Source organism: Salvelinus fontinalis, chromosome 33 (genome assembly GCF_029448725.1).
Source record: "Salvelinus fontinalis isolate EN_2023a chromosome 33, ASM2944872v1, whole genome shotgun sequence".
Lineage (NCBI taxonomy): Eukaryota > Metazoa > Chordata > Actinopteri > Salmoniformes > Salmonidae > Salvelinus > Salvelinus fontinalis.
Genome location: NC_074697.1, coordinates 37,342,778 through 37,486,956, shown reverse-complemented (window position 1 = coordinate 37,486,956; position 144,179 = coordinate 37,342,778). Strand labels below are relative to the sequence as shown.

General features: G+C 44.9%; 3 protein-coding genes and 2 long non-coding RNA genes across 6 annotated transcripts in view; 2 read left to right on the top strand and 3 right to left on the bottom strand.

The window, feature by feature from the left end:
* Positions 1-24,784: 24,784 nt before the first annotated feature.
* Positions 24,785-94,822, bottom strand: LOC129832154 (sortilin-related receptor-like). 2 transcript variants are annotated; one of them, XM_055895962.1, is made up of 48 exons: positions 94,406-94,822; positions 81,420-81,536; positions 79,904-80,038; positions 73,213-73,374; positions 72,548-72,615; positions 70,907-71,087; positions 57,924-58,025; positions 57,358-57,527; positions 56,026-56,218; positions 52,735-52,852; positions 49,630-49,703; positions 49,033-49,121; positions 48,387-48,565; positions 47,942-48,128; positions 47,236-47,364; positions 45,907-45,992; positions 45,398-45,570; positions 44,937-45,068; positions 42,944-43,035; positions 42,462-42,708; positions 41,793-41,931; positions 41,392-41,565; positions 40,329-40,442; positions 39,882-40,004; positions 39,572-39,691; positions 39,356-39,481; positions 39,077-39,187; positions 38,667-38,798; positions 38,303-38,434; positions 38,046-38,180; positions 36,998-37,147; positions 36,522-36,695; positions 36,020-36,148; positions 35,487-35,613; positions 34,632-34,801; positions 33,747-33,859; positions 33,338-33,439; positions 33,139-33,205; positions 32,707-32,789; positions 32,525-32,615; positions 32,181-32,371; positions 31,537-31,656; positions 31,124-31,288; positions 29,939-30,113; positions 29,453-29,559; positions 29,134-29,326; positions 28,093-28,305; positions 24,785-27,589 (listed from the first exon to the last, which is right to left on the bottom strand). In XM_055895962.1, the coding sequence occupies exons 1-48, from the start codon at positions 94,787-94,789 to the stop codon at positions 27,522-27,524; spliced, it is 6,762 nt and encodes a 2,253-aa protein (XP_055751937.1). In that variant the 5' UTR covers positions 94,790-94,822; the 3' UTR covers positions 24,785-27,521. The 2 variants fall into 2 exon arrangements, with proteins under 2 accessions (XP_055751937.1, XP_055751938.1); XM_055895963.1 differs by having other exon boundaries at positions 36,522-36,692.
* A 5,893-nt stretch (positions 94,823-100,715) lies between these two features.
* LOC129832180 (uncharacterized) lies at positions 100,716-102,208 on the top strand. The gene is made up of 4 exons (XR_008755884.1): positions 100,716-100,796; positions 101,170-101,269; positions 101,888-101,939; positions 102,174-102,208. It is a non-coding gene; the product is annotated as an uncharacterized LOC129832180 (long non-coding RNA).
* Positions 101,851-110,042, bottom strand: LOC129832168 (carotenoid-cleaving dioxygenase, mitochondrial-like). The gene is made up of 13 exons (XM_055896012.1): positions 109,941-110,042; positions 109,481-109,682; positions 109,149-109,360; positions 108,912-109,027; positions 107,116-107,218; positions 106,798-106,935; positions 106,397-106,557; positions 106,061-106,228; positions 104,153-104,290; positions 103,695-103,877; positions 103,436-103,546; positions 103,215-103,339; positions 101,851-102,252 (listed from the first exon to the last, which is right to left on the bottom strand). The coding sequence occupies exons 1-13, from the start codon at positions 109,960-109,962 to the stop codon at positions 102,168-102,170; spliced, it is 1,764 nt and encodes a 587-aa protein (XP_055751987.1). The 5' UTR covers positions 109,963-110,042; the 3' UTR covers positions 101,851-102,167.
* Positions 110,043-133,720: 23,678 nt separating this feature from the next.
* LOC129832178 (uncharacterized) lies at positions 133,721-139,750 on the top strand. Its single transcript, XR_008755879.1, has 2 exons — positions 133,721-138,687; positions 139,016-139,750. It is a non-coding gene; the product is annotated as an uncharacterized LOC129832178 (long non-coding RNA).
* Positions 139,308-144,179, bottom strand: part of LOC129832174 (succinate dehydrogenase [ubiquinone] cytochrome b small subunit B, mitochondrial-like) — a 9,324-nt gene continuing 4,452 nt past the window's right edge. The window contains exons 3-4 of the mRNA XM_055896024.1: positions 142,622-142,772; positions 139,308-141,060 (exon numbers count right to left, since the gene is read on the bottom strand). Coding sequence (XP_055751999.1) covers positions 140,895-141,060; positions 142,622-142,772 — 317 coding nt within the window. The 3' untranslated portion in view covers positions 139,308-140,894. The remainder of the gene's footprint in view (positions 141,061-142,621; positions 142,773-144,179) is intronic.

The following is a 144,179-nucleotide window of genomic DNA, read 5'->3' as shown; positions in this document are numbered from 1 at the left end:
GCTCCACACTGAGGAGTGGCTCCACACTAAGGAGTGACTCCACACTAAGGAGTGGCTCCACACTAAAGAGTGGTTCCACACTGAAGAGTGGTTCCACACTAAGGAGTGGTTCCACACTAAGGAGTGGCTACACAATAAGGAGTGGCTCCACGCTAAGGCGTGGTTCCACACTAAGGCGTGGTTCCACACTAAGGCGTGGCTCTACACTAAGGAGGGGTTCCACACTTATGACTGGTTCCACACTAAGGAGTGGTTCAACACTAAGGAGTGGCTCCACACTAAGGAGTGGTTCCACACTAATGAGTGGGTCCACACTAAGGAGTGGCTCCACACTAAGGAGTGGCTCCACACTAAGGAGTGGCTCCACACTAAAGAGTGGTTCCACACTAAAGAGTGGTTCTACACTAAAGAGTGGCTCCACACTAAGGAGTGGCTCCACACTAAAGAGTGGTTCCACACTGAAGAGTGGTTCCACACTAAGGAGTGGTTCCACACTAAGGAGTGGCTCCACACTAAGGAGTGGCTCCACGCTAAGGCGTGGTTCCACACTAAGGCGTGGTTCCACACTAAGGCGTGGTTCCACACTAAGGCGTGGCTCTACACTAAGGAGTGGTTCCACACTAAGGAGTGGTTCCACACTAAGGAGTGGCTCCACACTAAGGAGTGGCTCCACGCTAAGGCGTGGTTCCACACTAAGGCGTGGTTCCACACTAAGGCGTGGTTCCACACTAAGGCGTGGTTCCACACTAAGGCGTGGCTCTACACTAAGGAGTGGTTCCACACTAATGAGTGGTTCCACACTAAAGAGTGGTTCAACACTAAAGAGTGGTTCAACACTAAGGAGTGGCTCCACACTAAGGAGTGGCTCCACACTAAGGAGTGGCTCCACACTAAGGAGTGGCTCCACACTAACTCCACACTAAGGAGTGGCTCCACACTAACTCCACACTAAGGAGTGGCTCCACACAAACTCCACATTAAGGAGTGGCTCCACACTAAGGAGTGGCTCCACACTAAGGAGTGGTTCCACACTAAGGAGTGGTTCCACACTAAGGAGTGGTTCCACACTAAGGAGCGGTTCCACACTAAGGAGCGGCTCCACACTAAGGAGCGGCTCCACACTAAGGAGCGGCTCCACACTAAGGAGCGGTTCCACACTAAAGAGCGGTTCCACACTAAGGCGGGGTTCCACACTAAGGCGGGGTTCCACACTAAGGCGTGGTTCCACACTAAGGCGTGGTTCCACACTAAGGCGTGGTTCCACACTAAGGCGTGGTTCCACACTAAGGAGTTGCTCCACACTAAGGAGTGGCTCCACACTAAGGCGTGGTTCCACACTAAGGCGTGGTTCCAAACTAAGGAGTGGCTCCACACTAAGGAGTGGCTCCACACTAAGGAGTGGCTCCACACTACGGAGTGGCTCCACACTGAGGAGTGGCTCCACACTGAGGAGTGGCTCCACACTAAGGAGTGACTCCACACTAAGGAGTGGCTCCACACTAAAGAGTGGTTCCACACTGAAGAGTGGTTCCACACTAAGGAGTGGTTCCACACTAAGGAGTGGCTACACAATAAGGAGTGGCTCCACGCTAAAGAGTGGTTCAACACTAAAGAGTGGTTCCACACTAAGGAGTGGCTCCACACTAAGGAGTGGCTCCACACTAAGGAGTGGCTCCACACTGAGGAGTGGCTCCACACTAAGGAGTGACTCCACACTAAGGAGTGGCTCCACACTAAAGAGTGGTTCCACACTGAAGAGTGGTTCCACACTAAGGAGTGGTTCCACACTAAGGAGTGGCTACACAATAAGGAGTGGCTCCACGCTAAGGCGTGGTTCCACACTAAGGCGTGGTTCCACACTAAGGCGTGGCTCTACACTAAGGAGGGGTTCCACACTTATGACTGGTTCCACACTAAGGAGTGGTTCAACACTAAGGAGTGGCTCCACACTAAGGAGTGGTTCCACACTAATGAGTGGGTCCACACTAAGGAGTGGCTCCACACTAAGGAGTGGCTCCACACTAAGGAGTGGCTCCACACTAAAGAGTGGTTCCACACTAAAGAGTGGTTCTACACTAAAGAGTGGCTCCACACTAAGGAGTGGCTCCACACTAAAGAGTGGTTCCACACTGAAGAGTGGTTCCACACTAAGGAGTGGTTCCACACTAAGGAGTGGCTCCACACTAAGGAGTGGCTCCACGCTAAGGCGTGGTTCCACACTAAGGCGTGGTTCCACACTAAGGCGTGGTTCCACACTAAGGCGTGGTTCCACACTAAGGCGTGGCTCTACACTAAGGAGTGGTTCCACACTAAGGAGTGGTTCCACACTAAGGAGTGGCTCCACACTAAGGAGTGGCTCCACGCTAAGGCGTGGTTCCACACTAAGGCGTGGTTCAACACTAAGGCATGGTTCCACACTAAGGCGTGGTTCCACACTAAGGCGTGGCTCTACACTAAGGAGTGGTTCCACACTAATGAGTGGTTCCACACTAAAGAGTGGTTCAACACTAAAGAGTGGTTCAACACTAAGGAGTGGCTCCACACTAAGGAGTGGCTCCACACTAAGGAGTGGCTCCACACTAAGGAGTGGCTCCACACTAACTCCACACTAAGGAGTGGCTCCACACTAACTCCACACTAAGGAGTGGCTCCACACAAACTCCACATTAAGGAGTGGCTCCACACTAAGGAGTGGCTCCACACTAAGGAGTGGTTCCACACTAAGGAGTGGTTCCACACTAAGGAGCGGTTCCACACTAAGGAGCGGCTCCACACTAAGGAGCGGCTCCACACTAAGGAGCGGCTCCACACTAAGGAGCGGCTCCACACTAAGGAGCGGTTCCACACTAAAGAGCGGTTCCACACTAAGGCGGGGTTCCACACTAAGGCGGGGTTCCACACTAAGGCGTGGTTCCACACTAAGGCGTGGTTCCACACTAAGGCGTGGTTCCACACTAAGGCGTGGTTCCACACTAAGGCGTGGTTCCACACTAAGGAGTTGCTCCACACTAAGGAGTGGCTCCACACTAAGGCGTGGTTCCACACTAAGGCGTGGTTCCAAACTAAGGAGTGGCTCCACACTAAGGAGTGGCTCCACACTAAGGAGTGGCTCCACACTACGGAGTGGCTCCACACTAAGGAGTGGTTCCACACTAAACAGTGGTTCCACACTAAACAGTGGTTCCACACTAAGGAGTGGCTCCACACTAAGGAGTGGTTCCACACTAAGGCGTGGCTCGACACTAAGGAGTGGTTCCACACTAAGGAGTGGTTCCACACTAAAGAGTGGTTCAACACTAAAGAGTGGTTCAACACTAAGGAGTGGCTCCACACTAAGGAGTGGCTCCACACTAAGGAGTGGCTCCACACTAAGGAGTGGCTCCACACTAACTCCACACTAAGGAGTGGCTCCACACTAACTCCACACTAAGGAGTGGCTCCACACAAACTCCACATTAAGGAGTGGCTCCACACTAAGGAGTGGCTCCACACTAAGGAGTGGTTCCACACTAAGGAGTGGTTCCACACTAAGGAGTGGTTCCACACTAAGGAGCGGTTCCACACTAAGGAGCGGCTCCACACTAAGGAGCGGCTCCACACTAAGGAGCGGCTCCACACTAAGGAGCGGTTCCACACTAAAGAGCGGTTCCACACTAAGGCGGGGTTCCACACTAAGGCGGGGTTCCACACTAAGGCGTGGTTCCACACTAAGGCGTGGTTCCACACTAAGGCGTGGTTCCACACTAAGGCGTGGTTCCACACTAAGGAGTTGCTCCACACTAAGGAGTGGCTCCACACTAAGGCGTGGTTCCACACTAAGGCGTGGTTCCAAACTAAGGAGTGGCTCCACACTAAGGAGTGGCTCCACACTAAGGAGTGGCTCCACACTACGGAGTGGCTCCACACTGAGGAGTGGCTCCACACTGAGGAGTGGCTCCACACTAAGGAGTGACTCCACACTAAGGAGTGGCTCCACACTAAAGAGTGGTTCCACACTGAAGAGTGGTTCCACACTAAGGAGTGGTTCCACACTAAGGAGTGGCTACACAATAAGGAGTGGCTCCACGCTAAAGAGTGGTTCAACACTAAAGAGTGGTTCCACACTAAGGAGTGGCTCCACACTAAGGAGTGGCTCCACACTAAGGAGTGGCTCCACACTGAGGAGTGGCTCCACACTAAGGAGTGACTCCACACTAAGGAGTGGCTCCACACTAAAGAGTGGTTCCACACTGAAGAGTGGTTCCACACTAAGGAGTGGTTCCACACTAAGGAGTGGCTACACAATAAGGAGTGGCTCCACGCTAAGGCGTGGTTCCACACTAAGGCGTGGTTCCACACTAAGGCGTGGCTCTACACTAAGGAGGGGTTCCACACTTATGACTGGTTCCACACTAAGGAGTGGTTCAACACTAAGGAGTGGCTCCACACTAAGGAGTGGTTCCACACTAATGAGTGGGTCCACACTAAGGAGTGGCTCCACACTAAGGAGTGGCTCCACACTAAGGAGTGGCTCCACACTAAAGAGTGGTTCCACACTAAAGAGTGGTTCTACACTAAAGAGTGGCTCCACACTAAGGAGTGGCTCCACACTAAAGAGTGGTTCCACACTGAAGAGTGGTTCCACACTAAGGAGTGGTTCCACACTAAGGAGTGGCTCCACACTAAGGAGTGGCTCCACGCTAAGGCGTGGTTCCACACTAAGGCGTGGTTCCACACTAAGGCGTGGTTCCACACTAAGGCGTGGTTCCACACTAAGGCGTGGCTCTACACTAAGGAGTGGTTCCACACTAAGGAGTGGTTCCACACTAAGGAGTGGCTCCACACTAAGGAGTGGCTCCACGCTAAGGCGTGGTTCCACACTAAGGCGTGGTTCCACACTAAGGCATGGTTCCACACTAAGGCGTGGTTCCACACTAAGGCGTGGCTCTACACTAAGGAGTGGTTCCACACTAATGAGTGGTTCCACACTAAAGAGTGGTTCAACACTAAAGAGTGGTTCAACACTAAGGAGTGGCTCCACACTAAGGAGTGGCTCCACACTAAGGAGTGGCTCCACACTAAGGAGTGGCTCCACACTAACTCCACACTAAGGAGTGGCTCCACACTAACTCCACACTAAGGAGTGGCTCCACACAAACTCCACATTAAGGAGTGGCTCCACACTAAGGAGTGGCTCCACACTAAGGAGTGGTTCCACACTAAGGAGTGGTTCCACACTAAGGAGCGGTTCCACACTAAGGAGCGGCTCCACACTAAGGAGCGGCTCCACACTAAGGAGCGGCTCCACACTAAGGAGCGGCTCCACACTAAGGAGCGGTTCCACACTAAAGAGCGGTTCCACACTAAGGCGGGGTTCCACACTAAGGCGGGGTTCCACACTAAGGCGTGGTTCCACACTAAGGCGTGGTTCCACACTAAGGCGTGGTTCCACACTAAGGCGTGGTTCCACACTAAGGCGTGGTTCCACACTAAGGAGTTGCTCCACACTAAGGAGTGGCTCCACACTAAGGCGTGGTTCCACACTAAGGCGTGGTTCCAAACTAAGGAGTGGCTCCACACTAAGGAGTGGCTCCACACTAAGGAGTGGCTCCACACTACGGAGTGGCTCCACACTAAGGAGTGGTTCCACACTAAACAGTGGTTCCACACTAAACAGTGGTTCCACACTAAGGAGTGGCTCCACACTAAGGAGTGGTTCCACACTAAGGCGTGGCTCGACACTAAGGAGTGGTTCCACACTAAGGAGTGGTTCCACACTAAAGAGTGGCTCCACACTAAGGAGTGGCTCCACACTAACTGCACACTAAGGAGTGGTTCCACACTAAAGAGTGGCTCCACACTAAGGAGTGGCTCCACACTAACTGCACACTAAGGAATTGGTTCCACACTAAAGAGTGGCTCCACACTAAGGAGTGGCTCCACACTAAAGAGTGGTTCCACACTGAGGAGTGGTTCCACACTAAGGAGTGGCTCCACAATAAGGAGTGGATCCACGCTAATGCGTGGTTCCACACTAAGGCGTGGTTCCACACTAAGGCGTGGCTCTACACTAAGGAGTGGTTCCACACTAAGGAGTGGTTCCACACTAAGGAGTGGCTCCACAATAAGGAGTGGCTCCACGCTAAGGCGTGGTTCCACACTAAGGCGTGGTTCCACACTAAGGCGTGGTTCCACACTAAGGCGTGGCTCTACACTAAGGAGTGGTTCCACACTAATGAGTGGTTCCACACTAAAGAGTGGTTCAACACTAAAGAGTGGTTCCACACTAAGGAGTGGCTCCACACTAAGGAGTGGCTCCACACTAAGGATTGGCTCCACACTAAGGAGTGACTCCACACTAAGGAGTGGCTCCACACTAAAGAGTGGTTCCACACTGAGGAGTGGCTCCACACTAAGGAGTGACTCCACACTAAGGAGTGACTCCACACTAAGGAGTGGCTCCACACTAAGGAGTGACTCCACACTAAGGAGTGGCTCCACACTAAAAAGTGGTTCCACACTGAAGAGTGGTTCCACACTAAGGAGTGGTCCCACACTAAGGCGTGGTTCCACACTAAGGAGTGGCTCCACACTAAGGAGTGGCTCCACACTATGGCGTGGTTCCACACTAAGGCGTGGTTCCACACTAAGGCGTGGTTCCAAACTAAGGAGTGGCTCCACACTAAGGAGTGGCTCCACACTAAGGAGTGGTTCCACACTAAAGAGTGGTTCCACACTAAGGAGTGGCTCCACACTAACTGCACACTAAGGAGTGGTTCCACACTAAAGAGTGGCTCCACACTAAGGAGTGGCTCCACACTAAGGAGTGGCTCCACACTAACTGCACACTAAAGAGTGGTTCCACACTAAAGAGTGGCTCCACACTAAGGAGTGGCTCCACACTAAAGAGTGGTTCCACACTAAAGAGTGGTTCCACACTGAGGAGTGGTTCCACACTAAGGAGTGGCTCCACGCTAAGGCGTGGTTCCACACTAAGGCGTGGTTCCACACTAAGGCGTGGTTCCACACTAAGGCGTGGCTCTACACTAAGGAGTGGTTCCACACTAAGGAGTGGTTCCACACTAAGGAGTGGCTCCACAATAAGGAGTGGCTCCACAATAAGGAGTGGCTCCACGCTAAGGCGTGGTTCCACACTAAGGCGTGGCTCCACACTAAGGAGTGGTTCCACACTAATGAGTGGTTCCACACTAATGAGTGGTTCCACACTAATGAGTGGTTCCACACTAAAGAGTGGTTCAACACTAAAGAGTGGTTCAACACTAAAGAGTGGTTCAACACTAAGGAGTGGCTCCACACTAAGGAGTGGTTCCACACTAAGGAGTGGCTCCACACTAAGGAGTGGCTCCACACTAAGGAGTGACTCCACACTAAGGAGTGACTCCACACTAAGGAGTGACTCCACACTAAAGAGTGGTTCCACACTGAAGAGTGGTTCGACACTAAGGAGTGGCTCCACAATAAGGCGTGGCTCCACGCTAAGGCGTGGTTCCACACTAAGGCGTGGTTCCACACTAAGGCGTGGCTCTACACTAAGGAGGGGTTCCACACTAATGACTGGTTCCACACTAAGGAGTGGTTCCACACTAAGGAGTGGCTCCACACTAAGGAGTGGTTCCACACTAAGGAGTGGTTCCACACTAAGGAGTGGTTCCACACTAAGGAGTGGTTCCACACTAAGGAGTGGCTCCACACTAAGGAGTGGCTCCACACTAAAGAGTGGTTCCACACTAAAGAGTGGTTCCACACTAAGGAGTGGTTCAACACTAAGGAGTGGCTCCACACTAAGGAGTGGCTCCACACTAAGGAGTGGTTCCACACTAAGGAGTGGTTCCACACTAAGGAGTGGCTCCACACTGAGGAGTGGCTCCACACTGAGGAGTGGTTCCACACTAAGGAGTGGTTCCACACTAAGGAGTGGCTCCACACTAAGGAGTGGCTCCACACTAAGGAGTGGCTCCACACTAAGGAGTGGCTCCACACTAAGGAGTGGCTCCACACTTAGGAGTGGTTCCACACTAAGGAGTGGCTCCACACTAAGGAGTGGTTCCACACTAAGTCCACACTAAGGAGTGGCTCCACACTAAGGAGTGGCTCCACACTAAGGAGTGGCTCCACACTAAGGATTGGCTCCAAACTAAGGAGTGGTTCCACACTAAGGAGTGGCTCCACACTAAGGAGTGGCTCCACACTAAAGAGTGGTTCCACACTGAAGAGTGGTTCGACACTAAGGAGTGGCTCCACAATAAGGCGTGGCTCCACGCTAAGGCGTGGTTCCACACTAAGGCGTGGTTCCACACTAAGGCGTGGCTCTACACTAAGGAGGGGTTCCACACTAATGACTGGTTCCACACTAAGGAGTGGTTCCACACTAAGGAGTGGCTCCACACTAAGGAGTGGTTCCACACTAAGGAGTGGTTCCACACTAAGGAGTGGTTCCACACTAAGGAGTGGTTCCACACTAAGGAGTGGCTCCACACTAAGGAGTGGCTCCACACTTAGGAGTGGTTCCACACTAAGGAGTGGCTCCACACTAAGGAGTGGTTCCACACTAAGTCCACACTAAGGAGTGGCTCCACACTAAGGAGTGGCTCCACACTAAGGAGTGACTCCACACTAAGGAGTGACTCCACACTAAGGAGTGACTCCACACTGAGGAGTGGCTCCACACTAAAGAGTGGTTCCACACTGAAGAGTGGTTACACACTAAGGAGTGGTTCCACACTAAGGAGTGGCTCCACACTAAGGAGTGGCTCCACACTAAGGAGTGGCTCCACACTAAGGAGTGGCTCCACACTAAGGAGTGGCTCCACACTAAGGAGTGGCTCCACACTAAAGAGTGGCTCCACACTAAGGAGTGGTTCCACACTAAGGAGTGGTTCCACACTAAGGAGTGGCTCCACACTAAAGAGTGGCTCCACACTAAAGAGTGGCTCCACACTAAAGAGTGGCTCCACACTAAGGAGTGGCTCCACACTAAGGAGTGACTCCACACTAAGGAGTGACTCCACACTAAAGAGTGGTTCCACACTGAAGAGTGGTTCGACACTAAGGAGTGGCTCCACAATAAGGCGTGGCTCCACGCTAAGGCGTGGTTCCACACTAAGGCGTGGTTCAACACTAAGGCGTGGTTCCACACTAAGGCGTGGTTCCACACTAAGGCGTGGCTCTACACTAAGGAGGGGTTCCACACTAATGACTGGTTCCACACTAAGGAGTGGTTCCACACTAAGGAGTGGCTCCACACTAAGGAGTGGTTCCACACTAAGGAGTGGTTCCACACTAAGGAGTGGTTCCACACTAAGGAGTGGTTCCACACTAAGGAGTGGCTCCACACTAAGGAGTGGTTCCACACTAAAGAGTGGTTCCACACTAAGGAGTGGTTCAACACTAAGGAGTGGCTCCACACTAAGGAGTGGCTCCACACTAAGGAGTGGTTCCACACTAAGGAGTGGTTCCACACTAAGGAGTGGCTCCACACTGAGGAGTGGCTCCACACTGAGGAGTGGTTCCACACTAAGGAGTGGTTCCACACTAAGGAGTGGCTCCACACTAAGGAGTGGCTCCACACTAAGGAGTGGCTCCACACTAAGGAGTGGCTCCACACTAAGGAGTGGCTCCACACTTAGGAGTGGTTCCACACTAAGGAGTGGCTCCACACTAAGGAGTGGTTCCACACTAAGTCCACACTAAGGAGTGGCTCCACACTAAGGAGTGGCTCCACACTAAGGAGTGGCTCCACACTAAGGATTGGCTCCAAACTAAGGAGTGGTTCCACACTAAGGAGTGGCTCCACACTAAGGAGTGGCTCCACACTAAAGAGTGGTTCCACACTGAAGAGTGGTTCGACACTAAGGAGTGGCTCCACAATAAGGCGTGGCTCCACGCTAAGGCGTGGTTCCACACTAAGGCGTGGTTCCACACTAAGGCGTGGCTCTACACTAAGGAGGGGTTCCACACTAATGACTGGTTCCACACTAAGGAGTGGTTCCACACTAAGGAGTGGCTCCACACTAAGGAGTGGCTCCACACTAAGGAGTGGTTCCACACTAAGGAGTGGTTCCACACTAAGGAGTGGTTCCACACTAAGGCGTGGTTCCACACTAAGGAGTGGCTCCACACTAAGGAGTGGCTCCACACTAAAGAGTGGTTCCACACTAAAGAGTGGTTCCACACTAAGGAGTGGTTCCACACTAAGGAGTGGCTCCACACTAAGGAGTGGCTCCACACTAAGGAGTGGTTCCACACTAAGGAGTGGTTCCACACTAAGGAGTGGCTCCACACTGAGGAGTGGCTCCACACTGAGGAGTGGTTCCACACTAAGGAGTGGTTCCACACTAAGGAGTGGCTCCACACTAAGGAGTGGTTCCACACTAAGGAGTGGCTCCACACTAAGGAGTGGTTCCACACTAAGTCCACACTAAGGAGTGGCTCCACACTAAGGAGTGGCTCCACACTAAGGAGTGACTCCACACTAAGGAGTGACTCCACACTAAGGAGTGACTCCACACTGAGGAGTGGCTCCACACTAAAGAGTGGTTCCACACTAAGGAGTGGCTCCACACTAAGGAGTGGCTCCACACTAAGGAGTGGCTCCACACTAAGGAGTGGCTCCACACTAAGGAGTGGCTCCACACTAAGGAGTGGTTCCACACTAAGGAGTGGTTCCACACTAAGGAGTGGTTCCACACTAAGGAGTGGCTCCACACTAAAGAGTGGCTCCACACTAAAGAGTGGCTCCACACTAAAGAGTGGCTCCACACTAAGGAGTGGCTCCACACTAAGGAGTGGTTCCACACTAAAGAGTGGTTCAACACTAAGGAGTGGTTCCACACTAAGGAGTGGTTCCACACTAAGGAGTGGTTCCACACTAAGGAGTGGCTCCACACTAAGGAGTGGCTCCACACGAAAGAGTGGCTCCACACTAAGGAGTGGTTCCACACTAAGTAGTGGCTCCACACTAAGGAGTGGCTCCACACTAAGGAGTGGTTCCACACTAAGGAGTGGTTCCACACTAAAGAGTGGTTCCACACTAAAGAGTGGTTCCACACTAAGGAGTGGCTCCACACTAAGGAGTGGTTCCACACTAAGGAGTGGCTCCACACTAAGGAGTGGTTCCACACTAAGGAGTGGTTCCACACTAAGGAGTGGTTCCACACTAAAGAGTGGTTCCACACTAAAGAGTGGTTCCACACTAAAGAGTGGTTCCACACTAAGGAGTGGTTCCACACTAAGGAGTGGTTCCACACTAAAGAGTGGTTCCACACTAAAGAGTGGTTCCACACTAAGGAGTGGCTCCCCACTAAGGTGTGGCTCCACACTAAGGCGTGGCTCCACACTAAGGAGTGGTTCCACACTAAAGAGTGGCTCCACACTAAGGAGTGGCTCCACACTAACTGCACACTAAGGAGTGGTTCCACACTAAAGAGTGGCTCCACACTAAGGAGTGGCTCCACACTAACTGCACACTAAAGAGTGGTTCCACACTAAAGAGTGGCTCCAAACTAAGGAGTGGCTCCACACTAAAGAGTGGCTCCACACTAAAGAGTGGTTCCACACTAAAGAGTGGTTCCACACTGAAGAGTGGTTCCACACTAAGGAGTGGTTCCACACTAAGGAGTGGCTCCACAATAAGGAGTGGCTCCACGCTAAGGCGTGGTTCCACACTAAGGCGTGGTTCCACACTAAGGCGTGGTTCGACACTAAGGCGTGGCTCTACACTAAGGAGTGGTTCCACACTAAGGAGTGGTTCCACACTAAGGAGTGGCTCCACAATAAGGAGTGGCTCCACGCTAAGGCGTGGTTCCACACTAAGGCGTGGTTCGACACTAAGGCGTGGTTCCACACTAAGGCGTGGCTCTACACTAAGGAGTGGTTCCACACTAAGGAGTGGTTCCACACTAAGGAGTGGCTCCACAATAAGGAGTGGCTCCACGCTAAGGCGTGGTTCCACACTAAGGCGTGGTTCCACACTAAGGAGTGGTTCCACACTAAGGAGTGGTTCCACACTAAAGAGTTGTTCCACACTAAAGAGTGGTTCCACACTAAGGAGTGGCTCCCCACTAAGGTGTGGCTCCACACTAAGGCGTGGCTCCACACTAAGGAGTGGTTCCACACTAAAGAGTGGCTCCACACTAAGGAGTGGCTCCACACTAACTGCACACTAAGGAGTGGTTCCACACTAAAGAGTGGCTCCACACTAAGGAGTGGCTCCACACTAACTGCACACTAAAGAGTGGTTCCACACTAAAGAGTGGCTCCAAACTAAGGAGTGGCTCCACACTAAAGAGTGGCTCCACACTAAAGAGTGGTTCCACACTAAAGAGTGGTTCCACACTGAAGAGTGGTTCCACACTAAGGAGTGGTTCCACACTAAGGAGTGGCTCCACAATAAGGAGTGGCTCCACGCTAAGGCGTGGTTCCACACTAAGGCGTGGTTCCACACTAAGGCGTGGTTCGACACTAAGGCGTGGTTCCACACTAAGGCGTGGCTCTACACTAAGGAGTGGTTCCACACTAAGGAGTGGTTCCACACTAAGGAGTGGCTCCACAATAAGGAGTGGCTCCACGCTAAGGCGTGGTTCCACACTAGGCGTGGTTCCACACTAAGGCGTGGTTCCACACTAAGGCGTGGCTCTACACTAAGGAGTGGTTCCACACTAATGAGTGGTTCCACACTAAAGAGTGGTTCAACACTAAAGAGTGGTTCCACACTAAGGAGTTGCTCCACACTAAGGAGTGGCTCCACACTGAGGAGTGGCTCCACACTGAGGAGTGGCTCCACACTAAGGAGTGACTCCACACTAAGGAGTGACTCCACACTAAGGAGTGGCTCCACACTAAAGAGTGGTTCCACACTGAAGAGTGGTTCCACACTAAGGAGTGGTTCCACACTAAGGAGTGGCTACACAATAAGGAGTGGCTCCACGCTAAGGCGTGGTTCCACACTAAGGCGTGGTTCCACACTAAGGCGTGGTTCCACACTAAGGCGTGGCTCTACACTAAGGAGGGGTTCCACACTAATGACTGGTTCCACACTAAGGAGTGGTTCAACACTAAGGAGTGGCTCCACACTAAGGAGTGGTTCCACACTAATGAGTGTGTCCACACTAAGGAGTGGCTCCACACTAAGGAGTGGCTCCACACTAAAGAGTGGTTCCACACTAAGGAGTGGTTCCACACTAAGGAGTGGTTCCACACTAAGGAGTGGTTCCACACTAAGGAGTGGCTCCACACTAAGGAGTGGTTCCACACTAAGGAGTGGTTCCACACTAAGGAGTTGCTCCACACTAAGGAGTGGTTCCACACTAAGGAGTGGCTCCACACTAAGGAGTGGCTCCGCACTAAGAAGTGGCTCCACACTAAGGAGTGGTTCCACACTAAGGAGTGGCTCCACACTAAGGAGTGGTTCCACACTAAGGAGTGGTTCCACACTAAGGCGTGGTTCCACACTAAGGCGTGGTTCCACACTAATGCGTGGCTCTACACTAAGGAGTGGTTCCACACTAAGGTGTGGTTCCACACTAAGGAGTGGCTCCACAATAAGGAGTGGCTCCACGCTAAGGCGTGGTTCCACACTAAGGCGTGGTTCCACACTAAGGCGTGGTTCCACACTAAGGCGTGGCTCTACACTAAGGAGTGGTTCCACACTAATGAGTGGTTCCACACTAAAGAGTGGTTCAACACTAAAGAGTGGTTCCACACTAAGGAGTGGCTCCACACTAAGGAGTGGCTCCACACTAAGGAGTGGCTCCACACTGAGGAGTGGCTCCACACTAAGGAGTGACTCCACACTAAGGAGTGGCTCCACACTAAAGAGTGGTTCCACACTGAAGAGTGGTTCCACACTAAGGAGTGGTTCCACACTAAGGAGTGGCTACACAATAAGGAGTGGCTCCACGCTAAGGCGTGGTTCCACACTAAGGCGTGGTTCCACACTAAGGCGTGGTTCCACACTAAGGCGTGGCTCTACACTAAGGAGGGGTTCCACACTTATGACTGGTTCCACACTAAGGAGTGGTTCAACACTAAGGAGTGGCTCCACACTAAGGAGTGGCTCCACACTAAGGAGTGGTTCCACACTAATGAGTGGGTCCACACTAAGGAGTGGCTCCACACTAAGGAGTGGCTCCACACTAAAGAGTGGTTCCACACTAAAGAGTGGTTCTACACTAAAGAGTGGCTCCACACTAAGGAGTGGCTCCACACTAAAGAGTGGTTCCACACTGAAGAGTGGTTCCACACTAAGGAGTGGTTCCACACTAAGGAGTGGCTCCATGCTAAGGAGTGGCTCCACGCTAAGGCGTGGTTCCACACTAAGGCGTGGTTCCACACTAAGGCGTGGCTCTACACTAAGGAGTGGTTCTACACTAAGGAGTGGTTCCACACTAAGGAGTGGCTCCACGCTAAGGAGTGGCTCCACGCTAAGGCGTGGTTCCACACTAAGGCGTGGTTCCACACTAAGGCGTGGTTCCACACTAAGGCGTGGTTCCACACTAAGGCGTGGCTCTACACTAAGGAGTGGTTCCACACTAATGAGTGGTTCCACACTAAAGAGTGGTTCAACACTAAAGAGTGGTTCAACACTAAGGAGTGGCTCCACACTAAGGAGTGGCTCCACACTAAGGAGTGGCTCCACACTAAGGAGTGGCTCCACACTAACTCCACACTAAGGAGTGGCTCCACACTAACTCCACACTAAGGAGTGGCTCCACACAAACTCCACATTAAGGAGTGGCTCCACACTAAGGAGTGGCTCCACACTAAGGAGCGGTTCCACACTAAGGAGCGGTTCCACACTAAGGAGCGGTTCCACACTAAGGAGCGGCTCCACACTAAGGAGCGGCTCCACACTAAGGAGCGGCTCCACACTAAGGAGCGGCTCCACACTAAGGAGCGGCTCCACACTAAGGAGCGGTTCCACACTAAAGAGCGGTTCCACACTAAAGAGCGGTTCCACACTAAGGCGGGGTTCCACACTAAGGCGGGGTTCCACACTAAGGCGTGGTTCCACACTAAGGCGTGGTTCCACACTAAGGCGTGGTTCCACACTAAGGCGTGGTTCCACACTAAGGCGTGGTTCCACACTAAGGAGTTGCTCCACACTAAGGAGTGGCTCCACACTAAGGCGTGGCTCCACACTAAGGCGTGGTTCCACACTAAGGCGTGGTTCCAAACTAAGGAGTGGCTCCACACTAAGAGGTGGCTCCACACTAAGGAGTGGCTCCACACTACGGAGTGGCTCCACACTAAGGAGTGGTTCCACACTAAACAGTGGTTCCACACTAAGGAGTGGCTCCACACTAAGGAGTGGTTCCACACTAAGGCGTGGCTCCACACTAAGGAGTGGTTCCACACTAAGGAGTGGTTCCACACTAAAGAGTGGCTCCACACTAAGGAGTGGCTCCACACTAACTGCACACTAAGGAGTGGTTCCACACTAAAGAGTGGCTCCACACTAAGGAGTGGCTCCACACTAACTGCACACTAAGGAGTGGTTCCACACTAAAGAGTGGCTCCACACTAAGGAGTGGCTCCACACTAACTGCACACTAAAGAGTGGTTCCACACTAAAGAGTGGCTCCACACTAAGGAGTGGCTCCACACTAAAGAGTGGTTCCACACTGAGGAGTGGTTCCACACTAAGGAGTGGCTCCACAATAAGGAGTGGCTCCACGCTAAGGCGTGGTTCCACACTAAGGCGTGGTTCCACACTAAGGCGTGGTTCCACACTAAGGAGTGGTTCCACACTAAGGAGTGGTTCCACACTAAGGAGTGGCTCCACAATAAGGAGTGGCTCCACGCTAAGGCGTGGTTCCACACTAAGGCGTGGTTCCACACTAAGGCGTGGTTCCACACTAAGGCGTGGCTCCACACTAAGGAGTGGTTCCACACTAATGAGTGGTTCCACACTAAAGAGTGGTTCAACACTAAAGAGTGGTTCCACACTAAGGAGTGGCTCCACACTAAGGATTGGCTCCACACTAAGGAGTGACTCCACACTAAGGAGTGGCTCCACACTAAAGAGTGGTTCCACACTGAGGAGTGGCTCCACACTAAGGAGTGGCTCCACACTAAGGAGTGACTCCACACTAAGGAGTGACTCCACACTAAGGAGTGGCTCCACACTAAGGAGTGACTCCACACTAAGGAGTGGCTCCACACTAAAGAGTGGTTCCACACTGAAGAGTGGTTCCACACTAAGGAGTGGTCCCACACTAAGGCGTGGTTCCACACTAAGGAGTGGCTCCACACTAAGGAGTGGCTCCACACTATGGCGTGGTTCCACACTAAGGCGTGGTTCCACACTAAGGCGTGGTTCCAAACTAAGGAGTGGCTCCACACTAAGGAGTGGCTCCACACTAAGGAGTGGTTCCACACTAAAGAGTGGTTCCACACTAAGGAGTGGCTCCACACTAAGGAGTGGTTCCACACTAAAGAGTGGCTCCACACTAAGGAGTGGCTCCACACTAACTGCACACTAAGGAGTGGTTCCACACTAAAGAGTGGCTCCACACTAAGGAGTGGCTCCACACTAACTGCACACTAAAGAGTGGTTCCACACTAAAGAGTGGCTCCACACTAAAGAGTGGCTCCACACTAAAGAGTGGTTCCACACTGAGGAGTGGTTCCACACTAAGGAGTGGCTCCACGCTAAGGCGTGGTTCCACACTAAGGCGTGGTTCCACACTAAGGCGTGGTTCCACACTAAGGCGTGGCTCTACACTAAGGAGTGGTTCCACACTAAGGAGTGGTTCCACACTAAGGAGTGGCTCCACAATAAGGAGTGGCTCCACAATAAGGAGTGGCTCCACGCTAAGGCGTGGTTCCACACTAAGGCGTGGCTCCACACTAAGGAGTGGTTCCACACTAATGAGTGGTTCCACACTAATGAGTGGTTCCACACTAAAGAGTGGTTCAACACTAAAGAGTGGTTCAACACTAAAGAGTGGTTCAACACTAAGGAGTGGCTCCACACTAAGGAGTGGTTCCACACTAAGGAGTGGCTCCACACTAAGGAGTGGCTCCACACTAAGGAGTGACTCCACACTAAGGAGTGACTCCACACTAAGGAGTGACTCCACACTAAGGAGTGACTCCACACTAAAGAGTGGTTCCACACTGAAGAGTGGTTCGACACTAAGGAGTGGCTCCACAATAAGGCGTGGCTCCACACTAAGGCGTGGTTCCACACTAAGGCGTGGCTCTACACTAAGGAGGGGTTCCACACTAATGACTGGTTCCACACTAAGGAGTGGTTCCACACTAAGGAGTGGCTCCACACTAAGGAGTGGTTCCACACTAAGGAGTGGTTCCACACTAAGGAGTGGTTCCACACTAAGGAGTGGTTCCACACTAAGGAGTGGCTCCACACTAAGGAGTGGCTCCACACTAAAGAGTGGTTCCACACTAAAGAGTGGTTCCACACTAAGGAGTGGTTCCACACTAAGGAGTGGCTCCACACTAAGGAGTGGCTCCACACTAAGGAGTGGTTCCACACTAAGGAGTGGTTCCACACTAAGGAGTGGCTCCACACTGAGGAGTGGCTCCACACTGAGGAGTGGTTCCACACTAAGGAGTGGTTCCACACTAAGGAGTGGCTCCACACTAAGGAGTGGCTCCACACTAAGGAGTGGCTCCACACTAAGGAGTGGCTCCACACTTAGGAGTGGTTCCACACTAAGGAGTGGCTCCACACTAAGGAGTGGTTCCACACTAAGTCCACACTAAGGAGTGGCTCCACACTAAGGAGTGGCTCCACACTAAGGAGTGGCTCCACACTAAGGATTGGTTCCACACTAAGGAGTGGCTCCACACTAAGGAGTGGCTCCACACTAAGGAGTGGCTCCACACTAAGGAGTGGTTAACTCCCAAGATTTGGTATAATAGAACCAGTATTACATGACAAAAGTCCCAACTACTCTTTGAATGAAACCCTGGCCATAAAAGAAGGTGAAAAAACGAACGTTCAAAGTTTACAGTCAAGCATCTAGTGACTGTCTAGAGCGGGGTAAATTATGTTCAAAGTTTACAGTCAAGCATCTAGTGACTGTCTAGAGCGGGGTAAATTATGTTCAAAGTTTCCGAAACTTCATGACGGGGAGAAACAGGCACACACTAAATAGTGGCTCCACACTAAAGACACCTCAAGGGCATGAATGTTGGAATGGACCAATACCCTGAGTAGTCTACCTAAACCACCAGCCCTATCTGTTTCTCTGACGAGGTCAATCTACACGTCTCCCAAAGCAGAGGGAAGTGATTGAGCGTCTGATAAGAGCGTCTGCTAAATGACTTAAATGTAAATGTAAATGTAATGTAAATGATTGAAAGTTTGAACTTGGCTTTCGGCAGCCTATCCTGCTAGACAGTCCCAGCAGTCATTTGCTTTTAATACTAATGTAAATGTTCACCCAACACTTTACCCAGTGGGCAGAACTGGTTGCAATGACGTAAGGCTGATGTTTTTTTTGTGACATCATGGTACTGACATCTTCCAATTGTAGTCATTTAGAAGACGCTCGTATCCAGAGCGACTTACAAAGAAACATCACTATGACTTCCTGTGCCAAATTTGGCCCACTTTGGTAGGGTACAGAGACAATCGATTTCTTAGCAAAGAACTTAATACAAGTTGTGCATCAATCACCTTCAGAGAAATGTCCCACCCCCATCCCCTTGTTACTTAGCCAGGTTAGTCAATAATCATGTTTCCATCCTAACCTTTTTATGCAAGTAAGAAGTAGGCTACCTGTCGGATAAAAAAAAACTCAGGCCAGGCCAGTTGGAAAAAGCAATTGTCGGTAAACTTTCCTAAATGTAGACAAAACCAAAATACATTTGAAAGCATGGATCCTTTTTTTGTCTGTAAAATAGATAATGCGACAAATGGCAGTGAATCTTTGTTTTGCACATCTTTGGATAGAATAGCCATCATGTCGCAGTAAATGTGCAATCACACGATGCTATGTTGTGTGGTCCGATGACAAAGTGCTTTTTATGTGCACTACGTAATCATGCACAGCTTTTTATTCGCAACAAGCCAATTTGATGGAAACACACCGCTGCCTGTAAAATGTGCATCTCTTTTTGTGTGAATATTAAAATATTCACTTGAAAATCTTTCGACAAATGGATGGAAACCTAAAGTAGCTATTGAAACAGACGTTTTCCTATAAAAAAACAATACCAAGGCACCCTTATGATGCAAGTTAAAATGCCATTATCTTGACATGTCTACAAGGATAACTCTTTCAACCTGGACATCCAAAGATTTCTCGGGGGGAAAGTGCCTTTTGAGTTCCCCATACCAGTGCTCACAATAGACCACAACGACCTGCCTTCTCTATCGCAAGCCTGTCCTTGACCTTGACCAGCCATCAGTTTCCAGCCTATTGACCTTTCAGCTCCCAATCAATCAGTGGGTCATGTACCTCTTGACCCCTGGGAAGTGGTAAAGGTAGACTCTCTTCCTCTGGTTAAGTGGCTGTAGAAACTACACACCACACACCGACACACGTGCACCCACACTGTTCATTGCCCGTCGCTTTCCTTCAACCTCCTACTGAGTTGTACTGAGGAGCCTCCATGGTCCTCTGATTGGATTGGCCATGATAGAGCCCACTGTGTTAAGTGTCTCATGGTCTGATAATGGTAGGAACACTCAAGGAGAGTGCCCTTCCTTCCTTATGAAGGAAGGGCATGGTGACATATAGATTGCGGTGTCATATAGATGATGACTCAGTGTGTGTGGTCATGGGGACGTATAGCCGCGCAGCGTATAAACATGTCATCATCGACGTACATGAGAGGCTCACTCGTCCCGCCAATTGGATTGTCGGCGTAATGCTATCATAACAAGCTTAGCATAGCTTCCTCCATTTGCTGGAGGTTTCCCTCCCTTTTTCCTCGACTGATCTTTCACAGCTAAACTAACACAGTCAAACTGAGAACATGCCAGCAGTAACTCTGATGTTGTCATGTTTCCATCTCATGAATTTAACTCAGATGTCTTCTTATTAGCCTAGATTTGTAGTTTTAAATTCAGTAACTGCAGTGGCATATTGTTATAATACTTTGGTCGATAATGGTATTGATATGTGTATGATATTGACATCTTAAAATAAAGACTTTGGGTTGTTACTTTTATTATGGTAATTTTGTCTCATGTGCAATTATACCATGAATATTATTGTCTCGCAGTTTTGTGTTATGTTCAATGTATAAAATATATCCACACTACTTTATTTTTCACCCCAATTTCGGGATTACGATCTCGTCTCATCGCTGCAACTCCTCGGGAGAGGAGAAGGTCGAGTCAAGCGTCCTCCGAAACATGACCCGCCAAACCACGCTCGCTTAACCCGGAAGCCAGCTGCAACAATGTGTCGGAGGAAACACTGTTCAACTGACTACCGAGGTCAGTCTGCAGGCACCCGGCCTGCCACAAGGAGTCACTAGAGTGCGATGAGCCAAGTAAAACCCCCCCCGGGCAAACTCTCCCCTAACCTGGACGACACTGAGCCAATTGTGCGCCGCCCTATGGGACTCCGGGTCATGGCCGGTAATGACACAGCCCTGGGATCAAACCCCTGCAATGCAGTGCCTTAGACCGCTGCACCACTCGGGAGGCCCCTATTTTGTAAAATTCGAATAAAGTGAAAAACGTTGGTAACGTCTAAGTTCTGTTAATTAAAAGGCTAATATAGCCTGTATTATACATTTAAAAAACAAAATTAAGCAGATCTCCCTTCTCTCTTGAGGTAGCCTAGTGGTTAGAGCGGCAGGTAGCCTAGTGGTTAGAGCGTTGGACTTGTAACTGAAAGGTTGCAAGATCAAATCCCCGAGCTGACAAGGTAAAAATCTGTCTTTCTGCTCCTGAACAAGGCAGTTAACCTACTGTTCCTAGGCCATCATTGAAAATAAGAATTTGTTCTTAACTGACTTGCCTAGTTAAATAAAGGTAAAAAATATCTATACAGTTACTAAATACACACACATCTGAAGTCCCAGCATACAGGACACAATTTTCTCTTTGCTTTTGAGGTCATTATACAAGAGGGTTCGAAAAAGGAGTTGACTAATGATGTTTATCAGTTTGATTGGGTCCTGGAACACTGTAACGTGGTAGTAATAAATGGCTTGTTGAGGAGGCAACACAGATGGTGTTATATCAAGCATGCCCTCTGCTGGAGGAGATTCCAGGCTGAGAAATAACACTTGTTCAAGTTTCCTCCTCCCAAATCTCTGGCCAGTGGGAATCCTTAGCAATCTGAGGCCCACTAGAGGGGTACTGTAGGCTACAGGTCTATGTAACAGGGTTGTTTGAGTACTTACCAGAAGCAATGTAGGAGTCTCAGAACCATGGTGCCGGAAAATGACTATATATGGGGCTGACAATTGTTAAATCGGAAGACGTTCATCCGAAACTGTGACATGCACACATTTGTGAACTGGGTAACCTATTGGTTTAAAAATACCTTGGGATGTGTGTGTGTGTGTTCTGCACTGTCCAGTCTGTGCTTTGTACGGTGAACCCTGCCTGGCCATTACAGTACAGTCTGTTTATCCAGACTAACCCTCTCACCCCCAGCATCTGCTCATCGTCCTCCCAAGGCCTGGGCCGTTTCCTGGCTGCAGTACACACTGGAGCCCACTGTTGCGTCTGCTGGGGCTGATAAGAGGCAACGACCTCAGCGCTGCTCCCTCCGATGCACTGACAGGTCACCAACAGAACAACTGGCTGTTGTATAGGGGGGAGTGGGAGGGAGAGACAAATCTGTGACTGACATGAAATTACACCAGTTGAAGGGAGGGTCAGGGCCTGGCCGCTTAAGTTTGGGGTGAATTTCTTATTTAAATTGTATTATTATTTTATTTATTTTTTCTCCAATTTCGTGGTATCCAATTGTTAGTAGTTACTGTGTTGTCTCATCGCTACAACTCCCGTACGGGCTCGGGAGAGACAAAGGTCGAGAGCCATGCGTCCTCCGAAACACAACCCAACCAAGCCACACTGCTTCTTAACACAGCGCGCACCCAACCCGGAAACCAGCCGCACCAATGTGTCAGAGGAAACACCATACACCTAGCGACCTGGTTAGCGTGCACTGCGCCCGGCCCGCCACAGGAGTCACTAGTGCGCGATGAGACAAGGATATCCCTACCGGCCAAACCCTCCCTAACCCGGACGACGCTAGGCCAGTTGTGCGTCGCCCCATGGACCTCCCGGTCGCGGCCGGCTGCTCGAACCCAGAGTCTCTGGTGGCACAGCTAGCACTGCGATGCAGTGCCTTAGACCACTGCGCCACCCCGGAGGCCCCCTAGTTTGGGGTAATTTCTAAAGCCCTGTTTAGCGAATAATTTTTGTCTACAAAGGTCGATAGTGATACCATGATGCGGGATATTCCGTACAAAATCTAGAACTGGTGGTCTCAAATCTTGAACAATGTAGTTTTATCTCAGTGCATTGGCATCCGTTACTCACATAAACAGTGATTGTGATTTGGAAAGAGATGAATAACTTATCGACTTGAAAAGAGAAAAAGGGAGGAATTAACTTCTTCAACAAGTAGGTCTTTCTCTGACAGCTCTGAAACCAAACAAGTGAGACCTCTAGTGGTAGCCTTGAGAACGTCGAAGCTATTCGACAAAAGAAGAAAAGCTGGTCTGGATAACAAATGGAGCCCTACACTCTAAAAAGGCAAACAAAAAAAGCCAAGGACAAGAGCATCCCTGGTATGACGGCACAGTCACTGTGAACAGTTGAGTGGGCCGAGGAAGGAGCATTTCTGACTGCAGGTATGTGTTTTCTGAACAACAGTGGGGGCTAAATGCATCACAGCGTCAGAGAAATCCTGACACTGTGGTGTCAATGCTCTCTGTCTGAGCTGCCCTCAGAATCTGATGGACAGATGAGAATGGAGAAGTGAGGAGAGGGGGGAGGAGGAGAGAGGAGTACAGCAACTCAATTTAGAACGTCGTAAGAGTGGAGTGCTTTCTTTTGAGAGCAGAGAAAGAAAGGAGAGCAGTCTGTTACAGTACATCGTCATTCAGCTTTTAAAAGAATCTGTGACCTACACAACAAATATACTTGGATTCATCCGAGCACAGCATGTCTGGGTCCGCTGTCTGTGGTGGACCAGGACGAGTCAGATCTGAAAATAAATACAGTCAGACGAGTTTAGTCAGAGAAATAACCGAGAGGAGACAGTTGAGAAGGAGCAAACATTTCTAATAGTGGTTCCCGACAGGGTATTTTTGCTGAGGGAGACTGCCCAGTTGGTTACTCTTTGGGCAATATATGATAATGTCCCTTTCAGGATTGAATTCCCTGTACAATAACAGTGTAGTTTGAAGTCATGTTTGAAGTTCAAGATTATTAACTATGTTTGGGAGCGTTTCTTTCGGCAATGTCAGAGGGTTCTTTTCAGGTGGAACACAACAATGAGCTGGCAAAAAGGAATGAGAGAGATTAAAGAAGAGGCCATACAGAACTTTTGCTCTTGAGAAAAAAGTGCTAAGTGGACAAATATATCTAGCAATGACCTGATTGGACAGACAAGAGCGCACCTTTTTATGATAAAAATATTGTGTGTGATAATGTGCTGTATTTGAACCATACAGCCAACATTGGAGTCAAAATTTAACAAACAATTAGGGAAAGGGGATACCTAATCAGTTACACAACTGAATGCATTCAACCAAAATGTGTCTTCCGTATTTAACTCAACCCCTTGTAATCAGAGAGCAATTCAACTTCCAACGTTCGTCTTTAAGTCTTATAGTATTTCATTTGATAAAGTTTGAACTGCTGTTGATATACTGAAAGCATGACATACAGTATAGAAGTGGAAAGAGCCTCTTGCTAATGACCTTGTTAAAATAAACTTAGTCAAATCATGAACAGCACTATTTAAGTACACAATTATTCCCCCCCCCCCCAAAAATAAATATGTACACTTGATTAAGGTAGCACGTCAAAACTTTGATCTAAAACACAAAAGACATTACTCTCTTTTGTGGTTATCGTGTTGTTGTTTATTCATTTCATGGATGTCTATTCCATTGATTACTGTACTTTGTACCTTCAAAGCACCTAGCCTGACAGTCTACTCTTCTGAGAAGCACACCTGCCTCTTTACTTAATCATAGAGCTGTCTGGGGAATTGTGCAGCCTGCATTAAAGCTGTAATGACCTCACTGTTTGTTTCTAGCCCTCTGTCTCTTTCTCAGAAGTTCCCCTGAGAGCATGGACAATGCCCTTCACTCAACAGTCATAAAAGCCTTATGAGCATCAGTGGAGCTGTGGCCGTTCTGCATGACTGGAGGCACGAGGGAGCATGAAAAGACCAGGAGATGAGACGCGAGTCAAAAACCACAGTGAGAGTGGCCTGATTAAGGACTGACCCCAGTTCATCTCCAGGACGTCTGTACTCTAGAACCTCTACACACACATACACTACACCGCACTGTCTACATGCACTCCTTCCTGTTTCACACTGCCAAATACTGAAGGACTTACTCATAGCATTGTGGTTAACCAAGGCTGAGTTCGCCATTGCTTTGTTAAGGGTCTTTGAGGAGACTCGATAGTGGTTTGTTTATTTCTATCAAAAGCATTTGGAAGTTGTAAGGACATTGACTAAAGACAGTAAATTAAACAATTTTAAAAAATATTTTTTTTAGAAAGCAGAGATCTTCAGTGTTGTTTTTGTCTATCCATCCATCCATCCATCCATCCATCCATCCATACTCTCTGTGAAAGAAGAGCAAAATGAGGCTTCGGCACATTTCCAGTAAGTTTATTTCAGTATAAGTGGTTTTTAAAACACTTCACACTGTACCTCAAACATCTCACTTCCTTGAGACCCCCATAAGCAAGCAAGATCAACATATTCAAATATGGCGGTGTCCAATATCATTATATTCTGTGCAAAAACTTTTTTAAGCATACTATTTTACAGAAGAAAAAAGAAAAGAAAAAAGTCTACATTTGGAAGGGTTGGGGGTTGAAACGGTCACACAATCAAGAATTATATTTTGTACAATTGTTAAAACTTGGGACTACATGAGATAAAATCTATCAGGTGGCTTTAGATATGTGCCTTGTTTAAACAGCCAATGCAGACAGGAGTAGTAGTATATAACAATAACAAACGACTTCTACTGCTCTCTCTTCAGTACAGATCATTCTCTTTAGCATTGTGTAAGGGTACTGAGTGTGTGTGTGTGTGTGTGTGTGCACTCGTGTCATCATAAATACAGTACATACATACAAACTCAATGTGTTCTAATAAGGCATATGTGGCAAATACAAGTCCACAGAAAAGAAACAGTCCCATCAGTATCTTTACAGCACTATTTAAGGCCTGGAAAACAGAAAAGGGGGAGATAAAATCACAAGTACCTTATGGAAAGAATGTCAAAACAATGTATTGAAAGCAGCCCTGCAGTGACCGGGGGCGGAGAGTGAGATGGGGGGGGGGGGGGCTGCTGTGACGTCACCCCCACAATGGGATGGGGGTGGGAACGTGGTTCTGGAGCCTGGGGGCGCGATGCCTGCCCTGAACCAGTCTACAGTCAGACACTATCAAAACGAGTTCTTGGCTATACAAAGTGAGAGGACTGCGAGTGTATCCATTTCACATGAGAGGTGGGAGGGAGAGGGTGGGGGATCACATTGCCTCGTAGCCATAAAATCACAGATATAAAATACATTCATGAACAAAACCCCAAAACAGGACAATGAATAAAAGCATACCTCACATCAATTGAAATGGCTCTTTAGCATAGACGAACATACACGTTTCAGTTCATGACTACACAATAAGATGGGGAAGAGTAAAAATACAAACATTTCTTGGCGCATCAAACTGACGTGAAGCGTTTTTCTAAACAGTGAGAGAGAGCTGGACACACAGTCCACTTCACTGTGACCTAAACATCATATTGCCATCCCAGCAAGCAAAAGTGGTTTCAATGACATAATTATGATGTCTATTATTAAATTATGATCAGGTTGTAGATTAGACTGTCCTTTTTATAAAATATATATATATTTTTTTTTAAACAGCAACCACAAAATGCAATAATCTGGTTATCTGACCAGATAACAACCAAAATATGACGTCTTTCCCATGACATCTTGCTCTCGTCATGAAAAATATATCTTGCTGTAACAAAGACCAGTTCCTTGTCATCTGGTTTTATAACTTATTTTCAACCAGAAAACCAGTTTACAACAAAATTACGTCATGCTCCAAATGCTGTCTCTAGGGTTACTATAGTACCTCAGTGAGGGTTCTGAGTGTTGGCTAAAGACTCAGATGATGGTACCACGCCAGTGTCAGACCAGACAAAGACCCAGTTCCCTGAGAACATCAGAGACAAAGGTCCCAAACACTACAAACTAACGGCAGCAGATTGGGCATAATAATATTTGAATAACAAGAATATTTACATCGTGGTGGTCCTGAAAAAAGCAACTAAAATCAAACTGTTTTCCTATTGATGCGGCATTGGGAGTAGAGAAACACAACAGAATGATCAAGCTGACTTTTTGGAGTTAATAAATGTGAACAACTCCTCTGTGTTATTGTTACAGCTGAGTAGACTACAGCAACTCCTGTGCTGGTGGTAGGAGGAACATGGATCTATATGACACCACCTGGTGCCATCGATTTCATCTAATCGCTACTCATTGGTTGGTTACGCGGACGCCGAATGCTGTGTTCACGCCAACGGACAGTTTCAAATCAAATATCGACAACAGATTAAAGTGATCTCATTCGAACAGACAGTAACATATTCAGATCGATTTCTGTATGGACACCGTAAACAACGTACCATGGGCAAATAGTATACTCTTTAAAGTGACATAAATCCTGAATAAATACCATAAAGACTGTTAATTTATGCTGTGTCAAGAGCTTGTTTTCCTCACTCCCTTCAAGAAGCTTTTATTGGTAACTTTTAACCAATTTTTTTTTTTTCATACAGTATATTGATTAGGTGTATATTTTCTTTCCTTAGGTGTGTTTTTTTCTGCATTGGATATTCCAGTTGCTAGGTACTTATTTTGGCTTCAAGCAATGAACTGCTCTTTATGGAGTTAGTTTGTAGTTGGGTCTATTCTCCCAGAGCGACTAACACACGACTCGACTCACCTGACAGACTCCTAATCCTTCACAGTTAGCATCAGTTCCCGACCAATAAAGTCCTTTGACCGATATATATATTATGTATAAAAAAATAAGTTATTGCGCATCCCAAAAAAGTGCATCGTATTTTTCTTTTAAAAAATATCTCTCGTTGCGTTTCACCTTTTCTTCCTTTGATCCGGAATCATATAAGACTGTTTTCTCGGAAGGGGTTGGTTGACGAAAGTGTTGGCGCACCTTCTTTCTTGACCTCTGACCTTTTGTCGTACCACTTGGGCACGGTTGCGTAGGTGACGGGTTGGGACAGGCAGGGCAGAGTGTATAGTAGAGTGATAGAGAGGAGGAGGAGGAGGGGTAGTCCTGCTACGCAATCACCATGGGAACGTCGTCTGAGAAGCCGCTGATCATGGGGGTGTCTTCGTCATCGTCACCTTTAAGGAGGACAGGTAAACAAGAGAACAAGGGAGGAGGGAAGAATGACATGATAGTTGCATTCAGAACGGCTCATGCTAAAATGTGGTTTATGATCCTGGTCATACCCATGAGAAATGAGTGGGGCCAGGAGTTTCTCCGGACGATGGGACCTGACAAGGACAAACTACGGTCCCTAGCAGCACAGCCTTTAATTGGGGACCAGAGTTTTTCTGGTCAGGTCACACCATCAGGAGAAACTCCGGGCCCTACAAGTGATTGATCAAAAGCCATGCCAATCAGATGGACGCAGAGCGGGATACCCGATGGGTGTTAGTTCACAAATAAAGACAACGTGGTTCAAGTCCAACACAGTGTAGACTGATAACATTAAGGCTCCTTAGCAGCCATCACACGCAGGCAAAGTCAACGGTAACATCAAGCGTCAACACAAAACAAGGGAGCGCCGCAATTACGGACGTATGTGGCTACTTCGACATAGAACTTAACCAAGGAGTCTTACCCAGCTCGTCCCCTGAGGAGAAGATGGCCGAGCCCAGGCGGGAGTTGTAGTGGCTGTTGGAGAAGGCGGTGAAGTTGTTCTGCAGGCGGCGGTGCCTCAGGTACAGGACCACCAGGACCCCACACAGCCCCAGCAGCAGCAGGAACAGCACCGGCACCACCACTACCGCCATGTCCCCTGACTGACCCGAGCTCTGCACCGCGTCAATGGGACCTGGCAGGGAGGTGGGGGGGGTTAGTGACTTTCACTGACTGACGTGGTTGACATTGCATATACAGGACATGAAGGAGCCATTATGAGAGATTCTTGATATACTTTTATCTCACAAAGTTGATTGATGAAGTAAGATGAACATGGAAAACAATCATCACATCAGAATTCTACCTCGTACACCTCTGTTGTATGAATGTATGTTGTTAAAGTGTATCCTACCTCGTACACCTCTGTTGTATGAATGTATGTTGTTAAAGTGTATCCTACCTCGTATACCTCTGTTGTATGAATGTATGTTGTTAAAGTGTATCCTACCTCGTACACCTCTGTTGTATGAATGTATGTTGTTAAAGTGTATCCTACCTCGTACACCTCTGTTGTATGAATGTATGTTGTTAAAGTGTATCCTACCTCGTACACCTCTGTTGTATGAATGTATGTTGTTAAAGTGTATCCTACCTCGTACACCTCTGTTGTATGAATGTATGTTGTTAAAGTGTATCCTACCTCGTACACCTCTGTTGTATGAATGTATGTTGTTAAAGTGTATCCTACCTCGTACACCTCTGTTGTATGAATGTATGTTGTTAAAGTGTATCCTACCTCGTACACCTCTGTTGTATGAATGTATGTTGTTAAAGTGTATCCTACCTCGTACACCTCTGTTGTATGAATGTATGTTGTTAAAGTGTATCCTACCTCGTATACCTCTGTTGTATGAATGTCACCACACATTGTTACTGAAACCGACGTTGAAGATTTATGGATGTTCGTAGTAAATCTGTCCAGTAACTTCCCATCCTCCCCAGTGTCCCCTCCCCGCCTCACCTTGTCCCAGCTGGTCGTAGAGCAGCAGGGCGGGCTCGCCACACAGCTGTCCGTTGAGCAGGCAGCGGGCCTGGACGGAGAAGGTGTAGTTGTGGCCCGCCAGCAGGCTGCTGATCCGGAAGAAGTTCTCCGTGGTGTTACCCAGGAGCACGGTGGAGTTGGACAGGCTGTCGTACACGTGCACCTCGTAGCCCTGCGGAGAGACACCGAGCGCGGATGTGCAGACAGACAGACAGACAGACATAGACGGTGAATATCAGAGGAAATAAAAGACAGTGGGGTAGATCTGCCATCACAGGGAGACAGCTGTGTCCCTCACCCTGCTCTCATTGAAGCTCCTCTCCTTCACGGCCAAACTCTTCCAGAAGAGGAACACATGGTCTTTCTCCGTCAGGATCTTCAGAGCCTCTGGAGCAGGCAGGGGCACTATGTCCACACAGAGTAGAAGGAAAACACTTTAACAACATACATTCATACAACTATGTTCATGTAAGAACAATCCCCACTAGGTTTTGAATGTGATCTCCCCAGAGCTGTTTGTGCTCTAGCTTGAACTCCTTTAATATTCAAGAAATCTCGACTAGCCCCCAGCCACTATATAACAGATTGTGGGCGTGTTCCAGGTCGTCTATCTATATTGCAGTCGGGCTGCACATGCCAGAAGATGGCTACATTACATCAACATGACCCCTGAGACGTTTTAACTCTTTCCCGGGGGATTGTGGGAAAAAGAAACAGCTGATCGTCGGCTGCTATTAAGATGACCTGGAACGCGCCCGTCTCCGGGACATAAGCCGGGCCGTACTTGTGTTGAGCGTGTAGCTGGCCTCCTTGCTCATGTTGCGCAGGCGGACGGAGACGCTGTAGTGTCCGCCGGGCTCCAGGCCCTTGAGGCAGTACTCCACCGTGTTGTTCTGGGTGGTCAGCTTGTAGCTGCTCTCGGTCTTACGCACCACGTCCTTCAGGTGCACCGCGTACGTCTGCACGGGACGGACACATCCAAATCAAACTTTATTGAAAGTGTATTTAACAATCTCAACAGAGTTTACAGTAATATAATTCAACACAAGAACAATGAATGACAGACGTGTTGGCATCCAAAATGGCACCCTACTGACCAGAGCCCTGGTCAAAAGTAGTGAGGGACAACTGTTCATGGTACTACACTGAACAGAAATATAAACACAACATGTAAAGTGTTGGTTCCATGTTTCATGAGCTGAAATAAAAAGGTAGACATTTTCCATACGCTCAAAAACCTTATTTCTCTCAAATGTTGTGCACAAATTTGTTTACATCCATGTTAGTGAGCATTTCTCATTTGTCAAGATAATCCATCCACCTGACAGGTGTGCCATATTAAGAAGCTGATTAAACAGCATGATCTTTACACAGGTGCACCTTGTGCTGGGAACAATAAAAGGCCACTCTAAAATGTGCACTTTTGTCACACAACACAATGCCACTGATGACTCAAGTTGAGGGAGCGTGTAATTGGTATGCTGACGTCAGGAATGTCCACCAGAGCTGTTGCCAGAGAATTGAATGCTAATTTCTCTACCATAAGCCGCCTCCAACGTTCTTTAGGAGAATTTGGCAGTACGTCCAACCGGCCTCACATCCGCAGACCACATTTATGGTATCGTGTGGGCGAGCAGTTTGCTGATGTCAACATTGTGAACAGAGTGCCCCATGGTGGCAGTGGGGTTATGGTATGGGTAGACATAAGCTACGGACAACGAACACAACTGCATTTTATCGATGGCAATTTGAATGCACAAAAAATACGTGACCAGATCCTGAGGCCCAATGTGAGGGCTATTTTTTTAAGGTATCTGTGACCAACAGATCCATATCTGTATTCCCAGTCATGTTTCAAACAATAATGTTTCCTTACACTGAAAAAAGTCAATGGACAAGGAGACAATGGACAAAGTTACCCATCACATTAACTGTATCTGAAAGAGCTGACGCTTGAGGTTGGCCGTACCAGAGGAGCACTGGGGGAGTCGTAGGGAGGCTGCCACTTCAACGTAGCTTGGGTTTTCTCAACTCGCACCTTGTGCAGGTTACGAGGAGGAAGCCGCTCGTTGGGAATCATCTTAACCACCGCATACTCCGAGGGAGGGCCCAGGTAGGGAGAGATGGCCCGCACCTGTCACACACACACGTGAACAAGCACACACACATTGAGATATTGTTCTTCAGAAACCAAAATGTACACATAGGTTAACCGAGTGGATTTTCTGCAGTCGATCATTTTACAGTTCAGTACAGTTAGGACCAAAATGGAATCAGTGGCGACAACGAAAACTTTATTGACGTGCAACACGATTTTTCTGATTCTGTATCTGAGGCATTGAGAGAGGAATCAGGGTTAAGAGGAATAGGGGGTGAACTCACGAGGAACAGGTACTGCTCATCACTGTCCACAGTGACGGTCCGGCTACTAGCGCTGGTGTTCACACTGTGAGGGCTGCGGTACAGGTCCAAGAAGGAGGTGGCAAAGAAGATGCCATACACCTGTACAGACAGACAACCACACAGTACATCACTGGCTGCACAGGGAGCCAGAATACTCCAGCAGGGTGCTTCACGGTAGCGGTGGATGAGGCGAGTTCCCCCCTTACCATGTAAAGAGCTTTGAGCATCTAGAAAAGCGCTTTATACATCCAATCAGTTATGACTCATTTATGTAATTCCATATTATATTTTGTTTATGGGGACTGGCTTTATTGCTCTTGCCTGGTGTAATGGAACCAATGAAATAGGGCAAACCCCGCCCATCAGGCACTAGAGACAGGCTTAACCAAATGCTTGAAGCATTTGAAATTATACTACAGATACAACTTAAACCCAGGGTCATGTTCATTAGGCACCAAATAGAAGAAAACAGACTAGAGTAGGGACTACCCGAACTTGTCCAAGAAGAAGCGCTCATTTTCGTTTTCGGTCAAAAAAACGTTGTATGATGTTTTCCGTTGCCTGACCAAATGAACATGACCCATGTCTGTAATACAGTAGCTGTCTTGCTGTGCCCGTGTTACCTGTGCGGAGGAGCCGGTTACAGTCCAGCTGCAGTCCACAGAGCTCTGGTTGAGGGCCCGGGCCTTGAGGAGGGGAGGCTCCGGCTGGGTGCCTGTGGTCTGCTGGCGGGACAGGGCTGTGGGGCTGTCTCCTACACCGGTCTGGGCCCACACAGCCACCTCGTAGATGGTACCCGTGGTCAGGTTGGCAGCTGGAAGTGTACAGGTAAATACAGACAGAGTTGGATTAGGATATTGAAAACACTTAAGTGTGTGTTTGTGACGCATAAAACAAAGTTATATTTGAAAAACACTTGTTTTGCTGTCAGAAAATGTGTGGACACTAGTGGCAGACAGGGGCCTACCTTTCAGTATGCTGCCTCGCACGGTGTAGTTCCTGCTCTCCTTCACGTGAGCATCAAACACCCAGGACAGCACCACCACATACTGCCTCACCTGCACACACCCACGGAACAACGGTAGAATTATAAGGCAAGTTAGAATACATAGACAAGCACGGAGTCACTCAGAGACGCCACCAACTGACCTCATATTGGGAGTTAAAGCTGAAAGACAGGCTCATCGAGTCTTCTGTGATGCTGTCGGTGATAACTGAGGGAGGTGGTAGAGCTGAGAGAGAGGGAGAGACAGACAATAAGCACCAGCTCCAATAAATTAGACATCTACATAGTGGTGGCCAGCAGAGGGCGATAGAACACTGTAAATCTCCACAACGCAACCAGTGGAGGAAGTGCACTGAAGGATTACAGGTCGAAACCGAAATAAGAAATGTGCCATCATCCGGTGACCCAAACTAAAAAGAAATAGCGTGTGATTACAGATACATTCTTATAACTTGCGACCCACCTCTCACATAGTTTAAGAAACCCTGGATTAGTGAATTTGTCAAATTTATCAAATTATCATCATGCCATATTATAAATTGTCAGGGCAATGATCGTGAGAGATTCTGTCATACCTTTCTTGGGGATGATGGATTTAACCTCAGTCCAGTTCCCCATACCTCGACCCGTCACTGCTGCCACCTGAAAACACACAGGTTCACAACTCATCAGACAGGCTCACAACTCAACAATTCTAAGAGCTCATGTTACCTTGTTCTAATGCTAAGAACCCAAATGTCACTACGAAGCTGCTCTGAAAGACAGGTCTCTTACTCTAAACTTGTACAGAGTGCTGGGCTGTAGGTTTTTGACCTCCACGCTGTTGCCGGTGCTTCGCTGAGAGAACCACTCCACACCTTTTTCACTGTACTCCACCTGTCACACACACACAGACACACAACACACACAACACAAACACAGTCAGAGAAACAAAACAGGAAAAACAGGGTTGAAACGTTTTTTTTCTTCTTCATGTTAATAATAAACCCACATTGGAATGTGTGGAGTCTTACATCTTTTTCTGATGGACATTTACTTTGATTCCAGCCCCCACTCAAAGCCAACGGATGTGCGTATGTTTCTATCTCTTCCTCTAGCCCTACTGCTCAGGACATGACACTAACGGAGAGGCGGTTAATAGGTTTACCAGAGGAAACGACATTGTCTGGGCAGGCTAACTCACAATGTACTCCCGGATCAGGCCGTGGGCTTTGTCCGGAGTGCTCCACGAGGCCTCCACCGTGCCGTCCTCTCCGTTGTCACATGACAGCTGCAGGTTTCTGGGGGGGTCGGGCACTGCAACAAACATTACATAACAGTACTGTCAATCCACGAAAATATTCCATTGGAAAACACTGTTGCAGGCAGGCCACAAACTTCAAAAGTATATCACATAACAGTGATATAAACACTAAAGGGGTATTTCCAAGACTCTTTCAATAGAGATTCTCCATTGAGCATCAGTCCGGGGTTAGGCTTAATCTGGGTCCAGAAAAACCTACCTGCATTATTCCTTCTGTTACTCATTTTGCCTGTCAGTTAGCAGAGCAACTTACAAGTAGTGCATTCAACTAGGGTGAGCAAAACAACCACAATAATTACATGGGCAACGTGTGAAATCAAACCTTAGACAAATCCTCTGCTGTGAATGGACACAGTGAAATGATTGTGTGTCTTGCTCCCTCTACCTTTCACTCCCCCTCATCTCTCCCCTTCCCCTCTACCCTCTCCCCCTACATTTTAAGAACATTGATCAGTAATAGCCAATGAGAGCTCGCCACAAGCAATGTCGTTCAACTCAAAAATGTACTGAGTAGGTATTTCAACTCTGTACGGCAAGTCTGACTAGCCACAGCTACGTTAACAATCTAATCACATCATTGTTTTCGCGAGACAGCGTGATCGAGAATGTTGTAGTGTGCGACCCCCCCTCGGTGTCACATCGTCCAGCGTGCGTACCACTACGTTGGAAAGACAAACCACTACAGGAGAGACGGTGGTTTAATGAGAGGCTCAGCGATCTTAGGATTTTGAAAGTCGTGTAGTCTACACACGGGACATCACTCACATCCCTCGGGCGTTCTCAGGGTCAACACATCGTTGGTCTTGTGCTGCTTGCTGAGACACTGCGTCAGAACCTTCACCTGGTATGTGGTGTCTGGCTTCAGTACCGACAGTGTGTAGCTGCTCTTGTTGCTGTGTGTGTCCATGGAGGTCCACTGCTGGGTGCCCACCAGCCTAGCACACAGAGACAGACAGATATACAAACACAGTCAGACACACACAGTCAGAATAGTAGAATACACCAGGTGTAATTTTAATTGTTTGTGCATCATTCGGCAGTTTCTCTCATTATGTCAGTCACTGACAGTCACTCAATTAGCCATGTCAGCTGACAATTTTTAGATTGGTAGTTAGCTAGCTATCTAAACTTGTAGTAATCATGGCTGAATATTGAGTGGGCACGCAGGACATGTGACCAGGGCCCTGACATCCAGGGGGCCCCCCATTTATTTTGTTAGACATCCTCACGCAGACATCATATTAATATGGTTTAGTCATGGTGAAATGTGAAATATTGCAGGAATTTAGCTTTAAAACTACATCTCCGGCCCATGGAAAAATGAGTAGAATTGCAATGTGTTATAAAATTGTTATACAATTACAGAAAACTTGCTTTAAAACTGCAAAATGTTTCTATGCCCCATGGCAAAATGTGTAGAATTGCAGGAAATTAACTACAAACTTAAATTCTTCTCTACGCTGTCAAGAGAGGGGCCACTAAAAATGTTTGCCGCAAGGTGGGGGGGAAACCAAATCTTGCTTAGGGCCCCCAAAAGGCTAGAGCTGGCCCTGGAGACACACACACTCACTCACAACACATGGACACTCTCACACAGACAGACAGAACACACAGACTGACCTGAAGTAGATGAGGAAGTAGCAAGAGGTCAGAGGCAGGTTCTTAGGTCTGGACCAGGTGAGGGTGATGGCGCCAGAGAAGTCTGCCGTCCACTGCAGGTTCTGGATCTTGTAGACCAGAGAGTCGGCTACAGAGAGACAGGTCAAAAACCCACCCCCAGTACAAACGTGAGAGAGGAGAGATACTACGCCATCACCCTCGCCTGGCTGACTGAAGACTCTGCTTATGTAAATTGATTGGGGCTGTGACATGATTTTCATTAAAAGTAGACTCAGCAATATGACATCGTAATACACAGCAGGACCACTTCCTGAATACAGAAATAAACAACAACATTAGAATTGGCCAGGACTGCCTCTATTAGCTCGGTGTGGGTCTGTTTCAAGAGCCAATAAGGGCAGTCTTTCTTGGGCAGATTTTAGTTCTGTTGTTGTTGACGTCTGTAAAGCAGGAAGTTGCCCGCAGCGTGTGATGATTGTACATTCCCTAGTCTCCCTTTAAGTGCGGAAGGAGCCTGGCTACTGAAGACTCACTGGTGCAGTTGTCCTCGTCACTGTGGTCGGAGCAGTCCATGAAGCCGTCACATTTCTCACCGTCCAGCACGCAGGCCTCCCCGTCAGCGCAGCGCGTGCCGTTCACGCACGTCAGAGGCCCTCGCGTGGCTACCAGACAAAGAGAACGAGAGAAAGACAGGGGGGGGGAAGGGAAAGAGAGAAAAGGAGAAGAGAGACAAGTGTGAGAACCACATCCCCTTTCAAGGTTTACTCGGCACGCAGAGTGAAAGGTCAACGCTCTTTGTCTTAGTCTTGTTTATTTTTTGTGGTACTGACTCAAGATGGAACTGTGTTTTGTGCATTTTATGAATGAACACCGTTACTGGGTTGGCTACGTGTATCAGACGCACATTTTTGGCCAGTTTGAAAGTCTCCCCTCAAGTCTGTGTACTGACTGGCTGGCTGACTGGCTGACTGGCTGAATTAGACCCGTGGCCCCATGAGGAGCATAGGTCCTCCACACTCTGTGTGTAACACTTACGACAGTGGGCTTCGTCCGAACCGTCCAGGCAATGTTGGTGGCCGTCGCAGCGCTGCCAGTTAGAGATGCAGGTGGGGGGCTTCTGGCAGAGGAACTGACCCCTGCTGCAGCGGCCAGGGGGCAGGGGAGGGGCTTGGGTGAGCCACGGAGCCTGTGTCGCCGTGCCGTTGGCTGCTGCCATGGAAACAGAACATAACCACACGTCTGAAACGATCTCACAGAAGAGAGCGTCCGAGCGAGCAAAAAAAGCGCTCCACTGTCTTACCTTACCCTGCCTAAGGCTGAGATCCCACCATGAGTCTTTTCCAATCGCTGCAGACGAATGAAAGGAGACAAGTAGCGCCAATGTGTTTTCTGGCTAAGTCACATGGTCAGGAATAACCACCTGGCCCTACCTACATACAGCTATATAACTAGTCCTGAGCTGTGTAGCCAAGGTGGCAAGCCCTTTGGTGTAGATGGAGACGGTGGTTCACCTGTGGGACAGCCCAGTTCATCACTGCCATCGGGACAGTCAGCATAGCCGTCACACACCCAGGAGTTGACTATACAGGCTCCCGAGCCACAGTGGAAGCGGTTAGGGGCACAGGACGACGGGCCTGGGGCAGGGGTGTGGGGCGTGACTCCTAAGAAAACAGAGAGGAAGAGGTTTAGATACACATAACACTTCAAATGGTTTGGTCATAGAGATCTGGCAGGAGTGACAGAGTAAGAGAGAGAGAGAGTGCGAGGCAGAGACAGAGCGAGAGACAGAGAGACAGAGAGAGCGAGACAGAGAGCGAGAGAGACAGTGAGAGCGAGAGGCAGAGACAGAGCGAGAGAGCAGCAGAGAGCGAGAGAGCGACAGAGCGACAGAGAGCGAGAGAGCGACAGAGAGCGAGAGAGCGACAGAGAGCGACAGAGAGCGAGCGAGCGACAGAGAGCGAGAGAGCGACAGAGAGCGAGAGAGCGACAGAGAGCGAGAGAGCGACAGAGAGCGAGAGCGCGACAGAGAGCGAGAGCGCGACAGAGAGCGAGAGCGCGACATAGCGACAGAGAGCGAGAGAGCGACAGAGAGCGAGAGAGCGACAGAGAGTGAGACAGAGAGAGAGCGAGAGAGGCAGAGCGAGCGAGAGGCAGAGCGAGCGAGAGGCAGAGCGAGCGAGGCAAAGCGAGCGAGAGACACAGAGAGCGACAGACAGACGGACACAGAGCGAGCGAGACAGACAGACGGACACAGAGCGAGCGAGACAGACAGACGGACACAGAGCGAGCGAGACAGACAGACGGACACAGAGCGAGCGAGACAGACAGACGGACACAGAGCGAGCGAGACAGACGGACACAGAGCGAGCGAGACAGACAGACGGACACAGAGCGAGCGAGACAGACGGACACAGAGCGAGCGAGACAGACGGACACAGAGCGAGCGAGACAGACGGACACAGAGCGAGCGAGACAGACGGACACAGAGCGAGCGAGACAGACGGACACAGAGAGACAGAGAGAGACAGACGGACACAGAGAGACAGAGAGAGGGTGTACCAGAGCACTGAGCCTCGTCAGACCAGTCTCCACAGTCATTCTCTCCGTCACACTTCCACCAGGAAGGCACACAGCGCCCGTTGCGACACTCGTATTGGAAGTCCCGTGTGCAGCCTGGCCCCTCAGTGGGGGAGCCTGAAACATACACACACTCAGGAATAATCTAATTTCTAGATACAAACACTTCATTTATAAAGCGCTGCAGTGAACACAACTGATGCATGTGACACGCAAACACACACAATGTGTGTACTCACCACAGTTGGCTTCGTCAGAGTAGTCCCCGCAGTCGTTCATGCCGTCACACTTCCACCCCAGACTCACACACAACCCGTTGGCACACTGGAAGTTGTAGGGGTCACACGTCTTCTCAAACTCAGGGTGAGTGGCTAGAGGGAGAGATATTTCAATGCCTTTCTAGGACCGACAGTGAAACCAAATAAGGAATGCTTGTTCCTTTTCCGTTGCACGTTTTTAAATGTTTCCCTCCGGATTTTTCCTTTTGAACATGACCCAGGTTCGGTCACATGCACAGGAAAAGATATATGTATATAGTGACTGTAGATATCAGCAAAGTTGTAGTGTTTTCTGTGAAGGTGGGGTTAGTGGAGTAGGACTCACAGCAGCCGGCGTAGGCCACGTCCTCATCGGATCCGTCCTCGCAGTGTTTGATGCCGTCACACACCAGAGACTGGAACAGGCACTGGGCTCGGTTCTGACACACAAAATCCATGTAGCGCGTACACAGGGGATCTGCAAGGAGGGGACACAGACAGTACTACTATATTACAATGGGATATACATCTGAGAAATTCTCAACGATTTTCTCATTTGAACTCTTTTCTACGACAATAGCCATCAAATGTTTCCGTTTTTTCGAAAGATCAAAGTGCATCTGGGGTAGCAGGCGAAAAACAACAATAACGGTACGCATACACAATGTCTGCAGCATAGAAATAGATTCTATTTTACGGAGATTCTACTTCTATAGTTTGCAGGGGTTCTAGTTCGTCTTTCAGTTGGTCACTCACCACAGTGTTGCTCGTCGGCGCCCCCTGGGCAGTCCTGTACTCCGTTGCAGTGGGCGCTGGCAGGCAGACAGGTGCCGTTGGAACACAGGAAGCCATTACAGCGATCCCCCACTGTCAACAACAACACAGCATCTGTTAGTGCCAAACCATCCTATCAAAGGCTGGGCATAGAAATCTGGGTAACACTGCTTGAACTGTCCTTCATTAAGGCTGCCTAACACTGTCATAGCATTGTCATAACAATGACATAACATTGTGTGTGTGTGTGTGTCCCCTCACCGCAATGTGCTTGCTCCTCGTCAGAGCTGTCCTGACAGTCGTCATCACCGTCACACACCCAGCGCTTAGGGATACAGTGGCCCGTAAGACACTGGAAACTACTGGCCTCACAGGTGTGGTGACCCACTGAGACCGGGAGGGAGAGAGGGAGAGAGAGAGTAAGAGTGATGGAGAGACTAAGAGAGAGACTTTTTTTTAACATGTTCCTGATCGCACCTGTACAGTTGGCCTCGTCTGACCAGTCCCTGCAGTCATTGTCTCCGTCACATCGCCAGGCGTCGCGGATACACACGCCACGCGCACACGAGAACTCCCCTGATCCACACTGGTGACTCTCTGGGATACACACACACAGTCAGTAATCAGAGGAAGCATCACGTAGGCTATATACAATCTCAGAAGTCATACAGGCTAGCGCACACGTTGTCAGTAAAAAGACATGGTTGGAAGTGAATGCACACACACACACACGACTGAATGGATAGATACAAAACATACACACACACACGCGCTCTCGTCCTCGTACCACAGTGTTCCTCGTCACTGTTGTCCCCACAGTCGTCCTCGTGGTCACACTTGAAGGCCAGCGGGATGCAGGAGCCGGACGCCACACAGCGATACTGGATGGACGGGTCACAGGAGGTGGTGGCTGGAGGGGGACAAACAGGGGCAGGGTGTTGACATAGAGCCCAGAAGGACAAAGAAAGAACAGCAGCAGAGACTCAAAGCAGAGTGTATTGTGACAGTGACAGCAACAAACTCTAGTCCGGCTCTATTGAACATTATCTGTTGGATCCATTTCATTCACTATGTACTTCACAAACAAGGATTCAACACCCAATCATTTTTACAACAATAATAATAAACAGAATAATCTGAGTGAGTTGTCCATTGTCTAGCTGTGTGTCTGAAATGGCCTGACCCAAAGTAGTGCACTATATAGGGAATAGGGTGCCATTTTGGCTCCACTCACGGCACTCCTGCTCGTCGCTCATGTCGCCACAGTCGTTGTCACTGTCGCACTTCCAGATGCTGCTGATGCACTTGCCGTTGGTGCAGCGGTACTGGTTGGGCAGGCACGTGTGTTCTGGGGGAGTTGAATTTCATTCGATTTTGGATTGCAAATACAACGCACATCATCAAGAAGTGTATCTGAATCCTAAAGGACAGCATATAAAAGTGTCAACAAAAACACTTCTTTCCAAAGTGGTCCTTGCAGAACAACCACCAGTCACACGGCCAGTCAGGAAGAGGGAGAGGAGGGCAGTGGTTCTCTGCATTCACTGAGGCACGGATCTTCAATCCCGATTCCTGGCAACGGGCCCGCCGCAGGCTCTGCAGGCTTTTGGTCCAGCCCAGTACTAACACGCCTGATTCAACTCATCGCTTGGCGATGAGTTGAATTAGGTGACACGGGTGTTAGTGCTAGGTGGGAACAAAAGCCTGCACCATTGTGGATCTGTAGTACTGTGATAGGGTCGTCTGAAGGACTGTCAAGAACCTCAATACTTTATCATGCATTTGTTTATTATCTATGTATAGTCATTTTACCTCTTTATAAATGCACATATTACCTCAATTACCTCGACTAGCCCGTACCTCTGCACATTGACTCGGTACCCTTTGTATATAGCCTCGTTATTGTTATTTCCTTGGGTTACTATTTTTCCTTTAGTTTATTTACAACATTTTTCTTACCTACTTTTTTCAAACTGTATTGTTGGTTAATCGCATGGCATGAATTAGTTAAGTGCTCGTAAGGAAGCATTTCACAGTAAGGTCTACCTACACCTGTTGTTTTTATGTGACCAATAAAATGGGATTTGATCAGTAGTATTTTGTACCCACAGAGACCATTGTGTGTGTGTGTGTGTGTGTGTGTGTGTGTGTGTGTGTGTGTGTGTGTGTGTGTGTGTGTGTGTGTGTGTGTGTGTGTGTGTGTGTGTGTGTGTGTGTGTGTGTGTGTGTGTGTGTGTGTGTGTCAGAGAGCCGGAGTGCACGTATGTTAGTGTGTGTGTGTGTGTGCCATGCCTCACCTGTCTTGACGCAGGTGTTGTTGTGGAGCTGGTAGCCGGTGGGACACTGGCACTGGAGCTCCCCGCTGGCTAGGGTGGTGGTTGGCGCGCCGTCGGGGCATACACAGGTGTGGCGGTGCCCGGGCTGGGGCAGACACAGTAGGCTACAGGGTTGGTCTGCACAGGCATTATGGCCTGGAAGAGTGGAGACACACACACAGGTTTGTCATGAGCAGACAGATACACGTAGATCCAATCATGCCATTCATCTAACTCTGCTGAAGTAGTGTGGCTGTCCAAACAAAGCTTCCAGTATTGTCCCTTCCAGAGTAGCATTCTGATAATATCTATTTAATGCTGACAATTTAAGTTCTTTGAGGGTTTATTGATTCTTAAATATGATTTTGCCGCTTGTCTCTCACCTCTGGTCTTGCCCTTGTAGAAGATTTTGAGGTCCATGACCCCGGTCAGTCTACCCACTATGAGTTTGTTGTCCTGGGAACCTGCTTTGGAAGCCTTGAAGATGCCCCTCCTTGACCAGTCATCCCAGTACAGGTCATTCTGAAAACACACACAGGCCAATGAGGATTTGCCAAGTAACTGTGAGACTATGAAAACAAACCTGGATATCTTTCTACAGTATGTGCCAGAGTTATCCCCAGTGTTACACACTCAATAACCTAAAAGGGTAGAATTCTGCGATATGACATCATCATACACAGTTTGCCGACGTTTTTCTTCCAGACATCAATAACATTCTTATTTGCCAAGACTGCCTCTATTGGCTAATTCCAATGTGGACATGCCTCAAGGGAGTGGGCACATTTGGAAAAAGTCAATAGTGACAGTCCTGGGCAGATTGTAAATCTGTTGTTGTTGACATCTGCAAGAGTGAGGTTGACATGCTGTGTACGATGACGTCCTACTGCAGTCTACATCGAAAGACGTTAAGACAAATTAACTAAGCTTGTAAAGGCAATTATAAGGGATATTCTTCAAGAATCAACGGGTTTACATTCACTTAAATAATCAAAAACGGCTATAAATATCACAGTGGGCCTGAATAGTCCATAAGCACACATCGGCCGTACCTTGAAAACAGCAATGGCATAGGGGTGAGGCAGGCCCTCCATGACCACGCTGCGCTGACCGCCGGCGAAGTCGGCCCGCTCGATGCGATCGCCGTAGGCCTCGGTCCAGTACAGCCATTGGTCGTCAGCCGTGATGCCGTTGGGCCAGCGGACGCCCTCGGACACGATGCATGACACGTTGGAGCCGTCCATGTAGCCTCGGTACACGCCGGCCGCACGGTCGCCCCAATCCGTCCAGAACATCAGGCTGGCAGGAGAGACGCATCACAGATTAAGGAAGTATATCAAACAGATATTAGCATTGATGTTATTTACGTTAGTTCAAACAAAAACAAAGCGTAAAGTCCAAAATGTATGTAGCAATCACAGATTGCTCCTTTACCAGTCGGTCATGAGGGAGAATTTTTTTGTGTAAAAAAGGCTTTCTAAATGTATTTGATTGAAAAATGTATGGTAGTTATTCAAAGTTATTAGACTGTTACCTCTCTCCTGGCATGAGGACCAGAGCTCTGGGATGCTCCAGCACTGAGGAGTTGAGCAGAGTGTGACGTAGGTCCCCATCAGGGTTAGACACCTACACAACACAACACATGGAGTGGGTCCCCATCAGGGTTAGACACCTACACAACACAACACAACACATGGAGGGGGTCCCCATCAGGGTTAGACACCTACACAACACAACACATAGAGTGGGTCCCCATCAGGGTTAGACACCTACACAACACAACACATGGAGTGGGTCCCCATCAGGGTTAGACACCTACACAACACAACACATGGAGTGGGTCCCCATCAGGGTTAGACACCTACACAACACAACACATGGAGTGGGTCAACATCAGGGTTAGACACCTACACAACACATGGAGTGGGTCCCCATCAGGGTTAGACACCTACACAACACATACACATGGAGTGGGTCAACATCATCACACACTGGATTATCTGACACTATACAGTAGCATGTCATTTATCAGGTTAGAAAATACATCAAAATCAAACAAGGCTTCAATAAGATGGAGAAAAAAATATGAAATATTTATGCAATAAGGCCCGAGGGGGTGTGGTATTTGACCAATATATCCAGGCTGTACCACAACCGGCCGTGACTGGGAGTCCCATAGGGCGGCGCACAATTGGCCCAGCATCGTCCGGTTTTGGCCATCATTGTAAATACGATTTTTTTCTTAACTGACTTGCCTAGTTAAATAAAGGTTAAATAAATAAATAAAATAAATATATACACACCATGGCTAAAGGCTGTTCTTATGCACGACGCAACGCGGAGTGCTAGGACACAGCCCTTAGCCATGGTATATTGGCCATATATCACAAACTCCTGAGGTGACTTATTGCTATTATTATAAACTGGTTAACAACGTAATTAAATGTTTTGTCATACTCATGGTATTCGGTCTGATATACCACAGCGTTTAGCCAATTAGCATTCAGGGCTCGAACCACCCAGTTTATAAATACACTGCTCAAAAAATAAAGAGAACACTTAAACAACACAAGGTAACTCCAAGTCAATCACACTTCTGTGAAATCAAACTGTCCACTTAGGAAGCAACACTGTGCTTCTACACCTGCATTCTAGCTGTTTGGGGTTTTAGGCTGGGTTTCTGTACAGCACTTCGAGATATTAGCTGATGTACGAAGGGCTATATAAAATAAAATTGATTGATTGATTGATTGAACACTGATTGACAATAAATTGCACATGCTGTTGTGCAAATGGAATAGACAACAGGTGGAAATTATAGGCAATTAGCAAGACACCCCCAATAAAGGAGTGGTTCTGCAGGTGGTGACCACAGACCACTTCTCAGTTCCTATGCTTCCTGGCTGATGTTTTGGTCACTTTTGAATGCTGGCGGTGCTTTCACTCTAGTGGTAGCATGAGACGGAGTCTACAACCCACACAAGTGGCTCAGGTAGTGCAGCTCATCCAGGATGGCACATCAATGCGAGCTGTGGCAAGAAGGTTTACTGTGTCTGTCAGCGTATGCCACAGAATTTGGCAGTAGAGAATTTGGCAGTACTTCCAACAGGCCTGACAACCGAAGACCACGTGTCCCTACGCCAGCCCAGGACCTCCACATCCGGCTTCTTCAGCTGCAGGATCCTCTGAGACCAGCCACCCAGGCAGCTGATGATAGTGAGGAGTATTTCTGTCTGTAATTATGCACTTTTGTGGGGGAAAACTAATTCTGATTGGCTGGGCCTGGCTCCCCAGTTGGTGGGCCTGGCTCCCAAGTGGATGGGCATATGCCCTCCCAGGCCTAACCACGGCTGCAGCCCTGCCCAGTCATGTGAAATCCATAGATTAGGGCCTAATGAATGTATTCAACTGACTGACTTCCTTATATTAACTGTAACAGTAAAATCACTGAAAATGTTGCATGTTGCGTTTATTTCTTTGCCCAGTATATATAAAATACTGGACAAATCCTTGTTCCTCATGTTTACCTCAATCCTCTGCGCTCCCGCGTCCACCCAGTAGAGCAGCCTGCTGATGGGGTCAAAGGTGAGGGCCTCCACATTCTGCAGGTCCTTCCTAACGATCACTTCCTGTCCCGTACTGCCATTTAGACAAAGCCTCTGGAGGGGGAGAACAGGGAGGGATGTGGTCACTGAAGTGTGTGTATATACTTTTCACTAATCACAATTCACTATGTACTTTGGTCACTGAAGTGTGTGTATATACTTTTCACTAATCACAATTCACTATGTACTTTGGTCACTGAAGTGTGTGTATATACTTTTCACTAATCACAATTCACTATGTACTTTGGTCACTGAAGTGTGTGTAGGATAGATGCTGTGTCCGAAATAGCACTTAATTCCCTATATAGTACACAAGTAATGTACTATATAGGGAATAGGGTAAGTCATGGTTACATCTGAGTGCCTTCTGTGAAGGCCCTGACCTGTATGGTGTCCAGCGAGATGTCGGCCCAGTAGAGGCAGTTCCTGTCATAGTCAAAGTCCAGGGCCACGGCCTCGTGGAGACCAGAGAGGGGCAGGGCCTGGTCGGTCCCTGTGGCCAGGTCATAGCGATGGATGGAGTTCCTCACAGCGTACAGGATGAACTCATTACTCTCTGGAGAAGAACAGGAGAAAAAATAACACTTAATACAATTCATTCTAATCTATATCCATGTGAAGAGTAACAACTGGCAACAAAATAGTAACAAATAGCCTTTTATTTTGTATACAGCAGTACAGTAATCTAATCAAATGGCTACCCAGACTATTATCATTGCCCCCACTCTTTAACGCTGCTGCTACTCTGTTATTATCTATGCATAGTCACTTTAATAACTCACTAATAACTATGTGGTGCACTAATGACGGATACTTTTATTGGCCCATCCACCATAATGGTTATTGGTCCAGCTCGAATGACGGTTACTTAATTGAGAGAGGGGAGGCTTACCTCCTACAGGACAGGGCAGCATCTCTCCATCCAATCTGGCTTCTACATCCCCTCCACTACAGCTGTCCCCAGACACCTTTCTGTACCTGAGAGGGAGACACACACACAAACTGGTTAACAATATGGTCAGACAAACACCCACCACCCATAAAGTGTATCTTGTGCGTAGTTGTGTAAACGAGGAGTACAAACGTTTACATGTTCCCCATTTTATATACACTGAGTATATAAGAACACATGCCCTTTCCATGACAGACGAACCAGGTGAAAGCTATGATCCCTTGTGGATGTCAATTGTTCAATCCACTTCAAATCAGTGTAGATGAAGGGAAGGAAAAAGGCAGGTTAAAGAAGGATTTTTAAGCCTTGAGACAATTGAGACATGGATTGTGTATGTGTGCCATTCAGAGGGTGAATGGGCAAGACAAAATATTTCAGTGCCTTTGAACAGGGTATGGTAGTAGGTGCCAGGCGCACCGGTTTGTTTCAAGGACTGCAACACCGCTGGGTTTTTCACACTCAACAGTGTGTATCAAGAATGGTCCAACACCCAAAGGACATCCAGCAAACTTGACATAACGGGGAAGCATTGGAGTCAACATGAGCCAGCATCCCTGTGGAACACTTTGACACCTTGTAGAGTCCATGCCCCAAAGAATTGAGGCTGTTCTGAGGGCAAAAGGAGGGGGGCAACTCAATATTAGGAAGGTGTTCTTAATGTTTTGTATATTCAGTGTATGTCAAGATTTTGCTGGGACATTTCTCTCCTTATGACACTAGGTGGGGCTGTTCTCCATGATAAACGAGGGCTATGTAATGGAATGATGTCACTCCTTCCTCTTCCCCACAGCACAAAAAAAGAACAAAGACAGTTCCCCGTGACAACAAAGGACGCCAATTACATAGAGTTCATATCATATTCATCATTAGCCATGCTGATATCGAACGCCCGTCTCCTTGTGGCAGAAAAAACATAGTAGACTGAGGTGAAGACTGGTACGCTCGGTAATGGCATTTTTTTTGGTAAGACATATGTCACTGCCAGTCTGCCACCAAGGACAAGTGTATCTTAACCTTCGTTTGTACGTCCCAAATTGCACCCTATTCCCTTTATAGTGCACTACTTTTTACCAAGGCCCATTTGGGACACACTATGAATTCAGTCCAAACCCCTTCAGCTCAGCTAGGTCATATAATCCTAACCCATCCACATTGCAAGGCCGTAACAGTCACCTTAACAAAAAGGGAAAAGCCTATAATTATGAGAAGGGTAAAGCCTGGTTTCTGATGAAGTGACAATATGTTAATACCAAAGGGATATTGACTTACCCTGTACTGCGACGGTAGGTAGTGCCAACGGGGCAAGGCACGGGAGGGGCGTAGAGGTTCCCCGAGAACTCGGGGTCGGGCAGGCACACCTGGAGGGACAGGTCCTCGCTCAGCTTGAAGCCATAGTCACTGAGAGAGAGAGAGAGAGAGGGAGAGAGGGAGAGGAGGGTGAGTGAGTGAGTGAGTGAGAGAGAGAGAGAGAGAGAGAGAGAAAGAGAGAGAGAAAGAGAGAGAGAAAGAGAGAGAGAAAGAGAGAGAGAAAGAGAGAGAGAGAGGAGGGTGAGTGAGTGAGAGAAAGAGAGAGAAAGAGAGACAGAAACAGAAAGAGAGAGAGACACGGGCCCCGTGTAGCTCAGTTGGTTGAGCATGGCGCTTGCAACGCCAGGATTGTGGGTTCGATTCCCACGGGGGGCCAGTACAAAAAAATATGAATGTATGTACTTGTAAGTCGCTCTGGATAAGAGCGTCTGCTAAATGACTTAAATGTAAATGTAAAATGTAGAGAGAGAAAGAGAAAGAGAGAGAAAGAGAGAGAGGAGGGTGAGTGAGTGAGAGACAGAGAGAGAAAGAGAGACAGAGAGAGAGAGAAAGAGAAAGAGAGAGAGGAGGGTGAGTGAGTGAGAAACAGAGAGAGAGAAAGAAAGAGAGAGAAAGAGGATGGATTTGAGATTGGACACGGGCTTGGCAATGGTGCCTCTGGTCTTACCACTCGTAGTCCTGGCGTGTGCAGGAGCAGTTGGACACGGTGACGGGGCGGTCGAAGTCTTCTCCGTTGAAGCAGGTGGCGTGGGGCGTGCGTCGCTTGTACACCATCTCTCTACCCAGAAGGCAGTCGTTGCCGTGCTCGTCTGACGGGGACCAGCGCTTGTAGTCTCCCTCGGCACACGGCACGCCTGAAGAGACACACAAATACTTGATTTGGAATTTGATTATATTTTATTACAGTAGCATGGGGACAGAAGCGTACATATGCCTGGACAGTGGACACACACGGACGCACAAACACACACCTCAGTGAGACTCTGGGTCAATGGATGTATGTTTCTCATTTGCGTTGTGAAAATGGAAGACAAACAGACGCAAAAGCACCAGGCTGAGCATACTTCAGTCATGACTTCTGCCCAGCCTAGTAATACTTTGAGTCCCCTCACCGAGCACGTCGCTGGCGTTGACCTGCAGGATGAGCCAGCTGTGTCTCTGGTCGGCGTAGGAGCCGAAGATGGTAAAGATGGTGCTCTTCTCCCCCGGCTCAGTCAGCAGCTGGTAGACATACACCTCCCTGTCAGAGAAACGGAAGTCTGTCCACGTCTCCCCCTCATTGGTACTGAACCTGAGACACAGAGAGACAGTAGGTAAGTAGCCTTGTCCGAGCCAGAATGGCCCATAGGGAAAATCTCCTAATTCACCATCTGAACAGGATGTTAGTCTATAGATGGGCCGACAGAGACAGTACAGAGATCAGAATTAGCATGGTTACAATATTTATACCCTTTTTACACTACTGAGCCAAGCTGTAGTGCATTAGCCTGGTTACGTATCCCATGACCTGTAGTAGCTGGAACCGAGCTGGAAAGGACAATGTGAAAATAACATTTCAGAGCCAGCACAGTACTGCTTGGGTTGGCAGTGACACAATGGGTTGAAAAGGGAATAATTGACTGAGCCTTTATTTGACAAGGTAGGGCAGAGTTGCAGTGGGGAGTAGAGCAATGAGGAGGGGGTGATGCACAGCACACTGTTCTGTTCTAGCAGTGGCGATACAACAGCCCTAAATAAGACCCCTGCCGTGAGACTCACTTGAGGTGTGTGCTGGAGCCCCCCTGGGCGATGGCCATGAGGATGCCCCCGTGGTCACCCCACGTGTAGAAGTGAGGACCGGCCAGCGCCTTGAGAAGGGGAAATGTGAAGAACACCCATTAAAGCCACACTCCGTAAGATTGCTGGTCAATTGATATAGCTACCATAATAAGACTAGCACAACTGTCTTGCCGTATTATTACAAAGAATATGAGACTGAATGAGGTATACTATGTTGAGATTAAAAGTATGTTAAAAAAAAAAGATGTAATTCTGCTCTTGTGGAATGTCACATCGTAGACATCAAGAGCAGGTGAAAATGTTGTGGGCGCTTTTCCATTGTTTCTGTTTTTGAGGGTTCCCCAGCCTTGCAGAGTGTGGCTTTGTGGTTGCTTAATAATATGCTGTCAAAGAAAGTGTCCTCCACTGGCCATTCAGCACTATGGCTAGGCGCTCCACAGAAGCCCTTTGGCATGAGGGAGTGGCATAGGCAGGAAAGACTAACCAACGTCATGATTTACAGCATGCTCATCATGTGCACAGTTACGTTTATGGAGCACACACACAAAAACAAGGTGCGCACAGACAGACACTGACCTCTCTCCATCTGGCCCCAGCACTGCTGGACACATACACGTTGGGCTTGTTGGCCAGGTTCTTGCCCACAGAGCCTGCAGGGGAGACAGACACAGACACAGGATGATCAGTGGAATGGCTGTGAGAGAGGTGATGAATTAAACAGAACACACAGAGAGTGATTCAGTAAGAACACTACTGCAGCTTCAGGTGGTCTCCAGTGCCAGCAGTATCCCAGCCTGTGTCCCAGCTTGTGACCCAAACAGCACCCTATTCCCTACATAGTGCACTAATTTCGACCAAAGCCCTATGGGCCCTGGTCAAGAGTAGTGCACTACATGCACAGGGAATAGGGTGCGATTTGGGACGCATACCATGGAGAAAGCGGCTAGTGTAGCATGGCCCTATAGCTGGGTGGCTCTATATAGGGATAGATTCTATCCAGGGTTTTTAAAACAGATGCTTGAGATCAAGAGATAGACCTATGTCTATTCTCTAGTGTGCTTTATTGTTAACATTAGATTGCAGTGTCAATACTCTGTCCTTACCATGTGCTGAACATATAGGCATGAATAATATCAAAATCGGTCTGCAGTCATTCTAGGGGGAAGGCCCTAACGAGTGTAATGAGTCTAATGTCTAACATCATATATCTATTTATCCTATGTGGATGTAGACTACCATGTTGCACCTAACGGTGTGGCGTACTGCTACCTGTTGTACAATTCGCCAGTGCAATATGGATTACAGCAGGTATCAAAGCTCTGACTCCAACTCTTTGTTTTATGTAGTTGTGTACGGCTCTCTCTCTGTGTGACACTCATCCTGAGAGCTGTTTAATGAAGCTACTGTATGTGAATGATGTTCTCCTCCCCTGCACCCCCACTAATGACCGTCGCTCTTGGAGGCCATATTAACGGTGCTTTACAAATTAAGAAATTGTATACAGGAACAAGTCACAAAACAAAATGCTTCGGTGGAAACGTTCCCCCTGATAGGTGGTGTGGGGATGCTGGTCGTGTGTGGCTGGCTGGGTCCACACAAAGAGAGCGACGGTCTGTGTGTGTGTTTGCTTGTACCCGCTGGGTGAGGCAGAAGTAATTAGTGCATCTGTGTGTGAGCGATAACATGGACGAGAGGGGCATAGTGTTTCCGCAGCCCTCCCTCCCTGCTCCTCTCTGCACTTCTCCCCGTGGCCATTATCTACTAATAATTTAATTAAGGGTTCTAGCAGCTCGCAGGGTGTAGAGGCGTCTTCCTCCTTCCAGACACAGCTACAAAGGAAATCAATGTACTCGGCCAAGCAGGCAGAAGCGTGACGAGGTAGAGACAGAGAGACAATTTTAGTGGATTAAACACAATGGATGTGTCCAACTGCTCCTCGTGTAGCACCAGTCAAAGACTATTGCTCTGACCTGAGTACACGCAGTTATACATGCATGCACACACACACACATTCGCACAAACCATGAACACACGCACTCAGAAAAACGCGTGCATGCGCACACACACACACGCTGTGAATAAGAATTAGCTCTCAACTGAATTGCCTGAATAAATAAAAGGTTAATAAAGATTAAAAAGAAATAAAAACTGAACACAGACAAACAAGCAGGAAGGAGAGACTCGGCAGCTTTTTATGCACATAGTCTCATTTCCTGTGTGATTGACTGATGGAGGAAGTGGTCCTCTCTATCAGATCAGAGGAAGTTGCACCACCATAAGGGAAGTCACGTATTCGCCATAGAAATGGTAATTAAGTGGCCTGGCGTGTACAGCGGTAATGCCGTAGCAGTATGGGATCCCTTTAACACAACCTTCCTCTTTCTTTCCCCACTGTCATCGTCTCTCTCCATCTTTAAAAATATACAGTACCAGTCAAAAGTTTGGACACACTTACTCATTCAAGTGTTTTTCTTAACTTGTACTATTTTTTACATTGTAGAATAATAGCGAAGACATCAAAACTATGAAATAACACATAAACAACCAAAAAAGTGTTAAAACAAATCAAAAGATATTTTAGATTGTTCAAAGTAGCCACCCTTTGCCTTAATAACAGCTTTTTTATACTCTTGGCATTCTCTCAACCAGCTTCACCTGGAATGCTTTTCCAACAGTCATGAAGGAGTTCATACATATGCTGAGCACTTGTTGGCTGCTTTTCCTTCACTCTGTGGCCCAACTCATCCAAAACCATCTCAATTGGGTTGAGGTCGGGTGATTGTGGAGGCCAGGTCATCTGATGCAGCACTCCATCACTCTCCTTTTTGGTCAAATAGCCCTTACACAGCCTGGAGGTTTGTTTTGGGTCATTGTCCTATTGAAAAACAAATGACAGCCCCACTAAGTGCAAACCAAATGGGACGGCGTATCGCTGCAAAATGCTGTGGTAGCCATGCTGGTTAAGTGTGCCTTGAATTCTAAATAAATCACAGACAGAGTCACAAGAAAAGCACCCCCACACCATCACACCTCTTCCTCCATGCTTCAAGGTGGGAACCACACATGCAGAGATCATCCGTTCACCTACTCTGCGTCTCACAAAGACATGACGGTTGGAACCAAAAACCTCAAAATTTGGACTCATCAGACCAAAGGACAGATTTCCACCAGTCTAATGTCCATTGCTCGTGTTTCTTGGCTCAAGCAAGTCTCTTCTTATTATTGGTGTCCTTTAGTAGTGGTTTCTTTGCAGCAATTTGACCATGAAGGCCTGATTCATGCAGTCTCCTCTGAACAGTTGGTGTTGAGATGCGTCTGTTAGTTGAACTCTATGAAGCATTTATTTGGGCTGCAATTTCTGAGGCTGGTAACTCTAATGAACATATCCTCTGCAGCAGAGGTAACTCTGGCTCTTCTTTTCCTGTGGCGGTCCTCATGAGAGACAGTTTCATCATAGTGCTTGATGGTGTTGCGACTGAAGAAACTTGCAAAGTTCTTGAAATGTTCTGGATTTCATGGTTTTGATGTCTTCACTATTATTTTACAATGTAGAAAATAGTACACAAAAAAAAAAAACTTGAATGAGTAGGTGTGTCTAAACTTTCGACTGGTACTGTATGTATTTTAAAATAAATAGTCATTGAAGTTGATGATGATGATGCTAGTCTAAGCTTTCCCCACCTGTGGCCATGATGAGCCCTGGCGCTGACTCCTTGGACAGTATGGGCATCCTGCGCAGCTGAATGTTGAGAAGCTGGCTCCAGCGCTGGGCCAGGTGGAGGGAGCAGCCTTTGGAGAGCTACGGAGAGAGGGAGGGACAGGATGGGGGGATAGAGAAGTACCAAGAGGGTATAGAAAAGGGATGGAGGGGAGGGAGGGATATAGAAAGAAAAAATGGAGGGATAGATAGGAAAGATGAAGGGAGATCGAGTAGGGGGGAAGGAGGGAGGGATGGAGAGGCATTGTGGAGGGAGAAGGGAGAGATGGAGAGGCATTGTGGAGGGAGAAGGGAGAGATGGAGAGGCATTGTGGAGGGAGGAGGGAGAGATGGAGAGGCATTGTGGAGGGAGAAGGGAGAGATGGAGAGGCATTGTGGAGGGAGGAGGGAGAGGCATTGTGGAGGGAGAAGGGTGGGATGGAGAGGCGTTGTGGAGGGAGGAGGGAGAGATGGAGAGGCATTGTGGAGGGAGAAGGGAGAGATGGAGAGGCATTGAGGAGGGAGAAGGGAGAGATGGAGAGGCATTGAGGAGGGAGAAGGGAGAGATGGAGAGGCATTGAGGAGGGAGAAGGGAGAGATGGAGAGGCATTGTGGAGGGAGAAGGGAGAGATGGAGAGGCGTTGTGGAGGGAGGAGGGAGAGATGGAGAGGCGTTGTGGAGGGAGAAGGGAGAGATGGAGAGGCGTTGTGGAGGGAGGAGGGAGAGATGGAGAGGCGTTGTGGAGGGAGGAGGGAGAGATGGAGAGGCATTGTGGAGGGAGGAGGGAGAGATGGAGAGGCATTGTAGAGGGAGAAGGGAGAGATGGAGAGGCATTGTGGAGGGAGAAGGGAGAGATGGAGGCGTTGTGGAGGGAGAAGGGAGAGATGGAGAGGCGTTGTGGAGGGAGAAGGGAGAGATGGAGAGGCATTGTGGAGGGAGGAGGGAGAGATGGAGAGGCGTTGTGGAGGGAGAAGGGAGAGATGGAGAGGCATTGTGGAGGGAGGAGGGAGAGATGGAGAGGCGTTGTGGAGGGAGAAGGGAGAGATGGAGAGGCATTGTGGAGGGAGGAGGGAGAGATGGAGAGGCGTTGTGGAGGGAGGAGGGAGAGATGGAGAGGCATTGTGGAGGGAGAAGGGAGAGATGGAGAGGCGTTGTGGAGGGAGAAGGGAGAGATGGAGAGGCATTGTGGAGGGAGGAGGGAGAGATGGAGAGGCGTTGTGGAGGGAGGAGGGAGAGATGGAGAGGCATTGTGGAGGGAGAAGGGAGAGATGGAGAGGCGTTGTGGAGGGAGAAGGGAGAGATGGAGAGGCATTGTAGAGGGAGAAGGGAGAGATGGAGAGGCATTGTAGAGGGAGAAGGGAGAGATGGAGAGGCGTTGTGGAGGGAGGAGGGAGAGATGGAGAGGCATTGTGGAGGGAGAAGGGAGAGATGGAGAGGCATTGTGGAGGGAGAAGGGAGAGATGGAGAGACGTTGTAGAGGGAGGAGGGAGAGATGGAGAGGCGTTGTGGAGGGAGAAGGGAGAGATGGAGAGGCGTTGTGGAGGGAGAAGGGAGAGATGGAGAGGCGTTGTGGAGAGAGAAGGGAGAGATGGAGAGGCGTTGTGGAGGGAGAAGGGAGAGATGGAGAGACGTTGTAGAGGGAGGAGGGAGAGATGGAGAGGCATTGTGGAGGGAGAAGGGAGAGATGGAGAGGCGTTGTGGAGAGAGAAGGGAGAGATGGAGAGGCGTTGTGGAGGGAGAAGGGAGAGATGGAGAGACGTTGTAGAGGGAGGAGGGAGAGATGGAGAGGCATTGTAGAGGGAGAAGGGAGAGATGGAGAGGCGTTGTGGAGGGAGAAGGGAGAGATGGAGAGGCGTTGTGGAGGGAGAAGGGAGAGATGGAGAGGCATTGTGGAGGGAGGAGGGAGAGATGGAGAGGCATTGTGGAGGGAGAAGGGAGAGATGGAGAAGGCGTTGTGGAGGGAGAAGGGAGAGATGGAGAGGCGTTGTGGAGGGAGAAGGGAGAGATGGAGAGGCATTGTGGAGGGAGAAGGGAGAGATGGAGAGGCGTTGTGGAGGGAGAAGGGAGAGATGGAGAGACGTTGTGGAGGGAGGAGGGAGGGATGGAGAGGCATTGTAGAGGGAGAGATGGAGAGACGTTGTAGAGGGAGGAGGGAGGGATGGAGAGACGTTGTAGAGGGAGAGATGGAGAGATGGAGAGATGGAGACGTTGTAGAGGGAGAGATGGAGAGACGTTGTAGAGGGAGAGATGGAGAGATGGAGAGATGGAGACGTTGTAGAGGGAGAGATGGAGACGTTGTAGAGGGAGAGATGGAGAGACGTTGTAGAGGGAGGAGGGAGAGATGGAGAGACGTTGTAGAGGGAGAGATGGAGAGGTGTGGAGGGAGAAGGGAGGGATGGAGAGGCGTTGTGTAAGGAGAAGTGTTAGGTCAACGGTCAATGGAGACAACAATCTGGCAAAACCAAAAAGAAATAAATACAAATATAAACTATTTCCTCAGAAGTGAAGCTACATTTACATTATAGTAAATTTAGCAGACACTCTTATCCAGAGCGGGTTATAGTAGTGAGTGCATACATTTTAGAACAAGGGACACGACCACTTTCTAAAACCAAACAGAACACACCTGTTTGCAACCAAACCCACTTCCCCTTTAGAATGCAAACACACACCGTGTGGCCTCATGGCTGTTGTTCCTAACCACTAATGTAGGTTCATATTATCCCACACCCAATACCTACGTCAAAGGACTCAGACTCAGCACTTTGACAGTGTTACACACAACAAGGCAACTTCCTGCTTACAGACATCAACAAGAAAATAATTAAATTCTACCAAGACTGTCACTTTATTGTCTCTTCGAAGTTTTTGCCCTCCATTCAGGTATGCCTACATTAACAAGAGCCAACAGTGGGAGTCTTGGGCAGATCTTGCTTAGTGCTGGGATGATACTAGCATCGCGACACTCGCTAGTATCGTGGAAAGGAAATAAAACCCGAAGCGGATAGAACTTCTTTAGGAAAACAGCCCTAATGTTGGGAACAAACATTACGTTGTCATCCAGACTCACATTTATTTATTTTCCAAGCTATAGCACACTATATTTTTCATGAAGCAGGTTTTTAAAAGAACAAAGAGTATGGTCAGCTTCCTGTAATCCTGTTGTTGTCGCCCCGATGTGTATGATGTCACATTGCTGAAGCCAGGCAGCTAAAATCTAGGGTCTGTGTTTCGGAATCCTGTATCAGATGTTACTGTAACAGCTAGCTAACTACCTGGCAGTCCAGTGTTCCTCCCAGGCTGTCAGCGGAGGGGGCCTGCAGCAGCTCCCAGGTGCCCCCCTTGTCGAAGGTGATTACAGAGCGCATGTTGTCCTTGCTGAGTGAGCCGTTGATGAGCGTGGCCACGAAGACGCCGCGCAGACCCTCCACGCGGTGCAGGTCAGCAAAGGGCTCATTGGTAAAGTACCTGGGATGAAACACACACACACACACACACACACAGATACACATATACACACAGACATGATCAGCATCAACAACAATACAGTATCACGTTCAGTGTATCTTGTGGCTATGTTGGTTAAAGGAAACATGTGTTCTGCTCGTGTCACTATCAAGAAGCAATGAAGCTGCTCTCACAACACAACAACTCCAGGTAGCTGGAGACGTGTTGGGAACCTAGTCATTTGACTACTTATAGGCCCTGGTCGCATTACGCTACACTGCCGCGCCATGACAACATGGACTCAGCAAACATCCAACATCCTGGTCCCTGGGATTTAAACATGTAAACACATGCAAAGGCCCTGCTGTTGTTTACCAACACTGAGGAGAAAACACACAGGCTGACTCATTGTCGTCACTAGGAATGCACACCAGGAGGTCCCCCAGTGCTGCAATGAACAGACGTAGAACAGCCTCCTCTCATCTCTCCTTCAAAATAAATACAGTTGGGTGGGTGCGCTTGATCAAGGTGGGTATAATTGATCCAAGGGTGTGTGTACTTGATCAAGGAAGGTGTATTTGATCAAGGTGAGTTCTGTTACTTTGTTCCTAGCAAGACACTACAGATCTCATAGTGTTTTCTACTAATTAGGCTGCCTTAACTGAGTCACATCAGAATATTGCTGACTTCAAATAGTACTTGTTTTCTTTGAAATGCTTTGGGTGATTGATTGAGCCTGCCTGGAGTGTCAGACGGGCAGGGTTTGCACTTTTGGGACTTTTCTTTTGATTCCGTTGTGTCAGGTAAGCTCAATCAAGGGCAGCTTAAGTATTTGAAAGACACCAATACTAATTGAACCCAGATCTCGGATTCATTGTTGCTTAGTAGAATACTGCAGTGTTTCCAAATCTGTTCCTGGGGGGGATACACCAAAGGGGCGCACATTTTGGTCCTACCCCAACAAAAATGTGCAACCTGTGATTAGTTAATATATCAAATCAGGTGGGTTAGTGCTGGGCCGGCCTGAAACAAAAATGAGCAACCCGAGATTGGTTGATTAGGTCAAATAGAGGAAGCGGGTGTGTAAGTGCTGGCCTGGAGCAGAATTGTGCAACCCCCCCCAGTAGAGTATTGAGAAGCACTAGGAATATTGTGCCTACCTGATGAGGGTGTTGCTGCCTGAACCCTCTGGGCTGTAGTATAGTACATTCTCCAGGGACAAAGAGAAGGACAGGCCCTGCGTGTCTGAGATGTACAGGTGGGTGACGTTGTTGAGGTGGTTGACGCAAACAAACACCTGGTCCTCCGAGGCGTCAGCGATGTAGTACTCCTGCAGGAGAAGAAGAGAGACGTTGGGCAGTTTTCCTTATTTGGGAAGGGCATGGTGTGATTCTCCCACAACTAAAAGCTGATGATTGTAATTCAACTTTTATTATACAAAAACAGGTTAATTTTTAAGATAAATAATGTTATGGAATTAAAATCTTTCTACCGTGAGTGGAGTGTAACGCCTTACAGTATTTTCTGTGATTGGTCTTGTGATTTCTGGCTCATGTTGAGCTGTCAACTACATACTAGCTACATAGTATAGTTCTAGCATTTCCTTACAAAAACATTTCCCCAATTTCATCAACGATACAGTGACAGGTTTGTTCTCTAGACTAGGAGACAACTAGGAGCCACAGAGAGGATGTTCTGGTGTGGCGAAGCAGGCCTGGAGACTCACTGTGATTGGGTGGCGGGTCATGAACTGGGCGGCTTTCATTGGTTGGCGGTTGTAGGACACCCACAGCTGGACGGAGGATGGTTCATGACTCCCCAACAAAGTCTGGAACCAACAGATGTACAATTAATAAATCAATCAATGAATCAATAAATAAACACAAAGAGCCATGGAGACGGATTAATGCCTACCTCCTAATTATGACTAACGTGGCAAGATTATTATAGAATCTGCTATTATTAAAAGGACCCCCCCAGAGAAAGTTGACAACACTATGTCAACGTAATTTCCTGTCCTAGAGAGGAAATGCACGTTTAGGTTCCAACTTCGAAGATTTACTACTTATTCATATTCACAAATTGGGTGTGGGAATTTCCACGTGGCGTTTATAAACATCAGCAAATAGGGCACTGGCAGCTGGCAGTGTAGCTAGCTAGCATGCTAACCTTATCTTATCTTAGCTAATGTTCTGTTACAGTTATTTTTTACTAGGCCTATACCATATTCAAAAGATTAGCCAGTAATGGCTGCTTCTGGATTTGTCATAAGCATTGATTTAGGGAAAACTCACACAGATGGAAACAACTGGCCTATCTTTGACGTCACCATCTATTGTTACCTCCAAAGTTTTCACATCTTCCAAAAAAATTGTGACTGTGAATCTGCCATAGAAAGGCTTATAAAGAATAATATGAAGCTCCGGTAATATGGATAAGTATTGAAAGATAGCTGATATGCATTTTTCTACATTTTAATGGACAACCTTTGGTAGTAGGTAGGCTGCTGGCAGGCTTTGGCTGCGGTACATGGTTCTCACAGGGGAAGTGAAATGATAGGCTACAATGACTTTGCTCATGATCATCCACGCCACAAATGACATGTTACTATAATTTCCTTGAACTTTTTTCACGAGTGCCTTTTCATTATCTGGATAGACACTATCTGGATAGGTTTCTAGGTAATGTTAGACCAATCAAAGCAGTGGAGTGTGTAGTGAGGCAAAACTTTAGTGGTCAAAATAATCCATCTTGGGGCGACGGGGGATTGCAATATACTATCACATCAAGCAATTATAACATTTATATACAGTACCAGTCAAAAGCTTGGACACACCTACTCAAAGGTTTTTTACTATATCTTTTTACTATTTTTTTTATTGTTTTTTACTATTTTCTACGTTGTAGAATAATAGTAAAGACATCAAACTATGAACTAACACATATGGAATCATGTAGCAACCAAAAAAAGTGTTAAACAAATCAAAATATATTTCATTTTTGAGATTCTTCAAGGTAGCCACCCTTTGCCTTGATGACAGCTTTGCACACTCTTGGCATTCTCTCAACCAGCTTCATGAATAATGCTTTTCCAACAAGAAGGAGTTCACACATGTGCTGAGCACTTGTTGGCTGCTTTACATTCACTCTGCGGTCCAACTCATCACAAAGCATTTCAATTGGGTTGTGGAGGCCAGGTCATCTGATGCAGCACTACATCACTCTCGTTGGTCAAATAGCCCTTACACAGCCTGGAGGTGTGTTTTGGGTCATTGTTCTCTTGATAAACAAATGATAGTCCCACTAAGCGCAAAGCAGATGGGATGACGTATTGCTGCAGAATGCTGTAGCCATGCTGGTGAAGTGTGCCTTGAATTCTAAATAAAATCACAGACAGTGTCACCAGCAAAGCACCCCCACAGCATCACAACTCCTCTTCCATGCTTCATGGTGGGAACCACACATTCCGCGATTGAACGTTCACCTACTCTGCGTCTCACAAAGACACGGCAGTTGGAAGCAAAAATTGCACATTTGGACTCATCAGACCAAAGGACAGATTTCCACCGGTCTAATGTCCATTGCTCGTGTTTCTTGGCTCAAGTAGTCTCTTCTTGTTATTGGTGCCCTTTAGTAGTGGTTTCTTTGCAGCAATTTGACCATGAAGGCCTAATTCACGCAGTCTCCTCTGAACAGTTGATGTTGAGATGTGTCTGTTACTTGAACTCTGTGAAGCATTTATTAGGGCTGCAATCTGAGGTGCAGTTAACTCTAATGAACTTATCCTGTGCAGCAGAGGTAACTCTGGGTCTTCCTTTCCTGTGACGGTCCTCATGAGAGCCAGTTTCATCATAGCACTTGATGGATTTTGCGACTGCACTTGAAGAAACTTTCAAAGTTCTTGAAATTGATATACCACCCCTACCTTGTCACAACACAACTGATTGGCTCAAACACATTAAGAATTGAAATATATTCCAGGTGACAACCTCATGAAGCTGGTTGAGAGAATGCCAAGAGTGTGAAAAGCTGTAATCAAGGCAAAGGGAGGCTACTTTGAAGACTCTCAAATATAAAATATATTTTGATTTGGTTAACACTTTTTTGGTTGCTACATGATTCCATATGTGTTATTTCATAGTGTTGATGTCTTCACTATTATTCTACAACTTCGAAAATAGTAAAAAATTAAGAAAAACCCTTGAATGAGTAGGTATATATACATGAGTGCTGTATATACATTTTTAATACAGACTAGCTCCAAAATAAGGTGGGAAAACAAATTTGCACCCTGTTTTAATTTCCTCCATTGCTCAGGTGGCCAAGTGGACACAAGGCTGTTTGGCTCATCTCAGTCACGAAGAGGAGCAACTTTGCAGCTATTTCTGAATAACAAACAACACCATGCTGGTGGGTGTTAACATTCAAATAAACCCCAGCCCTGAAACGAAATGGTAGGCTGAAAATAATTTGTATGTCATATCATAGGAAAAGACACCGCACTCACAAGGATTTGCACGAAGTGGAAACTAATGACTTAAATAATTGTGAAAAATCATAGTTAAGCTCTGGCCATCATCTTTCAGGGCTTTTAAAGACTCATGTGATGAATCATCTGTACTGTTGGGCGGATTGTAAGCTCAGTGTGCCAATGAGAACAATCAAAGGCAAAATCTCATTGTTATGTCAGCGAGACCACTTTGTTCAAGGGAGGGGAAGGGGCTGTAATCTTTAATGAATTACAAGCAGGAAGACCAAAGCGTCGAGTCTCGCCGCCCTCCGGATCCCCAGAGAGACCTGAGACGCTATTTGCATCCCAAATGGCACCCTATTCCCTACAAAGTGCACTACTTTAGACCAGAGAATAATGGAGCCTGGTCAAAAGTAGTGCACTATATAGGGTGCCATTTGAGACGCAAACAGTGATGTGTCTCCTCTTACGTGTCAGTCTGGCAACACCGACACCATGTGATCTGCCTCCCAGGGATTGGCTAAGCTAGGCTCACATCAGCAGAATGGGACCACTAACAGCCTGTCTGGCCTTCTGCCCTCCATTAACAACTAACAGAAATATTCTCTTCATTAAAAGCTGCAGGTGATAAATGTCAAGCGTGTACACTTTATTAGGGAGGCCAAATACACCGTTTAATATGATTATATTTGTAGTTATTGAGGCACGCACGCACGCACACACACCGATTAATACACGTATCTTTACCGAGCTGGGACAAAACAATGTTATAAAATATGAGTACAAAGGACAGTGTTAACATCATAGAGCAGCCGACAGTTTGTGGAAAAGAGATGTGTCACACAGACATGGAAATCCCACGATGATGCTAACAATGAAGAGGACAGATGGCTTCAGTAATGCACTGAAATAATACTTCAGTCTGACGGGCCACACAGACAACCACACACAAACAGGCAAAACACAGCCACACTAGTGGTGCACAGTAGGAAAGCAGGCAGCAAATAAGAGCACCAGAACATGACATAACTATTCACCGCATAGGACGGCAATCAGGTTCATGGCATCATCTTTGATTAACAGAGAGCACCCTCAAGGCAGCCAAGATAATAAATAAAAACAAACAAAACATGCGAGCACGCTCACTGAGAGCTTTCCCAGTTCCCCCACTGATGACTGATGGATCTAGGCAAGCATTCATGTCATGTAGTCTGTCTTTTATCTGATGACCCAGCAGGCGCAACAAAGTGACTCCCTGTTCCCTGAGACACAATGTGCCTGCCTGCGTGTGAGTCCGTCTGTCTGCAGGTCTGGGTCCTCACAGCGCTATTCAACCTATTGATTTATCTACTGTTGCTGTTAACGTTCCATCCCCGCGACAGAGTCTGCCGTGTTCTGAAAGCCAAGCAGCCACAACAACACAATGTGGGCATGGAAACTTATTCTCGGAAAAGACTACTGCTTCAATGCTTCAATGACAGCAGGCCGGGGGGGGGGGGTCATTTCAACCACAGTAGCTTGACTGGCTTCCATGACAGAAAAGAGGTCTGATGATCTGTGGAAAATGGATTCTATCCACCAGTGATTCAAATCAAACCTTGCTTTAACAAGTGTACGGTGTCTTAACCATCCATCCAACTATCATGAAATGATTATTAAGTCATTATGAAGTGTCATTATGTTAATATAAATACCAGGAACAGATACTGAACACCATGAGTAGCATTCTTATTGAATTGATTCATCTTTACATATTCATAGCAAGTATATACCTTCAGCAATCTAGCTGCTCAGAACAGAAGCACTGTGCTTCCAATGCAAATGATGATATTTGGATAACCCCCCTCCCTTTTCACGTTCTATATCTAAACCAATAAACTAGAAGAATAGTAGTGGGGGGGGCACATGAAACCCTGTCCTCTCCAGTCCTCCTGCAGAGCCGAGCCTATAGGAGCTGCCGTTGTGGTTTGTTTATCCAGCCAGGAGGTAGCTGTTAATCTGAGAGACATAGAGCCATTTCCCAGACCTCCCATTGCTTTTAAGTGGCATGTTTATCTCCGCCCTCCTTCTCTCACACTGGACATGTCACATTGTTTTTTTACAGCAAAGTGCCCTGTTGTGTGTGTGTGTGTGTGTGTGTGTGTGTGTGTGTGTGTGTGTGTGTGTGATGCGTCACACATTGCAGTGGGAGCTGGGGAAATGTGGGGTTTGGCATCACACGGTAAGGAAGAAAGTAAAGGACCACTACAGCGTTAAGGGCTATTGCGACCAATATGGCTGCCCGAAGGAATAATGCTAGGTCTTGTTCTCTGGGTGTCGCAACACTTAAATCTCTTTTACGGGGAAAACAAAAGGTCCAAACAGCAGCTTAAATAGGCATTGCAACCTCCTGTTCAATGTGGTTGTTGGTCTGCTCTATGCCGTTATGGGTACATTAAACACGTTGGGGGTATTGACGCATCAGGGAAAGCACAGGCAACCATTCGAAAAGGAAGTCCTTGATCTTGTTACACTCCACCTCCTCTCGTCACCACTGAGACACCTTGCAGATAACAATGAAATGTGTCAAAAAGAAAAACCTAAGAAACCTCTTATTGACATCCATTTATATTAATTAAGTCAGTTATCTTCCGGATGACTATGGAAAGGAGTAGAGGTCTTAAGGTCTGATTATCAATCATTACTCAGGGATCTATATTGTCAGGCCTGGGATAAAACTCTGCGTTTATGGGGCTTTTAATTGGCCTAAGAAGCTCTGTGCTGCCAAAAGCTCGTGATATTCATTACGGTAATCCTATTAGCCCCAGCCAAAGATATTAGTAGGGGCTGGGTAGTTGGTATGACTAGAGACAGGTGAGAGTGAGTGAGAGTGACGAGTTAGCGTTGACACGGTGTTGCTAATGCTCTGCGACTGGGCTTCGTCACTGAGCGTTTCACATGCTCACTGCTCAACCGTATCTGGGGGGGGGGGGGGGGGGGCTGCTCTGTGGGTTGGGTCAAGCTGTGGGGTCACAGACAGGGCAACTGTAGTAGTTTCAAAAAAATTAACTGAGTCCCTAAGCTAATGCTGCAAAGATATGACAACAGAGGCTCTTAGATACCTTTATATTTATATGTTAGTTCCTTATTTATTAAATGTAAGGCTCTGGTAATTAATTTAACCACATTCACTGAGTGTACAAAACATAAAGAACACCTGCTCTTTCCATGACAGACTGACCAGGTGAATCCAGGTGAAAGCTATGATCCCTAATTGATGTCACTTGTTAAATCCACTTCAATCAGTGTAGATGAAGGGGATGAGACAGGTTAAAGAAGGATTTTTAAGCCTTGAGACAATTGAGACATGGATTGTGTATGTGTGCCATTCAGAGGGTAAATGGGCAAGACAAAATATTTAAGTGCCTTTGAATAGGGTATGGTAGAAGGTGCAAGGCGCACCGGTTTGTGTGTCAAGAACTGCAACTCTGCTGGGTTTTTCACGCTCAACAGTTTCCCGTGTGTATGGTCCACCACCCAAAGGACATCCAGCCAACCTGACACATCTCTGGGAAGCATTGGCGTCAACATGGGCCAGCATCCCTGTGGAACGCTTTTGACACCTTGTAGAGTCCATACCCCAACGAATTGAGGCTGTTCTGAGGGCAAAAGGGAGTGCAACTCAATATTAGGAAGGTGTTCCTAATGTTTTCTACACTTAGTGTAGTTTTCCATATTGTTTTTTAATTTGCCTATTTTTGATTCATGTGAATGGTGTTGTTGATTAACAAACTACAGTCCAACCATTCGTTTGTGTTTAACCTTTTGTATTTAGCCTCATTACCATCTATAAAAACAATCCAAATCTACAATGGAAGTGGGAATATCACTTTCTACGAGTGGAAGTGTGAAATGATATAGCTTGGGATACAATTCTAGCCAGAAAAAAAAGACACCGTACTATCCTTTGGCTATGGAACAAATCAGCCCATTGGGAATAGCAACAGTACTTGAGACTGCAGCACACAGCAGCACTGGGCAACAGAACCCTGATGAGTGTTTGCATGAGTGGTTAGTGACACCAAGCAACAACCAAACCACAACGTCATTAACAGCACATAGATCAGTCATGTCTGACAAGCTGCACTCTCTAGCCCCGACCAACAGGAGTGCTGCTGGCCAACAGGTTGGTTTGGTACGCAGACGAGACACAATTTAAGCCATTTCGCTGTTCTGACAATCTGAGCGACCCACCTTAGTATACGCTCGCCTCTATGGTGACCGTCATAGTATCGCATTCTGTCACATGCAAATGTGTTGTTAAAGTCTGCTAGCCTTACTCAAAGAGAGTAGGGACCAGAGGTGAGGACTCGAGTCACAAATATGATGACTTGCAACTCAACTTTGACTTTAACACCAATAACTCGTGACTTGACTTGGACTTGAGCCTTATGACTCGACCTGACTTGATTCTCTCCCCAAGCCAATATTAAAAATTATGCTATTAAAAAGTGTGCAGCGCATCAACTCTTCATTTAACAGATTACAGTTTGAATCGGACAGCAGCCAATCAAATTGTGCCAGCTGAGAAAAAGCTGTGCGTGGCAGTGTAGAGGAACGTCGGTGGGTGAATTCAGATGGAGCCCTTGGAAAGATGCTACCCAAAATTATTATTTTCGGATATAAAGATGACGCTGTATCAACAAAAAAACGGATTGCAACTTGCAAAACATGGGAAGAAAATTATAGACGGAGGCGCAACAATTTCCAACTTTGTTCGACATTTGAAGCTGCACAAAGAACGGTAAGTCGTGGCTAATATAGCCGACAGCTATCCATCACACGAGGTTGTGTGTTTATGAGTGTGTGTGTAACTTTTTTGTTTCATGGGTTTCTTTTTGCCTGGCTTGTGATGTCTGGAGCCTGTATTGTTATGTGCGCTCCTCACTGCTTGCCTAGATTTGCAGATTGACTCGCCATCACGCTGTTTGGAGCTGGAAAAGACCAAATGAGCACATTTGTGGCAGAGTGCCTCCTAGAATGGTTGTGTACTCTTCCTAACCTGCTGATTACAGCGAGTGCTTGAACCTCTGATTGTGTTTATGCTTCACACAAATCCCACCATCCTTGTCTCTGCTGTCCTCCACAGTTTTGAGCTGTCTCCATTGATAATGAATGAAGAACGGCAGCTTATTTCATCTGAGGCACCGCATTCAGATACAGTTTTCCAGATAGAAATGCAATATATAGATCTGTACTCGATTCTCTATTCGACACGGCAACGGCTGTTGTAGGTAATGTATTTCTATGTGAATTGCCATGTTGGATGACCAGCAGATACTCTGCTGTTTAATTCATCTACAGGAGAGCAACCACCCCACACGACCCAGCCTACCATGCCTCTCCCGCTGTCACAGAGGAGGCTACCCATGTATTTCCATGGAAATATAACATTTATTTGGAAAGTAATAAATATATAGATATTTTTAAAAGCATTCATGATTTGCGTAAATGTAATATACTAACTATTACTCTTGTTAAAAACATGAAGTGGTATTACATTTTGTGAAGAGCACGTTATGACTTGTTTAGGACTCGAGACTTGACGGTCTTGACTTGAGACTTGTCTCAGACTTGCCTGTCTTGACTTTAGACTTGAGTGCTAAGACTTGAGACTTACTTGTGACTTGTAAAACAATGACTTGATCCCACCTCTGGTAGGGAAGACTTTATGAAGTATGCTTGTAGCTGTGAATGTTGTTTCAATTGATTTGTAAGAGACTGATATGAATAAAGATATGGTTGTTACAATGTACAAACATTCACAATACACAATGTGCATATTTATAGGGGTTTAAGAATGCATATTTCATCAAGGTTGCACAAGCTAAGCAGCAGCGCAGAACCTCAGTTCTCCATTCAGTTTCTTTACAGAAACACCACTTCCTCATGGTGAAAATGCCCCAAACAGCCCTCCTTTGCAATTGTACTTTCAGTCTCACTCTTTCCCCTTTCCGCTACGTACGTGCGTGCGTACGTGCGTGCGTGCGTGCGTGCGTGCGTGCGTGCGTGCGTGCGTGCGTGCGTGTGTGTAGTAATGCCAGGATTCAGATACGTGTGTTTGGCCATGGCTGTTAAACAACACAGCGTTGACTGGAGTGAGTCTGCGTGGTTATTCAGGGCTAGCTCTGAGTTTGCACAGACAGGAATCATTAACCGTAATTGGCTCAGAATAGACATGTGTGCTATCAAATGCAAACTAATATTTGAGCCTAGTTTTGATGGGATCGGTATGTATCAGACCATATTAACCCCAGTGTTCCACAGTACATGACATGGCCCATATCTCCAGTCCACATTTCATACACAGCAAAAGATATTCCTCTTTTCATGGAGGGGTCAAGAATTAAGTTCCTCTTTCATTGTATGACGCTTTATTGGACTGCATGCGCCCAGGCGAAGCACGCTGGATATGTGTGACACAGATTCACAGCCAAGGAAGGAGCCTGGGATCAAACCGTCCCCATCTGTTTCAAAAAGCAGCAGTCGTGTGCCTGTGGATTCCATATGCCAAACAACGTGCGACTTTATCGCAAACAGACACTGCCGGGGTTATAGGAGGCCAAATACTTTAGCTAGGGATAAGAGATACTACCTTTAGAACGATTCTATGCATGTGGTGGATTTATCAGGTATTTAAGCCTACCAGTTCAATATGATGGCTTTGACTAATGACTTACAGTCCTTCAGAAAGTATTCATACCCCTTCAATTATTCCACATTTTGTTGTGTCACAGCCGGAATAAAAATTGTCTCACCCATCTACAAACAATACCCCATAATGACAAAGTGAAAATATGTTTTTAGACATTGTTACACAATTATTGAAAAATAAATACTGAAATATCAAATTTATAAAAGTATTCACACCCCTGAATCAATACATGTTAAAATCACCTTTGGCTGTGATTACAGCTGTGAGTCTTTCTGGGTTAGTCTCTAAGAGCTTTGCACACCTGGATTGTACAATATTTGCACATCATTATTTTATTTTATTCTTCAAGCTCTGTCAAGTTGGTAGTTGATCATTGCTAGACAACCATTTTCAAGTTTTGCCAAGATTTTTAAAGATAATTTAAGTTAAACATTAACTAGGCCACTTAGGAACATTCTGTCGTCTTGGTAAGCAACCAGGATGTATATTTGGCATTGTGTTTTAGGGTTTTGTCCTGCTAAATGGTGAATTTTTCCCCCAGTGTCTGTTGGGAAAGCAGACAACCAGGTTTTCCTCTATGATTTTGCCTCTGCTTAGCTCTTCTCCCTAGTCCTTGCCGACGACAAGCATACCCATAACATGATGCAGCCATCACCATGCTTGAAAATATGAAGAGTGGTACTCAGTGATGTGTTGTGTTTGCCCCAAATATAACACTTTGCTTTCAGGACAAAGTCAATTTATTTGCTACATTCTTTGCAGTTTTGCAAACAGGGTGTATGTTTTGGAATATTTTTCTTCTGTACAGGCTGCCTTCTTTTCACTCTGCCAATTAGGTTAGTATTGTGGAGTAACTACAATGTTGTAGATCAAACCTCAGTTTTCTCCTACCACAGCCATTAAACTCTGTGTCATGACTCTCCTGGTTGAGAATCAAAGGCCTCAGATCAGCTTGGTAAATAGCTGACAACAACCAGACACTCTTACTCACAGAAGAAGGGAAGGGGGGGGGGGCGGTTTTGACACTTTAACACTTGGTCGTAAATTAGGCAGGAGGAGAATCTCTCCCTTTGCTCCTCAGTATTTGGAAAGAAATGTGCTTTGTCTCCAAAAGACTTTTGCCACCAAAACCTTTTTGCCCAAAAAGTGACAAGTGGGAACATTATATCTAACATCTGAATGTTTGGAATGATCAGTGGGAACTTAAGATAGGAATGTGATTTTAGTCTTCTAATGAGATAATTGTTTTTCATATAAACTTCTGCCCAGTCAGTAGCCACGCCCCAAGTGAGCACAGACATCGTGTCGGCGTGATGGAACGACCCCTTTTTCCCTGAGGATAAAAAGCCTTGGTAACAAAATGTACAACAGACCCGAACATTGCCGGGTTGCTACTGGCATGTAAAGTGGTCGGGAGCTGAACCCTGAATAATCAACCTTGAGACCATCAGACGTGAAGTGTGAGCTAAACGTTACAAACGGTTGGAAACTCAAAACGAGGTGAAGAAGATAAAAATGCATTAAAATCTCCAGTCTGCAGCTGGGCATGTAAAAGTGGTCCTAGAACTTTGACTAAAGACACGAGGTGGGAAAGAAGAAAAGCCAGGACAAGGACATTGAAAGACATTGCGACCTCTGGTGAAAAATCTGATCCTTACACCGATCGAGCCATTCCCCATAGAAAGATCGATTGGTTTCAACTGAGAGACAACAAACAAGGACATCTACACATAAATATATTACATATATTACCCAAACGGGTGGCAGTTCGTGTGCAAGGTAGAGGATTAATGTGAGAACAGTCCAAGAATGTATCCACGATAAATGTCACTTTCTCCCTCTCTCCCTCTCTCTCTATTTTCCCCACCCCATTCTCCATCTCTGTGTAACAAGCTGTCATATCTTGTCAGTCGACTAGGGACTTTTATTTCATGCAAGTGTGTACAGTCGTGGCCAAAAGTTAAGAGAATGACACAAGTATTAATTTTCACAAAGTCTGCTGCCTCAGTTTGTATGATGGAAATTTGCATATTCTCCAGAATGTTATGAAGAATGATAAGATGAATTGCAATTCATTGCAAAGTCCCTCTTTGCCATGCAAATGAACTGAATCCCCAAAAAAACATTTCCACTGCATTTCAGCCCTGCCACAAAAGGACCAGCTGACATCATGTCAGTGATTCTCTCGTTAACACAGGTGTGAGTGTTGACGAGGACAAGACTGGAGATCACTCTGTCATGCTGATTGAGTTCGAATAACAGACGGGAAGCTTCAAAAGGAGGGTGGTGCTTGGAATCATTGTTCTTCCTCTGTCAACCATGCTTACCTGCAAAGAAACATGTGGCGTTATCATTTCTTTGCACAAAAAGGGCTTCACAGGCAAGGATATTGCTGCCAGTAAGATTGCACCTAAATCAACCATTTAGTGGATCGTCAAGAACTTCAAGGAGAGCGGTTCAATTGTTGTGAAGGCTTCAGGGCGCCCAAGAAAGTCCAGCAAGGCCTCCCGGGTGGCGCAGTGGTCTAAGGCACTGCATCGCAGTGCTAGCTGTGCCACCAGAGATTCTGGGTTCGAGCCCAGGCTCTGTCGCAGCTGACCGGGAGGTCCATGGGGCACCGCCAGCGTCGTCCGGGTTATTACAAATTCTGACAAACTCCAAGCATTGATTATGCAAGAATGGGCTGCCATCAGTCAGGATGTGGCCCAGAAGTTAACTGACGGCATGCCAGGGCAGATTGCAGAGGTCTTGAAAAAAACACTGCAAATATTGACTCTTTGCATCAACTTCATGTAATTGTCAATAAAAGCCTTTGACACTTATGAAATACTTGTAATTATACTTCAGTATTCCATAGTAACATCTGACAAAAATATCTAAAGACACTGAAGCAGCAAACTGTGGAAATTAATATTTGTGTGATTCGGTATTACTATTTAGTTAGTTATTAAATAAACAATTAAATCAATTTGTGTAGTACTGATTAGTCAGAAAGGGCTGTGGTTCTTGCGGATTCAAGAAGCCTGCCACGTTCCAAATGAGACTGATATGAGGTAATGATTAATAAGTGACTGATATCGATATATATCTAGAGTTTAATTCAGGAGATGGTAACTTGTTAAACAACTTCTTCCGTGGTGCCCAAAATTCCTAATGAGTTAATTGTTACATGACTCATTTAAATGGGGTAACAATTAAACGTAGTTAGTGGATTAAATAAATAACAGTCATCAGATTAATGAAGGTCACGTCACGACATCTGTAACTGTTTTAAAGTCACCATTGGTGAAATCCCTGAGCGGTTTCCTTCCTCCCCGGCCACTGAGTTAGTAAGGACACCTGTATCTTTGTAGTGACTGGGTATATTGATACACAATCCAAAGTATAATTAATAACTTCACCATGCCCAAAGGGATATTCAATGTCTGCATTTTTATACATTTTTTCCCATCTACCAATAGGTGCCCTTTGTTGCGAGGTATTGAAAAACCTCTCTGGTCTTAGTTGAATCAGTATAATTCCCCTGCAGGTCAACCTCACTTACTGTGGAAGTGGTGGCGAACATGTACTTGTCCCGGAGCTGGAAGTTGTCCACTCTCTCTAGGATGACTCGGCGGTTCTGCTCACTCTGGAAGAAGTCGGTGCTGCTGAGGATGCTGGACACCCCCTGGGGCTCGTGCCTCTGGACCAGCACCGTGGTGGGGGAGTCGTACGGCTCCACACCCCTGGAAAGATGCAGAAAACGGCCGTAAGTAGGACATAGGTAGGGCCAAAAGTTTTTCTTTGTTGACCACGTGAACTGAACTGGAAGAATTTATTGGCCAAGGGCCTTGGAGTTCTTCCCATTCAGATAACATGGTCTGGACGTCTAACCCTAGCTAACCCTCCACATCCACGCCTTTAAATCATTAACAGAAGGCCTCCCGGGTGGCGCAGTGGTCTAGGGCACTGCATCGCAGTGCTAACTGCGCCACCAGAGTCTGGGTTCGCGCCCAGGCTCTGTCGTAGCCGGCCGCGACCGGGAGGTCTGTGGGGCGACGCACAATTGGGCTAGCCTCGTCTGGGTTAGGGAGGGTTTGGCCGGTAGGGATATCCTTGTCTCATCGCGCTCCAGCGACTCCTGTGGCGGGCCGGGCGCAGTGCGCGCTAACCAAGGGGGCCAGGTGCACGGTGTTTCCTCCGACACATTGGTGCGGCTGGCTTCCGGGTTGGAGGCGCGCTGTGTTAAAGAAGCAGTGCGGCTTGGTTGGGTTGTGCTTCGGAGGACGCGTGGCTTTCGACCTTCGTCTCTCCCGAGCCCGTACGGGAGTTGTAGCGATGAGACAAGATAGTAATCACTAGCGATTGGATACCACGAAAATTGGGGAGAAAAGGGGATAAAATGTGTTAAAAAAATGTTTAAAAAAAATAAATAATAAATAAATCATTAACAGATTGGTCAAATCCTTCCAAAGCAGGGCTTTATCTTTTATGGATGGGGTTTGAAAGGAAAATATATTTTTTATGTTTAATATGTGCCACTCTCCTGCCTAGGCCTACTTTACGTGGTGAGAGACACATGGCACTGAAAGTGTCGCAATCATCATCGTTATCAGATTGTTTTAAGCAAGTTTGTTGTTTTTGATGTGCTTGATAGACCTTTTCTCTGCAAACTCTGCGCATCTGGCACTCCAGGCAGGCTCAAGCAACCGTTCAAAGTATTTGAAAGATTTCAAACACTATTTGAACCCAGATCTGATTGATAGCAGGGTTCAAAATCCTTTAGGTGTTACCAGAGTCATCAAGCCATTCACATAGTGAGCCCGAAATAAAAATCTTGTAATCAGTCTCTCTTCCTCAGGGATCGTAGTTGCATTTTCTTTGCATTGTCATTCAATTACAAGGACCAATCTAATCTATGTATTTAACTTGGAGAGGCAGGGGGTTAGCTGGCGAGCTGCATGCTTGGAAAGCAGACAGCAATCGGAAGACATTAAGGTCTAGTCAGGGCCAGATGATGGAGGAGGCAGGCAGTCACAGGAAGTAAACAGGAAATGAAGACACACACACACATCCCACCCATCCCTCTCACAGACCGATGCTTTAATGTTTTGCAGACAGTCTGGCACTCAACATCAACAATTGGTTATACTGATGACTGTACGTTCTGCCTCTCCTCACACAATCACAGAGGCATTGATCTTACCAGAAATAGGCCTTCACGTGCTCTTGGATCAACACCCACGTCTCTCCAAAATCGTCAGATTTCCATAGCTGCAAAAATAACAGAGGCAGGGGGTGGGGAGTAAATGTAGGTCAGGGGCTCATTTGCACATGTTGACTCCAGGCTGCATATAACTGGCAGAATGTTTGAGAGTTAACCGTTTTCCATCATTTCTGTTAAACTGAAACGTGAATAAGTAGTTACGGAAAAATTCCACAAAATGTCCTCCGTATTGTGTTTTTCAGAGAGACAGTTTAGAATATGCAGCTGTGACATTTAATTACCATTTGCATTAAGAAATATTGAAATATTGGCTTTGTTTCTCTAGAACACTGTATTATAAACCAAATGCTGTGGGCTATAATATGGTAATCCAGCATATGGAGTAGAGTCATTAGTCCACATAGGCATCTAACCCCAAACAGAAATGGTGGCCACAGAGCTACAGGCAAAGCACTGATCATCATAATAGACACCTCCTGCACAAAGATCTCCATCATAAAAAGACTGTTGATCTCAAAGGGCTTCCTGGTTACATAGAATTTATAAAACATGCTTACCTCTGCATGTTGTTAATCATCTACATTTCTGTCCGAGACGTTTTTTAAGAAGGTGAAGCAGCATTTCTATAGCAGTCAGTTGAGTACCTGTTTGTTGGGGTGGGAGCTGTCATAGCCCAGGACCAGGTTGGCCCTCTTGCTGTGCAGCAGCAGATCTGTGGGCTTGAAGGGGATGGAGAACCCCTGAATGGTCTTGCAGAAGTCAAAGGAGTTCCAGAGGTAGCTGTTGGTGCTGTCTGCAAAGAGGTACTGGAACAAGAGAAGGACAAGACGGGCCAAGGTTAGGCTAAATACCCACTGGGGTCTGTTCATGAGTGTTAAGGAATGTTAAGATACATTTATTGTGAAGAATAGATAGGACATTCTTTCCTGTTGAACAGGGACTCATTCTCGCTCTATACATAGCATTTCTATTTGTACCTGCAATTTTCTAAACTGAATAAACCTGCTAAAACGTCAAGCCTGACTGATTTCAACAAATTAGAATAGTAGGAACCGGCCTAATATCTCACCTCCAAATATCTCTTGTCTAGCTATTTCAAAAGACTGTTTGCAAACACCCCCCAAAAATCATGAGAAATTCAAAGAAATATTCAGAGATATTTAATTTGAAATGCCTAATTACAAAATCAGATTACGTAATTATACAGTAGCTATAATTCCATTTTGTTGGTCCTTCCTTTGATCTATTTTTTTTAAACTGCCTTCCCAATAACTCCTATATTCTCAACAGCCTCCACTTGGAAACAGGACAAATACATTTTTACAAATTAGAAAAAAATAACAAAACAAGTATTCAACCCCTATGTTATGGCAAGCCTTAATAAGTTCAGGAGTAAAAATGTGCTGAACAAGTCATAAGTTGCATGGACTCACTCTGTGTGCAGTAATAATGTATAACATGATATTTGAATGACTACCTCATCTCTGTATTCCACACATACAGATCATTTTAAGGTTCCTCAGTCGATTAATGAATTTCAAACACAGATTCATACAAAAATACCAGAGAGGTTTTCCAATGCCTCGCAAAAACCTATTGGTAGATGGGTAAAAAAAAGCAGACATTGAATATCCCTTTGAGCATGGTGAAATTGTTAATTACACTTTGGATGGCGTATCAACACACCCAGTCACTACAAAGATACAGGCATCCTTCCTAACTCATTTGCCGGAGAGAAAGGAAACCACTCATGGATTCCACCATGAGGCCAATGGTGACTTTAATGGCTGTGATGGTAGAAAACTGAGGATGGAACAACAACATTGTAGTTACTCCACAATACTAACCTAAATGACAAAGGAGGAAGCCTGTACAGAATACATTTTCCAAAAGATTAGTGCCTTATTGCAAACAGGATGCAAAGTAAAACTGCAAAAAATGTGGCAAAGAAATTAACCTTATGTCCTAAATACAAAGCGTTATGTTTGGGGTAAATCCAACACCACACATCACTGAGTACCGCTCTTCATATTTTCAAGCATGGTGATGGCTGCATAATGTTATGGGTATGCTTGCCATTAGCAAGGACTATAGATTATTTTTTAGGATAAAAATCAAATTAATAGAGCAAAGCACAGGCAAAAGTCTAGAGGAAAACCTGGTTCAGTCTGCTTTCCAGACACTGGAAGACATATTCACCTTTCAGAAGGTCAATAACCTAACACACAAGGCCAAATATACACTTGATTTGCTTACCAAGAGGACATTGCATGTTCATGAGTGGTCAAGTTACAGCTTTGACTTAAAACCTTTTCTCAATAGGGGGGCGCTGTTTTCACTTTGTAAAAAATCGTGCCCAAATTAAACTGCCTCGTACTCTATTCTAGCTCGTAAAATATGCATATTATTATTACTATTGGATAGAAACACTCAAGTTTCTAAAACCGTTTGAATTATATCTGTGAGTAAAACAGAACTCATTTTGCAGCAAACTTCCTCAAAAATCGGAAATCGAGGCTCTGTTCCAGGGCCTTCCTATTAATTTGCCTGAAATCTATGGATATACATGCACTTCATACGCCTTCCACTAGATGTCAACAGGCAGTGGGAGGTGGAATGGGGTGTCTAGCTTGATCTGAGGTCGAACAAGAGCTTTTGGAATGACGTGTCTGGAAATTTCATTGTCTTCGAAGGCGCGAGAAGGAACCCCAGATTGCCTTCTGAAAAGCTTTCGGTGTACGCGGTAGATATCTCCGGCTCTGAATTTATTTGATAGATGTGATAAAAACATCATAAAGTACTTTTTTTCAACCGAGTTGTATCAGTTCATTGAACGTTTATTGCGAGTTTTGGAATTTTATTTTCTTTGCGTCAGGTGAAGTTGGGCACGTTTGCGCCACATGGCTAGCTATGGTTGCTAATTCGTCAGGAGAAGAGGACATTCTAAAACCAAACAACGATTACTCTGGACCAAGGACTCCTTGTACAAGATTCTGATGGAAGCTCAGCAAAAGTAGGAACCATTTATGATGTTATTTCGTATTTCTGTGGAAAATGTTTAGTCCTATTTTCCACCCTTATTGCAGGCGCTGTCTCGCTATAACGTAAGCTCTTTGTTATGGTAAAGGTATTTTTTTAAATCTAACACGGCGATTGTATTAAGAACTAGTGTATCTTTCATTTGCTGTCCAACATGTATTTTTTTGTAAAGTTTATGATGAGTTATTTGGTCAGATTAGGTGAGTGTCAGAAATATATCCGGAGATTGCTACATTTTCACAATGTATAACCACAGTTTTCAGCTCAAAATATGTTTTGTTTTTCTAAATATGCACATTTTCGAACAAAACATAAGTTTATTGTATAACCTGATGTTATAGGACTGTCATCTGATGAAGTTGGTCAAGGTTAGTGATTCATTTTATATCTTTTGCTGTTTTTTTGCTATCGCTACCTTTGCGGTGAATGAATGCGGTTGTGTGTTTGGCTATTGTGGTAAGCTAATATAATGCTATATTGTGTTTTCGCAGTTAAAAAAAAAAATCGGAAATATTGGCTGTATTCACAAGATATTTATCTTTCATTTGCTGTACACCATGTATTTTTCATAAATGTTTTATGATGAGTATTTAGGTATTTCACGTTGCTCTCTGTAATTATTCTTGCTGCTTCGGTGCTATTTGTGATTGTAGCTGCAATGTAAACCTATGATTTATACCTCAAATATGCACATTTTCGAACAAAACATAGATTTATTGTATAACATGTTATAAGACTGTCATCTGATGAAGTTGTTTCTTGGTTAGTGACATAATTATATCTCTATTTGGTTGGTTTTGTGATAGCTACCTATGCGGTAAAAAAATGGTGAAAATATGCGGTTGAGTCTTTTGCTGTTGTGGTTAGCTAATAGAAATACATAGTGTTTTCGCTGTAAAACATTTTAAAAATCGGAAATGATGGCTGGATTCACAAGATGTGTATCTTTCATTTGCTGTATTGCACTTGTGATTTCATGATATTTATATGCTAGTATTTACTTGTGGCGCTATGCTAGGCTATACTAGTCAGCTTTTTACTGATGAGGATGCTCCCAGATCCGGGATGGTGATGAAGTAGAAGTTAAAATCGTCTTGAAAATACACTGCTCAAAAAAATAAAGGGAACACTAAAATAACACATCCTAGATCTGAATGAATGAAACATTCTTATTAAATACTTTTTTCTTTACATAGTTGAATGTGCTGACAACAAAATAACACAAAAATTATCAACGAAAATCAAATTTATCAACCCATGGAGGTCTGGATTTGGAGTCACACTCAAAATTAAAGTGGAAAACCACACTACAGGCTGATCCAACTTTGATGTAATGTCCTTAAAACAAGTCAAAATGAGGCTCAGTAGTGTGTGTGGCCTCCACGTGCCTGTATGACCTCCCTACAACGCCTGGGCATGCTCCTGATGAGGTGGCGGATGGTCTCCTGAGGGATCTCCTCCCAGACCTGGACTAAAGCATCCGCCAACTCCTGGACAGTCTGTGGTGCAACGTGGCGTTGGTGGATGGAGCGAGACATGATGTCCCAGATGTGCTCAATTGGATTCAGGTCTGGGGAACGGGCGGGTCAGTCCATAGCATCAATGCCTTCCTCTTGCAGGAACTGCTGACACACTCCAGCCACATGAGGTCTAGCATTGTCTTGCATTAGAAAGAGCCCAGGGCCAACCGCACCAGCATATGGCCTCACAAGGGGTCTGAGGATCTCATCTCGGTACCTAATGGCAGTCAGGCTACCTCTGGCGAGCACAATGCCACCCCACACCATGACTGACCCACCGCCAAACCGGTCATGCTGGAGGATGCTGCAGGCAGCAGAACGTTCTCCACGGCGTCTCCAGACTCTGTCACGTCTGTCACATGTGCGTGTGAACCTGCTTTCATCTGTGAAGAGCACAGGGCGCCAGTGGCGAATTTGCCAATCTTGGTGTTCTCTGGCAAATGCCAAACGTCCTGCACGGTGTTGGACTGTAAGCACAACCCCCACCTGTGGACGTCGGGCCCTCATACCACCCTCATGGAGTCTGTTTCTGACCGTTTGAGCAGACACATGCACATTTGTGGCCTCCTGGAGGTCATTTTGCAGGGCGCTGGCAGTGCACCTCCTTGCACAAAGGCGGAGGTAGCGGTCCTGCTGCTGGGTTGTTGCCCTCCTACGGCCTCCTCCACGTCTCGTGATGTACTGGCCTGTCTCCTGGTAGCGCCTCCATGCTCTGGACACTACGCTGACAGACACAGCAAACCTTTTTGCCACAGCTCGCATTGATGTGCCATCCTGGATGAACTGCACTACCTGAGCCACTTGTGTGGGTTGTAGACTCCGTCTCATGCTACCACTAGAGTGAGAGCACCGCCAGCATTCAAAAGTGACCAAAACATCAGCCAGGAAGCATAGGAACTGAGAAGTGGTGTGGGGTCACCACCTGCAGAACCATTCCTTTTTTGGGGGTGTCTTACTAATTGCCTATAATTTCCACCTTTTGTCTATTCCATTTGCACAACAGCATGTGAAATTTATTGTCAATCAGTGTTGCTTCCTAAGTGGACAGTTTGATTTCACAGAAGTGTGATTGACTTGGAGTTACATTGTGTTGTTTAAGTGTTCCCTTTATTTTTTTGAGCAGTGTATATGGCAAGACTTGAAAATGGCTGTCTAGCTATGATCAACAACCAACTTGACAGAGCTAGAAGAATAAAATAAAATAATAAATGTGCAAATACTGAACAATCCAGGTGTGCAAAGCTGTTAGAGACTTACACAGAAAGACTGAAAGCGATGCCAGAGGTGATTCTAACATGTATTAACTTGGTGGGTGTGAATACCTATACACATGAGAACATGAAATGACCCCGGGAATAGATAGAACATCAGTGATGCAAAAAATATATATAACATTCAAAATGGGTGAATCTTTCTTTTAAATAGGCAGATCCATAACCAGTCAGACCTAAGTGGTATTATGGACAGAGAGGAACTGATCCTAGATCTGTACTCCTACTCTGAGAAGCTTGCGAAATACGGGCCCTGAATTCAAATGGGAAAGCTCACAGCTCAATGAGCAGATGAGAAGAAACCACTAATTTCCCATCGTAACCATCTCCATGATGTTGGGAACATGTTGCAGACTAAGAGGGTGGAATCCTCCGGCTGTTATCTGCTGTTACCCCTCGCCCCTCCCCCGTGTTACACTATTGGCCGCCCTGCCTCGCTCTCTGGAGTTCACCTGTCTGTAGACTGATGGCCCAAGCCTGCAGGGCTCACAAGGCAGGCCACACGCGAATGCCTGCCTGCCTGCTAATGGAACAAACTGCGTTTACCATGCACCCTTACACCTTGCAATAACCTCCACTGGGCTGAGTGCCAGGGGGAACGGCTGGGGGCGGGGCCAGGGCTATGACTCACCGGCACACAATGAGACATAATCAAACACGGCACGGCACCAAACCGAAAGGCACTGCATCGAACAATCTCCATCTCATGAATGATAACTACGCATGTACACAAGCACACACACACCCACTATACAGCTAAATCAACCCTAATAAACCACAAGCTCAATAATGTCATGTGCCTTGCGCTGGTTGTGCGGAGATGGGAGAACATACGAGAAAAAGCTATACACTCAAACTTTGAAAACGTAATAAAACTCCTCTATCAGGGCAGTCTTCGATATAGAGAAAGATCTAAATACAGTATGTCTTATTATCATACTGTACACCGAGCAGATAAAACACGACATAGACTGACCAGGTGAATCCAGGTGAAAGCTATGATCCCTAATTGATGTCACTTGTTAAATCCACTTAAATCAGTGTAGATGAAGGGGATGAGACAGGTTAAAGAAGGATTTTTAAGCCTTGAAACAATTGAGACATGGATTGTGTATATTCTGCCATTCAGAGGGTGAATGGGCAAGACTAAACATTTAAGGGCCTCTAAACGGGGTATGGTAGTAGGTGCCAGGCGCACCGGTTTGAGTGTGTCGAGAACTGCAACACTGCTGGGTTTTTCATGCTCAACAGTTTCCTGTGTGTATCAAGAATGGTCCACCACCCAAAGGACATCTAGCCAAATTGTCAATTGTGGGAAGCATTGGAGACAACATGGGCCAGCATCCCTGTGGAACACTTTGGACACCTTGTAGAGTCCATACCCCGACAAATTGAGGCTGTTCTGAGAGCCAAAGGGGATGGGACTCAATATGAAGGTGTTATGAAGGTGTTCCTAATGCTTCGTACACTCAGTGTACGTACCTCTATGGTCTTCAGCCACTTACCCTCTTATTGTCAGCGGGGCTGTGGTAGAACTGGGAGATGACCTGCTTGTTCCCCTCTTTCTCAATCTCCCCACTCAGCTGAAACCTCTCTGAGATCGGGGAGAAGCTGGTTCCATAGTCGTAAGAGACGTACACCTACCATGTGACAGAGGAGAGAGGAACGAGATGAAAACATGGAAGTCACGGTACATGGTAAACAAATGAAATCCACTATCACTGTACTTGTTGTTGTGATGCTTTTTGGACAGGAAAAACGCTTTTTGATGAAGGACACATTTCTTGTAGAGGACAAAATTATTTTAGAATGGGTGTATTGGGAGGGAGGCCATTAACTGACTCATCAAAGCATTTAGGCAGTAGCTAGACTTTCCAGCTACAGACTTTATCTACGGAGAGAAACACAATACTTGGGAAAAATCTTTATCCATGTTAAGTGACTAAAGAGTTTAGTGTTCCGTTCTGTTCCCTCCTGTCCTGCAGATTCTACCAGACAATACACGAGTGAGGTCAGAACTCTCAGATTCCCGTCAGAATGCCAGAGACCAAGGAGCTCAGACCACAGAGAACAGCACAAAGACCACTGAATCCACAATGCTGGCTGGAAGGTATATCGAGGAGCGTACTGAACTGGGAGCAGAGAGACACAAAACTAACAATTCTTGTACAAATAAACTGTCATTCACCAGTGGTATCTCTCCGGTTTATTATCAACCACTTTTTTTTGCAAATGGCATTACATCTTAAGTTAACCCCTTGAGGAGCGCGGGAGGTCCTTCTTACACTGTGCACAAAATCAGTGGGAGGTGCTTGGGTTACTGTAAGCTGAGTGTGAGTAACAGGCAGGACAGGGAGCTGATATCATCAAAAGCAGACAGAGTAGAGAGAGAACTATTTTGGTGGTGTAACAGATGGAGGGATTCATCCGTGGCTCAGTGAATCTGATCTGTGAGAGGAGAGGAGTGGAGAGGAAGCACACGGCCGGCTGGCAGGCCATGGCGCCATCTCCTCAGCAGAGTGGAACAGGTCCGGGCTCCGCAGCACTGACAACACGTGGCCTGTCACTGTCACTGACCAGATGGGCGCCCACGCACGCACACACGCAAACACACATGAATACACAAAGACAACATTACAGTCAAACTGTGGTTAACACAGCACTACCATTTCTGCCATGGTAACTCGAACAAAGGAGTCTACATTTGAATGGCAGAATCCCATGGGTGTTATCTGAATAGAGGGCAATGTGAATTGAGAGGGAAGAAGATTCAGAAGCGGTTAAAGACAACATGCAGGCGTTAGGCTATGTAGTGGTGGATAGGTTCATGGATATGTTTGTTTCGTGCGATTGTGGATCACCATCCCACACAGAAGGTATGTTACTGTACTTACAGGAAATATAGGCTACTACATTAGTGTACTCACGGGAAGTGTACTACTGTAGTCACAGGAAGTGTATTCCGGTACACAGAGGAAGTGTTCTACTGTATGCGCAGGAAGTGTACTACTGTGTACTCACCGAGCTAGTCTTGGGACCTGCGGCTCCGACACTGTCTCTGGCCAACGCCACGATGACATTGCTCTTCTCCCCGGCCCAGTGCACCACCATCTGGTTATGGGAATCGTTCAGGTTGGCCTGCAAAGACAAGAACAGTCTCCCAACTGACCTGTTGTATTTTTGTTCTGTTTGGTCAAAATGCAGCTCAACTCAGAGTCCAATGAATGAAGCAACTATCTGATCAATTACAGAAGCTTTTATATCTGATAAACATCCTTGGAGCATATCAAATTTGTTCTGAAATGCTATTATCAGCTAGACGTTGTAATGATTTTGCTGGGTTCCCCTGCGTAGCTGGTAGAAAGGTTGTGTGGAAGGTTGCTGTACCTTGCCTGGCTGTGTCTGGTGTATTGAACAGGGCTGTTGTGCTTTTCTTTATTCATCCTTCTAACCAGTTAAGCTCACTGGTGCACGTTACTACGGCAACGGACTTTGTGGTCTTATTGTTATGACCTTGCGAGGAGCACCTGGCTAAAGGCTCCTATCTGTGTGTGTGTGTGTGTGTGAGTGAGAGAGACAGTGAGCGAGAGAACAAGCAGTGAGCAGCTTTACCTCACATCGCCCACTTTCAGAGGCCTTCACTGTGTCCATTGAAACAACACAATGCTGCTACTAAGTGCTTGTGGTAGATGTAGTAGTGTAAAAGCAGAAGGCACAGCTCAAACAAACACTAAACGCTCCATTGGTGCAGCTCTGACAGTAAGATCTGTGAAGTGCGAGTCTACAAAAAGTATGTCATTTTAATTCCCACTGCCTTTGCCTCTCTTCTGAGCGTTCCTCTCTCTCATTCTTAATTTATCATTCTGCAGGGGGCTGTGGCTCTTTAAAAAGCTTGGTTTTCTCCCTTTACTACAGTATTTCTACAGACTTGTACTGTTGACAACACAAAGACTGTAATTTCTGTCTAAATGATGAACAGACGTTCCTCTTCTTTCAGTGGTAACTTTACACCAACTATTGGTACTGCGGCTTGTAGACTTAGTAATAAAATGTGATTTCTGCCGCAAATTGCTACAAAACAGCCTACAAGAGTTTGTTGTGTGTGTATAAGCATGATTTCAGCAGGAACATTGTAATAAGGTAACTCATTCCATGTAATAACACTCTCATTCCCTGAGATCAGAGTTCCAAAATAGTAGAAGAACACTTCTACTAACTGGACATCTCTAATAAGAAACGCTCATTCAGAACGTTTGAAAACATGTCACTATGGTGGGCCCTACTGAACACATCCCAGGAGGTCAGCTGAGTCAAAGGCAAGGCCGTCTTCAAGGCTGAGATGACTCTGCGGTAAATCTCAGAGCCTTTTAAGCCTCATTACCCGCAGACCATGTAAAGGGGTGCTGGTGTGGTCCTCCTGACACAGCTGAATCAGGAGAGTGATGGCACTGGTAAACTGCTGCAAATGGCATTGTGAGACACAATCTATTAATCTTGCCGAGCTCGATAACAAATCACCCATTAACAGGTAATGACGTGAGCGTCACTCAAACCATCTCCAGCTACGTGAAGCATTGGACTATGCTTGGGGTTAGGGCCTCAAACTCACTGTTGTCCGTTTGGTCCCAAAAGTTCTGGCTACCATTCGCTAAATCTCATAATACAGCCTTTAGGGTAGATGGGACTGACTAACTGCCTTCTATTTAGATTTGTGTTTAATTAAGAATAGGTCTAATCATTGTGTTTTTAAAGTCTTTGTGTGTAGACATTTTGGGCTACCTCAAGCACAATGACATCTCCTATTGCCTGTGGTCTTGCAAGTGATTGACGTTATTACCAAAGACAGTAGAGCATGAAGAGGCTATAACTGCTTCTCCAAAATAAATCCCTGATCACACTTGTAGGCGATGTCATGGCAACGTTGGCGAGCAATGCGTAGAAACACGTAACCGGGTCAAATGGTAATCTCGTGACAAACTGCGCATGTGCAGGCCCTCAAATCAAAGGCACTCCTTCGATATAAAGTTGTTTTTGACGAGAATTAAAACGTGTCAGTTTGTCACTTTCATAAGGTTGGAGTAATAACATTTAGCTACTTAAGACATTGTCTTGGATCTAGGTTTTGCCTTTAGATTGAGAAAATTAACAAGTAAGGAAGACATTTTCACTTCTCTCATTGACTTCTCAAACCCCAAATACCAGCCTGGTCTGTTTGGTCTGATTTGCAAGCGTTCCCGGAAGTCTCTGATGTCACAGAGGCCTTGAAGTAAATGTTGGGCCCGAAAATGTGCCTAACTTTGATAATAGCATCCTGTTTAACACTGCCAAATGATTTTAAGCACAGATAGTCATGATTGCTAGTATGATAGTTAGAGGATAGAAAGTTGCAAAGAAAGAAGTGACCCAGTACATACAAAGTGACCCAGTACATACATACGGTAGTGACCCAGTACATACATAGGCAACCAGCAGTCTTCACCAAGCAAGTCCCAGGGATTCTAACAATACAAATTCCTTTGCATTAGTGCATTGACGTAAGCGCTGGTATCCTCAGACAAGCCCAAAATTATTCAACACCAAGTCAGAAAGAACGCAGGCCTATTTCTCCTTTATTTATTTACTTGTTTTTTATAGACTCGGCCAAACCTTGAAGGAAACCTTGAAGGATCAGTAAATGAATCTGTCCATAGGTCACGGCTCATGCTCCTTTTGCACTAACCGGACGAAGCTAGATGAATATCAGTTGCAAAACATCATCAGTATGGAAAAGGAAGTATGCAAACCATGCTTTACAAAAGCCAGGAGACGCTTTCATTGTACCAAAAACAACATTCTCTCCTTATGTAACCTCCTCATAACCTCATGGTTGTGTTCAGTGGAGAGAAATTGATTTGAAACGAGTGAAACAGGGAGGTTGAATAATACCTGAACTTGTCCAAGAAACACTCATTTTCGTTTACCGCGGCAAAACGGTTTTGTGCCCTACTAAACGTGACCCTGGTGCTACTCCGTCAATCCGTTTCCTCAACAACAACAAGCAAAGAACAAAATCCAGTAAAACAGGGTGAGTATACATCTCCCCATCATGTTCTCCTTCATTATTCAAGAGAGCATGATGAACCACTGCTGAAAGAGTATCACTGTTGGAGTGGCGCTGAACCGCCGATGATAAATTTGCATTTTCAAACTACCAGCATGTATTTTTGGCTCGATGCAGCACAATCGAGCCACTGTCATCTGTGACAGTCATGCCACACATTTTTTTAAATATATATTTATATATATATACACATATACACACTGGATGAATATAAATGTGTTATAGGCTAGTTGTTAATCTCCCCATAGTGTAGTCTGGGCTCGGCTATGTTATATAAAAGGGCTGCCCTGCTCTGTGGAATCTCTGAAGTGGGCTCCTTGACAGAGACTAGAGAGTCCTTCTTCACAAGGCTGAATGATAAGTGGGTTAACATGGCAGATCATGCTGAATGTCTCAATGCTGTAGCCAGCCAGCAAAACATTAGTGAGTGCCTGGCACATTCTTTTGGGGTAAAATGGGAGAAACAAGCTTGAAGTGAGACTTGAAGTGAATTTGGTGTGTGTGCGTACACATTTTACTATACTTGTGAGTACCAGAAGTATTCACAAGAATAGTAAACCAACAAAAATGCATACCACCCTGCATACCACTGCTGGCTTGCTTCTGAAGCTAAGCAGGGTTGGTCCTGGTCAGTCCCTGGATGGGAGACCAGATGCTGCTGGAAGTGGTGTTGGAGGGCCAGTAGGAGGCACTCTTTCCTCTGGTCTAAAAAATATCCCAATGCCCCAGGGCAGTGATTGGGGACACTGCCCTGTGTAGGGTGCCGTCTTTCGGATGGGACGTTAAACGGGTGTCCTGACTCTCTGAGGTCATTAAAGTTCCCATGGCACTTATTGTAAGAGTAGGGGTGTTAACCCCGGTGTCCTGGCTAAATTCCCAATATGGCCCTCAAACCATCATGGTCACCTAATAATCCCCAGTTTACAATTGGCTCATTCATCCCCCTCCTCTCCCCTGTAACTATTCCCCAGGTCGTTGCTGCAAATGAGAACGTGTTCTCAGTCAACTTACCTGGTAAAATAAAATAAAGAAGTGAGGAAATTTTGCAGATCCACAATTTTAGGCATAGGGGTTATGTTTAGGGTTCGAATTTGGGTTAGGGGTTAAGGTTAGGGTCAGGGAAAATAGGATATTGAATGGGAATCAATTGTTGGTCCACAAAAAGTAAGATATATAGTACCAGTCAAAAGTTTGGATACACCTACTCATTCAAAGATAATTCTTTATTTTACTATTTTCTACATTGTAGAATAATAGTGAAGAAATCAAAACTAATGAAATAGCACATATGGAATCATGTAGTAACCAAAATAAAATGTTAAACAAATAAAAATATATTTTATATTTGAGAATCTACAAAGTAGCCACCCTTTGCCTTGACTACCGCTTTGCACACTTGTGGTATTCTCTCAACCATCTTCACGAGGTAGACACCTGGAATGCATTTCAATTAACAGGTGTCCCTTGTTAAAAGTACATTTGTGGAATTTCTATCCAACTTAATGCGTTTGAGCCAATCAGTTGTAACAAGGTTGGGGTTGGGGTGGTGTACAGAAGATGGTATTTTACCAAATAGGGCTATGTCAATATTATGGCAAGAACAGCTCAAAAAAGCAAAGAGAAACAACAGTCAACAGTCAAAGACATGAAATTTTCTGAATTGAATGACCTTCAAGAACTTTGAAAGTTTCTTCAAGTGCAGTCGCAAAATCCATCAAGCACTATGTTGAAACTGGCTCTCATGATGACCAGCCACAGGAAAGGAAGACCCAGAGTTACCTCTGTTGCAGAAGTTCATTAGAGTTAACTGCACCTCAGATTGCAGCCCAAAATAAATGCTTCACAGTGTTCAAGTAACAGACACATCTCAACATCAAAATGTTCAGAAGAGACTGTAAATCAGGCCTTCGTGGTCAAATTGCTGCAAAGAAACCACTACTAAAGGACACCAATAAGAATAAGAGACTTGCTTGGTCCAAGAAACACGAGCAATGGACATTAGACCAGTGGAAATGTCTAATGTCCATTTGTTTGATGAGTCCAAAATTGCGATTTTTGGTTCCAACTGCCGTGTCATTGTGAGACGCAGAGTAGGTGAACGGATGATCTCTGCATGTGTGGTTCCCACCGCGAAGCATGGTGTGCATTCTGCAGCGATACACTTAACCATCTGGTTTGCGCTTAGTGGAACTATAATTTGTTTTTCAACAGGCCAGTGACCCAAAACTCACCACCAGGCTGTGTAAGGGCTATTGACCAAGGAGAGTACTGATGGAGTGCAGCATCAGATGCCCTGGCCTCCACAATCACCCAACCTCAACCCAATTAAGATGGTGTGGGATGAGTTGGACCGCAGAGTGAACGGAAAGCAGCCAACAAGTGCTCAGCATACGTGGGAACTCCTTCAAGATTGTTGGAAAAGCATTCCTCATTAAACTGGTTGAGAGAATCTCAAGAGTATGAAAAGCTGTCATGAAGGCAAAGGGTGGCTACTTTAAATATTCGAAAATATATTTTGATTTGTTTAACACTTTTTTGGTTACCACATGATTCCATATGTGTTATTTCATAGTTGTGATTTCTTCACTATTATTCTACAACTGTAGAAAACAGTAAAAACAAAAGAAAAACCCCTCAATGAGTAGGTGTGTCCAAACTTTGGACTGGTACTGTAGCTGTGTGTGTGTGGTATGTTTGTTCCTTGGGAGGTTAAGTTGGTTCAGCACAAACATTCATTCAGCTCCAGGTGATTTATAGTAGAGTTGAAGTCGGAAGTTTACATACATTTAGGTTGGAGTCATTAAAACTTGTTTTTCAACCACTCCACAAATTTCTTGATAACAAACTATAGTTTTGGCAAGTCGGTTAGGACATCTACTTTGTACATGACACAAGTAATTTTTCCAACAATTGTTTACAGACAGATTATTTCACTGTATCACAATTCCACTGGGTCAGAAGTTTACATACACGAAGTTGATTGTGCCTTTAAACAGCTTGGAAAATTGCAGAATATGATGTCATGGCTTTAGAAGCCTCTGACAGGATAATTGACATCATTTGAGTCAATTGGAGGTGTACCTGTGGATGTATTTCAAGGCCTACCTTCAAACTCATTGCCTCTTTGCTTGACATCATGGGAAAATCAAAAGAAATCAGCCAAGACCTCAGAAAAAAAATTGTAGACCTCCACAAATCTGGTTCATCCTTGGGAGAAATTTCCAAACGCCTGAAGGTACCACGTTCTCCTGTACAAACAATAGCACGCAAGTAAAAACACCATGAGACCACATAGCCGTCATACCGCTCAGGAAGGAGACGCGTTCTGTCTCCTAGAGATGAACGTACTTTGGTGCGAAAAGTGCAAATCAATCCCAGAACAGCAGCAAAAGGACCCTGTGAAGATGCTGGAGGAAACAGGTACAAAAGTATCTACATCCACAGTAAAACGAGTCCTATATCAACATAATCTGAAAGGCCGCTCAGCAGGGAAGAAGCCACTGCTCCAAAACCACCATAAAAAGCCAGACTACGGTTTGCAACTGCACATGGGAGCAAAGATAGTACTTTTTGGAGAAATGTCTTCTGGTCTGATGAAACAAAAATATAACTTTTTTGGTCATAATGACCCTCATAATGTTTGGAGGGAAAAGTTAAACGCTTACAAGATGAAGAACACCATCCCAACCGTGAAGCACGGTGGTGACAGCTTAATGTTGTGGGGGTGCTTTGCTGCAGGAGAGACTGGTGCACTTCACAAAATAGATGGCATCATGAGGATGGAAAATTATGTGGATATATTGAAGCAACATCTCAAGACATCAGTCAGGAAGTTCAGGCTTGGTCGCAAATGGGTCTTCAAATGGAAAATGGCCCCAAACATACTTCCAAAGTTGTGGAAAAATGGCTTTAGGACAACAAAGTCAAGGTATTGGAGTGGCCATCACAAATTTGTGGGTTGAACTGAAAAAGCGTGTGCGAGCAAGGAGGCCTACAAAGCTGACTCAGTTACATCAGCTCTGTCAGGAGGAATGGGCCAAAATTGACCCAACTTATTATGGGAAGCTTGTGGAAGGCTATCCTGAAACGTTTGACCCAAGTTAAACAATTTAAAGGCAATGCTACCAAATACTAATTGAGTGTATGTAAACCTCTGACCCACGGCGTATGTGATGAAAAAAATAAAAGCTGAAATAAATAAATCTCTACTATTATTCTGACATTTCACATTCTTAAAAGAAAGTGGTGATCCTAACTGACCTAAGACAGGTAATTATTACTCTGATTAAATGTCAGGAATTGTGAAAAACTGAGTTAAAATGTATTTAGCTAAGGTATATGTAAACTTCCGACTTCAACTGGCCTTCATCCTTCATCTGACCTTGACAGACTAGTGAGCTGAAATGCAGCTCACACACACACACACACCAGAGCATTGAAAATGCCCTTTTTGACATAGCTTTTCCACATCTGTATTGTTCACCTTCTTTACTGCAACTTGCAGTGAATTCACACCAACTTCTAACTGTAAGTGAGTGTGAGTGTTAAGGGTCAAAAACTAGTCTATGGTTTTAGTCCTGAGCGGATCTGTCAGACTGTAGTAAATTATATACAAACGAAACCAATGAAATGGATGAAGGGGACCACGCTGGCATAGCTTGCCAATGCTTGTTCTCTCGCTCGCTGTCTCACACACACATCGATAGGCCGAAATAATGAATGAACAACAAGGTGTCCAATACAACTGCAGATATTCAACCATAATTCCTTCATTACGATCAAAGATGATCAGGATTCTGATTGTTTACCAGAGTACTTCTTTTTCACCGGCACTCGCTTCGCTGCAGTTAGCAAACAGTAATTGTTCTACTACATTAGGCCTGATCTCTTGAAACTCAACACATAACTGCAAACATATGTATCCTCCTTGCTAACACAGGCTCATAGAAGTTGGCTAAATGACATGCATCGGAACAAGTCCAGGCACCAGACAAGTCTAGTCAAATGTATTCATCAAGGCTCCTTACGTGTGACATTATGACCACTATTTAATGAGGAAAATGAGTACAGCCAAGCATTCCCCAAGCCAGACCAAACATCACCATGGCATTCAAATAGTGTTCTTATGCACAAACCCCGTTTGATATGTTTACTATGTGTCCTGTGGCAGGGAACCAGATCCTGCTTGCAGTACACCTTCAGAGTGTGTCATGTTATTTCCCTGGAGATGTTTGTGAACTGTGGGAAACCATTTACTGGATAGATTGAGCAACTTCAGGGGAGTGTTCAGTAAGGCACGCCCTAGCAAAACAAAATCACTATTGGACAAGTTCAGGTATGACTTCCGCGTTTCACTCTGTTTCAAGACGTTCTGTCTCTGCTGAACACAAACGAGACGCTAGACTAGAGGCTTGGCTCTCTTGTTTGTTTTGAGTGAGAATCTCAACTGGCAGATGCTCAAGACAGGTTTCAGTCACACTTCGTGCTTGAATTTCACAATCGATGCTGCCTACACCGCAAGTCAAATCAAATCAAAATTGTATTTTTCACATGTGCCAAATACAGCAGGTGCAGTAGACCTTAACGTGAAATGCTTACTTAACTGCATTGTTGGTTAAGGGCTTGTAAGAAAATAAAGTAAAGAAAATATTTACTAAATAAACTCAAGTATAATTTTTGTAGTTTTTTTAAGTAACAAAATAGCTATAATGGGGCTATATACAGGGGGTACCGGTACCAAGCCAATGTGCGGGGGTACAGGTTAGTCGAGGTAATTTGTACATGTAGGTAGGGGTAAAGTGACTATGCATAGATAATAAAACAGCAAGTAGCAGCAGTGTAAAAACAAAGGGGGGGTATCAATGCAAATTGTCCGGGTGGCCATTTGGTTAATTGTTCAGCAGTCTTATGGCTTGGGGGTAGAAGCTGTTAAGAAGCCTTTTGGACCTAGACTTGGAGCTCTGTTACTGCTTGCCATGTGGTAGCAGAGAGAACAGTCTATGACTTGTTTAAAGGTCTTGCTCACATCGGCTACGGAGAGTGTGACGACACAGTCATCCAGAACAGCTGGTGCTCTCATGCAGCTCCAGTGTTGCTTGCCTCTAAGCAAGCGTATAAATATATTTAGCCCATCTCGTAGGCTCGCGTCACTGGGCAGCTTGCAGCTGGGTTTCCCTTTGTAGTCCGTAATAGTTTGCAAGCCTTGTCACATCCGACGAGCTTCAAAGCCGGTGTAGTAGGATTCAATCTTAGTCCTGTATTGATGCTTTGACTGTTTGATGGTTCGTCTGAAGGCATAGCGGGATTTCTTAGAAACGTCCACATTAGTGTCCCGCTCCTTGAAAGCGGCAGCTCTATCCTTTAGCTGGGTGCGGATGTTGCCTGTAATCCATGGCTTCTGGTTGGGATATGTACGCACAGTCACTGTGGGGACGACGTCGTCGATGTACTTATTGATGAAGCCGGTGACTGAGGTGGTATACTCCTCAATGCCATTGAGAATCCCGGAACATATTCCAGTCTGTGCTAGCAAAACAATCCTGTTGCGTAGCATCCGCGTCATCTGACCACTTCTGTATTGAGCGAGTCACTAGTACTTCCTGCTTTAGTTTTTGCTTGTAAGCAGGAATCAGGAGGATAGAATTATAGTCAAATTTTCCAATTGGAGGGCGAGGGAGAGCTTTGTACACGTCTCTGTGAGTGAAGTAAAGGTGGTCTAGAGTTTTTTTCTTCTTCGCTGGTTGCATGTGACATGCTGGTAGAAATTAGGTAAAACGGATTTAAGTTTGCCTGCATTAAAGTCCCCGGCCACTAGGAGCACCACTTCTGGATGAGCATTTTCTTCTTTGTTTATGGCCTTATACAGATCGTTGAGTGCAGTCTTCTTGCCAGCGTCAGTTTGTGATGGTATATAGATGGCTACGGACAATATAGATGAAAACTCTCTTGGTAGTGTTGTCTAATCAAATCAAATTTTATTTGCCACATGCGCCGAATACAACAAGTGTAGACTTCACCGTGAAATGCTTACTTACAAGCCCTTAACCAACAGTGTAGTTCAAGAAGAAGAAAGTCTACAGCTTATCAAGAGGTCGAGACTCGAGACTACCTTAATATTAGACATTGCGCACCAGCTGTTATTGACAAAAAGACACACACCCCGGCCACTGGTCTTACCGGACGTAACTGTTCTGCCGATGCACGGAAAACCCAGACAACTGTATATTATCTGTGTCGTCGTTCTGCCACGACTCGGTGAAACATAAGATATTACAGTTTTAAATGTCCCGTTGGTAGGATAGTCTCGAACAGAGCTCATCCAGTTTATTCTCCAGTGATTGCACGTTGGCAAATATAATGGATGGTAGAGGCGGGTTACCCACTCGCAGACGAATTCTTACAAGGCACCGTGATCTCCGCCCCCTTTATTTCCTTCATGTGAATGACGGGGATTTGGTCCTCATCTGGAAGCAGCATTATATCCTCACTTCAGACTCATGAATTAAAAAATCTTCATCTAGTTATTAGGTGAGTAATCTCTGTTCTGATATCCAAAAGCTCTTTTCGGTCATGAAAGACAGTAGCATCAACATTATGTACAAAATAAGTTACAAACAATGCAAAAAAACACAAAATAGCACAACTGGTTAGGAGACAGTAAAACGGCAGCCATCCCCTTGGGCGCCATTCTTTGTCTCAGTTTGTTTTTTCTACTTCCTTTCCTAATTGTTTTGAGCTCATTATCAGGAATGAACTTTTCACCAACATTCCACATTCCTTACTTAAACTAAGAAACTGATTAATTGTATCCACATTTCACACACACTGACAACATCCTATACAGATTTGTACAACAATTACATTTAAAGGGAGAATTATATCTATATAGGATATATCTATATAGGTTAGCAATTCGCTACACTCGCATTAACATCTGCTAACCATGTGTATGTGACCAATAAAATTGGATTTGATTTGATATGGCTAGGGACGGGGGACTGAAAGCTTACTTAAACTTAAAGGACAAAATAACAGCCATACAGTTGCTACAAATAGCCAACCTTATTTATAAACAAATAAAGTATGTACCTTTTTGTGCATTTTTGGCAAACATTTTGTGCATTTTCACTGCAGCACCTTTAGAAACATCTAGGCTGAATCCCATGAGTGCCCTGTCTAAGCTATTTAATCCCTGAAGATATTGGCTTTCCTCTACTGTCACAGAAGAGACACTGACTGTCCAGAACAAAACATGACATCTGACCAGCAGAGGAATTATTTCCAAAGTTGATCACATAAGCAACCCTGTCTGTTCCAATTTGAGGTTGTGTGGAATGTGGTGCAACCACCAGTGACTTTTAGTTTCATTTTAAGGAATACTGAAGAGCTGACTACCTTAATAAATAAGAAATCACATTATGGAGCTACTCAGCAATGTGACCTGACTCTTACAGACTTGATATCCTTGGCCACTTTAATAAATGGAACACTAGTCACTTTAATAATGCCACTTTAAGAATGTTTACATATCTCGCATAACTCATCTCAAATGTATATACTGTATACTACACTATCTATTGCATCTTAGCCGCTCTGTCACTGCTCATCCATATATTTGTTTATTTATTTATTCTTATCCCATTCCTTTACTAGATTGTGTGTATTAGGTTTTGTTGTGGAATTGTTAGATATTACCTGTTAGATACTGCTGCACTGTCGGATCTAGAAGGATAAGCATTTCACTACACTTGTAATAACATCTGCTAACCATGTGTATGTGACCAATACAATTTGATTTGATTCATCATACACAACAGCCCCAACATCTTACAGAAATCAATAACAAAAATGTAATATACAAAGACTGCCACTATTGGCTCTTCGCAATATTTCCACCCTCCAATATGGCAAGCATGTCCACATGGGGAAGACTATAGCAGCAGTCTTGGCTAATTAGAATTGTGTTATTGTTCACGGTCATCAACTGTGTGATTGTGGTGACATGCTGTGATCACGGGGTTTCTGAAAAACTGGTCAAATATAAATACTGCATTAGTTTGGTCAAGAAGAGAATTCAAAGACTTCGTGCAATACATGTGTGTGTAACAGTCTGTTGGTAGACAGTAAAACGGAGGGTTTGTTTACTAGATCCACTGACGTCATTGAATAGGTTATGCCAGTGCTTTCTATGGTAGCTCGAGCCTTACATCGGGGAGAAAAGCGCCCGCCATGGCATCGTATGCTGAAATGGGACAGTCTGTGTTAAAAAGTAGAGTAGCTGCCTCGCTACGGTGGTACTGATAATCACACACTTGACAATAAACTAGACTGACTTCGAAAGCCTGGCTTTGGCTATTTGCTCTTCACCTCTCCTCGTCAAGGGTCGTGCATGAAATGAGAGCCATACAGCAGGGTTCCCCAACTTGCGGCCAGCGGGCCGAATTTGGCCCACGGGTGGTTTTATTTGGCCCCAAGTAAAATTAAAATAAAAAAGTTAAATGCTCCAAGTGATTTTTATTTAAGAAATCTGTTTCAATTTTTCACACGAATAATATAGATACAAGTGATTGTATACAAACGTAAGGAATGTTTGAAATGTTTTAGTCAAACAGTATATATGTTTGGTCTTCTTGCGATCAATTTGCAGTTTACAAATGATTTGTAATTGTGTTCAGGTCCCCGACCATCCGCACAAGAAAAAAATCGACCCGCAGCTGAATATAGTTGATGATCCCTGCCATTGATGTTTCTGAGTTCCGTTACTAAACTAGCTAGGTAGTTAACGTGAGCTGCTAAACCTAACTAGCTACTGTAGCTAACTGTAGATAGCCTTCTGAGTGTGACGAGAGACCAGCTAGCTAGCTGCTTTCAGTAGAATTGTAGTTACACTGGAAAAGTAATGCATTACCTGTCCATACACCTTTGGCACGGGTGGTTGGACTGCACTCCGCCGAATGCGATGCTGATACATGCCCGAAGCTCTGTCTTCCCTTGCATTACGTGCAGCTCGTCGTTTCGCATCGGCGCCTATTCCATGGATACATTCTTCATTTGCGTTCACCGTAGAAAAACCCCTGTCCTGCAGTAGCAATAACCGCTGGTCTCGATGAAGACGAAGGGTGGAGGAAAATGTACCAGGAGCGAAGAAAAATAACAAATATATTGTAAACCTAAGAGGGGACAGCATCTTGACTGTCTGTCTTGTCGCCATGTTTGTGTATGTTTCGTTTGGGTAACTAGAAGTGCTCCTTCGAGAGGCGATTGGAGTAAGCGTAGGAGGCACCCCCATCATCCCCCTCTCCTAAGCAAAGTATGCTAGTTGCATTGGGCAGGTTCGTTTTGCATGTCTCGGTGCGTCGTGTGGGTGGAGATTTCACATAAGGACCAATGGAATGTCTAAAATGTATAAACTCCGGACATCACGGGCACCGGGCAATGGAAAATGAATTCGCCCATTGTTAGCGACTTTTTGGTATATTGAATGAGTTTGCATTTGTGGATGCACTTGAAAAATATCCAACATGATAAACAACCAATGATATATATCTAAATCATTGTATACAACACTACATGGCAAATCCTTACACATGTACCAACCCCCAAAAATTTGAATGACAAAAATCTAAAAAGTCTGAAGGACAAAGTTCAAACGGCCCAAAATAAACTAATGAGAAGTATAGGCCTACTCAAGCTCAGCCGTAGGACGCACATTGGTCTTAATCTTGTTGTACATGATAGAACTTGCACCCAGTTACCTGTCTGGTTATTTTAATTTCATTAGAGACTCTCATAGCCATCACACCAGAGCTCTGCCCGGAGTAACCCTGAAGTACCCCTTGTGCATTTTACCAGTAGGCCTGGTCTCATGAGTCTTTTCAAGTACCCCCTGTGGAAGGCCAAGTACCCCTGGTTGGAAAATACTGGCTTAAAGAAAGTATAATTGTTTCAGCTAACGTTATTGTTTTCATTTTCTAATCTTGTGTATATTTTGTTTTTAGGTATTTTCAAAAGAACGCAATGGAAAAAAGTTTGACACTTTTTTGTGTCATCCTCAATGCTTTTAATGCCCTTGTGCTGTATCCATGTGTGTGGTGTATTGCATTTAAAATTGTCAACAACAAAAAAAGCTAAGCAAAGAACACTTGAAATTGCATTCAATTTACAACTGTTTTGAAAACCTACGCTAAATAAATAAATGTCCCCAGAAAGCAAAGCTTTTCCTTGTATATGACTCACCATTATCATTATTATCTACAAGGGGAATAGAATAGATCAGAACAGAATAAAGCAGCTATGTTCACACAAACAAATATCTTAGGTCTCACTCCCACCACTGGACAAAAGGCAGACATGACAAATCACACAACATAACCTATTGTACTGTAAATGCACGAAAACACAACCTGTGCTTATATCACATGCAGAGTCAACATGCCAGCTGTCTCCAACCGAGTACATTAGCAACAGGATTTGATATAAAGTAAAGTGGATATGGGCGCTTTTTCACTGTGTTTCTTCATTGATTCGGTGAGACACTTTCACAATAGATTGTGAAACAAATGTGTCTTAGAGACAACAAGCTACATATGGGTTATTATTATAAAAACGGGAGTGACATGGATATATTGTAGGTAAACTTTAGGAAAAATCTGAAAAGATCTGGAGGTCACCAGTAATTTTAGTGTGCGACTTTTGACTTGAAAAAAGGCTAGCCACTTACAATAATTTACTCTCAGTCAATTAGATCCTTACACATGCAGATTGTTCTACTGCACATTGCTCGTTATTAACCCACAGACAGAGAGGTGTGGAAAGGGACATAGACGTTGCCATGGGAGATCCCTAAGGGCCTGCACATACATCTTGCAAGGGGAGGAGATCTTCAGTAGTTACAGTGCCTTCGGAAAGTATTCAGACCCCTTGACTTTTTGCACATTTTGTTAGGATACAGCCTTTTTATAAAATTGATTAAATTGTTTTTCCCCTCATCAATCTACACATGATACCCATAATGACAAAGCAAATACAGGTTTTTAGATCCTCTCAAGCTCTGTCAGGTTGGATGGGGAGTGTTGCTGCACAGCTATTTTCAGGTCTCTTCAAAGATGTTCGGTCGGGTTCAAGTCCGGGCTCTGGCTGGGCCACTCAAGGACATTCAGAGACTTGTCCCAAAGCCACTCCTGCATTGTCTTGGCTGTGTGCTTAGGGTTGTTGTCCTGCTGGAAGGTGAACTTTCTCCCCAGTCTGAGGTCCTGAGAGCTCTGGAGCAGGTTTTCATCAAGGATCTCTCTACTTTGCTCCGTTCATATTTGCCTCGATCCTGACTAGTCTCCCAGTCATTGCTGCTGCACAACATCCCCACAGCATGATGCTGTCAACACCATGCTTCACCATAGGGATGGTGCCAGGTTTCCTCCAGACGTAATGCTTAGCATTCAGGCCAAAGAGTTGATCTTGTTTTTAACAGACCAGAGAATCTTTTCTCATGGTTTGAGAGTCTTTAGGTGTCTTTGGCAAACTCCAAGCAGGCTGTCATGTGCCTTTACTGAGGAGTGGCTTCCGTCTTGCCACTCTACCATAAAGGCCTGATTGGTGGAGTGCTGCAGAGATGATTGTAATTCTGGAAGGTTCTCCCATCTCTACAAATGAACTCTAGAGCTCTGTCAGAGTAACCATTGGGTTCTTGGTCACCTCCCTGACCAAGGCCCTTCTCCCCCGATTGCTCAGTGTGGCCAGGCGGCCAGCTCTAGGAAGAATTTAAGTGGTTCCAAGATTCTCCCTCTTTCAGAGATCACAGTTTATAGGGAATGTTTGACTGGAATACTCTAGGAGGAATTTTGGTGATTCCAACTGTGCCTCGACACAATCCTGTCTTGGAGCTCAACGGACAATTCCTTTGACCTCATGACTTGGTTTTTGCTCTAACATGCACTGTCAACTGTGGAACCTTATATAGACAGGTGTGTGTCATTCCAAATAATGGCCAATCAATTAATTTACCACAGGTGGACTCCAATCAAGTTGTAGAAACATATCAAGGATGATCAATGTTAACAGGATGCACCTGAGCTCAATTTCGTGCCTCATTGCAAAGGGTCTGAATACTTATGTGAATAGGGTATTTCTTTTTTCTAATAAATTTGCAACATTTCTAAAAACCTGTTTTTGCTTTGTTATTATGGGGTAGATTGATGAGGATTTTTTTTTATTTCATCCATTTTAGAATAACGCTTTAACATAATAAAATGTGTAAAAAGTCAAGGGGTCTGATTACTTTCTGAAAGCACTGTATGTCAAATATTGTTATAACTAGCTTTAGCTGCTCCTTTAGCTGCTGACAAGGCAGCAGCGACTCTTCCTGGGGTCCAGCAACATTAAGGCAGTTATTTCCAATTAAAAATATTACATGACATTACATTTCATAACACTGTACCCAAAACATTTAGTGTGTTCCCTCAGGCCACTACTACACAATCACATATTAATAATACAACATCCATGTGTACGTGTGCGTAGAGTGCGTGTCTTATCATGTGTATGTGTGTCTGTGCCTGTGTGTGTGTGTGTGTGTGTGTGTGTGTGTCTCTTCACAGTCCCCGCTGTTCAGTTAAGGTGTATTTTTATCCTTTTTTAAAATCTGATTCTACTGCTTGCATTAGTTACCTGATGTGAAATAGATTTCCATGTAGCCATGGCTCTATGTAGTACTGTGCGCCTCCCATAGTCTGTTCTTGACTTGGGGATTGTGAAGAGATCCTTGGTGGCATGTCTCGTGGGTGTCCGAGCTGTGTGCTAGTAGTTTAAACAAACACCTTGGTGCATTCAGCATGTCAACACTTCTTACAAATACAAGTAGTGATGAAATCAATCTCTTCTCCACTTTGAGCCATGAGAGATTTACATGCATATTATTAACGTTAGATCTCTGTGTACATTTAAGAGCCAGCTGTGCTGCGTTGTTCTGAACCAATTGTAATTTTCCGATGTTTCTCTTTGTGGCACCTGACCACACGACTGAACAGTAGTCGAGGTGCGACAAAACTAGAGTCTGTAGGACCTGCCTTGTTGATAGTGTTGTTAAAAAGGCAGAGCAGCAGCACTTTATTATGGACAGACTTCTCCTCATCTTAGCTACTGTTTTATAAACATGTTTTGACCATGAGAGTTTACAATCCAGGGTTACAATCCAGTTTAGTCATCTCAACTTGCTCAATTTCCACATTATCTTTTACAAGATTTAGTTGAGGTTTAGTGAATGCTTTTAGTTTTTGAAATATTTAGGACTAACTTATTCCTTGCCACCAATTCTGAAACTAACTGCAGCTCTTTGTTAAATGTTGTAGCGATTTAACTCACTGTACTAGCTGACGTGTCTAGTGTTGAGTCATATGCATACATAGACACGCTGGCTTTACTCAAGGCCAGTGGCATGTCATTAGTAAAGATTGAAAAAAGTAAGGGGCCTAGACAGCTGCCCTGGAATTGCTGATTCTACCTGGATTATGTTGGAGAGGCTTCCATTAAAGAACACCCTCTGTGTTCTGTTAGACAGGTAGCTCTCTATCCACAATATAGCAGGGGGTGTAAAGCCGTAACACATTATAGCAGGGGGTGTAAAGCCATAACACATTATAGCAGGGGGTATAAAGCCATAACACATACGTTTTTCCAGCAGCAGGCTATGATCAATAATGTCAAAAGCCGCACTGAAGTCTAACAAGACAGCTCCCACAATCTTTTTATCATCAATTTCTCTCAGCCAATCATCAGTCATTTGTGTAAGTGCCGTGCTTGTTGAATGTCCTTCCTTTAAGCGTGTTGAATGTCTGCTGTCAATTTGTTTAGAGTAAAATAACATTGCATCTGGTCAAACACAATTTTTTACAAAAGTTTACTAAGGGTTGGTAACAGGCTGATTGGTTGGCTATTTGAGCCAGCAAAGGGGGCTTTACTATTCTTGGGTAGTGGAATTACTTTTGCTTCCCTCCAGGTCTGAGGGCACATAGGCGTGGCAATATTGTCTACTATTGTCCTCAGTAATTTTACATCCAAGTTGTCAGACCTCGGTGGCTTGTCATCGTTGATAGCAAACAATAATTTCACTTCTTCCACACTTACTTTACGGAATTCAAAATGTCAATGCTTGATTTTTCATCATTTGATCAGTTATACTTGGATGTGTAGTGTCAGCGTTTGTTGCTGGCATGTCATGCCTAAGTTTTCTAATCTTGCCAATGAAAAAATCATTAAAGTAATTAGCAATAACATGGCCTCCAGAGTGGCGCAGCGGTCTAAGGCACTGCATTGCAGTGCTTGAGGCGTCACTACAGACCCGGGTTTGATCCAAGGGCTGTGTCAGAGCCGGCCGTAACCGGGCTGCGTCGTCCGGGTTAGGAGAGGGTTTGGCCGGTGGGGATGTCTTGGTCCCATTGCACTCTAGTGACTCCTTGTGGTGGGCTGGGTGCCTGCAGGCTGACTATGGTTGCCAGTGGTACCAGTTTCCTCTGACACATTTGTGCAGCTGGTTTCCGGTTAAGTGAGCAGTTTGGCATGGCAGGATTGCAGCGATGAGACAAGACTGTAACTACCAATTGGATATCACGAAAAGGGGTAAAAGTCTAAAAAAATAAGTTATTGGCAATATCAGTGGGTTTTGTGATGAATGAGCCATCTGATTAAATGGTGCTAGGTTTGCCATTTTTTCTCACATTTCATTTAAGGTGCTCCAAAGCTTTTTACTATCATTCTTTATGTAATTTATCTTTGTTTCATAGTATAGTTTCTTATTCTTTTTATTCAGGTTAGTCACATTATTTCTCAATTTGCAGTACGTTTGCCAATCGGTTGTACAGCCAGACTTATTTTCCATTCCTTTTGCATCATCCCTCTCACCCATACAATTGTTTAATTCCTCATCAATCCACGGGGATTTCATAGTTTTTACTGTCATTTTCTTAATGGGTGCATGCTTATTAGTAACTGGAATAAGCAATTTCATAAGTGTCAAGTTCCATGTCTGGTTGCTCCTCATTACACACCACAGACGAACAAATATTATGACCTCTTATACACTATATTAGGCACAGCCTTTGGAACTTTGGGACTTCTTAGATATGGTTATTACTGTATATTCTGATCACTACAGTCAATGGATTTGCTGTCTGAAGACAGTAGGTGGCGGTAGATCATAATAGTTTGAACTGTAGCACGGCCTTGTTCGTGAAATTGATGGAACGTTCTGATTGGCTCGCGCAAAACAATCGGAATTCGAATTTGGCAAACCAAACGGATACGCAAAAGTAAGTATACTTTTCAAATGTTTTAGGTAGCTAGCTAATCAATTCTACATAACAGCATTTTTGTTAATTACCTCGATAGATTACCTTGAAATAAATTAAGGATGTGTTTAAGTTAAACATGTTAGCTAACTAGTGATAAGGCCCTGCCAGCTACCGTTGGATAACCAAACTTTAGCTAGCTAGTTAGCCGTGTTTGTTAGTTGAGGTCAGCTGTGCTGATTCTGCAGCTGGTAGAATGTTGTTAGTTAGCTGCAAGTGTTCAGTTAGACAGGCGCATAAACATTACCCAACGTTAACATGTTACACTGTGTTAAAATGTAGTCTCTCGTCAGCCATTGTAGCTAACCACACATCTCTCCACGTAACTTTTTAGAAAGCGGTGAGAAACTTTTAAGTGACCATTGCCAGGCAGAGTGATGCCACCGACAGGGAGGGGAATGGACAACAAAGGCCCCAAAAAATTGGCACAAGAGGTCTGAAAATGCTGCCGTTTTGATGTTATCTGCTGGAAAAGTACTCCCCAGGGTCATTAGAAAAACCTGTCTGCCATCCACCATTGGGATAGCTAATTTACGTATTTCTATCTGTTCTCAACTCAGCCATATCAATTTTCTATTAGTTAGTCCATGCAAATCCATATTGATTGTGTTGTAGTCATTGAGAGTTGTCTTTTCTCTTTCATTGCAATAGGTTGAACAAACATCTGCATATTGTGACAGTTCTCCAGCAAAAAATAAAACACACAGTAGTAAAACACCAGCTTCAATCTCTTCAGATTTGTTTGAGGGTGCACTTGCAGGTATGCACATATTTGCATTAGGAATAATTTCTCTTTCATAGATAAGAATGATGAATGTTTGGATCAATTGATACCATCATTTATATCTAAGAATAGAATGTAGCTCAGGTGGTAGAGCATGGCACTTGCAACGCCAGGATAGTGGGTTCAATTCCTGGAATCGGCCTTTCATAAGTTCACACACTTGCTATGGATTAAAGTGTCTGGTAAATGGCATGCATTATATATTTTTAAAAAATGTGTTTGCTACAGAGATTGACATTACTGCTCTTTATTTTCCTTCAAATGATAGGTGCAAATAGAGAGGTCAACATGCTATTTTCCAAATACTCTGAAGTGTTGAGGTAGGTACAACAAAGGGAACATGACAAACGTGTTTTCATTCCATTCTTTGTAATGTCAGACCACATTTGAGTTTAAATTTCAGTGCTTTGCCCACATCACATATTACGTTAAGTACCCAGGCAATTTTACTGCGTACAAACATTTATGATAAATCATTAGGTGAATATGCTTTTCTTGAAATAATCTGTACACCACACCATGTCGATCATACATAGTGCCTTTGTTTCCTACAGTGAGAGGGCTGCAATAGATGCTTCACAAGTTAGGGAGTTGGAAGACATATTGATGGAGGCCAGAAACTTGGAGTCACACCTGAAAGAGAAGAAGGATCACTTGAGGCGTACCTTGGCTCTCATTTCTGACAAACTGCAGGGATAGACTTGCTATATGGGCCTATGTGCTACAGACTATTTGTAAATATTTCCTCACTGATCTAAATAAGTAACATGTCAGTACTTTTCTTTTGACCTCTATGTATGCTTTTTAGTTTTACTGTCCTCACTCTTTATCCCACACTGGCAAACACAATGTGAGTGTCATTGTGGTTCATTTCTTTATAAATTACCTATTTATATTGAAGCATTGGGAATACTGTAGATCTAGGCCTATGTAGCCTTCTGTAAACAATAAATAGGTTAAAAATATTGACGTTTCAGTGTCTGCAATATCCAAAGTTAAGAACTCATTTTTGAAAATGTATAAAATCAATAATTTTTTACTTGACAGTGAAATATAGCCTAACCATTACCAAACAGGAAACTAACTTTTAGGTCGTAACTGTGTTGTGAGTGACCACAAGACGGTCACAAGAGTCAATGGATTCAGTTCAGACTGTACGACTAATTCATCTGTGTATCACATGGAATATTGCGTGGTGTTATCATAGCCTGTAGTTCACTTTTTCCAATAGTATTTTTTAAAGATTTATTACGAGCTTTTCGGTGGTGAGTGAACCAAATTATAAAAAATTTGCCCATGGCTTTTCTTAATATATATTTTTTATTATAAGTTGTTTATATAGAGGATAGATATATTCACAAAACAGGAGTGGACATAAATCTTACAAAAATACACTTATTTATGAACATGAAACATTTTCTTTGTTTGCATGGAACTAACAAGTTTTTCACAGTGCTTTTAAAGTTAAACTTCACAATAAGGTGTTTTGATGGTTATCCAGTCAATAATCAGAAAGGATATACTTGACAAGAAATGAAAGATGAACACAGTACAATTCACTCTATTGGGCCTCCAATTTCTTTTCTGATAGATACCTTCTATGAGTCGTAGTGGAGTTGAATGTCCCATGGAAACCATAGGGAATGTTCACAGGCACCTCTGCTCTGCCCAACTCTTTGAATGTCTTGGCATCCAAAACCAACAGGAACGTGCTCTTGTCCTGGAGAAGGGGAACATGTTTACATTAGGAGGATAACATTGGGAGTTAGGAGAACAACAATTGTTAATGGGCATAGGTGTTTAAGGGGGAACTGACCTTATTTGGAGTGATGACCACAGACATAATGACACCGTCATCCTCTTCTGTAGCGCCAGGCAAGGGTACAAAGACAGGCTCTGAAGGGTACAGTCCAGGATGCTCCCACACCTTAAAGCACAGCAGTATGAAGGTCAGCATTGAATTTCCTATTCTTATTACCTAGGCTTACATCACTCATCGCAATAGAGTACTGTGTTACTGATGCAGATATTCTTGAGTTAAAAAAAAAAAAGGAGGAATCAATATGACAACCAACCTTCATACTTTTGCCTTGGAGGTCCATCTTGATGAGAGTGTCTCCTACTAGATGTCTGAAACCACAACCGTAGAAGTAGCGATATGGTTTGGTGTTGTACTTGGCATAGTTAATTTGTGGGAACTCGAGACCACCATACGTATGAAGTTCTTCATCGTGCAGATCCTCATGTGTACAGAACACCTGCAGAGAGTGAGTTAATGAGGCTCTGAGTGAATATTCCTAACCCAAATCCTCCCCTAAACCGGACGACGCTGGGCCAATTGTGCGCCACCCGATGGGACTCCCGTTCACGGCCGGTTGTGATACAGCCTGGGATCGAACCAGGGTTTGTAGTGACGCCTCTAGCACTGAGAGGCAGTGCCTTAGACCGCTGCCACACTCAGGAGCTTAGCTTAGTGATGCATTTCAGCAGTGATGTATAACAGAAGACTTGTGCATGATTATTGTTCACACACCTTGTCCTTAGCAGTCTTGGTGGCAGTGGCGGTACTGTCAGGGCGTGTGTTCAGATTTTTCCCACAGGGTGTCTCCTTGTCCACGTTGAGAGGCAAGACAAATCGCCGGGGGAAAACTCTGCACATAGTGTTGTACACCTAATTTGAACAAAAACATTTTCAACCTCAAGCAGTTCACATGTAGGATTCCTGATCCTAGTGACTTCAGCTGGTTACACTTACAGTGCTTTCGGAAAGTATTCAGACCCCTTCACTTTTTCCACATTTTGTTAAATTACAGCCTTATTCTAAAATGTATTTAAAAAATAAAAATGTTTCCCTCAATCTACCTAAAATACCCCATAATGACAAAGCAAAAACAGTTGTATTTATTTTTATTTACATAAGTATTCAGACCCTTTACTCAGTGCTTTGTTGAAGCACATTTGGCAGCAATTACAGCCTTGAGTCTTCTTGGGTATGACGCTACAAGCTTGGCACACCTGTGATTGGCTAGTTTCTCCCATTCTTCTCTGCAGATCCTCTCAAGCTCTGTCAGGTTGGATGGGGAGCGTTGCTGCACAGCTATTTTCAGGTCTCTTCGAAGATGTTCGGTCGGGTTCAAGTCCGGGCTCTGGCTGGGCCACTCAAGGACATTCAGAGACTTGTCCTGATGCCACTCCTGTGTTGTCTTGGCTGTGTGCTTAGGGTTGTTGTCCTGTTGGAAGTGAGATTTTACCACAGTCTGAGGTCCTGAGCAGGTTTTCATTAAGCATCTCTTTGTACTTTGCTCTGTTCATCTTTGTCTCGATCCTGACTAGTCTTAGAGTCCCTCCCACTGAAAAACATCCCCACGGCATGATGCTGCCACCACGCGTCACCATAGGGATGGTGTCAGGTTTCCTCCAGAAGTGACGCTTGACATTAAGCCAAATGATTTAATCTTGGTTTCATCAGACCAGAAAATCTTGTTTCTCATGGTCTGAGATTCTTAAGATGCCTTTTGGCAAAGTCATCCAAAGGGGCTGTCATGTGCATTTACTGAGGAGTGGCTTCCGTCTGGTTACTTTACCATAAAGGCCTGATTGGTGGAGTGCTGCAGAGACGGTTGTCCTTCTGGAAGGAGCTTTAGGAACTCTAGAGCTCTGACAGAGTGACCATCGGGTTCTTGGTCACCTCCCTGACCCAAGGCCCTTCTCCCCCGATTGCTCAGTTTGGCCGGGCTGACAGCTCTAAGAGTCTTGGTGGTTCCAAACTTCTTCCATTTAAGAATGATGGAGGCCACTGTGTTCTTGGGGACCTTCAATGCTGCAGAAACGTTTTGATACCTTTCCCCAGATCTGTGCCTCGACACAATCCTGTCTCAAACCTCTACGGACAATTCATTCGACCTCATGGCTTGGTTTTTGTTCTGACATGCACTGTCACCTGTGAGACCTTATATAGACAGGTGTGTGCCATTCGAAATCATGTCCAATCAATTGAATTTACCACAGGTGGACTCCAATCAAGTTGTAGAAACATCTCACGGATGATCAAAGGTTAACAGGATGCACCTGAGCTCAATTTTGAGTCTCATAGCAAAGGGGCTGAATACTTCTGTAAATAAGGTATTTCTGTAAAACTGTTTTCGCTTTGTCATTATGGGGTATTGTGTGTAGATTTGAGGAATTATTTTTATTTAATCATTAATGTTTTAAAATTCAAGGGATCTGAATACTTTCCGAAGGCACTGTATAACTGTAATGAACAAGCCATTATAAATGCTTTATAAGTTATACAAAAAAGTATACATGCTTCTGAATTCTAATGCATATAACTGTTTACAAATAATGGAATATGTATTTGTAGTTAGTATTTTTAAATAGTTTATTAATGATTATTCATTGAAGTTAAGTGTTATACCCTTCAGTTTAGACTTATACTGACCTTGTCCAGAGCCTCTCCTGACTTGCGCATGTTCTGAACCATGTAGTTGTTGATGGCTTTGCCATCGTCTGCGGCACAGAGGTCCATAACCAGGAGGCCCTCCTCCTCCCAGGCGTTGATCTGGTGGAACGTGGACAGCGCTTTGGCATAATACTTGACTGAGTTGAGCTGGAAGAGAATAAAAGATGTCAGTCATCAGAAATGAAATGTATAACTTAAAAGCAATTACTGTAGGCTTAGTATCCTTTGTCTCGTTCCTAACTTGTCATTTACCAAAACTTTCAACAAGAACTGAGACTCCCAAGAATTCAAGGGCGTTCTAGGCCAAGGTCTTACCTTGCCTGTCTGCTTGTTAATCAAATGAAAGATGGTCTCAAGTTTAGGGTCCCAGTAGATCCCATCGCTGATACCCTTTCCTCTCAGCTTGCCTGTAACAATCTTCAAGAGGTCCATTTTGATAGGCTGCTCAATAAACACTACGTAATTCTCCGACATTGCTGAAATCGAATGAGCAGTATATCAATTGCCAATCTTTTGAAGTTGAGTCAGATCATATCAGTATTGATAGATCATTGATGTGCATTCTGATTAACAAAAGGATGAAAAATGACCATTTTGCTTTGAAGATGGTTGGCAGGGTGAGCCATCTACTGGTGAGAGGGTTTACATGAGAGGCTGTTTACGTTAAATGTGTCATTAGCTATGGAGCCTGTGGAGGCTTTGTGTGGTCTGCTCACCAAAGCTGTGGTAGTATGAAGGTCTTGCCTTGTCCACTGAAGGAATAGAACAGACCACTGTAGCTCCCTCCAGGGTTTCCTCTGGGTTTTCTGGCATTGTCTTTGTCGGAGGCACGCGGATGATATTGTAAATTGCACCTGAAAAAAAGACAGATTTGGTTTTAGTTTTATTTGGAACCTGGAAAACTGGCCTTTGGCCAATTTTTGCAGGCAGATTTCAGGTTTAAAAGGTTTGTGTTTTGTCATTCGTCATCTGCAATTTGTTAGACTTCAGTGACGGTGGTTAGTGAAATGGGCAGGGGCTGGTTCCTTCCTTACCTTTAGCAGAGTAAGAATTCCCCATGTTGTATGTTGTACCATCAGGGTCTGTGTGGGGGTGGGCAGTGGCTCCATTGACAGCAATGAATTTGCTCCAGTCCACCTGTTGAGAGCATCAACAAAAATGAAATGTCTTGATAGGCCTTCAATCATGCTATCCTAAACTCAGCAAAAAAAGAAACGTCCTCACTGTCAGCTGCGTTTATTTTCATAAAAATGCGTATGAACATAAGATTCAACAACTGAGATTTAAACTGAACAAGTTCCACAGACATGTGACTAACAGAAATTGAATAATGTGTCCCTGAACAAAGGGGGGGGGGGGGGGGGTCAAAATCCAAAGTAACAGTCATTATCTGGTGTGGCCACCAGCTACATTAAGTACTGCAGTGCATCTCCTCCTTATGGACTGCACCATATTTGCTGTGAGATGTTACCCCACTCTTTCACCAAGGCACCTGCAAGTTCCCAGACATTTCTGGGGGGAATGGCCCTAGCCCTCACCCTCCGATCCAACAGGTCTCAGACGTGCTCAATGGGATTGAGATCCGGGCTCTTCGCTGGCCATGGCAGAACACTGACATTCCTGTCTTGCAGGAAATCACACACAGAACAAGCAGTATGGCTGGTGGCATTGTCATGCTGAAGGGTCATCTCAGGATGAGCCTGCAGGAAGGGTACCACATGAGGGAGGAGGATGTCTTCCCTGTAATGCACAGCGTTGAGATTGCCTACAATGACAAAATGTTCAGTCCGATGATGCACATCGCCCCAGACCATGACAGACCCTCCACCTCCAAATCGATCCCGTTCCAGAGTACAGGCCTTGGGGTAACGCTCATTCCTTCAATGATAAACGCAAATCCGACCATCACCCCTGGTGAGACAAAACCGCAACTCGTCAGTGAAGAGCACTTTTTGCCAGTCCTGTCTGGTCCAGCAACGGTGGGTTTGTGCCCATAGACAACATTGTTGCCGGTGATGTCTGGTGAGGACCTGCATTACAACAGGCCTACAAGCCCTCTGTCCGCAATAGGCTGAGAGAGGCTGGACTGTCTGAGCACTGATGGAGGGATTTTGTGCATTCCTGGTGTAACTCGGGCAGTTGTTGCCATCTTGTACCTGTCCCGCAGGTGTGATGTTCGGATGTACCGATCCTGTGCAGGTGTTTGTTACACGTGGTCTGCCACTACGAGGACGGACGATCAGCTGTCCGTCCTGTCTCCCTGTAGCTCGGTCTTAGGTGTCTCACAGTACGGACATTGCAACTTATTGCCCTGGCCACACCTGCAGTCCTCATGCCTCCTTGCAGCATGCCTAAGGCACATTCACGCAGATGAGCAGGGACCCTGGACATCTTTCTTTTGGTGGTTTTCAGAGTCAGTAGAAAGGCCTCTTTAGTGTCCTACGTTTTTATAACTGAACTTAATTGCCTACCGTCTGTAAGCTGTTAGTGTCTTAACGACCGTTCCACAGGTGCATGTTCATTAATTGTTTATGGTTCATTGAACAAGCATGGAAACAGTGTTTAAACCCTTTACAATGAAGATCTGTGAAGTTATTTGGATTTTTACGAATTATCTTTGAAAGACGTTTATTTTTTTGCTGAATTTATAATGCAATAGGTCTCTTATTAAATATTTCAACAAAAATAATTTGGTGATTTGTTTATACTGAATGTAACTCATTGTATTGTATGAGGCTACTGTAGGTAGTGTTTGTGTAGACCTTTAAAAATAAAAGGAAACGCTATACACTAGTAGATCCGATGCAATATTTTATTAGCCAAGGCCTACCTTTTCCTTTGTCTCAAGTGTCTCAGGGTCCACCTTGTGCATGAAGTTTGTCTCCGTGCTCACGTAGTAATCACCCTTGTACGTCACAAAGCTCACATTGTCATTATCTGATGCTTCTGTGGACCAAAGATAGTTTTCATGTGATTAGCACAACGTAAATCAATTCTCCGTCTGTCATATATTCTCCACTCTTTGACCTCCAAACTCTTGAACTGCAGACTTGAACTGTAAACTCACTTGGCAGTTCGAACCGGGACAGAAAGCGTTGGAAGAAGTTCTTGCAGGGGTCTGGCATGGCCACAGTCCCGAATTCAGACACAACGATGCGGCTGTTCTCATTGTTAGCCGTGTAGCAGTCACTTCTCAGGAAGCGGCTCTTGTAGGTCACCTGGCCTCCCGCGATTTTGAATTGATGCAAGAGGGCCATTCCATCAAACCAGTGGTTGAATCTGAGATGCAGAAGAAATAGTTAATATAGTACAGTAAATAATTTCATATATGCAGCAATTGTCATTTACTCCTCATTTGATTCTGGTTAAACATATATAGCTTGTTTAAAATATACTCACTTATTATTACCAATCGCAAACTTTCCTGGTCCGTTTCTGAGGAAATTGCCACTAATCCACTCTGGGATAGTTCCACTGATTGTAGTGCTGATGTCCTCTGGGGTCTCTTCCACAGAAGCCACGATCTTCTCAATGCATGGCAGGCCGTGCACGTCTGTGTAATGATGATCCTTACTCTTCTTTGACTTAGTCTTTTTCAGGTCTGCAAGGAAAAGGTCCAGACAATATTATTACTCAAAAACACCTGAAGACCTACAAAGAAAAACAGCAGATGGATATCAAAGCAGAACTAGAAATTGTATTAAAGGAGCTTGTGGGGACTATTAGGCCTACAATAAATTACTCTCTAGAATTTTTTTACAAACTGAATAGTTATATGTTTTAAAGATGAGATGAAAGGTCACTAGGCAATGTATGACTGCAAAATGCTTTAACCCTCATTTTGAGAACATCAACTTACCTGTAGAGCTTGGAGATGACATTGTTGTCAGGATTGAGAATGTCTGTGGCTGTCTTGCTTGAAGGGAGTGCAAGTGATAGGACTCTTCTCATGTGAAGCTGCTTAGTGTAACGGGCAGAGCTTTATACTGTCGCTGTAGCACAACCCTTTAGACCACGTGGTGGTTCTTACATAAGTCTTTGCAGAACAGAAGGTCTGTAAGCATAGCCGGGGAGGTAGGGGTACTGAGGGTGATGCAGCACCCCCTGAAAAATGTGAATTTAAAAAACATATATTAATTACACAAAGTAGTGCACTGGGCATTTACTAGTCCTGTATTTCCCTGTCAGTGGAAAAATTGCAGCACCCCCAAACATCAAAAACAATACACGTGTTCATATTTTCCACCTGTCGCCTGCATCGCAATCAAAGTTGTTTTCGTTACCAATAATAACTTTGGAAATGAGTGCGTTTCTATCAAAGTGCCTTATTACGTTATAATAGTTTCTGCATGTCGTGTTATGTCGTTTCTACTGTAGCGTCATGTTTTTGTGTATATTCCTTATAACCCCGGACACGCGATGTAACGTTACTCATTTCATAACATGTATGGTGTTATACTCAATGCTTAGGTATCTAGCTACAGGATTATTAGCTCTGGAAAACAACGCTAATTGCGTCACGGATGTATTAGCATGTGTTGTATGTTGAAGCTACCCTGGCCTTATGACTCCCAAGTGGCACAGCGTCTCACTGCTAGAGGCGTCACTACAGACACCCATCTTCAAATCCAGACTGCGTTTCTATCAAAGTAAGTGCCTAATTACGTTATAATAGTTTCTGTGTCGTGTTATACCGTTTCTACTGTAGCTCACTGTGTGTATGGAGCATAATATATTTGTGTATATTCCTTATAACCGCGGACACGCTAGGTAACGTTACTCATGTTACTCACCTTTTATGGTGTTATATTCAATCGTGCTTATGTAGCTAGTTACATTATTCTATTAGTTCTGTAAAACAATCCTAAATGCGTCAGAAGTATTGGCATGTTGTATTTTGACGCTACCCTGGAAAAATATCTTATACCACTTGGTCGTTTTCTGAGTTCATTCCACAAAGCTGTTTATCATGTCGGCCTTATCCACTGCCCCCATTTTGAGGTAATAGTCAAGCACGCAGTCTGGTTTGATGTTTCTCTGTCTGGTTTGTTTCTCTCTCCCGTCAGGTGGTTCACCTTCCCTGTGGCCGACATGGTTGCTGTATGGACAGTGGAGAGGACATGGACGTCTCGTTTGTCATGGCGCTTTACTGCCAGCTGTTGGAATCTCTTGTTTTGTATAACGGGTCATTTAGGATGGCAGTAGCGTTGATGATGAAATGCAGTCATAGCAGCAGAACTAGGAAGCAGTCTTGGGAAAAGAGGGTGGCAAAGAAGGGAGTTGCAAACATAGGATCTCTGCTCCAGTATTCTCTTAGGGAGTTCTTCTTTACTGTCACCAGGAATGTATACATTTCACTAATTGTGGTTGTCCCCCCACTCCTGGTGTAACAGTATAACTTTACGTCGTCCCCTCGCCCATACCCGGGCGCGAACCAGGGACCCTCTGCACACATCAACAACAGTCACCCACGAAGCATCGTTACCCATCGCTCCACAAAAGCCGCGGTCCTTGCTGAGCAAGGGGAACCACTACTTCAACTGATTGAAACGCTATTAGCGCGTACACGCTAACTAGCTAGCCATTTCACATCCGTTACACTGGCTCTCTCTTATCCTGTAGCTCCAAGGCATAGTGATTGGTCTCTACTATGTCTCCCACCAGCTCCTCTGTCAGAAACAACTTAAAGCACTCTGCCTCAGATGGAAATGGCAAGGGGCGTTGCACTCCAGACTGGGACTCGTCAAAGCAAACAGCAGGGCCAGGAGGGGTGAAATGGCTGGCAGCCTTCCAGCTACCACAGAACTCCTGTACTTCATCCACTGTCAGTCTGCCTCCATCACCACCAGCATCTTCTAATGGAACTGTGACTTTGTCAGTGGACAAGGGGTCCTCAGATTCAGGGTTCTCAATGGCTACAAGGTTGGGGGGCAGCTCCTCACTGTCAGAATCTGATTCCTGACTTTCATACTCAGACTCAAAATCTCCAGAATTTCCACATTTTTTCCACACCTTTTGAAAGTTATTGCTAATGCTACAGCTTAGCTCACTATCTACATACATAAACAACAACACTGAATGGTTTAGAGTGAGAGGGTACGTGGTTGACTGCCGGCACGCACCACTTGTCTCAATAAATCACTATCAGAAAATGTTTTGTGTGGCAATTATTTGTGTATTTACTGTTTTATTCACATGTTTTCAATTATATGTGACAAATCATGCATTCCGATTCTTGCACAGATTGTAATGGGCACATATGTTTGTAAAATACTTTTTTTAAGGTTGTACTGATTATGATGAGCTAAACTAATTCCAGCTGTGTAGCCATGTTTGTTGACATACAATGCATTCTGGGTTTCACGTAATCGTCTGTTTGACCAAAGATGTTATAACAAAATGAGGTGAGTAAGAGTTCACTCATTTTTTGAGAATTTCCAGAAATGAAGGGTGGGATGTGAACGACAGTGATTGACACACCCCTTCAACATGCATAATATAAACAGACCAAACTCATCTTGTCTTCTCATATTATCTTCGGTTTCTGTGAGGAACAAATGCATGGCTGCGCTCTGAAACTAATCGTCGGATTACTTTCGATTTCAAAAGTGTTTTACCTAATTATTTCGATCAATGGTGAGCTCACCCGTGATGTGATTAATTATACATAATAATTGCTATTAGCTAATTCATATTGTAGTTTATGTCAGCCGAGAGTTAGAAAATATTACTGCTTGTGTTGGGTCAATCTTTCCTCAGTTAGCGCTTGGACAAATGTAGCCTACATTTTTCCTGTTAGGATGATTGTGTTATGCTATATATACTTCTGTGAATATCTGAACATTGCATCCCAATGCGCACATTCTGGACATAACTTTGTAAGGACTGTGTTTGTGTAAATAGTTTCTGAAAAAAGTGTGGCCAGCTCAAATGCTGATTGTTGCGTCATTCGAAACTGGCCGTTCTAAACGAGCGTTATAAATGAGTGTTCTAATCACACGGGTGTGATCGTATGCTTCAGGGAGCACTGTTGAACGATCACACCCGTGTGATGGTACGTGTGAAAGGGTTAACATGTCTGTAAAGGAATGCCCCTTCTGAAGCCGGACTAACTTCCATCTCCAGGCAACCAGAACTGCCAATCAAATGACCTCGAGCTGCCTAAGCGCACCCTGCCTGCTTGCAGACCACTCTCTCCTAAGAAAAGTACTGTAGCGACCCGCACAGACAGCTGTGTGTTATGTGTTAGGCTAGTAGGTGGTTGTGTTCGCGGGGTCCGACATGTCAGTCAACCTGCTATCTGCCAATCACGGGAATGCCTGGAATGTTCTGATGCCGGGCATCCTGGTGGTTGGCGGAGTGGAGGGGGGTTGGGCAGGGGGATGGAGCATTGGAAGTTAAGACCAGGTTTTTCCTTTGTTCTCTCTCTTACGTCTGGGCTTCACAAGAGAAGGTCACGATTGGCTTGTGGGTTATCTTTCATTTATTTGGCGTGGGCTACGGCCAAACAGTAGCCTGTGTAAAGTTGGTTTAATAAACCGTCCATTCGTAAACTCAATCCTCTGTCTGGACAGTTGTTCTTTTATGATCTAGTCAGGTCATTACATTGGTGTCAGAAGTAAAAACGTTGATAAAAGTTAGCCAGCTAGCTAGCTGACTTCTGTGGCTAGCTACCGTAGGTGAGAAAGGGGGTTGAAAATGCTTCGAGGGAATCCGAAAGTGAAGGTGGAGGTAGGGGACGATTATGGCCAAGGAGATACGTGTGAATGGACGTCGGAGGTTCTGGCTGAGGAGATCGCCAGGGCGTCGGAGCGCAGAGGCCGCTTGAGGGAGGACGCTAGAGTGATGGCGGCTGAAGCGAGGATGAGCGCCTCGTCGACTGTGTTTCGCGCGGATTCTGGTGGGCGGGCCGAAGTGGTCAGGTCGACGCGGCGGGACGAGGAATCTGGGGCTCAGGATGTAAACAAACATGGCGGCGCCCAGTTCCCGGCTGCGTCCGTATCTGTTAAGACCCCGAAGTATTCCGGTAAGGCGGATTGGGAAGCTTTTCATGCTCAGTTTGAACTGTTAGCTCATTTTAGGGGGTGGTCGGATGAAGAAAGGGCACTGCAGTTGGCTTTATGCCTCACGGATGAAGCTCTGTCCTGTTTGATATTGATTAGCCCCGAGGACAGACATGATTATGGCGCTTTAGTGGGAGCACTGAGGAGGCGCTATGGACAGTGTGTACAGCCCGGGCTACTGCGCTCCGAACTGAGTAATAGACGCAGGCAGCCAGGAGAGCCTCTACGGGTGTTAGCTAATGACATTGAGAGCCTCTCTCGGCGGGCATATGCTCACATGCCCCCCTCCGTGCAGAGCGAGCTAGCACGGGACCAGTTCATACAGGCGCTCTCTCCTACGGAGCTGCGTATACAGACCCAGCTGGCTCATCCTGAGTCATTGCAGATAGCCTTGGAGATGGCTTTGGAGAGGGAGCTGGTGTGGGCTGGGACTTCAGCTGGGGCTTTGGTGGGGGTGCAGGGAGACACACCCTCTGTGCAAGCTGGGGGGCAGAGCAGCCCGGAGCCGGAAAAGCCTGCATGGGTGGCTGAAATGACAGAACTCATTCGTGCTGTGTCGCTACAGGCGGCACAAAACACACACCCTGGTCCCAGGGTCTGCTGGGGTTGTGGCCAGCCAGGCCATCTGCGCCGTAATTGCCCCATGTCCCCCAGAGCTCAGGGAAACGGCTCGGGGTCCGCATAGACCGGGTAGTGCGGACCCCTGGCTTTCTATCCCAACCACCATCATCTTCAGGAGGAGCCCACCGGCACAGACGGGGAAGCAAGGCTCCACTTCCCCCAGAAGCAGACGAGAACAAGCGAATGGAGCCTGTTGTTGTGGTGGGCCGGACCTGTGTTGGGGACTTTTGTCATGTCCCTGTCACTGTGGAGGGTGTGCCCTGCTCCGCCCTGGTGGACACTGGGTCCACAGTAACCCTGGTGAGGCCAGATATTGTGCCAGGTTGGACTCAGTGTGAGCCTACAACTGTGCAGCTCCGCACAGTCACAGGTGAGCTGGCACCCATGAAAGGGAAGGGAATAATGACTCTGACAGTAGGGGGCAGGACTGTGCGTCATCCTGTGTGGGTGGCGGCTGTGCAGGACCCTTGTATCCTGGGGTTGGACTTTCTTAGGAGCACAGGCTGCCAGTTAGACCTAAATAGGGGCACGCTGAGCTTCCAGGGAGGGCCGGAAGTCACCATGGCCCCCCCTAATGTCACATTCACTCAACCCAACAAACCCTTTACTCCAACAGTTAAAGCAGCAGAGACTCATGGCTGCCCCCCCTCCCCCACAGCTGTGTGTGACTTTTCCCCAGGCCCCCTGTCACCTACTGCGGTGTGTTACATTCCCCCAGCTACCTCCATGACACAGCCCTCTGTGAGCCCAGGCCGCGCCCCCCCAGCCCAGCTACCCCAGATGGGAGAGGAGAGGACACTGTCTGCAGTGAGGGAGATATGGGGGAGGAACTGTGTTGGTCTTGACCCCGAGCAGCAGGAACGGTTGTGGCAGTTGCTGTTTGAATTCAGAGACAGCTTTGCGCTGAGTGAGAAAGAGGTGGGTCAGACTCATCTGGTGCAGCATGAGATCGACACAGGTGATGCTCGACCCATCAAGATGCGTCCCCGCCGTATCCCGCTGGCACGCCAGGAGGCGGCAGACAAGGCTGTGTTGGAGATGCAGCGGGCAGACTTCATTGAGCCCTCAGACAGCCCCTGGGCGGCGCCAGTCGTCATGGTTCCGAAGAAGGGGGGCAAGCTGAGGTTCTGTGCGGACTACAGGCGGCTGAATGAGGTAACCAGGAAGGACTCATACCCCATACCACGTATCGATGAGTCGCTGGACCTGGTTAGGGGGTCCTCCTGGTTCTCCTCACTAGACCTCCGCAGTGGCTACTGGCAGGTGCCCCTCTCCCCAGAGGCCAGAGCCAAAACTGCATTCTCCACTAACAGAGGACACTGGCAGTTCAAGGTCCTGTGCTTTGGCCTGTGCAACGCTCCAGCTACTTTTGAGCGTTTGATGGACAGGGTGCTGGATGGCATCCCCAGACAGCAGTGTCTGGTATACCTCGATGACATCCTGGCCCATGGCAGCTCCTTCCAGTCAGCCCTGGGGGCGCTACGGTGTGTGCTGGAGAGGGTGGCTGCCGCAGGTCTGAAGCTCCACCCCGAGAAGTGCCACTTCATGAGGAGAGAGGTGTCCTTCTTGGGCCACCGAGTGGGGAAGGAGGGGATCAGCACCATGGAGGACAAGGTAGGGGCTGTCAGAGACTGGCCCACCCCCACCGACCAGCGTCAGCTGAAGAGCTTCCTGGGCCTGGCCTCGTACTACAGGAGGTTTGTACGGGGCTTCTCAAGCGTTGCTGCTCCACTGAACCGCCTGCTGCCGAAGGACAAAGCTTTCACTTGGACAGTGGAGTGTGAGGAGGCGTTCAACACCCTCAAACGTGCACTGATCGAGGCCCCCGTGCTCGCCCCCCCTGACCTCACCTTGCCCTTTATCCTGGACACAGACGCGAGCAATGTGGGCATGGGTGGGGTGCTGGCCCAGGTGGGGCCAGCGGGGGAGAGAGTGGTGGCGTACTTCAGCAAAACATTTGACAAACATGAGCGCCGCTACTGTGTCACCCGGCGGGAGCTCTTGGCTGTTGTGGCTTCCGTCAAACACTTCAAGTACTACCTGGGTGGTCTGCCCTTTACTGTAAGGACTGACCACTCTGCTCTCCAGTGGCTCATGTCTTTCAGAGAGCCAGAGGGGCAGGTGGCACGCTGGTTGGAGGAGCTTCAGCCGTATGACTTCACAGTGGTGCACAGGGCAGGGGCACGCCACTCCAACGCCGACGCCATGTCCCGTCGGCCCTGTACTGCAGACGGCTGCCGCCACTGCGAACGGAGAGAGGGACGGGAGAGAGAGCTGTGTGCAGAGGGGGTCTGTGCCACAGTGTGTCGGGCGAGCGGGCCTGTCTGCTGTGAGCTGCAGACTGTCGACGTGGCTGAATGGCGGCAGCAGCAGGGACGGGACACAGACCTACAGCCAGTGCTACAGTGGGTAGAGGCGCAGGTGAGGCCACCATGGGAAGAGGTGACAGCGCTCTCACTCGCGACCAAAGGGTTGTGGTCAAAGTTTGAGAGACTGCGGCTGGCTGATGGCGTGCTACAGCGGGCATGGAAGGAGTCAGCTACGGGAGAGGAGAGGTGGCAGGTGGTGGTCCCAAAAGCATTGCGGGAGGCTGTGCTCCAGAGTACTCATGGCGGGGTGGGGACTGGACACTTTGGGGTCACAAAAACACTGCGCCGTCTCCGTCAGGGCTTCTACTGGGGGCAGCACAAGAGGGATGTGGAGGACTTGTCGCCGCTGTGACAACTGCACAGCGAGAAAGGGCCCCCCGGGCCGCTCTCATGCTCAGCTCCAACAGTTCCCAGTGGGGGCTCCCATGGAGAGGGTGGGAGTGGATGTAGTTGGGCCGTTCCCCACCACAGACAGTGGAAACCGCTGGGTGCTCACGGCCATGGACTATTTCACAAAATGGCCCGAGGCCTATGCTCTGCCTGACCAGGAGGCAGAGACCATCGTCGCCGCCCTGACAGCGGGGATGTTCAGCAGGTTTGGAGCTGCAGAGTCCATCCACAGCGACCAGGGCAGAAACTTTGAGTCCCGTGTGTTCGCCACCATGTGTGAGAGGCTGGGTATGCACAAGACCCGCACTACTCCTCTCCATCCTCAAAGTGATGGCCTTGTAGAGCGCTTCAATAAAACGCTTGGACAGCAGCTGGCCATCGTCTCTTCCAAACACCAGCGTGACTGGGACAAGCACCTGCCTATGGTCCTCATGGCATGCCGCTCCGCTGTCCAAGACTCCACCTCCTGCACGCCTGCCCTCCTCATGCTGGGGAGAGAGATCCGCACCCCTGCGGAGATGGCGTTTGGTCGGCCCCTGGATAGCCCTCATGTTCCCCCGGGGCCGGAGTATGCCCGGAGACTCCAGGACCGCCTGGAGACAGCCCACACCTTCGCCAGAGAGCAGCTGGTGAATGCAGGTGTGAGGCAGAAGAGGAACTATGACGTGCACACCCGGGGAAGGCACTTTGTGGCTGGGGAGCTGGTCTGGGTCTACAGCCCGCTAAGGAAAAAAGGCAGATGCCCCAAGTTGGACAGTCACTGGGTGGGACCCTGCAGTGTCCTGGAGAGGGTAGGGGAGGTTGTTTACCGGGTGCAGCTTCCTCCCAGGGGGAGAAAGGTGGCACTGCACCGGGACAGGTTAGCCCCATACAGAGGGGCCTCTTCTCCCCAAACCCCAGGAACCCCCACAATTCCCCTCTCTGGCAATGCCATTCTCCAGGCACCCACCCCCAGGTGCCGCAGACAAGGCTCCAGACAGCCCACTCCCCCTGTCTCCCCCCCTGTGTCACCGCGTGGTTCCCCAGAGCCACGGACTGTATTACCCGTTCCCGCTTCCTTGTCCCCCATATCCCTGCCTTCATCCCCTGGTTCCCAGAGGGGCACTCTGCGACCATCACGGCCACGCAGGCAAAGGAGACCTCCGGGTCGCTTCAGAGACTTTGTTTGTTCCCTCGGGGACGAGGGACTTTGTGGTGGGGGGGCTGTGTAGCGACCCGCACAGACAGCTGTGTGTTATGTGTTAGGCTAGTAGGTGGTTGTGTTCGCGGGGTCCGACATGTCAGTCAACCTGCTATCTGCCAATCACGGGAATGCCTGGAATGTTCTGATGCCGGGCATCCTGGTGGTTGGCGGAGTGGCGTGGAGGGGGGTTGGGCAGGGGGATGGAGCATTGGAAGTTAAGACCAGGTTTTGCCTTTGTTCTCTCTCTTACGTCTGGGCTTCACAAGAGAAGGTCACGATTGGCTTGTGGGTTATCTTTCATTTATTTGGCGTGGGCTACGGCCAAACAGTAGCCTGTGTAAAGTTGGTTTAATAAACCGTCCATTCGTAAACTCAATCCTCTGTCTGGACAGTTGTTCTTTTATGATCTAGTCAGGTCATTACAGTACTTTGAAGTTCGTTAAATACAATGGCGTACCAATACATTTAGTAGAAAATACAACACATCTATCTACCCTACCATTTAAAAACATCAGAAAAGAACACAACAGCACATCAATCAGCAACGTTTGTTGACAGGGAAACTACTGAACATTCTATGCAGAAGCAGAATTCTACTGTCTGAAAAGGTACAGATGCTTCTGATGCGGCGCTTTTATTTTCTGGAAGGTATTCAATTGACGCTATCAACCTGTTACTGTAGCCGTGTCCTATGTATGAAAAATATGTACTTTTTTTTGTTAATTATGAAAAATAGGAATAACATTCCACCCATGAGGAAAGTCCAACAGAACAAACCATCCAGTCATAATATTTGACACGCTCCAGCTCTGTATCCTTAGGCTGTTTTATTAATAAAACAACACAAGCTATTTGTGTCGGGATTTTCAGAGATATAGGTTATAATTTCCAGACAATGAATGTGGATTTTTAAAAATGTATTATGCATACTTAATAATGTGAACTGATATCCATCTTGAACATCATATTCCTGACTTTTTTAAGATTCATCCAGTTTTCTAAGATGCTTCAGGGACGTTAAAGTTGATCCTATCCTTATTTTATGAAATATGTTTTATCGTTATTATAATATCATTTTTATTATTTCTAGGTACAAACATGGCCATATTGGAGTGGCCTTATTTGGTAGAACAATTTACTGTATCTAACCCTTTGAAACATTGTCAAGGCAAGAGTAATAACAAAGAGATTGGTGTAATATGTGCCAGGGTGTTTTAAGAGTTGACCTCAATTGCACAGTGCTGAAGCTCGAGAGAAGGGTACGTTTACAGTCATGAACAGTAAATGTTAACTTACAAGAACTGCGATTGTATGATAACTGACCCCTGAGCAGTGCATCACCTAAATGTGTCCCTCAGTTAACCTCAGGAAGCACGTCACACAGCTGCTGTTAAGCTTTTATCATTATTACATGTCATGTTACAGCTCATACACATCCTCACTGGACAGATGTATGAAAAGGTGGAGATTAACAAAAGACTTGTGGTTTCACTTTATTTGGTTAAACTAACTAAAAGTAATTCAGTAATTACAAAACAAGTTACATTATGGGATGCCTGGAACCTTATCAGACTCTAACCAGGGAAGAACTTAACAGCAATGGACATTGTACCATCTCATAAAGATGGGTCATATAAAGGTGATACTGAGGGACAGCAGTTTGTATGTAGGCTACTCAAACATCCAAATATGTGGATTCACCTGACACATTAGCTAAGGTTGTGGTGATTAACCAACTCTAAGTTGGGCATATTGATTTGCTTTGGCATAAGGTTTGTTTGTTGTCTGATTGCGTCTCACTTTGTCTCGGGTTTAACAACAATTGTGACAATATATCCTATAAACCCGCTCACTAGGCACAAACTGGTTGAATGAATGTTTCCATTTTATTTTAAATAAATCAATTTTTCGTTATTCCTTCTGATGACATTGAATCAACGTGGAAAACTTATTGGAATTGCAAAAAGTCATCAACATAAGGGCATTTGATTTCCTGTAAAAGAAAAAAAGACTCAACTTTTAGCCTAAATCCATTGACCTGGTAAAAATGTTTGTTTATTTCACTTTGATTTCACATTAGTTGACAAAAATGTATGTCTGTGCGCAGTAGGTGGCTTCTCTGGCATTATCACGTATATGTAGATTTACTGTTACTTTCTCTGCAGTACACTGAACTGTGAATTTACTGTGTTATATTCCCCCCATTATAATATCTTATTACAATCTGGAAGTTTTTAACCAACTCAGTCAATAGAGCATGTGTTTTTTTAAATTATAATTATCTCTAGCTGTCACATTTGAAAAGTTAATAATTGGTTAAATCAGCTGATTTCAGTACAGGAAATTCCCACAACACAAAAATCATCCATGCACTCATAATAGTGAACATCCCCTCCAGCTCTGTACACTGAAATTGGGGAATATGGCTGTTTTTAAAAGCGGAAACTCCAGCTGTCTTTGCTAGTATTATATGGAATTTCCTGAGATGTATTTGTATGTCGCCATTGTCCATGTCTCCATAATTATTGGTGTGTATGATGTTTTAACTTGAGAGATCATGGTCCTCATCTTCCCTTTCGAGCCGGGTCAGCGGTGGTCAACTTCTCTGAACCTTTCTTCACTTGCCGTTGAGCTACGTTCTATCAGCTTGGAATGTTTGGTCTCACTCGCAACTTTCCTCATTTAGCCAATAAGACATTCCTATGTACAGCATTTAAACATACTCTTTCAGTCTTCCAAGATTGGATGGTCACTGAAAAAGCTAATTTAATCCTTGTTCATTTTATCATTCCTGGTAAATGTAATCCATAATTGTGTTTTTTATGTTTTATCTTGAGAGATCATGATCCTCATTTTCCCTTTCGAGCCAGGTCAGTGGTGGTCACTTTCTGTGAACATTTCTTCACCTACTTGGAATGTTTGGTCTCTCAAGACTTTCCTCATTTAGCAATACGACATTCCTATAAACAGCATTTAAACATACTTTTTCAGTCTTCCAAGATTGGATGGTCACTGAAGAAGCTCGTCCCTGTAAATCCTTGTTAATTTTATCATACTTGATAAATGTATACTGAATGAATTTTATTTTTTTACTGAGTTACAGTTCATATAAGGAAATAATCAATGGATTTAACATGACTGGGTCGGGGCGCAGATATGGGTGGGCCTGGGAGGTCATAGGCCCACCCACTGGGGAGCCAGGCCCAGCCAATCGGAATGAGATTTTCCCCACTAAAGATTGCAGACCGAAATACTCCTCAGTTTCATCAGCTGTGTGGGTGGCTGGTCTCAAATGATCCCGCAGGTGAAGAAGCTGGATGTGGAGGTCCTGGGCTGGTGTATTTACACCAGGTCTGTGGTTGTGAGGCTGGTTGGACATACTGCCAAATTCTCTAAAACAACAGTGGAGGTGGCTTATGGTAGAGAAATGTGGGTTATGCACAACCAAAGAATTTCTGCATAAACTGTCAAAAACCATCTCAGGAAGGCTCATCTGCATGCTTGTCATCCTCGCCAAGGTCTTGAGCTGACAGCAGTTCGACGTCGGAACTGACTTCAGTGGGCAAATGCTCACCTTCAATGGCCACTGGCACGTTGGAGAAGTGTGCTCTTCACGGATGAATAGCGGTTTCAACTGTAACGGGCAGATGGAAGACGGCGTGTATGGCGTCGTGTGGGCGAGCGGTTTGCTGATGTCAAAGTTGTGAACATGGTGGGGTTATGGTATGGGCAGGCATAGGCTACGGACAACAAACACTTTATTTTATCGATTTTAATTTCAATGCACAGAGATCCTGAGGCCCATTGTTGTGCCATTCATCCGCTGTGTCACCTCATGTTTCAGCATGATGATGCACGGCCCCATGTCGCAAGGATCTGTACATAATTCCTGGAAGCTGAAAATGTCCCAGTTCTTCCATGGCCTGCATACTCACCAGACATGTTACCCATTGAGCATGTTTGGGATGCTCTGGATCAACTCTATGCGAAGGAGAAGTTGTGCTGCATGAGGCAAATGCTGCTCACACCAGATACTGACTACTTTTCAGATCCAAGCCCCTCCCTTTTTCTTTAAGGTGTCTGTGACCAACAGATGCATATCTGTATTCCCAGTCATGTCAAATCCATAAGGGCCTAATGAATTTATTTAAAATGACTGATTTCCTTATATGAACTGCAACTCCATACAACCTTTGAAATTGTTTAATGTTGCGTTTTATTTTTGTTCAGTGTATTTATCCGAGTTATTGACAATACGCCAAATTTAATTAACTTGCATTGTGGTGCTGAAACTTGAAGCCGCAGCACAATCAATCAGAAATAGGCAGCTCATGGTGCTGAAAGTAGGCATAATTCAGTTCGTCTACATTTGAATTTACTAACAACAAGAGGGCTTTGTTTTTAGGCTTTATTTCTTCCATAAGAAATAAGAAGTTTGACAGACGAAATTCTGCTATAAGCTGCTATATACTCTTTAAATAACCTACCTCCGTGTCAGTGAAGGGTTAAGTTAAAACCAGGACACACATTGAGGGGGTATGAGAGGGTATGCCATAGGCCACAGGTGTCAAACTCATTCCACGGAGGGCCGAGTGTCTGCGGGTTTTCGCTCCTCCCTTGTACTTGATTGATGAATTAACATCACTAATTAGTTAGGAACTCCCCACACCTGGTTGTCTAGGGCTTTATTGAAAGGAAAAACCAAAAACCTGCAGACACTAGGCCCTCCGTGGAATGAGTTTGACACCCCTGCATAGGCCTTCCTGTTGTTAAAGAAAATTGCAAAACAAAAAGCACATGCCTACCCCCTTTGTTAGTTTAAGATTTTTAAGAAAATAAAACCGATCCCATTTATAAAAAGTGATCTATAACAGCGCTTTGGTCGTTATGCTTTCTGCTACAAACAAGCTGTAAAATAGAATAAACCGGGAAAAATATGTGCCTCCGATGCATGTGGGGCGATCATTGTTTCTTTAACATTCAGGCTGAGCTAAAAGATTCTATAGCCGAGAAAAATGGACTTTGCTTTTGAAGTAATCTAATTCTGTCACTATCAATTGATTTAAACTATTCACTTTCTGTACAATAAAATCTGTTTAAACCCAGACAGATTTTTGGGAAACACTTGTGACCTTCTCTCGTTAGGTTAAACCACGGAAGAAGAGTAGCCAGTATACATTTTTCTGCGTCGTTAGGCCTACTCTGTCTGGGGTGGAAAGTCAGACCTAACATTTGAAAGTAGCATGCTCAGATTCCTAATGACGTCTCAGATGTAATTATTTGCAAACAGGGAGTTTCGTTGCAAACAAGACACACTGATTTGGAATTGTAGAAATATGAGATGAACACAGGCATATCTCTGCTAATTACTGTAATTTTAGTAATGTGTGTGTGTGTGTGTGGTATTAAAATATATTCTGCTAATATGTAAAATTACTAGAATTGCATGATTTAAAAAAATAAAAGGCACTTTTTTTCTCGGACCTGCAAATACGATATATGCATGCAATGCTTTACTATAAAGGAGATCTTTCCATCCCTACTCTTGTCCAGGGTGGTCTGTGAACCCACAACCCTCTGGCCCACACCCCTCTGCGCTCTCAAAATTCCTGCGCTGCATTTAATGCCTACGAGACAGAACAGTTTCTAAAACTGTATATCGAAGGCTCTGGTCTGTCCAATAAGTTTTAATTATTATTTTGGGTATAGGGGAGGGTCTTTCTTTCAAACGTTCGGTGAGGGTTTAGATAAAATATATTTTGCGGAAGGGAGGGCCATCCATTTTCATTTCAGAGAGGTCCGATTTTCTCCACGTTATTATTATAAATAACGCTCACACCTGCAATATTAACTGGTTATAGGTAGATAAACAATATCGCCTCTTGTCACCCCATCGCTGACTTTATGATCGCTGACATACAGTAAGTACAGTGTAGACAAAGATAAAAGGGAAAACCATATAATCTTTGGTGTAAATCATCAAGATTCTGCTCTGAACATTTTTATATGCAATAGGTGCATTTAAAAAGTCAATAATTGGTTAAATCAGCTGATTTCAGTACAGGAAATCCCCGCAACACAAAAATCATCCATGCACTCGTAATATTGAACATCCCCTTCAGCTCTGTACACTGAAATTGGGGGATAAGGCTGTTTTTAAAAGCGGAAACGCCAGCTGTCTTGGCTATTATTATTGGGAATTTCCTGAGATGTATTTGTATGTCGCCATTGTCCATGTCTCCATAATTATTGGTGTGTATGATGTTTTAACTTGAGAGATCATGGTCCTCATCTTCCCTTTCGAGCCGGGTCAGCGGTGGTCAACTTCTCTGAACCTTTCTTCACTTGCCGTTGAGCTACGTTCTATCAGCTTGGAATGTTTGGTCTCACTCGCAACTTTCCTCATTTAGCCAATAAGACATTCCTATGTACAGCATTTAAACATACTCTTTCAGTCTTCCAAGATTGGATGGTCACTGAAAAAGCTAATTTAATCCTTGTTAATTTTATCATTCCTGATAAATGTAATTTATCGCAGTGTAGAGATAATAACACACGACATAGTTATATTGACCTGTTCATGACGGATAAGCCTAAACCATCTGGAAGATAACAATATGCATGATAGGCGCTATCTGCCGCTGAAACTGTCTGAATTGGCACAGTCCCTTTGACGTAACTACTGTACAGTAGTAGCCTAGAGATGGAACGATAAACTGAAAATTACAGTCACTTATCACTGGCATTTTGCTGCTATCGTTAATTATAAGTAGCCTATGCTAGAGAAATGTGAAGTTTGAAATGAAACAAGTTTTCTAATATGGGTGATTGTTAATGGGACAATTGATGGCTACACCAATCAAACAACTACTACTAGTAGTGTTAGTGGTGGTAGTAGTCATTTTTAAATGATCATTTTAAACTGTGGTGCAATTTCATGTTATAAACCTAACGTTGTATTTATCATTATCGCATCAATTCAGGCAATTTATCATGATATGGCATGTTGTCACATTGTAGTCACAATGTAGCCTATATGAACTATAGACCTGGGTCAAATACCTACAGCATGAGTGTCACGTTCCTGACCTGTTTTCTTTTGTCTTGTATTTATTTAGTTGGTCAGGGCGTGAGTTGGGTGGGTTTGTCTATGTGTGATTTTCTATGTTGGTATGTTTGTGTTCGGCCGGGTATGATTCTCAATCAGAGGCAGCTGTCAATCGTTGTCCCTGATTGAGAATCATACTTAGGCAGCCTGGGTTTCGTGGGTGTTTGTTCTTGTGTCAGTGTTCCGCCACACAGGACTGTCACGGTAGTTATTTTGTATCGCATATTGTTGTTGTTAATTATTAAATCACTATGGAAACTAGCCACTCTGCTTATTGGTCCGATCCGTCTCGCCTCTCCTCGTCCGAGGAGGAGGATTACGACTGCCGTTACAATGAGTCCCCAATTACATTCAGCCATGGGCCGATGGTCGGGGACGTGAAATAGTTATACATAATTTGTACACTGCAAATTGACTGCAATAATCCCAAACAGATATAGAATTTGGCAAAAACAGAACCCCTAAAATAAAGTATCCCAATGCCCCAGGGCAGTGATTGGGTACATTGCCCTGTATAGGGCACCGTCTTTTGGATGGGACGTTAAACGGGTGTCCCGACTCTCTGGAGTTGTTAAAGATCCCATGGCACTTATCGTAAGAGTAGGGGTGTTAACCCCGGTGTCCTGGCTAAATTCCCAATCTTGACCACCATGGCCACCTAATCATCCCCAGCTTCCACTTGGCTTATTCATCCCCCTTCTCTCCACTGTAACTATTCCCCAGGTCGTTGCTGTAAATGAGAATGTGTTCTCAGTCAACTTACCTGGTAAAATAAGGGTTAAGAACTATTGTGCCGTCTGGTTTGCTCAATATAAGGAATTTTAAATTATTTGTACTTTTACTATTGATACTTAAGTATATTTAAAATAAAATACTTTTAGACGTTTTACTCAAGTAGTATTTTAGTGGGTGACTTTCACTTGAGTCATTTTCTATTAAGGTATCTTTACTTTTACTCAAGTATGACAATTGGGTACTTTTTTCCACCACTGTTTATGTGTGGTGGCATCACTCATACACAACGCTTAAGCTCTCTGGTCCCCAAGGATGTTCATCAAAAATCCTAAATATCCTAAAAAAACTTTTGAAAGTTATTGGAGCAATGCATTTTAGGCGAGGGTGTTCTACATTGGCTTTTTTGTGTCCCACATTTATTTACATAAAAAAACGTTAACCCAATATTATTAATCAACCAGGTTCTCACCGAAATACTTATTATAGTAGCCTTATTTTTTAAATTAATGCCAATGCTGTTTTTCCACCCCAAGCTTGTTTTTGCACATTTCTGCACATTTACAAACAACCTGTTTTTTAAAGTGGTGTTCTGTTGTTATGGAAGCTTGTATATCAAATAACCTGACAATGATCCGAGTCATATGGGTAGACAAATAATGTAAGTGTGTTACGGAGCAAAACACAACTATCCTTTTTTAGGATGCAAACCAGTAACATGAATCACTGTTGATACATCCTTTTCTGATCTAATGAGATGGATGTAGGATTTCCTAGGGCCTAGAATCAAGGCCTTTCCCAGTCATGAAGGATGAAGCTAGGCCCCTCTTGGTTCTCATTGGCAAAGACTGAACTGAAGTTAGGGGTTATATGTCAGACTCTCCGATACCACTTTTCCCAACACGTTATACCCCAGAGGTTGTAAATAAACCTTTTAAAAGCTGATATAACTTGTATCTGTAACGGCTGATTTCCTCCTCTTCGTCTGAAGACACAAAGTAACCTAACCGGATCGGACCAAGACGCAGAGTGGTAAGTGTCCATGTTTTAATATAATCCACTGAACACAACAAAAAATAAAAAAATAACAAAGTAACCTAACCGAAACAGTCCCGTGTGGCATGAACACAGACACAGGAAACAAACACCCACAAACCAACAGTGAAAACAGGAATCCTAAATATGGTTCCCAATCAGAGACTATGCAAAACACCTGTCTCTGATTGAGAACCATATCAGGCCAATTGACAAACCTAAACATAGAAACACATAACATAGACAGCCCACCCCAACTCACGCCCTGACCATACTAACTAAAGACAAAACAAAGGAAAATAAAGGTCAGAACGTGACAGTATCATTATTATAGGGCTGTGAAACCCATAGCCAAATGGCTTCAGACTGAGCATTTCTCACCACTTATTTACAGAGAGCAATTTCTGTTTTGTACAGGTCGTGTCCATTTATTTACAGTAGTGTTGATTTTAAATTGTGTAATGTAGGCTCCACTAAATATGAAATACTTTATGAAGAATATCATGTAGGCCTACTGTTGCCTACACGAAATAGGGCCTTTATGACTACAAGTGCACCAGTATCCCAAAGTTTAAAGGGAAAACAAGCATAGAAATCAGTATTGGCATTAATAAAAAAATTAAGTCATTATTTCGGTGACAACCTGGTTGATAAATAATATTGGGTTGTCAACATGTTTTATTTTTTATATACAGTACCATTCAAAAGTTTGGACACAGCTACTCATTCAAGGGTTTTTCTTTATTTTTACTATTTTCTACATTGTAGAATAATAGTGAAGACCTCAAAGCTGTGAAATAACAGGTTATGCCATCCCATCTGGTTTGCGCTTAGTGGGACTATTATTTGTTTTTCAACCGGACAATAACCCAACATACATCCAGGCTGTGTAAGGGCTATTTGACCAAAAAGGAAAATGATGGAGTGCTGCATCAGATGACCTGGACTCCACAATCACCTGACCTCGACCCAATTGAGATGATTTGGGATGAATTGGACCGCAGAGTGAAGGAAAAGCAGCCAACAAGTGCTGAGCATATGTGGGAACTCCTTCATGACTGTTGGAAAAGCATTCCTCATGAAGCTGGTTGAGAGAATGCCAATAATGTGCAAAGCTGTCATCAAGGCAAAGGGTGGCTACTTTGAAGAATCTCAAATATAAAATATATTTTGATTTGTTTAAGACTTATTTTGGTTACTACATGATTCCATATGCGTTATTTCATAGTGTTGATGTCTTCACTATTATTCTACAATGTAGAAAATAGTCAAAATAAAGAGAAAAACCCTTGAATGAGTAGGTGTCCAAACTTTTGACTGGCACTGTAAATATTTGTGGGACACAGAAAAAGGCAGTGTAGAACACCATTGCTCTAATAACTTTCAAAATATTGTTCTTAAGTTTGCCCCCCAAAAATGTATTTTCCTATGAATTAAGTTGCACAAAAATGCCAAAAAACTCACAATATATGCTGAATTACTTTTTGTACATATTTGCAAGAATTGAGTGTGAGATTGTGTTGGTGGTATTGACCAAAATGCCAGTTGTAGTTGGTTTGTAGTCATTACACATTTCTTACACGCTAAATAGAGGGTTTGCTATCTTGTGAACATGTATTATCAAAACTCTACTGGTAAATGTGTTCTGTGCTGAACCATGGTGTATTCCATAAATTGTTGACAACAGGCCTTTAATGAAAAAGGGCTCCACCTTGTAATCAGTGGACGCTGAAAGAGGTCTTTAGTTGGAGGGATGTTGACACAGTAGGAGAAAGACATACAAAACACAAGTTTATTGCCATGCCACACACCAACATTGCAGTACAGTGAAAGTGGTATCTACAAGAGGGAGAGAATATTACCATGGTGGCAATAACAATAACCTATAGTAATAGCAGTGGCTAAAAGAAGTGCACTTGAACATCACACAAGTCATAAACTGTTCTCTCTGCTGCATGGCAAGCGGTACCACTGTGCCAAATCTAGGTCCAAAAGGCTACTTTTAACAGCTTCTACCCCCAAGCCATAAGACTGCTGAATAATTAATTAAATGGCCACCTGGAATATTAACATTTACCCCTACCTACATGTACAAATTACCTCAACTAACCTGTACCCCCCGCACATTGACTCGGTACTGGCTATAAGCAGAGCCTTGTCTGGCAGCGAAACAGTTCATTCAGCCTCATTTACTGACATAAAAAAACATAGCTGATATGGCTAAGTTGCTTAAACAAATGCGGTTTCTACTGACAATTGAGATGTGCAAACTATGGCATAAGGGGACGACGAGTGGATAAGAGGCAATCCGTAATTTCGATTAAGACATTAATGAGCGAGCTAGGATGGACGTAGTCAAAATAACTATTTGTTCAGCACTGTACAGCGACAGAATTCAGAACATGGGCCATTCTTACAGTATTCTCCCTGTACACCAAGTCAGAACCGTAGGATAAATAATGAAAGCTTTTACAATATTTGATGATGACATTTCTCTAAAACAGGCTATATATAGGCTACATGTGCATCACCAAGTCAGAACAGTGGGCAAAATGAGAGGAAAAGGTACCAAATTATTAGGGTGAGGCACATGTGCTAATAACAGCTTACTACACAGCATACACTTAGTATTACTTTTTTAGCTACAGTATACATATCTCACTGGCATATTACATCATTTATGCAGCAGCATACAAGACATTTTTGGAATCACCTTGTTGTGCTGTGCTCACTTGAAAAGGAAGGTGGTGCGGCGGTCCTTCACCTGCAAATGTTATCAAAGTCTAGCATTCTCTGGATTTATGATACTTTCAAAAATAGCTGGGAACTTTCAAAAAACAAGGTTGAATCCTGACATTAGTGATCTTCAGGTTGGAGCTCTAGAAAGAGGCCAGAGTTCCCGACAAGGAAATTCCGAGTTAGATGATCGTTCAAAATGTATTTTCCCAGTCGGAGGTCGCTTTTTTCAGAGTTCCCAGTTGTCTTGTACTCACTGAAGTCTGAGATTTCCCAGTTCCGAGTTTCCAGTTGTTTTGAAATTATACAGAAGTCATGGTGGATTGACATCATGGCCAATATTGAATGGTTATCTTTTTAAGGTTGGAAAGGAGACCCTTAAACCCAGACTTGGACCACACATCCATTCCACTGAATAGCAGGCTTGGTTTGCAATGCTTGCAGTTTGCCACTGATTCCTTCCTTCCTTCCTTCCTTGAGCCTTCTTGGATGGGCACTTCTAATGTAAATCTATGACAGCACCCAAGGGGCTTGAAGTTTCGAGCTCTCCCCGTAGATTTTGCGGTGACATAGTGTTCCCAACATTGAGCCAATCATGGTGCAACTAGAGAACATTATCAACACCTACGCTCCATATTTTCCGCTGGCTGCCCCACCACCACCACAAAAAGCACTGAGCTAGGCTGAAACATCTGCGTTTTGGAACTGCCTTACTCAAGAAAGGAAAAAAGGAGACCATGTTTGTATGCAACTTTATTAACTCAATTATATATATTTTTACATTGTTTGCAAATGGATATGTGACATGTATTAATGCCAAAATAACGTGCAAAACAGGCTTTTTGTTGTTGTTGTGCTAAACAGGTGGGGCCCTCAACCTCAGGAGATGCCCTTCTGGAGGCATGCAGCCATAGTCATTATACCATAATGTAGGCCTAGTAGCCAGAGCATATGTTAAATTCCAACATATTTTAACATTTAAGTGTACCTTCATTCAGTTCAGTCAATATGTCATCCATTCTGTAATTTGTTTGAGGTGCAATAGAGAATAGAATAAATCAAAGAGAATAGAATAGTCTTATCCATTTGTTTATTGAAATCATGTGTGTATTCAAAATTATCTAAATTCTCAAGTTCTTCAGCCTATCACTTTAATTCAATGTTTAATTTAGGCCAATCCAAATTTAAAAAATGGCCTTCAATTTGTTGCCATTGCAATTTCGGCTATCATTTTGGGTACTGGTGTCTTGCGGAATCATTTTATAACTCTATTTGTGTTTTATTACTTTTTAACATAGGGCTCCCCTTGAAAAGAGACCCGAGCTCACAGGACTCTAAATATATCCTCTAAATAAATTTGAAACAAAATAGTTGAAGAAGCACATGAGTGGCTGATAGGGAAACAGACCTGGCAGTAAGAATAGCCTATAGATAGTCTTGATCATTTGGGACCCCTTGGCTATTTCACTCAGGACAGGCTATAGCCAAGACTTAATCAATATTTTGTTTTGTCTCATATATTGATATAGCCTCTGCGTGATGGGCTTGTGCAACGCAAATTGCTATAAGAGTGGAATTCACTAATACAACAGTCAAAATGAGTAATATAAGGCCTGCAGTCCGTGCTCTCAAATATTGGGAAAAAGTGTGATTCATTAGGTTACATGATGCGCAGAGTAGCCCCACGCGGTTATAAAAATAAATTATGCAATTATAAAGCCATTAAATAACACACAACAGCATGGCATATTTAGATAGCGGAATATGCCTAGCCTAAATAATATTTACTTTCTATTTTTCAGCTCAGGTGGTTATTCTAGACAAGGCTCTTCTGAGTCTTTATGGAATCATTCTCACACAAGTCATTTGCTGAAGGCACAAGCCTATACTACGCCATCTACTGGTATAACGTCGTTATTGAATGCCGTTCTAAAACAAGCTCTATACTTTTATTTTGGAAATGAAACCGGAAACTAACGTCTGGGCTAGAGTTGCTTGATTGACTAGCTAACTTTGACAAGCTACGTTCGGTTCATGTCCTTTGCAGGTGCCACATTACTGACAAAAGTTTGTACATATGAAAAATACCTGTAACCGAGTAAAGGGAGACGTAAAGTAAGAACTTAATGTGTATATGTTAATTCATTTAACGTGTACGTTTCATGCATGGCTTTTCTTACGATCCTAACAATTTACATATGGATTTTCTTACGATCCTAACGATACGTATCTTCAACCTTTTTGGCAGCTATCTCGCCCCATAAATATTTCAACAATGGGTTGGTCAAAACAAGCATTGTGATTGCTTGAGACGCGTTCTAAGCCAAACTAAAAGACATGTTTAGCATGGGTAAACCCTATGACTCAAAAAATGGGAATCTTGTTTTCTGTTCCATCTGAGAAATCCCTGCTCATCCACTGTCCCATCAGCCCAGCCAGCCAATTCATTAACTTGATCTCCACTGTAAAAGGCTTACTGGTGCTCTTTCATGCCGTCCCTAGGAGGGGTGCGTTACTTGAGTGGGTTGAGTTACTGATGTGATCTTCCTGTCTGGGTTGGCACCCCCCCTTGGTTTGTGCTGTGGTGGAGATCTTTGTGGGCTATACTCGGCCTTGTCTCAGGATTGTAAGTTGGTAGTTGAAGTTATCTCTCTAGTGGTGCGGGGGCTTTGGTTTGGCAAAGTGGGTGGAGTTATATCCTTCCTGTTTGGCCCTGTCCGGGGGTATCATCGGATGGGGCCACAGTGTCTCCTGACCCCTCCTGTCTCAGCCTCCAGTATTTATGCTGCAGTAGTTTATGTGTCGGGGGGCTAGGGTCAGTTGGTTATATCTGGAGTACTTCTCCTGTCTTATCCGGTGTCCTGTGTGAATTTAAGTATGCTTCTCTCTAATTCTCTCCTCTCTTTCTTTCTCTCTCTCTCGGAGGACCATCAGATACTGACTGGTTTTCTCTATTAAAGGCCCATTGCACTACTTTAGTGAATTTAACTGTGTAGTTGGCTAGCTCCTCTGAACAGAGAGCACATTTTCTATGCCAGGCGAAATCGTGCATCATTAGCTCATTGTTATGGATGTTTTAAAAACAGCTTAAATGAATGCAAATGCCGCTACTTAAATTAGCTGTAGTTGGCTAGCTAGCAAGCAAGGGATAAGAAAGTTGCCAGCCAGTATGACAATAGAACATTTCGAACGAACGACTGGGTCGTGTATCTGGCAACCGAACGGCTTGGGTAGCAACCCTAGATGTGTGTCTGGACAATATCCCTTGGAAGGATGTAATAATATGAATACATTTAAACAAATTAAGTTTAAAAAGTTAATGCCCTCAATTGGTGTTTAGAGGATACTGTATATTGGCGCAGTTTGCTGGCCCGAGACGAAAATAATTTGCACTGTATGTCACAATATTGTTTTTGAACATTCGTTTTCGGACTGATGCCCAACTGAGCATTTTACTCATTGCATCCTCATTGTGCGGTGATTTTGGTCTAAAGTGCATTGCTGTGGCTTGAAAATACTGTAACGACCCGGTATTGTGTTCTGTGTTTGTGGGTGTGTTATGGTTCTCATGGCTACTAGCAGGGGTTAAATATGGCAGGACAGATGGAAAGGTTGGGGGGGTATGATGGGTAATCCCGCGGGGTTTGGAAAAGCATAAATAGGGGTTACTGTGTCATCGCTCTCTCTCTTCTGTTCGGGGCCTTGATCTGTTCCTATGAGAGTGACCCTTAGCTCGACACGGTGTAATTGTGTACGTTCAGCATTTAGTGGCGTGGGCTGTGGCCTGAACAATAGCCCAGTTTAGGAATAAACCTGTGTTCTGACCTGCACACCGTCTCTTTTCTCTTTATGACCCAGCCGGGTCATTACAATACTATGACATTTCTAAAGGCCAATAATTAGTAGGAAAACCTTGTCATTTTGATTTCGCTACATTGACTTTAGGTACAATATAACTGTAACGACCCTGGGTTTATCAGGGTCGTTACATAACGTTAGCTACCTAGCTAACGCTTCGAACACACCGGCTGCGTCATTGCATCACTGCTGCATAACATTTTGCGCAACTATACTGATGCAGGTACCTTTTGCAAATGGTCGCATGCGGTTGGACACATGGAGGAGAGAATCATTTTCGCAGTATCCTCAAAACCGTGTCTTTTTGACACAACTGCTGACAGCTACAGGGACATAAACACAAAAAAAGCTGCTTGGAGACAAGTGTCCACGATAGTAGGATTGCCAGGTCAGTTTAGTAGTGAGCTTGTGCTAGATGTGGCTAGTTAGCGTTAGTCAGCTAGCTAACCTAGCTTGCTAACCTAGCCAATGAGGTGTGTGTGAAAGAAAGTCAAATAAATTATGCTAGTTACTACCCCTAATAAATTTACCAAATGTTCATGTTTGAAAGAGTGTGAATGCTAGATAAATAGTAATGGAAATGGTAGATACTACTGTACCCCTGATAATTTGGTCAAATTACCGTGTGTCGAATAAATAATATACTTGGCAAATAAATAAATAAATGTAAAGAAATTATGCAATCAAACTGTTTTTATGTAATCCCAATTTTTTACTGAATGTGTGCAACAACAAAAAAAATCTACATTCATATTTTGCTACTTTCTGTCAAGTCCACTCATACAATTTGATGGATACGTTCGATTTATCGAACGTATGCACCACACAGAACGCACTGCAACTGCCTCTGCAACGCAATGCTGAAAGGCAAATGCAGCGTTCCATTTGAAATGAATGTACTTCTGGTGTATCGAAACGCAAACACGCAGTCGGTGTGTTCGAAGCGTAAGATTTCAGCTAGCTAACGTTAGCATTGCTAGATACATTTTTTTAACCAACTTTGCAAGCTAATGACGAAATTGCCATCTGTCTAAAGTAAATTTGACAACATGATGGCAAAGTTGTTTACTACTAAATGGAAATATATTTTTGATCCAAAAATCTGGTCGGAGGATCCCTATGGAGGGTGTGACGCAATTGCGAAGCCTCCGGAGGCAAGCAGAAGCCAAATTTAGCTCCATATTGCTTTCGCAGTGCGTCTCCCAAATTTTGTAACATTGCGGGGCTCCATATTTAAGCAATAAGGCCTGAGTGGGTGTAGTATATGGCCAATATACTACAGCTAAGGGTGTGCCTGGATACAGCCCTTAGCTGTGGTATATTGGCAATACAGTGCCTTCGGAAAGTATTCAGACCTTGACTTTTTTTCACTTTGTTATGTTACAACTTTATTCTGAAATAGATTAAATTGTTTCCCCTCCCTCAATCTACACACGATACCCCATAATGACAAAGCAAAAACAGGTTTAGACATTTTTGCTAATTTACTAAAAAATAAAAAAATCACATTTACATAAGTATTCAGACCATTTTACTCAGTACTTTGTTGAAGTAACTTAGGGCAAAGATTATAGCATCAAGTCTTCTTGGGTATGACGTTATACGCTGAGCCACTCAACGACCTTCAGAGACTTATCCCAAAGCCACTCCTGGTTTGTTTTGGCTGTGTGCTTAGGGTCGTTGTCCTGTTGGAAGGTGAACCTTCACCCCAGGCTGAGCACTCTGGAGCAGGTTTTCATCAAGGATCTCTACTTTGCTCTGTTCATCTTTCCCTCGATCCTGACTAGTCTCGCAGTCCCTGCTGCTGAAAAACATCCCCACAGCATGATGCTGCCACCACAATGCTTTACCGTAGGGATGGTGCCAGGTTTCCTCCAATCTTGGTTTCATCAGACCAGAGAATCTTGTTTCTCATAGTCTGAGAGTCCTTTAGGTGCCTTTTGGCAAACTTCGGTCAGTGACCACCCGATTGCTCAGTTTGGCCGGGCGGCCAGCTCTAGGAAGAGTCTTGGTGGGTCCAAACTTCTTCCATTTAAGAATTATGGAGGCCACTGTGTTCTCGGGGACCTTCAATGCTGCAGTAATGTTGGTACCTTTCCCCAGATATGTGCCCCGACACAATCGGACCTCTACGGACATTTCCTTCAACCTCATTGCTTGTTATTTTCTGACATGCACTGTCAACTATGAGACCTTGTATAGACCGGTGTGCCGGTCCAAATCCTGTCTAATCAATTGAATTTACCACAGGTGGACTTCAATCAAGTTTTAGAAACATCAAGGATGATCAATGGAAACAGGAAGCACCTGAGCTCAATTTCGAGTCTCATAGCGAGGGGTTTGAACACTTATTTTTGTTAATTTTTAATACATTTGCAAACATTTCTAATAACTTGTTTCACTTTGTCATATTGTGTGTAGATTGCTGAGGAGGTTTTTATTTTTTAATCCATTTTAGAATTTTAGTTGAGTTTGCGGTAGTAGGCAAGGAGGACATTATTTTTTCAAGGTAAAGTGGTGCTTTGAAAGGTTGACTTAACTTTGTTTTTTATATCCACATGTGTAAACTACTGATTTTAAATGTGAATTATGTTCATAGCTTTCTCAGACAGAGATTTCACCCTCTGCTCCTTGTCTTTGTGTTTTCTTCATGTCTGTGTGGACTGATTCCTTATGTCAAAAATGAAGGTAATATACACTTCTTACAATTACAAGTCATGTGGATCGTCTTACCTAGACCATGTGCTATTTAGGTCCAGCTTAAATAATAGACTGTTAAAGTAACTGTCCAGAGAAAGTCTCATGTTCTGTTAACTCATACCCAAATAATGTTGTTGACTCATCCTATACTTGTATTTGTGGCAAAGCATAAATTGGAGAGAAAAAAAACACTTAAAAAAATCAGATGGTCTTGTCTTCGCCCTAACAATGGGAGTAATTGTCCCAAAGGCGGGAAGGCAGGCGGTCTGCTTATTCCAATGTGGCTAGATTTTGAAGGGAGTGGGCCCTCTCGCTTCGCCTCTTTCTCTCTCACCCACACCTTAGTTTTCCTTCAAAATAATGGTAATTATTTCACTCCTATTGTAATTACTTATAGGTCATATCTCATAGAAATCTGTAAACACGGAACAGTTACTTTTAGTCAGATTTAGTCAGATGATTTTGAAAAAGAGAGTAATAAATGCTTCCAAAAAATGATCCAAATCAAAAGCCACTGATTCCTGGTTGTAGATGAAGAATGTCTCAATTTTTAAGATGGGAATAAGGAGCAATGCAAAGCAGGTAAATGTACATAGTGAACCCAATTTGCTGGGGTTAAAGTTCTTCGTCACATGGATTTGGCCAAATTGGCAGTTTAATGCATTTACAAAATTATCCTCTTTCCCTAAAAGCACGATTGTCATTACTTTTTACATGAAAGGCAAGGTTAACTTGGCTCCACAGACAATCGATCTGAGGTTGACAGTGATATGACTTAGATGCAGAAAGTAAGCAGCATTGTGGGTAAATTTCTGCAACAACAGGATTGGGTAGGTTACTTTTTAAATGTAATCCGTTACCTGCCAAATTGAAATCAGTAATGTAACTTTTGGATTACCCAAACTCAGCAACGTAATCTGATTACATCGTTACTTTTAGATTACTTTTCCCTTAAGAGGCATTTGAATAAGACATAAATGTTACCAATGGAACAACATCTATTGCAGGATAAATCAATGTTAAAATTTACATAGCTGGCCATATGGATGTTACATTTTACTTTATGGGTTGGTTATGTAGGCTTCTTCTAACCCAGGTTAGAATCTAACCCATCCCTTTATTACATGTGATATAAATTATATTGAAGATTACATTTGATCATGAGTCCAAAATTGGATGTAGCAACTACATTGCTTGGACTGTAGCCTACAAAAGTCTATACCTGCTCTTTTTCCCCGCGATCCATCAAACATATTTGGTGTGTTATCATAGTGGTCTCTGACTTGTGGTCAGACTCGCTCAATTGGAACAAATTTACATTTGCACATTTTTTCAAGCCTGATTTGAATGTCATTGATATGTGTCAAAAATTTCTTTTGCAAACATCCTTTCTGAATTTAAAAGTAATCCTCCAGTTTTTCCAAAAGTATCTGATTACACTATTTTTGCTGGTGATTTTACGGATTACAGTTACCGTTTCTGTAATCCGTTACTCCCCAACCCTGTACAGAGATTAGGCTCCTGCATATCACAACCCCATACACCGGGAAAGATCATGTGACATTCATGACAAAAGTACTTTTGTACGCATACTGCTGCAAGACATACAGCGTTTCCCTTTGTTGAATGCATATCTTGTCTTGTTTTCTGGTTTCTAGATGATTGCTGGTTCAATATCCGATTCTATAGAAACAATGACATGCCCAGAGGAAGGGCTGTTACTCTCTCTGACTGTGTCATCACCTTTTAAGCAAACTTATATGGTGTGCTGTAAGAATTGGAACCAAAAAGGAGTTTCTGCCAAACCACTGGTAAGCATATACAGACATTTGCATTAATTTTGAAATGAACAGTGCTTACATCTACATTACATGTAATGTATGGCCTTATTGTCCAGCTGAACATCCCAGAAAGCAACAAACACACATTGAAACGTCTCTTTAGCCTTTGGGTTGAGTTTAGCAGTTCAAGAAAAAACATCTGTGTTCCCCTTATGAGACAAGACCATTTCAGTTTCTCCCAATTGAACACAACCCAGGTGTGAATATTACTGTACCTTCATACCAGCTGTTTGCACAAACACACTTCACACTGACAAGACAAAAGGTAACCAAAAAACCCTTCCTTATTTTCCCCCAGGAGCAATCTTTGCCTGTGCTCTTCATGGAACAACTAACTGCAGATTTCAGTCAGGCCGGGTACGTGCTACTTGAGCTTTGAGGCTGGACCAGATGCAGAGCTCATGAAGTTAGTCCTCAGGGAGGTGCCCGAGTGTTTATGGATTTACAAAATCCTGGAATTTGACAGTTTATGGTACTTTTGTTAAACCACTGAACTCATCAGCAGTGCATATAGCATAGAAAGTAATTTTTACAATGAGGGACCATTTGTGTTAATGCTTAAATACCCATTCAAGTATTAAAGAGCTTAGTCATTATCAACAGTTGAGTTTAATGATTACACTAATATCTGCAGTGCACACGTCATTCAAATGACAAATGTTAATAATCCATCAGAATACGGACAGACACATTCTACATGTGTGTAGTTTACCATCCACTCAATACATAAACAGAAATCTGTAATCTTGTCAAACACAATCCATAATATCCATTTTATTCTTTAGAGGTTTAAGGTGCATTCTTCCCAAAGCTAATTTGTGCGTTACAATCTGACCGAACGGATTGGTGATATGTATAAATCAACGAGACCTAATAAAGACAAAACAGTTGAATTTCCAAAGCCATTTAAGCTTTCAGACATGTGTAGTAGTAGGACAAAGACCTTCATGTTTCTTGGCTGTTTAACTAGGACAACTCCTACTTGTTTCAGCCGACACTCCCAACAGTACAAAATAAAACGATGCCATTTTGACCAAGTGCATGCACTCATGACTTAACTTCATATTTGATGCCAGCTGCACTTTACTGGTTGACGCTTAGCAGCTGTTCATACATACAAATGATCTGATAAATGTAAAATTGAATTACTGCCAACAGGCACAGCTGTGCAAGTAAATTATGCACATTACTATAAAACCAGGATATTATCATTTGACTGACAACAAACAGGGTTGGTACAAGTGGAAGCGCAATGGTGTACAGATCAGTATGGCTACTTTTCTACATGCTCAACCTGGGATGTGCTCAGTGAGGTGAAATGTTTAGAACGTTGCAGTTAGAAATGTCATGAATAGAGCTGCGGCGATGCCCAATTCTGCATGACAAATCATACGTTCTACAAAATGCATATCTGAACGTTTTATAACATCACACCCCTTCTGAACAGACCCTTAATGTCCAGAACAGTATGGCTACGTGGTTTAAATACTGCTAGTGGTCACACCCATTTTCTCTTGTCAATCAAATCAGACTAAATGTCTGGCACTAAGCTGACTGCAATGGTCTTGAAGGGCACTAGCTGGTATTTACAGATTGGTGACAGACACAAAACAGAATGCAATGTCTACATAATAAATTAATTTAGTACAGAAGAGATGAAGTAATTTGCCATAGTAGATCTGAAATTAAGGACATGTAAATCACTGGATACTTCCTCATAAGCATTACACAAAGTGTTTGGAATATAGCAGCTTGATAACAGGAGTGAACTCAGTGAGAGGAAGCTAGAAATACATCGAATAAACCTGACAATTCCCTATTCTATCTACAAAACGCATTTCTATCGACGCGTTCTGTAAAATTGCACCCTCTAACAGGCCCCAGGTAGAAGTTAACCGTATAACATTTCACTAAACGACAGCATACATGTTACAGTATGCATGTTTGATTGGGGTCAGAAGGACAACTTATATTTAGTTTAGTCCACATCATAAATCAACAGGAGCAGATCATTAACAGGCCTGTTGAAGCACAACAAACCTCAACATGAATTACAACACTTGTGAAATTATATATTTATAGAAATGTACATAATCCCTTGAATGTTTAAAATCATACCAGAACAAGATGGCCGATGTCCCAGTGCCCGCGCACCCCCATCCCAAACCTCAGTCCATTCATTTGCTCCATAATAGGGCCACCGCTTTGCAAATGCCTACATCGTTGTAGTTGAAGTAGCAGAGACCGGCAAAGGTGACAGTCGACAACAGGAAGAGGCCTGCGTTGGCCATCTTTATCTTCGGTTCACCATGAACGTAGTCCGTTAAGACTTGTCCAAGCCCCCTGGGAAGATAAGACAATACAAGAAATGTATGAGACTGCTTAGAACCACAATATTACTGAATAGCCAGTGATTTAGTGCTAAAAAGGCTAAGTAACACTCCCTATTACATTTTTGGTAAACAAGGGCAAAATTAAAGTGGCTAATCATTTAACCATTGTTCTCAAATGTTTTGGGGCACTGAACAAATTCCAGGTCTGAGCGCAAACTTGAAAGTTGTGAAAATTCTGTGCAACTTTCAGTATGTGTGTACTGTGAACACTGAGGCTGTACCCACTTTAAAGTTACAGTTAAGTGGCCAAGTAGGCTACTTGATCGTAATGTGGGCCTATCAGAGTGGCATACCATCAAAAACTCACCAGAGAACACACCAACAGCTCAAGGCACCATCATGTGATCTTAGTTAAGTTATTCTTTGTTTAGACTACAGGGTGGGGTGTCTTGTCCTGTTTATGTAGCCCATGTGAAATGGCTAGCTAGTTAGCAGTGCGACCTAGTAGCGTTCAATCAATGACGACGCTCTGAGACCTAGAAGTAGTCGCTTCCTTTGCTCTGCAAGGGCTGCGGCTTTTGTGGGTGACTGTTGTTGATGTGTTCGGAGGGTCCATGGTTAGAGCCCAGGTTGGGGTAAGGAGAGGGACAGAAGCAATACCATTACATTGAGAACAAACAGAACTGTAAGCATTAAGGGATAAGGAATGGTGAGATATGTAAATAAGGTTGGCTTAGCAGTGGCCTTGAGGACAGAGCTTCGTAGGCGTGTTCATAGTGTTCCTCAGTTAACTGGACAATGGTGGTATTTGATGACTCTAGCTCAAATAGCAGCACTCACACAGCCTTAGCCAGTAAGGCAAAGTTAAATGGTACTGATCTCCTGGAACATATGTGGAGCGCGGTTTTAAAAATGGCTGCCTACTTCACAAAAGTAGCACACATGGAAAAGCCATGGTGTATTACACATGACCAGCATTCTTAAGCGTCATCTTGATGTTCAAAAAAATATGAGCGTTTCAACTCCTCAGTGACAAGTTTGACAATTAGCTGGTTTTCATTAGAGGGACATGCCTTGAGGATATCCAAGTACCCAAAACTAAAACCTAAGGGGTATTAACACCACACATGACTAGGATTTGTGCTTTAAACCTGCCACTTTCATTTAGTCAGTGGTCTAGCAATGGCATAGTGCCCCAGGGCGACATTAAGCCCACCTCTTCAAAAATCAAAAAGCTCTCGTAAATGAAAGCTAAATAAATGTTAAGAACAAAACTGTTTTTGCATGAGCTGAAATGTAGTGGACAGACTTGATTGGTTATCCCAACCACTTGCCTACTCTATTCACTATTGTCCTCCATAAAAGCTTCCGACTGTAGTCACAACAAGTACATTTCAAGCTGAAAAACTATGGTCTGAGCTTATTCGGGAACATGTGCAACAATTTTGTCAAGAAATTATAGTTTTATTGGAAATATGAAAGGAAAAACATTTAACCAGAATAAGGAAGAGAGACAGCTGGCCAGTGCCCTTTAAACCAATTAACATTTTTAGAGGTGAAACTTGTCTTACCAGTGGCCATGCAGGGTGAGAGCAGCAGCCAGTGAGTAGTCAATAGCAGGTCCAGGGAAGTAGTAGGCAGCAGGCCCCATGGCCAGCAGCAGTACACTCACCACACGCTCTCCTGTCCAATGCAGGGAGGCAGCTTTGGACACAGAGCCGGCTGCAAAAGGGCAAATAACAAAACATTAAATCATACATCCACATGCAGAACTAACATCTTGTGGAGGGAGGGGGATAATCATTTAAACAAGGACTCATTATTGAGGGGCGGCAGGTAGCCTAGTGGTTAGAGCGTTGGGCTAGTAACCGAAAGGTTGCTGGATTGAATCCCCGAGCCGACAAGGTAAAAATCTGCCGTTCTGCCGCTGAACAAGGCAGGAAAAGTCTGATTTATAGTAGGCCATGTTTTTAGCACATAGAAACAATTAGGTTTGTCTGTTAGCCTACAGATATTTTTGCATTTAACAATTGTCCCAGTCAGTTGAAGTTTATATCTTTGAGGTTATATTCTACACACCAGCAGAGATTGCAGAGGGGAGGATGGCTCATAATAAATAGGCGGAACGGAGCAAATGGAATCAAACACATGGAAACCATGTGATGCATTTGATACCATTCCACTGATTCCGCTCCAGCCATTACCACGAGCCCGTCCTCCTCAATTAAGGTGCCACCAACCACCTGTGGCCAGCTGTTGCTTAGGTTCTGAAGTTTCACTAGATATCACAGTTCAAACATCATGCAATGTGTTGGCTAACCTAAATAATGGATGTTATTGTACTAAAACACCATATAGTCCTCCTCAAACAGAGTGCCGTGACCCACTAACCTTTTTCACCGGTCAGTAAACCTGTTGAAAATGTCACTGGCCTGCCACTTGGGGAACTAATTACGTACCAACTAGTGATGCACGATATATCGGTGAACAAATTGGAATCGTCCAATATTAGCTAAAAATGCCAACATCGACATCAGCACGATGTCTAGTTTAACTCCGATGTGCAAAACTGACGTGCATACCTATAACGTAGGTACATTACGTAATGACGCCATGTAAAAATGTTGCGCTATACAAATCAAACTTTGTATTCGGGCGCATGTGACAACAAGTGTAGACCTTACTGTGAAATGCTTACTTACAAGCCCTTAATCAACAGTGCAGTTCAAGAAGAGTTAAGAAAATATTGACCAAATAAACTAAAGTATATAGAGGGGGTACCGGAGTCAGTGCGCAGGGGTACATGTTAGTTGTGGTAATTTGTACTAGAGGTCGACCAATTAAACAGCATGGCCGATTTCAAGATTTCATAACAATCGGTAATTGGCTTTTTTGGATGCCGATTATGGCCGATTACATTGCAATCCACGAGGAAACTGCGTGGTAGGCTGACCACTTGTTACGAGTGCAGCGTCAAAAGGACCTTGTGGCTGCAAGGAGCCAATTTAAGTTGCTAGCTAGCATTGATTGTTTTTTTAATAAGATAAGTTTACTCTTCACATAATCACTAGTTAACCTAGTAATATCATCAACCATGTGTAGTTAACTAGCTTGTCCTGCGTTGCATAT

Excerpts from the sequence above, each read along its gene's own strand:
- LOC129832168 (XM_055896012.1), bottom strand. The coding sequence starts at position 109,962 with ATGTCATCTCCAAGCTCTACAG. Across the intron at positions 106,936-107,115 it reads GAATTCTTACTCTGCTAAAG|GTGCAATTTACAATATCATC; the intron begins GTAAGGAAGGAA and ends TCTTTTTTTCAG. Across the intron at positions 103,340-103,435 it reads TGGTCATCACTCCAAATAAG|GACAAGAGCACGTTCCTGTT; the intron begins GTCAGTTCCCCC and ends CCCCTTCTCCAG.
- LOC129832154 (XM_055895962.1), bottom strand. The coding sequence starts at position 94,789 with ATGATGGGGGTGCCTCCTACGCTTACTCCAATCGCCTCTCGAAGGAGC. Across the intron at positions 38,181-38,302 it reads CTCTGACGAAGCCAACTGTG|GCTCCCCCACTGAGGGGCCA; the intron begins GTGAGTACACAC and ends TGTATGTTTCAG. Across the intron at positions 29,560-29,938 it reads CAGCTACACGCTCAACACAA|TGCCCCTGCCTGCTCCAGAG; the intron begins GTACGGCCCGGC and ends GTGTGGACATAG.